The sequence below is a fragment of the Notothenia rossii genome (genome assembly GCF_949606895.1).
Source record: "Notothenia rossii genome assembly, contig: scaffold_39, whole genome shotgun sequence".
NCBI classification, from domain to species: Eukaryota; Metazoa; Chordata; class Actinopteri; order Perciformes; family Nototheniidae; genus Notothenia; species Notothenia rossii.
In genome coordinates, this window is record NW_027639463.1 from 633,714 (window position 1) to 777,892 (window position 144,179).

Genomic DNA, 144,179 nt, shown 5'->3' on the forward strand with positions numbered 1-144,179 from the left:
GTGTTAAAATGTATCCCAAAATAGTGCCTCATAAGGCAGGTAGAGTCCCATCAAACTCCCCTTGCATTCCTCCAGACTCAGAAAAAGTCTAAGTCAACTTTTTGGAGAACCATAGAAATTGGTGAAAATGAAAAAATGTATCCCAAAATAGTGCCTCATAATGCGGGTAGAGTCCCCTGCCAACTCCCCTTGCATTCCTCCAGACTCAGAAAAAGTCTAAGTCAACTTTTTGGAGAACCATAGAAATGGGTGAAAATGAAAAAATGTATCCCAAAATAGTGCCTCATAATGCGGGTAGAGTCCCCTGCCAACTCCCCTTGCATTCCTCCAGACCCAGAAAAAGTCTAATTCAACTTTTTGGAGAACCATAGAAAATGGGTGAATATGAAGAAATGTATCCCAAAATAGTGCCTCATAATGCGGGTAGAGTCCCCTGCCAACTCCCCTTGCATTCCTCCAGACTCAGAAAAAGTCTAAGTCAACTTTTTGGAGAATTATAAAAAAGGGCTAAAAGTGTTAAAATGTATCCCAAAATAGTGCCTCATAATGTGGGTAGAGTCCCCTGCCAACTCCCCTTGCATTCCTCCAGACCCAGAAAAAGTCTAATTCAACTTTTTGGAGAACCATAGAAAATGGGTGAATATGAAGAAATGTATCCCAAAATAGTGCCTCATAATGCGGGTAGAGTCTCCTGCCAACTCCCCTTGCATTCCTCCAGACTCAAAAAAAGTCTAAGTCAACTTTTTGGAGAACCATAGAAATGGGTGAAAATGAAAAAATGTATCCCAAAATAGTGCCTCATAAGGCAGGTAGAGTCCCATCAAACTCCCATTGCATTCCTCCAGACTCAGAAAAAGTCTAAGTCAACTTTTTGGAGAACCATAGAAAATGGGTGAAAATGAAGAAATGTATCGCAAAATAGTGCCTCATCATGCGGGTAGAGTCCCCTGCCAACTCCCCTTGCATTCCTCCAGACTCAGAAAAAGTCTAAGTCAACTTTTTGGAGAGCCATAGAAATGGGTGAAAATGAATAAATGTATCCCAAAATAGTGCCTCATAATGCGGGTAGAGTCCCCTGCCAACTCCCCTTTCATTCCTCCAGACTCAGAAAAAGTCTAAGTCAACTTTTTGGGGAACCATAATAAAGGGCTAAAAGTGTTCAAATGTATCCCAAAATAGTGCGTCATAAGGCAGGTAGAGTCCCATCAAACTCCCCTTGCATTCCTCCAGACTCAGAAAAAGTCTAAGTCAACTTTTTGGAGAACCATAAAAATGGGTGAAAATGGAAATTGTATCCCAAAATAGTGCCTCATAATGCGTGTAGAGTCCCCTGCCAACTCCCCTTGCATTCCTCCAGATTCAGAAAAAGTCTAAGTCAAATTTTTGGAGAACCATAGAAAATGGATGAAAATGAATAAATGTATCCCAAAATAGTGCCTCATAATGCGGTTAGAGTCCCCTGCCAACTCCCCTTGCATTCCTCCAGACTCAGAAAAAGTCTAAGTCAACTTTTTGGAGAACCTTAGAAAATGGGTGAAAATGAAAAAATGTATCCCAAAATAGTGCTTCATAATGCAGGTAGAGTCCCATCAAACTCCCATTGCATTCCTCCAGACTCAGAAAAAGTCTAAGTCAACTTTTTGGAGAACCATAGAAAATGGGTGAAAATGAAGAAATGTATTGCAAAATAGTGCCTCATCATGCGCGTAGAGTCCCCTGCCAACTCCCTTGCATTCCTCCAGACTCAGAAAAAGTCTAAGTCAACTTTTTGGAGAGCCATAGAAATGGGTGAAAATGAATAAATGTATCCCAAAATAGTGCCTCATAATGCGGGTAGAGTCCCCTGCCAACTCCCCCTGCATTCCTCCAGACTAAGAAAAAGTCTAAGTCAACTTTTTGGAGAACCATAAAAAAGGGCTAAAAGTGTTCAAATGTATCCCAAAATAGTGCCTCATAAGGCAGGTAGAGTCCCATGCCAACTCCCCTTGCTTTCCTCCAGACTCAGAAAAAGTCTAAGTCAACTTTTTGGAGAACCATAGAAAATGGGTGAAAATGAAAAATGTATCCCAAAATAGTGCCTCATAATGCGGGTAGAGTACCCTGCCAACTCCCCTTGCATTCCTCCAGATTCAGAAAAAGTCTAAGTCAAATTTTTGGAGAACCATAGAAAATGGATGAAAATGAATAAATGTATCCCAAAATAGTGCCTCATAATGCGGTTAGAGTCCCCTGCCAACTCCCCTTGCATTCCTCCAGACTCAGAAAAAGTCTAAGTCAACTTTTTGGAGAACCTTAGAAAATGGGTGAAAATGAAAAAATGTATCCCAAAATAGTGCCTCATAATGCGGGTAGAGTCCCATCAAACTCCCATCTCATTCTTCCAGACTCAGAAAAAGTCTAAGTCAACTTTTTGGAGAACCATAGAAAATGGGTGAAAATGAAGAAATGTATTGCAAAATAGTGCCTCATCATGCGCGTAGAGTCCCCTGCCAACTCCCTTGCATTCCTCCAGACTCAGAAAAAGTCTAAGTCAACTTTTTGGAGAGCCATAGAAATGGGTGAAAATGAATAAATGTATCCCAAAATAGTGCCTCATAATGCGGGTAGAGTCCCCTGCCAACTCCCCTTGCATTCCTCCAGACTAAGAAAAAGTCTAAGTCAACTTTTTGGAGAACCATAAAAAAGGGCTAAAAGTGTTCAAATGTATCCCAAAATAGTGCCTCATAAGGCAGGTAGAGTCCCATCAAACTCCCCTTGCATTCCTCCAGACTCAGAAAAAGTCGAAGTCAACTTTTTGGAGAGCCATAGAAATGGGTGAAAATGAAAAAATGTATCCCAAAATAGTGCCTCATAATGCGGGTAGAGTCCCCTGCCAACTCCCCTTGCATTCCTCCAGACTCAGAAAAAGTCTAAGTCAACTTTTTGGAGAGCCATAGAAATGGGTGAAAATGAATAAATGTATCCCAAAATATTGCCTCATAATGCGGGTAGAGTCCCATCAAACTCCCCTTGCATTGCTCCAGATTCAGAAAAAGTCTAAGTCAACTTTTTGGAGAACCTTAGAAAATGGGTGAAAATGAACAAATGTATCCCAAAATAGTGCCTCATAATGCGGGTAGAGTCTCCTGCCAACTCCCCTTGCATTCCTCCAAACTCAAAAAAAGTCTAAGTCAACTTTTTGGAGAACCATAAAAATGGGTGAAAATGAAAAAATGTATCCCAAAATAGTGCCTCATAATGCAGGTAGAGTCTCCTGCCAACTCCCCTTGCATTCCTCCAGACTCAAAAAAAGTCTAAGTCAACTTTTTGGAGAACCATAGAAAATGGGTGAAAATGAATACATTTATCCCAAAATAGTGCCTCATAATGCGGCTAGAGTCCCCTGCCAACTCCCCTTGCATTCCTCCAGACTCAGAAAAAGTCTAAGTCAACTTTTTGGAGAACCATAAAAATGGGTGAAAAAGAAAAAATGTATCCCAAAATAGTGCCTCATAATGCGTGTAGAGTCCCCTGCCAACTCCCCTTGCATTCCTCCAGACTCAGAAAAAGTCTAAGTCAACTTTTTGGAGAACCATAGAAAATGGGTGAAAATGAAAAAATGTATCCCAAAATAGTGCCTCATAATGCGGGTAGAGTCCCCTGCCAACTCCCCTTGCAGTCCTCCAGACTCAGAAAAAGTCTAAGTCAACTTTTTGGAGAACCATAGAAAATGGGTGAAAATGAAAAAATGTATCCCAAAATAGTGCCTCATAATGCGGGTAGAGTCTCCTGCCAACTCCCCTTGCATTCCTCCAGACTCAAAAAAAGTTTAAGTCAACTTTTTGGAGAACCATAGAAAATGGGTGAAAATGAAAAATGTATCCCAAAATAGTGCCTCATAATGCGGGTAGAGTCCCCTGCCAACTCCCCTTGCATTCCTCCAGATTCAGAAAAAGTCTAAGTCAACTTTTTGGAGAACCATAGAAAATGGGTGAAAATGAATACATTTATCCCAAAATAGTGCCTCATAATGCGGCTAGAGTCCCCTGCCAACTCCCCTTGCATTCCTCCAGACTCAGAAAAAGTCTAAGTCAAGTTTTTGGAGAACCATAGAAATGGGTGAAAATGAAAAAATGTATCCCAAAATAGTGCCTCATAATGCGGGTAGAGTCCCCTGCCAACTCCCCTTGCATTCCTCCAGACTCAGAAAAAGTCTAAGTCAACTTTTTGGAGAACCATAGAAATGGGTGAAAATGAAAAAAAGGTATCCCAAAATAGTGCCTCATAAGGCAGGTAGAGTCCCATCAAACTCCCATTGCATTCCTCCAGACTCAAAAAAAGTCTAAGTCAACTTTTTGGAGAACCATAGAAAATGGGTGAAAATGAAAAATGTATCCCAAAATAGTGCCTCATAATGCGGGTAGAGTCCCCTGCCAACTCCCCTTGCATTCCTCCAGATTCAGAAAAAGTCTAAGTCAACTTTTTGGAGAGCCATAGAAATGGGTGAAAATGAATAAATGTATCCCAAAATAGTGCCTCATAATGCGGGTAGAGTCCCCTGCCAACTCCCCTTGCATTCCTCCAGACTAAGAAAAAGTCTAAGTCAACTTTTTGGAGAACCATAAAAAAGGGCTAAAAGTGTTCAAATGTATCCCAAAATAGTGCCTCATAAGGCAGGTAGAGTCCCATCAAACTCCCCTTGCATTCCTCCAGACTCAGAAAAAGTCGAAGTCAACTTTTTGGAGAGCCATAGAAATGGGTGAAAATGAAAAAATGTATCCCAAAATAGTGCCTCATAATGCGGGTAGAGTCCCCTGCCAACTCCCCTTGCATTCCTCCAGACTCAGAAAAAGTCTAAGTCAACTTTTTGGAGAGCCATAGAAATGGGTGAAAATGAATAAATGTATCCCAAAATATTGCCTCATAATGCGGGTAGAGTCCCATCAAACTCCCCTTGCATTGCTCCAGATTCAGAAAAAGTCTAAGTCAACTTTTTGGAGAACCTTAGAAAATGGGTGAAAATGAACAAATGTATCCCAAAATAGTGCCTCATAATGCGGGTAGAGTCTCCTGCCAACTCCCCTTGCATTCCTCCAAACTCAAAAAAAGTCTAAGTCAACTTTTTGGAGAACCATAAAAATGGGTGAAAATGAAAAAATGTATCCCAAAATAGTGCCTCATAATGCAGGTAGAGTCTCCTGCCAACTCCCCTTGCATTCCTCCAGACACAAAAAAAGTCTAAGTCAACTTTTTGGAGAACCATAGAAAATGGGTGAAAATGAATACATTTATCCCAAAACAGTGCCTCATAATGCGGCTAGAGTCCCCTGCCAACTCCCCTTGCATTCCTCCAGACTCAGAAAAAGTCTAAGTCAACTTTTTGGAGAACCATAAAAATGGGTGAAAAAGAAAAAATGTATCCCAAAATAGTGCCTCATAATGCGTGTAGAGTCCCCTGCCAACTCCCCTTGCATTCCTCCAGACTCAGAAAAAGTCTAAGTCAACTTTTTGGAGAACCATAGAAAATGGGTGAAAATGAAAAAATGTATCCCAAAATAGTGCCTCATAATGCGGATAGAGTCCCCTGCCAACTCCCCTTGCAGTCCTCCAGACTCAGAAAAAGTCTAAGTCAACTTTTTGGAGAACCATAGAAAATGGGTGAAAATGAAAAAATGTATCCCAAAATAGTGCCTCATAATGCGGGTAGAGTCTCCTGCCAACTCCCCTTGCATTCCTCCAGACTCAAAAAAAGTCTAAGTCAACTTTTTGGAGAACCATAGAAAATGGGTGAAAATGAAAAATGTATCCCAAAATAGTGCCTCATAATGCGGGTAGAGTCCCCTGCCAACTCCCCTTGCATTCCTCCAGATTCAGAAAAAGTCTAAGTCAACTTTTTGGAGAACCATAGAAAATGGGTGAAAATGAATACATTTATCCCAAAATAGTGCCTCATAATGCGGCTAGAGTCCCCTGCCAACTCCCCTTGCATTCCTCCAGACTCAGAAAAAGTCTAAGTCAAGTTTTTGGAGAACCATAGAAATGGGTGAAAATGAAAAAATGTATCCCAAAATAGTGCCTCATAATGCGGGTAGAGTCCCCTGCCAACTCCCCTTGCATTCCTCCAGACTCAGAAAAAGTCTAAGTCAACTTTTTGGAGAACCATAGAAATGGGTGAAAATGAAAAAAAGGTATCCCAAAATAGTGCCTCATAAGGCAGGTAGAGTCCCATCAAACTCCCATTGCATTCCTCCAGACTCAGAAAAAGCCTAAGTCAACTTTTTGGAGAACCATAAAAAAGGGCTAAAAGTGTTAAAATGTATCCCAAAATAATGCCTCATAATGCGGGTAGAGTCCCCTGCCAACTCCCCTTGCATTCCTCCAGACTCAGAAAAACTCTAAGTCAACTTTTTGGAGAACCTTAGAAAATGGGTGAAAATGAAAAAATGTATCCCAAAATAGTGCCTCATAAGGCAGGTAGAGTCCCATCAAACTCCCATTGCATTCCTCCAGACTCAGAAAAAGCCTAAGTCAACTTTTTGGAGAGCCATAGAAAATGGGTGAAAATGAAAAATGTATCCTAAAATAGTGCCTCATAATGCGGGTAGAGTCCCCTGCCAACTCCCCTTGCATTCCTCCAGATTAAGAAAAAGTCTAAGTCAACTTTTTGGAGAACCATAGAAATGGGTGAAAATGAAAAAATGTATCCCAAAGTAGTGCCTCATAATGCGGGCAGAGTCCCCTGCCATCTCCCCTTGCATTCCTCCAGACTCAGAAAAAGTCTAAGTCAACTTTTTGGAGAACCATAGAAATGGGTGAAAATGAAAAAATGTATCCCAAAATAGTGCCTCATAAGGCAGGTAGAGTCCCATCAAACTCCCATTGCATTCCTCCAGACTCAGAAAAAGTCTAAGTCAACTTTTTGGAGAACCATAGAAAATGGGTGAAAATGAAGAAATGTATTGCAAAATAGTGCCTCATCATGCGCGTAGAGTCCCCTGCCAACTCCCTTGCATTCCTCCAGACTCAGAAAAAGTCTAAGTCAACTTTTTGGAGAGCCATAGAAATGGGTGAAAATGAATAAATCTATCCCAAAATAGTGCCTCATAATGCGGGTAGAGTCCCCTGCCAACTCCCCTTGCATTCCTCCAGACTAAGAAAAAGTCTAAGTCAACTTTTTGGAGAACCATAAAAAAGGGCTAAAAGTGTTCAAATGTATCCCAAAATAGTGCCTCATAAGGCAGGTAGAGTCCCATCAAACTCCCCTTGCATTCCTCCAGACTCAGAAAAAGTCTAAGTCAACTTTTTGGAGAACCATAGAAAATGGGTAAAAAATGAAAAAATGTATCCCAAAATAGTGCCTCATAATGCGGGTAGAGTCCCCTTCCAACTCCCCTTGCATTCCTCCAGACTAAGAAAAAGTCTAAGTCAACTTTTTGGAGAACCATAGAAAATGGGTGAAAATGAAACATTTATCCCAAAATAGTGCCTCATAATGTGGGTAGAGTCCCCTGCCAACTCCCCTTGCATTCCTCCAGATTCAGAAAAAGTCTAAGTCAACTTTTTGGAGAGCCATAGAAAATGGGTGAAAATGAAAAATGTATCCTAAAATAGTGCCTCATAATGCGGGTAGAGTCCCCTGCCAACTCCCCTTGCATTCCTCCAGATTAAGAAAAAGTCTAAGTCAACTTTTTGGAGAACCATAGAAATGGGTGAAAATGAAAAAATGTATCCCAAAGTAGTGCCTCATAATGCGGGCAGAGTCCCCTGCCATCTCCCCTTGCATTCCTCCAGACTCAGAAAAAGTCTAAGTCAACTTTTTGGAGAACCATAGAAATGGGTGAAAATGAAAAAATGTATCCCAAAATAGTGCCTCATAAGGCAGGTAGAGTCCCATCAAACTCCCATTGCATTCCTCCAGACTCAGAAAAAGTCTAAGTCAACTTTTTGGAGAACCATAGAAAATGGGTGAAAATGAAGAAATGTATTGCAAAATAGTGCCTCATCATGCGCGTAGAGTCCCCTGCCAACTCCCTTGCATTCCTCCAGACTCAGAAAAAGTCTAAGTCAACTTTTTGGAGAGCCATAGAAATGGGTGAAAATGAATAAATCTATCCCAAAATAGTGCCTCATAATGCGGGTAGAGTCCCCTGCCAACTCCCCTTGCATTCCTCCAGACTAAGAAAAAGTCTAAGTCAACTTTTTGGAGAACCATAAAAAAGGGCTAAAAGTGTTCAAATGTATCCCAAAATAGTGCCTCATAAGGCAGGTAGAGTCCCATCAAACTCCCCTTGCATTCCTCCAGACTCAGAAAAAGTCTAAGTCAACTTTTTGGAGAACCATAGAAAATGGGTAAAAAATGAAAAAATGTATCCCAAAATAGTGCCTCATAATGCGGGTAGAGTCCCCTTCCAACTCCCCTTGCATTCCTCCAGACTAAGAAAAAGTCTAAGTCAACTTTTTGGAGAACCATAGAAAATGGGTGAAAATGAAACATTTATCCCAAAATAGTGCCTCATAATGTGGGTAGAGTCCCCTGCCAACTCCCCTTGCATTCCTCCAGATTCAGAAAAAGTCTAAGTCAACTTTTTGGAGAACCAGAGAAAATGGGTCAAAAAGAAAAAATGTATCCCAAAATAGTGCCTCATAATGCGGGTAGAGTCTCCTGCCAACTCCCCTTGCATTCCTCCATTCTCAAAAAAAGTCGAAATCAACTTTTTGGAGATCCATAGAAATGGGTGAAAATGAAAAAATGTATACCAAAATAGTGCCTCATAAGGCAGGTAGAGTCCCATCAAACTCCCATTGCATTCCTCCAGACTCAGAAAAAGCCTAAGTCAACTTTTTGGAGAACCATAAAAAAGGGCTAAAAGTGTTAAAATGTATCCCAAAATAGTGCCTCATAATGCGGGTAGAGTCCCCTGCCAACTCCCCTTGCATTCCTCCAGATTCAGAAAAAGTCTAAGTCAACTTTTTGGAGAACCATAGAAAATGGGTGAAAATGAATAAATTTATCCCAAAATAGTGCCCCATAATGCGGGTAGAGTCCCATCAAACTCCCATTGCATTCCTCCAGACTCAGAAAAAGTCTAAGTCAACTTTTTGGAGAACCATAGAAAATGGGTGAAAATGAAAAATGTATCACAAAATAGTGCCTCATAATGCGGTTAGAGTTCCATCAAACTCCCATTGCATTCCTCCAGACTCAGAAAAAGCCTAAGTCAACTTTTTGGAGAGCCATAGAAAATGGGTGAAAATGAAAAATGTATCCTAAAATAGTGCCTCATAATGCGGGTAGAGTCCCCTGCCAACTCCCCTTGCATTCCTCCAGATTAAGAAAAAGTCTAAGTCAACTTTTTGGAGAACCATAGAAATGGGTGAAAATGAAAAAATGTATCCCAAAGTAGTGCCTCATAATGCGGGTAGAGTCCCTTGCCAACTCCCCTTGCATTCCTCCAGACTCAGAAAAAGTCTAAGTCAACTTTTTGGAGAACCATAAAAAGGGCTAAAAGTGTTAAAATGTATCCCAAAATAGTGCCTCATAATGCGGGTAGAGTCCCCTGCCAACTCCCCTTGCATTCCTCCAGACCCAGAAAAAGTCTAAGTTAACTTTTTGGAGAACCATAGAAAATGGGTGAAAATGACAAATGTATCCCAAAATAGTGCCTCATAATGCGGGTAGAGTCCCCTGCCAACTCCCCTTGCATTCCTCCAGACTCAGAAAAAGTCTAAGTCAACTTTTTGGAGAACCATAGAAAATGGGTGAAAATGAAAAATGTATCCCAAAATAGTGCCTCATAATGCGGGTAGAGTCCCATCAAACTCCCATTGCATTCCTCCAGACTCAGAAAAAGTCTAAGTCAACTTTTTGGAGAACCATAGAAATGGGTGAAAATGAAAAAATGTATCCCAAAATAGTGCCTCATAATGCGGGTAGAGTCCCCTGCCAACTCCCCTTGCATTCCTCCAGACTCAGAAAAAGTCTAAGTCAACTTTTTGGAGAACCTTAGAAAATGGGTGAAAATGAACAAATGTATCCCAAAATAGTGCCTCATAATGCGGGTAGAGTCTCCTGCCAACTCCCCTTGCATTCCTCCAAACTCAAAAAAAGTCTAAGTCAACTTTTTGGAGAACCATAGAAAATGGGTGAAAATGAAGAAATGTATCCCAAAATAGTGCCTCATCATCCGCGTAGAGTCCCCTGCCAACTCCCCTTGCATTCCTCCAGACTCAGAAAAAGTCTAAGTCAACTTTTTGGAGAACCATAGAAAATGGGTGGAAATTTAAAAAATGTATCCCAAAATAGTGCCTCATAATGCGGGTAGAGTCTCCTGCCAACTCCCCTTGCATTCCTCCAAACTCAAAAAAAGTCTAAGTCAACTTTTTGGAGAACCATAGAAAATGGGTGAAAATGAAGAAATGTATCCCAAAATAGTGCCTCATCATCCGCGTAGAGTCCCCTGCCAACTCCCCTTTCATTCCTCCAGACTCAGAAAAAGTCTAAGTCAACTTTTTGGGGAACCATAATAAAGGGCTAAAAGTGTTCAAATGTATCCCAAAATAGTGCGTCATAAGGCAGGTAGAGTCCCATCAAACTCCCCTTGCATTCCTCCAGACTCAGAAAAAGTCTAAGTCAACTTTTTGGAGAACCATAAAAATGGGTGAAAATGAAAAATGTATCCCAAAATAGTGCCTCATAATGCGTGTAGAGTCCCCTGCCAACTCCCCTTGCATTCCTCCAGATTCAGAAAAAGTCTAAGTCAAATTTTTGGAGAACCATAGAAAATGGATGAAAATGAATAAATGTATCCCAAAATAGTGCCTCATAATGCGGTTAGAGTCCCCTGCCAACTCCCCTTGCATTCCTCCAGACTCAGAAAAAGTCTAAGTCAACTTTTTGGAGACCCTTAGAAAATGGGTGAAAATGAAAAAATGTATCCCAAAATAGTGCCTCATAATGCGGGTAGAGTCCCATCAAACTCCCATTGCATTCCTCCAGACTCAGAAAAAGTCTAAGTCAACTTTTTGGAGAACCATAGAAAATGGGTGAAAATGAAGAAATGTATTGCAAAATAGTGCCTCATCATGCGCGTAGAGTCCCCTGCCAACTCCCTTGCATTCCTCCAGACTCAGAAAAAGTCTAAGTCAACTTTTTGGAGAGCCATAGAAATGGGTGAAAATGAATAAATGTATCCCAAAATAGTGCCTCATAATGCGGGTAGAGTCCCCTGCCAACTCCCCTTGCATTCCTCCAGATTAAGAAAAAGTCTAAGTCAACTTTTTGGAGAACCATAGAAATGTGTGAAAATGAAAAAATGTATCAGAAAATAGTGCCTCATAATGCGAGTAGAGTCCCCTGCCAACTCCCCTTGCATTCCTCCAGACTCAGAAAAAGTCTAAGTCAACTTTTTGGAGAACCATAAAAAGGGCTAAAAGTGTTAAAATGTATCCCAAAATAGTGTCTCATAATGCGGGTAGAGTCCCCTGCCAATTCCCCTTGCATTCCTCCAGACCCAGAAAAAGTCTAAGTCAACTTTTTGGAGAACCATAGAAAATGGGTGAAAATGAAAAAAGTATCCCAAAATAGTGCCTCATAATGCGGGTAGAGTCCCATCAAACTCCCATTGCATTCCTCCAGACTCAGAAAAAGTCTAAGTCAACTTTTTGGAGAACCATAGAAAATGTGTGAAAATGAAAAATGTATCCCAAAATAGTGACTCATAATGCGGGTAGAGTCCCCTGCCAACTCCCCTTGCATTCCTCCAGATTAAGAAAAAGTCTAAGTCAACTTTTTGGAGAACCATAGAAATGGGTGAAAATGAAAAAATGTATCAGAAAATAGTGCCTCATAATGCGGGTAGAGTCCCCTGCCAACTCCCCTTGCATTCCTCCAGACTCAGAAAAAGTCTAAGTTAACTTTTTGAAGAACCATAAAAAAGGGCTAAAAGTGTTAAAATGTATCCCAAAATAGTGCCTCATAAGGCAGGTAGAGTCCCATCAAACTCCCCTTGCATTCCTCCAGACTCAGAAAAAGTCTAAGTCAACTTTTTGGAGAACTATAGAAAATGGGTGAAAATGAAAAATGTATCCCAAAATAGTGCCTCATAATGCGGGTAGAGTCCCCTGCCAACTCCCCTTGCATTCCTCCAGATTCAGAAAAAGTCTAAGTCAACTTTTTGGAGAACCATAGAAAATGGGTGAAAATGAATAAATTTATCCCAAAATAGTGCCCCATAATGCGGGTAGAGTCCCATCAAACTCCCATTGCATTCCTCCAGACTCAGAAAAAGTCTAAGTCAACTTTTTGGAGAACCATAGAAAATGGTCTGAAAATGAAAAATGTATCCCAAAATAGTGCCTCATAATGCGGTTAGAGTCCCATCAAACTCCCATTGCATTCCTCCAGACTCAGAAAAAGCCTAAGTCAACTTTTTGGAGAGCCATAGAAAATGGGTGAAAATGAAAAATGTATCCTAAAATAGTGCCTCATAATGCGGGTAGAGTCCCCTGCCAACTCCCCTTGCATTCCTCCAGATTAAGAAAAAGTCTAAGTCAACTTTTTGGAGAACCATAGAAATGGGTGAAAATGAAAAAATGTATCCCAAAGTAGTGCCTCATAATGCGGGTAGAGTCCCCTGCCAACTCCCCTTGCATTCCTCCAGACTCAGAAAAAGTCTAAGTCAACTTTTTGGAGAACCATAAAAAGGGCTAAAAGTGTTAAAATGTATCCCAAAATAGTGCCTCATAATGCGGGTAGAGTCCCCTGCCAACTCCCCTTGCATTCCTCCAGACCCAGAAAAAGTCTAAGTCAACTTTTTGGAGAACCATAGAAAATGGGTGAAAATGACAAATGTATCCCAAAATAGTGCCTCATAATGCGGGTAGAGTCCCCTGCCAACTCCCCTTGCATTCCTCCAGACTCAGAAAAAGTCTAAGTCAACTTTTTGGAGAACCATAGAAAATGGGTGAAAATGAAAAATGTATCCCAAAATAGTGCCTCATAATGCGGGTAGAGTCCCATCAAACTCCCATTGCATTCCTCCAGACTCAGAAAAAGTCTAAGTCAACTTTTTGGAGAACCATAGAAATGGGTGAAAATGAAAAAATGTATCCCAAAATAGTGCCTCATAATGCGGGTAGAGTCCCCTGCCAACTCCCCTTGCATTCCTCCAGACTCAGAAAAAGTCTAAGTCAACTTTTTGGAGAACCTTAGAAAATGGGTGAAAATGAACAAATGTATCCCAAAATAGTGCCTCATAATGCGGGTAGAGTCTCCTGCCAACTCCCCTTGCATTCCTCCAAACTCAAAAAAAGTCTAAGTCAACTTTTTGGAGAACCATAGAAAATGGGTGAAAATGAAGAAATGTATCCCAAAATAGTGCCTCATCATCCGCGTAGAGTCCCCTGCCAACTCCCCTTGCATTCCTCCAGACTCAGAAAAAGTCTAAGTCAACTTTTTGGAGAACCATAGAAAATGGGTGGAAATTTAAAAAATGTATCCCAAAATAGTGCCTCATAATGCGGGTAGAGTCTCCTGCCAACTCCCCTTGCATTCCTCCAAACTCAAAAAAAGTCTAAGTCAACTTTTTGGAGAACCATAGAAAATGGGTGAAAATGAAGAAATGTATCCCAAAATAGTGCCTCATCATCCGCGTAGAGTCCCCTGCCAACTCCCCTTTCATTCCTCCAGACTCAGAAAAAGTCTAAGTCAACTTTTTGGGGAACCATAATAAAGGGCTAAAAGTGTTCAAATGTATCCCAAAATAGTGCGTCATAAGGCAGGTAGAGTCCCATCAAACTCCCCTTGCATTCCTCCAGACTCAGAAAAAGTCTAAGTCAACTTTTTGGAGAACCATAAAAATGGGTGAAAATGAAAAATGTATCCCAAAATAGTGCCTCATAATGCGTGTAGAGTCCCCTGCCAACTCCCCTTGCATTCCTCCAGATTCAGAAAAAGTCTAAGTCAAATTTTTGGAGAACCATAGAAAATGGATGAAAATGAATAAATGTATCCCAAAATAGTGCCTCATAATGCGGTTAGAGTCCCCTGCCAACTCCCCTTGCATTCCTCCAGACTCAGAAAAAGTCTAAGTCAACTTTTTGGAGACCCTTAGAAAATGGGTGAAAATGAAAAAATGTATCCCAAAATAGTGCCTCATAATGCGGGTAGAGTCCCATCAAACTCCCATTGCATTCCTCCAGACTCAGAAAAAGTCTAAGTCAACTTTTTGGAGAACCATAGAAAATGGGTGAAAATGAAGAAATGTATTGCAAAATAGTGCCTCATCATGCGCGTAGAGTCCCCTGCCAACTCCCTTGCATTCCTCCAGACTCAGAAAAAGTCTAAGTCAACTTTTTGGAGAGCCATAGAAATGGGTGAAAATGAATAAATGTATCCCAAAATAGTGCCTCATAATGCGGGTAGAGTCCCCTGCCAACTCCCCTTGCATTCCTCCAGATTAAGAAAAAGTCTAAGTCAACTTTTTGGAGAACCATAGAAATGTGTGAAAATGAAAAAATGTATCAGAAAATAGTGCCTCATAATGCGAGTAGAGTCCCCTGCCAACTCCCCTTGCATTCCTCCAGACTCAGAAAAAGTCTAAGTCAACTTTTTGGAGAACCATAAAAAGGGCGAAAATGAAGAAATGTATCCCAAAATAGTGCCTCATAATGCGGTTAGAGTCCCCTGCCAACTCCCCTTGCATTCCTCCAGACTCAGAAAAAGTCTAAGTCAACTTTTTGGAGAACTATAGAAAATGGGTGAAAATGAAAAATGTATCCTAAAATAGTGCCTCATAATGCGGGTAGAGTCCCCTGCCAACTCCCATTGCATTCCTCCAGATTCAGAAAAATTCTAAGTCAACTTTTTGGAGAACCATAGAAAATGGGTGAAAATGAATAAATGTATCCCAAAATAGTGCCTCATAATCCGGGTAGAGTCCCATCAAACTCCCATTGCATTCTTCCAGACTCAGAAAAAGTCTAAGTCAACTTTTTGGAGAACCATAGAAAATGGGTGAAAATGAAAAATGTATCCCAAAATAGTGCCTCATAATGCGGGTAGAGTCCCATCAAACTCCCATTGCATTCCTCCAGATTCAGAAAAAGTCTAAGTCAACTTTTTGGAGAACCATAGAAAATGGGTGAAAATGAAAAATGTATCCCAAAATAGTGCCTCATAATGCGGGTAGAGTCCCCTGCCAACTCCCCTTGCATTCCTCCAGATTAAGAAAAAGTCTAAGTCAACTTTTTGGAGAACCATAGAAATGTGTGAAAATGAAAAAATGTATCAGAAAATAGTGCCTCATAATGCGAGTAGAGTCCCCTGCCAACTCCCCTTGCATTCCTCCAGACTCAGAAAAAGTCTAAGTCAACTTTTTGGAGAACCATAAAAAGGGCTAAAAGTGTTAAAATGTATCCCAAAATATTGTCTCATAATGCGGGTAGAGTCCCCTGCCAATTCCCCTTGCATTCCTCCAGACCCAGAAAAAGTCTAAGTCAACTTTTTGGAGAACCATAGAAAATGGGTGAAAATGAAAAAAGTATCCCAAAATAGTGCCTCATAATGCGGGTAGAGTCCCATCAAACTCCCATTGCATTCCTCCAGACTCAGAAAAAGTCTAAGTCAACTTTTTGGAGAACCATAGAAAATGGGTGAAAATGAAAAATGTATCCCAAAATAGTGACTCATAATGCGGGTAGAGTCCCCTGCCAACTCCCCTTGCATTCCTCCAGATTAAGAAAAAGTCTAAGTCAACTTTTTGGAGAACCATAGAAATGGGTGAAAATGAAAAAATGTATCAGAAAATAGTGCCTCATAATGCGGGTAGAGTCCCCTGCCAACTCCCCTTGCATTCCTCCAGACTCAGAAAAAGTCTAAGTTAACTTTTTGAAGAACCATAAAAAAGGGCTAAAAGTGTTAAAATGTATCCCAAAATAGTGCCTCATAAGGCAGGTAGAGTCCCATCAAACTCCCCTTGCATTCCTCCAGACTCAGAAAAAGTCTAAGTCAACTTTTTGGAGAACTATAGAAAATGGGTGAAAATGAAAAATGTATCCCAAAATAGTGCCTCATAATGCGGGTAGAGTCCCCTGCCAACTCCCATTGCATTCCTCCAGATTCAGAAAAATTCTAAGTCAACTTTTTGGAGAACCATAGAAATGGGTGAAAATGAATAAATGTATCCCAAAATAGTGCCTCATAATCCGGGTAGAGTCCCATCAAACTCCCATTGCATTCTTCCAGACTCAGAAAAAGTCTAAGTCAACTTTTTGGAGAACCATAGAAAATGGGTGAAAATGAAAAATGTATCCCAAAATAGTGCCTCATAATGCGGGTAGAGTCCCATCAAACTCCCATTGCATTCCTCCAGACTCAGAAAAAGTCTAAGTCAACTTTTTGGAGAACCATAGAAAATGGGTGAAAATAAAAAAATGTATCCCAAAATAGTGCCTCATAATGCGGGTAGAGTCCCCTGCCAACTCCCCTTGCATTCCTCCAGATTAAGAAAAAGTCTAAGTCAACTTTTTGGAGAACCATAGAAATGTGTGAAAATGAAAAAATGTATCAGAAAATAGTGCCTCATAATGCGGGTAGAGTCCCCTGCCAACTCCCCTTGCATTCCTCCAGACTCAGAAAAAGTCTAAGTCAACTTTTTGGAGAACCTTAGAAAATGGGTCAAAAAGAAAAAATGTATCCCAAAATAGTGCCTCATAATGCGGGTAGAGTCTCCTGCCAACTCCCCTTGCATTCCTCCATTCTCAAAAAAAGTCTAAGTCAACTTTTTGGAGATCCATAGAAATGGGTGAAAATGAAAAAATGTATACCAAAATAGTGCCTCATAAGGCAGGTAGAGTCCCATCAAACTCCCATTGCATTCCTCCAGACTCAGAAAAAGCCTAAGTCAACTTTTTGGAGAACCATAAAAAAGGGCTAAAAGTGTTAAAATGTATCCCAAAATAATGCCTCATAATGCGGGTAGAGTCCCCTGCCAACTCCCCTTGCATTCCTCCAGACTCAGAAAAAGTCTAAGTCAACTTTTTGGAGAACCATAAAAAAGGGCTAAAAGTGTTCAAATGTATCCCAAAATAATGCCTCATAAGGCAGGTAGAGTCCCATGAAACTCCCCTTGCATTCCTCCAGACTCAGAAAAAGTCTAAGTCAACTTTTTGGAGAGCCAAAGAAATGGGTGAAAATGAATAAATGTATCCCAAAATAGTGCCTCATAATGCGGGTAGAGTCCCCTGCCAACTCCCCCTTGCATTCCTCCAGACTCAGAAAAAGTCTAAGTCAACTTTTTGGAGAACCATAAAAAAGGGCTAAAAGTGTTCAAATGTATTCCAAAATAGTGCCTCATAAGGCAGGTAGAGTCCCATCAAACTCCCCTTGCATTCCTCCAGACTCAGAAAAAGTCTAAGTCAACTTTTTGGAGAACCATAGAAAATGGGTGAAAATGAAAGATGTATCCCAAAATAGTGCCTCATAATGCGGGTAGAGTCCCCTGCCAACTCCCCTTGCATTCCTCCAGACTCAGAAAAAGTCTAAGTCAACTGTTTGGAGAACCATAGAAATGGGTAAAATGAAAAAAAGGTATCCCAAAATAGTGCCTCATAAGGCAGGTAGAGTCCCATCAAACTCCCATTGCATTCCTCCAGACTCAGAAAAAGTCTAAGTCAACTTTTTGGAGAACCATAAAAATGGGTGAAAAAGAAAAAATGTATCCCAAAATAGTGCCTCATAATGCGTGTAGAGTCCCCTGCCAACTCCCCTTGCATTCCTCCAGACTCAGAAAAAGTCTAAGTCAACTTTTTGGAGAACCATAGAAAATGGGTGAAAATGAAAAAATGTATCCCAAAATAGTGCCTCATAATGCGGGTAGAGTCCCCTGCCAACTCCCCTTGCAGTCCTCCAGACTCAGAAAAAGTCTAAGTCAAGTTTTTGGAGAACCTTAGAAAATGGGTGAAAATGAAAAAAATGTATCCCAAAATAGTGCCTCATAATGCGGGTAGAGTCTCCTGCCAACTCCCCTTGCATTCCTCCAGACTCAAAAAAAGTCTAAGTCAACTTTTTGGAGAACCATAGAAATGGGTGAAAATGAAAAAATGTATCCCAAAATAGTGCCTCATAAGGCAGGTAGAGTCCCATCAAACTCCCATTGCATTCCTCCAGACTCAGAAAAAGTCTAAGTCAACTTTTTGGAGAGCCAAAGAAATGGGTGAAAATGAATAAATGTATCCCAAAATAGTGCCTCATAATGCGGGTAGAGTCCCCTGCCAACTCCCCCTTGCATTCCTCCAGACTCAGAAAAAGTCTAAGTCAACTTTTTGGAGAACCATAAAAAAGGGCTAAAAGTGTTCAAATGTATTCCAAAATAGTGCCTCATAAGGCAGGTAGAGTCCCATCAAACTCCCCTTGCATTCCTCCAGACTCAGAAAAAGTCTAAGTCAACTTTTTGGAGAACCATAGAAAATGGGTGAAAATGAAAGATGTATCCCAAAATAGTGCCTCATAATGCGGGTAGAGTCCCCTGCCAACTCCCCTTGCATTCCTCCAGACTCAGAAAAAGTCTAAGTCAACTGTTTGGAGAACCATAGAAATGGGTAAAATGAAAAAAAGGTATCCCAAAATAGTGCCTCATAAGGCAGGTAGAGTCCCATCAAACTCCCATTGCATTCCTCCAGACTCAGAAAAAGTCTAAGTCAACTTTTTGGAGAACCATAAAAATGGGTGAAAAAGAAAAAATGTATCCCAAAATAGTGCCTCATAATGCGTGTAGAGTCCCCTGCCAACTCCCCTTGCATTCCTCCAGACTCAGAAAAAGTCTAAGTCAACTTTTTGGAGAACCATAGAAAATGGGTGAAAATGAAAAAATGTATCCCAAAATAGTGCCTCATAATGCGGGTAGAGTCCCCTGCCAACTCCCCTTGCAGTCCTCCAGACTCAGAAAAAGTCTAAGTCAAGTTTTTGGAGAACCTTAGAAAATGGGTGAAAATGAAAAAAATGTATCCCAAAATAGTGCCTCATAATGCGGGTAGAGTCTCCTGCCAACTCCCCTTGCATTCCTCCAGACTCAGAAAAAGTCTAAGTCAACTTTTTGGAGAACCATAAAAATGGGTGAAAAAGAAAAAATGTATCCCAAAATAGTGCCTCATAATGCGGGTAGAGTCCCTTGCCAACTCCCCTTGCATTCCTCCAGATTCAGAAAAAGTCTAAGTCAACTTTTTGGAGAACCATAGAAAATGGGTAAAAAATGAAAAAATGTATCCCAAAATAGTGCCTCATAAGGCAGGTAGAGTCCCATCAAACTCCCATTGCATTCCTCCAGACTCAGAAAAAGTCTAAGTCAACTTTTTGGAGAACCATAAAAAAGGGCTTAAAGTGTTAAAATGTATCCCAAAATAGTGCCTCATAAGGCAGGTAGAGTCCCATCAAACTCCCATTGCATTCCTCCAGACTCAGAAAAAGTCTAAGTCAACTTTTTGGAGAACCATAAAAAAGGGCTAAAAGTGTTAAAATGTATCCCAAAATAGTTCCTCATAATGCGGGTAGAGTCCCCTGCCAACTCCCCTTGCATTCCTCCAGACTCAGAAAAAGTCTAAGTCAACTTTTTGGAGAACCTTAGAAAATTGGTGAAAATGAACAAATGTATCCCAAAATAGTGCTTCATAATGCGGGTAGAGTCTCCTGCCAACTCCCCTTGCATTCCTCCAAACTCCAAAAAAGTCTAAGTCAACTTTTTGGAGAACCATAGAAATGGGTGAAAATGAACAAATGTATCCCAAAATAGTGCCTCATAAGGCAGGTAGAGTCCGATCAAACTCCCATTGCATTCCTCCAGACTCAGAAAAAGTCTAAGTCAACTTTTTGGAGAACCATAGAAAATGGCTGAAAATGAAGAAATGTATCCCAAAATAGTGCCTCATCATGCGCGTAGAGTCCCCTGCCAACTCCCTTGCATTCCTCCAGACTCAGAAAAAGTCTAAGTCAACTTTTTGGAGAGCCATATAAATGGGTGAAAATGAATAAATGTATCCCAAAATAGTGCCTCATAATGCGGGTAGAGTCCCCTGCCAACTCCCCTTGCATTCCTCTAGACTCAGAAAAAGTCTAAGTCAACTTTTTGGAGAACCATAAAAAAGGGCTAAAAGTGTTCAAATGTATCCCAAAATAATGCCTCATAAGGCAGGTAGAGTCCCATGAAACTCCCCTTGCATTCCTCCAGACTCAGAAAAAGTCTAAGTCAACTTTTTGGAGAGCCAAAGAAATGGGTGAAAATGAATAAATGTATCCCAAAATAGTGCCTCATAATGCGGGTAGAGTCCCCTGCCAACTCCCCCTTGCATTCCTCCAGACTCAGAAAAAGTCTAAGTCAACTTTTTGGAGAACCATAAAAAAGGGCTAAAAGTGTTCAAATGTATTCCAAAATAGTGCCTCATAAGGCAGGTAGAGTCCCATCAAACTCCCCTTGCATTCCTCCAGACTCAGAAAAAGTCTAAGTCAACTTTTTGGAGAACCATAGAAAATGGGTGAAAATGAAAAATGTATCCCAAAATAGTGCCTCATAATGCGGGTAGAGTCCCCTGCCAACTCCCCTTGCATTCCTCCAGACTCAGAAAAAGTCTAAGTCAACTGTTTGGAGAACCATAGAAATGGGTAAAATGAAAAAAAGGTATCCCAAAATAGTGCCTCATAAGGCAGGTAGAGTCCCATCAAACTCCCATTGCATTCCTCCAGACTCAGAAAAAGTCTAAGTCAACTTTTTGGAGAACCATAAAAATGGGTGAAAAAGAAAAAATGTATCCCAAAATAGTGCCTCATAATGCGTGTAGAGTCCCCTGCCAACTCCCCTTGCATTCCTCCAGACTCAGAAAAAGTCTAAGTCAACTTTTTGGAGAACCATAGAAAATGGGTGAAAATGAAAAAATGTATCCCAAAATAGTGCCTCATAATGCGGGTAGAGTCCCCTGCCAACTCCCCTTGCAGTCCTCCAGACTCAGAAAAAGTCTAAGTCAAGTTTTTGGAGAACCTTAGAAAATGGGTGAAAATGAAAAAAATGTATCCCAAAATAGTGCCTCATAATGCGGGTAGAGTCTCCTGCCAACTCCCCTTGCATTCCTCCAGACTCAAAAAAAGTCTAAGTCAACTTTTTGGAGAACCATAGAAATGGGTGAAAATGAAAAAATGTATCCCAAAATAGTGCCTCATAAGGCAGGTAGAGTCCCATCAAACTCCCATTGCATTCCTCCAGACTCAGAAAAAGTCTAAGTAAACTTTTTGGAGAACCATAGAAAATGGGTGAAAATGAAGAAATGTATCACAAAATAGTGCCTCATCATGCGCGTAGAGTCCCTTGCCAACTCCCCTTGCATTCCTCCAGATTCAGAAAAAGTCTAAGTCAACTTTTTGGAGAACCATAGAAAATGGGTAAAAAATGAAAAAATGTATCCCAAAATAGTGCCTCATAATGCTGGTAGAGTCCCCTGCCAACTCCCCTTGCATTCCTCCAGACTCAGAAAAAGTCTAAGTCAACTTTTTGGAGAACCTTAGAAAATGGGTCAAAAAGAAAAAATGTATCCCAAAATAGTGCCTCATAATGCGGGTAGAGTCTCCTGCCAACTCCCCTTGCATTCCTCCATTCTCAAAAAAAGTCTAAGTCAACTTTTTGGAGAACCATAGAAATGGGTGAAAATGAAAAAATGTATCCCAAAATAGTGCCTCATAAGGCAGGTAGAGTCCCATCAAACTCCCATTGCATTCCTCCAGACTCAGAAAAAGTCTAAGTCAACTTTTTGGAGAACCATAAAAATGGGTGAAAAAGAAAAAATGTATCCCAAAATAATGCCTCATAATGCGTGTAGAGTCCCCTGCCAACTCCCCTTGCATTCCTCCAGACTCAGAAAAAGTCTAAGTCAACTTTTTGGAGAACCATAGAAAATGGGTGAAAATGAAAAAATGTATCCCAAAATAGTGCCTCATAATGCGGGTAGAGTCCCCTGCCAACTCCCCTTGCAGTCCTCCAGACTCAGAAAAAGTCTAAGTCAACTTTTTGGAGAACCATAGAAAATGGGTGAAAATGAAAAAATGTATCCCAAAATAGTGCCTCATAATGCGGGTAGAGTCTCCTGCCAACTCCCCTTGCATTCCTCCAGACTCAAAAAAAGTCTAAGTCAACTTTTTGGAGAACCATAGAAAATGGGTGAAAATGAAAAATGTATCCCAAAATAGTGCCTCATAATGCGGCTAGAGTCCCCTGCCAACTCCCCTTGCATTCCTCCAGACTCAGAAAAAGTCTAAGTCAAGTTTTTGGAGAACCATAGAAATGGGTGAAAATGAAAAAATGTATCCCAAAATAGTGCCTCATAATGTGGGTAGAGTGCCCTGCCAACTCCCCTTGCATTCCTCCAGACTCAGAAAAAGTCTAAGTCAACTTTTTGGAGAACCATAGAAATGGGTAAAATGAAAAAAAGGTATCCCAAAATAGTGCCTCATAAGGCAGGTAGAGTCCCATCAAACTCCCATTGCATTCCTCCAGACTCAGAAAAAGTCTAAGTCAACTTTTTGGAGAACCATAAAAATGGGTGAAAAATAAAAAATGTATCCCAAAATAGTGCCTCATATTGCGTGTAGAGTCCCCTGCCAACTCCCCTTGCATTCCTCCAGACTCAGAAAAAGTCTAACTCAACTTTTTGGAGAACCATAGAAAATGGGTGAAAATGAAAAAATGTATCCCAAAATAGTGCCTCATAATGCGGGTAGAGTCCCCTGCCAACTCCCCTTGCAGTCCTCCAGACTCAGAAAAAGTCTAAGTCAACTTTTTGGAGAACTTTAGAAAATGGGTGAAAATGAAAAAATGTATCCCAAAATAGTGCCTCATAATGCGGGTAGAGTCTCCTGCCAACTCCCCTTGCATTCCTCCAGACTCAAAAAAAGTCTAAGTCAACTTTTTGGAGAACCATAGAAATGGGTGAAAATGAAAAAATGTATCCCAAAATAGTGCCTCATAAGGCAGGTAGAGTCCCATCAAACTCCCATTGCATTCCTCCAGACTCAGAAAAAGTCTAAGTAAACTTTTTGGAGAACCATAGAAAATGGGTGAAAATTAAGAAATGTATCGCAAAATAGTGCCTCATCATGCACGTAGAGTCCCTTGCCAACTCCCCTTGCATTCCTCCAGATTCAGAAAAAGTCTAAGTCAACTTTTTGGAGAACCATAGAAAATGGGTAAAAAATGAAAAAATGTATCCCAAAATAGTGCCTCATAATGCTGGTAGAGTCCCATCAAACTCCCATTGCATTCCTCCAGACTCAGAAAAAGTCTAAGTCAACTTTTTGGAGAACCATAAAAATGGGTGAAAAAGAAAAAATGTATCCCAAAATAGTGCCTCATAATGCGTGTAGAGTCCCCTGCCAACTCCCCTTGCATTCCTCCAGACTCAGAAAAAGTCTAAGTCAACTTTTTGGAGAACCATAGAAAATGGGTGAAAATGAAAAAATGTATCCCAAAATAGTACCTCATAATGCGGGTAGAGTCCCCTGCCAACTCCCATTGCATTCCTCCAGACTCAGAAAAAGTCTAAGTCAACTTTTTGGAGAACCATAGAAAATGGGTGAAAATGAAAAAATGTATCCCAAAATAGTGCCTCATAATGCGGGTAGAGTCTCCTGCCAACTCCCCTTGCATTCCTCCAGACTCAAAAAAAGTCTAAGTCAACTTTTTGGAGAACCATAGAAAATGGGTGAAAATGAAAAATGTATCCCAAAATAGTGCCTCATAATGCGGGTAGAGTCCCCTGCCAACTCCCCTTGCATTCCTCCAGATTCAGAAAAAGTCTAAGTCAACTTTTTGGAGAACCATAGAAAATGGGTGAAAATGAATACATTTATCCCAAAATAGTGCCTCATAATGCGGCTAGAGTCCCCTGCCAACTCCCCTTGCATTCCTCCAGACTCAGAAAAAGTCTAAGTCAACTTTTTGGAGAACCATAAAAATGGGTGAAAAAGAAAAAATGTATCCCAAAATAGTGCCTCATAATGCGTGTAGAGTCCCCTGCCAATTCCCCTTGCATTCCTCCAGACTCAGAAAAAGTCTAAGTCAACTTTTTGGAGAACCATAGAAAATGGGTGAAAATGAAAAAATGTATCCCAAAATAGTGCCTCATAATGCGGGTAGAGTCCCCTGCCAACTCCCCTTGCAGTCCTCCAGACTCAGAAAAAGTCTAAGTCAACTTTTTGGAGAACCATAGAAAATGGGTGAAAATGAACAAATGTATCCCAAAATAGTGCCTCATAATGCGGGTAGAGTCTCCTGCCAACTCCCCTTGCATTCCTCCAAACTCAAAAAAAGTCTAAGTCAACTTTTTGGAGAACCATAGAAAATGGGTGAAAATGAAAAATGTATCCCAAAATAGTGCCTCATAATGCGGGTAGAGTCCCCTGCCAACTCCCCTTGCATTCCTCCAGATTCAGAAAAAGTCTAAGTCAACTTTTTGGAGAACCATAGAAAATGGGTGAAAATGAATACATTTATCCCAAAATAGTGCCTCATAATGCGGCTAGAGTCCCCTGCCAACTCCCCTTGCATTCCTCCAGACTCAGAAAAAGTCTAAGTCAAGTTTTTGGAGAACCATAGAAATGGGTGAAAATGAAAAAATGTATCCCAAAATAGTGCCTCATAATGCGGGTAGAGTCCCCTGCCAACTCCCCTTGCATTCCTCCAGACTCAGAAAAAGTCTAAGTCAACTTTTTGGAGAACCATAGAAATGGGTGAAAATGAAAAAAAGGTATCCCAAAATAGTGCCTCATAAGGCAGGTAGAGTCCCATCAAACTCCCATTGCATTCCTCCAGACTCAGAAAAAGTCTAAGTCAACTTTTTGGAGAACCATAAAAATGGGTGAAAAAGAAAAAATGTATCCCAAAATAGTGCCTCATAATGCGTGTAGAGTCCCCTGCCAACTCCCCTTGCATTCCTCCAGACTCAGAAAAAGTCTAAGTCAACTTTTTGGAGAACCATAGAAAATGGGTGAAAATGAAAAAATGTATCCCAAAATAGTGCCTCATAATGCGGGTAGAGTCCCCTGCCAACTCCCCTTGCAGTCCTCCAGACTCAGAAAAAGTCTAAGTCAACTTTTTGGAGAACCATAGAAAATGGGTGAAAATGAAAAAATGTATCCCAAAATAGTGCCTCATAATGCGGGTAGAGTCTCCTGCCAACTCCCCTTGCATTCCTCCAGACTCAAAAAAAGTCTAAGTCAACTTTTTGGAGAACCATAGAAAATGTGTGAAAATGAAAAATGTATCCCAAAATAGTGCCTCATAATGCGGGTAGAGTCCCCTGCCAACTCCCCTTGCATTCCTCCAGATTCAGAAAAAGTCTAAGTCAACTTTTTGGAGAACCATAGAAAATGGGTGAAAATGAATACATTTATCCCAAAATAGTGCCTCATAATGCGGCTAGAGTCCCCTGCCAACTCCCCTTGCATTCCTCCAGACTCAGAAAAAGTCTAAGTAAAGTTTTTGGAGAACCATAGAAATGGGTGAAAATGAAAAAATGTATCCCAAAATAGTGCCTCATAATGCGGGTAGAGTCCCCTGCCAACTCCCCTTGCATTCCTCCAGACTCAGAAAAAGTCTAAGTCAACTTTTTGGAGAACCATAAAAAAGGAATAAAAGTGTTAAAATGTATCCCAAAATAGTGCCTCATAATGCGGGTAGAGTCCCCTGCCAACTCCCCTTGCATTCCTCCAGACTCAGAAAAAGTCTAAGTCAACTTTTTGGAGAACCTTAGAAAATTGGTGAAAATGAACAAATGTATCCCAAAATAGTGCCTCATAATGCGGGTAGAGTCTCCTGCCAACTCCCCTTGCATTCCTCCAAACTCAAAAAAAGTCTAAGTCAACTTTTTGGAGAACCATAGAAATGGGTGAAAATGAACAAATGTATCCCAAAATAGTGCCTCATAAGGCAGGTAGAGTCCGATCAAACTCCCATTGCATTCCTCCAGACTCAGAAAAAGTCTAAGTCAACTTTTTGGAGAACCATAGAAAATGGGTGAAAATGAAGAAATGTATCCCAAAATAGTGCCTCATCATGCGCGTAGAGTCCCCTGCCAACTCCCTTGCATTCCTCCAGACTCAGAAAAAGTCTAAGTCAACTTTTTGGAGAACCATAAAAAAGGGCTAAAAGGGTTCAAATGTATCCCAAAATAATGCCTCATAAGGCAGGTAGAGTCCCATGAAACTCCCCTTGCATTCCTCCAGACTCAGAAAAAGTCTAAGTCAACTTTTTGGAGAACCATAGAAAATGGGTGAAAATGAAAAAATGTATCCCAAAATAGTGCCTCATAATGCGGGTAGAGTCTCCTGCCAACTCCCCTTGCATTCCTCCAGACTCAAAAAAAGTCTAAGTCAACTTTTTGGAGAACCATAGAAAATGTGTGAAAATGAAAAATGTATCCCAAAATAGTGCCTCATAATGCGGCTAGAGTCCCCTGCCAACTCCCCTTGCATTCCTCCAGACTCAGAAAAAGTCTAAGTAAAGTTTTTGGAGAACCATAGAAATGGGTGAAAATGAAAAAATGTATCCCAAAATAGTGCCTCATAATGCGGGTAGAGTCCCCTGCCAACTCCCCTTGCATTCCTCCAGACTCAGAAAAAGTCTAAGTCAACTTTTTGGAGAACCATAAAAAAGGAATAAAAGTGTTAAAATGTATCCCAAAATAGTGCCTCATAATGCGGGTAGAGTCCCCTGCCAACTCCCCTTGCATTCCTCCAGACTCAGAAAAAGTCTAAGTCAACTTTTTGGAGAACCTTAGAAAATTGGTGAAAATGAACAAATGTATCCCAAAATAGTGCCTCATAATGCGGGTAGAGTCTCCTGCCAACTCCCCTTGCATTCCTCCAAACTCAAAAAAAGTCTAAGTCAACTTTTTGGAGAACCATAGAAATGGGTGAAAATGAACAAATGTATCCCAAAATAGTGCCTCATAAGGCAGGTAGAGTCCGATCAAACTCCCATTGCATTCCTCCAGACTCAGAAAAAGTCTAAGTCAACTTTTTGGAGAACCATAGAAAATGGGTGAAAATGAAGAAATGTATCCCAAAATAGTGCCTCATCATGCGCGTAGAGTCCCCTGCCAACTCCCTTGCATTCCTCCAGACTCAGAAAAAGTCTAAGTCAACTTTTTGGAGAACCATAAAAAAGGGCTAAAAGGGTTCAAATGTATCCCAAAATAATGCCTCATAAGGCAGGTAGAGTCCCATGAAACTCCCCTTGCATTCCTCCAGACTCAGAAAAAGTATAAGTCAACTTTTTGGAGAGCCAAAGAAATGGGTGAAAATGAATAAATGTATCCCAAAATAGTGCCTCATAATGCGGGTAGAGTCCCCTGCCAACTCCCCCTTGCATTCCTCCAGACTCAGAAAAAGTCTAAGTCAACTTTTTGGAGAACCATAAAAAAGGGCTAAAAGGGTTCAAATGTATCCCAAAATAATGCCTCATAAGGCAGGTAGAGTCCCATGAAACTCCCCTTGCATTCCTCCAGACTCAGAAAAAGTATAAGTCAACTTTTTGGAGAGCCAAAGAAATGGGTGAAAATGAATAAATGTATCCCAAAATAGTGCCTCATAATGCGGGTAGAGTCCCCTGCCAACTCCCCTTTCATTCCTCCAGACTCAGAAAAAGTCTAAGTCAACTTTTTGGAGAACCATAGAAAATGGGTGAAAATGAAAAAATGTATCCCAAAATAGTGCCTCATAATGCGGGTAGAGTCCCCTGCCAACTCCCCTTGCAGTCCTCCAGACTCAGAAAAAGTCTAAGTCAACTTTTTGGAGAACCATAGAAAATGGGTGAAAATGAAAAAATGTATCCCAAAATAGTGCCTCATAATGCGGGTAGAGTCTCCTGCCAACTCCCCTTGCATTCCTCCAGACTCAAAAAAAGTCTAAGTCAACTTTTTGGAGAACCATAGAAAATGTGTGAAAATGAAAAATGTATCCCAAAATAGTGCCTCATAATGCGGGTAGAGTCCCCTGCCAACTCCCCTTGCATTCCTCCAGATTCAGAAAAAGTCTAAGTCAACTTTTTGGAGAACCATAGAAAATGGTTGAAAATGAATACAGTTATCCCAAAATAGTGCCTCATAATGCGGCTAGAGTCCCCTGCCAACTCTCCTTGCATTCCTCCAGACTCAGAAAAAGTCTAAGTCAAGTTTTTGGAGAACCATAGAAATGGGTGAAAATGAAAAAATGTATCCCAAAATAGTGCCTCATAATGCGGGTAGAGTCCCCTGCCAACTCCCCTTGCATTCCTCCAGACTCAGAAAAAGTCTAAGTCAACTTTTTGGAGAACCATAAAAAAGGAATAAAAGTGTTAAAATGTATCCCAAAATAGTGCCTCATAATGCGGGTAGAGTCCCCTGCCAACTCCCCTTGCATTCCTCCAGACTCAGAAAAAGTCTAAGTCAACTTTTTGGAGAACCTTAGAAAATTGGTGAAAATGAACAAATGTATCCCAAAATAGTGCCTCATAATGCGGCTAGAGTCTCCTGCCAACTCCCCTTGCATTCCTCCAAACTCAAAAAAAGTCTAAGTCAACTTTTTGGAGAACCATAGAAATGGGTGAAAATGAACAAATGTATCCCAAAATAGTGCCTCATAAGGCAGGTAGAGTCCGATCAAACTCCCATTGCATTCCTCCAGACTCAGAAAAAGTCTAAGTCAACTTTTTGGAGAACCATAGAAAATGGGTGAAAATGAAGAAATGTATCCCAAAATAGTGCCTAATCATGCGCGTAGAGTCCCCTGCCAACTCCCTTGCATTCCTCCAGACTCAGAAAAAGTCTAAGTCAACTTTTTGGAGAGCCAAAGAAATGGGTGAAAATGAATAAATGTATCCCAAAATAGTGCCTCATAATGCGGGTAGAGTCCCCTGCCAACTCCCCCTTGCATTCCTCCAGACTCAGAAAAAGTCTAAGTCAACTTTTTGGAGAACCATAAAAAAGGGCTAAAAGTGTTCAAATGTATTCCAAAATAGTGCCTCATAAGGCAGGTAGAGTCCCATCAAACTCCCCTTGCATTCCTCCAGACTCAGAAAAAGTCTAAGTCAACTTTTTGGAGAACCATAGAAAATGGGTGAAAATGAAAAATGTATCCCAAAATAGTGCCTCATAATGCGGGTAGAGTCCCCTACCAACTCCCCTTGCATTCCTCCAGATTCAGAAAAAGTCTAAGTCAAGTTTTTGGAGAACCATAGAAAATGGATGAAAATGAATAAATGTATCCCAAAATGGTGCCTCATAATGCGGTTAGAGTCCCCTGCCAACTCCCCTTGCATTCCTCCAGACTCAGAAAAAGTCTAAGTCAACTTTTTGGAGAACCATAAAAATGGGTGAAAAAGAAAAAATGTATCCCAAAATAGTGCCTCATAATGCGTGTAGAGTCCCCTGCCAACTCCCCTTGCATTCCTCCAGACTCAGAAAAAGTCTAAGTCAACTTTTTGGAGAACCATAGAAAATGGGTGAAAATGAAAAAATGTATCCCAAAATAGTGCCTCATAATGCGGGTAGAGTCCCCTGCCAACTCCCCTTGCAGTCCTCCAGACTCAGAAAAAGTCTAAGTCAACTTTTTGGAGAACCATAGAAAATGGGTGAAAATGAAAAATGTATCCCAAAATAGTGCCTCATAATGCGGGTAGAGTCCCCTGCCAACTCCCCTTGCATTCCTCCAGATTCAGAAAAAGTCTAAGTCAACTTTTTGGAGAACCATAGAAAATGGTTGAAAATGAATACATTTATCCCAAAATAGTGCCTCATAATGCGGCTAGAGTCCCCTGCCAACTCCCCTTGCATTCCTCCAGACTCAGAAAAAGTCTAAGTCAAGTTTTTGGAGAACCATAGAAATGGGTGAAAATGAAAAAATGTATCCCAAAATAGTGCCTCATAATGCGGGTAGAGTCCCTTGCCAACTCCCCTTGCATTCCTCCAGATTCAGAAAAAGTCTAAGTCAACTTTTTGGAGAACCATAGAAAATGGGTAAAAAATGAAAAAATGTATCCCAAAATAGTGCCTCATAAGGCAGGTAGAGTCCCATCAAACTCCCATTGCATTCCTCCAGACTCAGAAAAAGTCTAAGTCAACTTTTTGGAGAACCATAAAAAAGGGCTAAAAGTGTTAAAATGTATCCCAAAATAGTGCCTCATAAGGCAGGTAGAGTCCCATCAAACTCCCATTGCATTCCTCCAGACTCAGAAAAAGTCTAAGTCAACTTTTTGGAGAACCATAAAAAAGGGCTAAAAGTGTTAAAATGTATCCCAAAATAGTTCCTCATAATGCGGGTAGAGTCCCCTGCCAACTCCCCTTGCATTCCTCCAGACTCAGAAAAAGTCTAAGTCAACTTTTTGGAGAACCTTAGAAAATTGGTGAAAATGAACAAATGTATCCCAAAATAGTGCCTCATAATGCGGGTAGAGTCTCCTGCCAACTCCCCTTGCATTCCTCCAAACTCAAAAAAAGTCTAAGTCAACTTTTTGGAGAACCATAGAAATGGGTGAAAATGAACAAATGTATCCCAAAATAGTGCCTCATAAGGCAGGTAGAGTCCGATCAAACTCCCATTGCATTCCTCCAGACTCAGAAAAAGTCTAAGTCAACTTTTTGGAGAACCATAGAAAATGGCTGAAAATGAAGAAATGTATCCCAAAATAGTGCCTCATCATGCGCGTAGAGTCCCCTGCCAACTCCCTTGCATTCCTCCAGACTCAGAAAAAGTCTAAGTCAACTTTTTGGAGAGCCATATAAATGGGTGAAAATGAATAAATGTATCCCAAAATAGTGCCTCATAATGCGGGTAGAGTCCCCTGCCAACTCCCCTTGCATTCCTCCAGACTCAGAAAAAGTCTAAGTCAACTTTTTGGAGAACCATAAAAAAGGGCTAAAAGTGTTCAAATGTATCCCAAAATAATGCCTCATAAGGCAGGTAGAGTCCCATGAAAATCCCCTTGCATTCCTCCAGACTCAGAAAAAGTCTAAGTCAACTTTTTGGAGAGCCAAAGAAATGGGTGAAAATGAATAAATGTATCCCAAAATAGTGCCTCATAATGCGGGTAGAGTCCCCTGCCAACTCCCCCTTGCATTCCTCCAGACTCAGAAAAAGTCTAAGTCAACTTTTTGGAGAACCATAAAAAAGGGCTAAAAGTGTTCAAATGTATTCCAAAATAGTGCCTCATAAGGCAGGTAGAGTCCCATCAAACTCCCCTTGCATTCCTCCAGACTCAGAAAAAGTCTAAGTCAACTTTTTGGAGAACCATAGAAAATGGGTGAAAATGAAAAATGTATCCCAAAATAGTGCCTCATAATGCGGGTAGAGTCCCCTGCCAACTCCCCTTGCATTCCTCCAGACTCAGAAAAAGTCTAAGTCAACTGTTTGGAGAACCATAGAAATGGGTAAAATGAAAAAAAGGTATCCCAAAATAGTGCCTCATAAGGCAGGTAGAGTCCCATCAAACTCCCATTGCATTCCTCCAGACTCAGAAAAAGTCTAAGTCAACTTTTTGGAGAACCATAAAAATGGGTGAAAAAGAAAAAATGTATCCCAAAATAGTGCCTCATAATGCGTGTAGAGTCCCTTGCCAACTCCCCTTGCATTCCTCCAGATTCAGAAAAAGTCTAAGTCAACTTTTTGGAGAACCATAGAAAATGGGTAAAAAATGAAAAAATGTATCCCAAAATAGTGCCTCATAATGCTGGTAGAGTCCCCTGCCAACTCCCCTTGCATTCCTCCAGACTCAGAAAAAGTCTAAGTCAACTTTTTGGAGAACCTTAGAAAATGGGTCAAAAAGAAAAAATGTATCCCAAAATAGTGCCTCATAATGCGGGTAGAGTCTCCTGCCAACTCCCCTTGCATTCCTCCATTCTCAAAAAAAGTCTAAGTCAACTTTTTGGAGAACCATAGAAATGGGTGAAAATGAAAAAATGTATCCCAAAATAGTGCCTCATAAGGCAGGTAGAGTCCCATCAAACTCCCATTGCATTCCTCCAGACTCAGAAAAAGTCTAAGTCAACATCTTGGAGAACCATATAAAAGGGCTAAAAGTGTTAAAATGTATCCCAAAATAGTGCCTCATAATGCGGGTAGAGTCCCCTGCCAACTCCCCTTGCATTCCTCCAGACTCAGAAAAAGTCTAAGTCAACTTTTTGGAGAACCTTAGAAAATGGGTGAAAATGAAAAAAATGTATCCCAAAATAGTGCCTCATAATGCGGGTAGAGTCCCCTGCCAACTCCCCTTGCATTCCTCCAGACTCAGAAAAAGTCTAAGTCAACTTTTTGGAGAGCCATAGGAATGGGTGAAAATGAATAAATGTATCCCAAAATAGTGCCTCATAAGGCAGGTAGAGTCCCATCAAACTCCCCTTGCATTCCTCCAGACTCAGAAAAAGTCTAAGTCAACTTTTTGGAGAGCCATAGAAATGGGTGAAAATGAATAAATGTATCCCAAAATAGTGCCTCATAATGCGGGTAGAGTCCCCTGCCAACTCCCCTTGCATTCCTCCAGACTCAGAAAAAGTCTAAGTCAACTTTTTGGAGAGCCATAGAAATGGGTGAAAAGTGTTAAAATGTATCCCAAAATAGTTCCTCATAATGCGGGTAGAGTCCCATCAAACTCCCCTTGCATTCCTCCAGACTCAGAAAAAGTCTAAGTCAAATTTTTGGAGAACCATAGAAAATGGATGAAAATGAATAAATGTATCCCAAAATAGTGCCTCATAATGCGGTTTGAGTCCCCTGCCAACTCCCCTTGCATTCCTCCAGATTCAGAAAAAGTCTAAGTCAAATTTTTGGAGAACCATAGAAAATGGATGAAAATGAATAAATGTATCCCAAAATAGTGCCTCATAATGCAGTTAGAGTCCCCTGCCAACTCCCCTTGCATTCCTCCAGACTCAGAAAAAGTCTAAGTCAAGTTTTTGGAGAACCATAGAAATGGGTGAAAATGAAAAAATGTATCCCAAAATAGTGCCTCATAATGCGGGTAGAGTCCCCTGCCAACACCCCTTGCATTCCTCCAGACTCAGAAAAAGTCTAAGTCAACTTTTTGGAGAGCCATAGAAATGGGTGAAAATGAAAAAATGTATCCCAAAATTGTGCCTCATAATGCGGGTAGAGTCCCCTGCCAACTCCCCTTGCATTCCTCCAGACTCAGAAAAAGTCTAAGTCAACTTTTTGGAGAGCCATAGAAATGGGTGAAAATGAATAAATGTATCCCTATTTAGGGGCAATGGATGTCCACTTGCGGGAGACGACAGACAGTGATGCGGTTAGCCAAAGTGACAATGGATGTCCACTTGCGGGAGACGACAGACAGTGGTGCGGTTAGCCAAAGTGACAGACCTGATGTTAGACCAATTTACAGGCAATGGACGTCCACTCTCGGGAGAGAGACCTCCAGCATGTGTCCCTGACATGGAGACTCTGTTTATTTCACTCATCCAGGACAGAGACCGGGGAAATCTCCTCTATGTGGCCCCTCCAAGACCCCCAAAGGACGGACCACAGACCTCCAGCATGTGTCCCTGACATGGGCACCTCCATAACCTTGCACACCGTGAGTCCCCGGACTCCCGGACTTAAGCACTCCCCCACGGACTAAACCCAGATGTTCACACCCTACAGAACTTCATGCCCCTGGTTAACCTAAAGGGGGTGGATTTTGCGGTGCTTTACCGTCCGCACATCGGTATCCATATTCGGCCTTATTCACGGCACCACCACCCCTTATGTGGAGGATATTCTCATGCTCCTGGTAACCCTTTAAATAGTCTGATACTGTCAGGGCTCATCACCGCACTTTACAAGCCATAAATAATGTTTAAATGGTCGGGGAAAGTGTTTTTAAACATCTGGAAGAGAGTTGTTGCCTGTCATTTTGCAGGATATCATTTAACATGGAACCTCTCCTGGAAATGCACAGAGTATGTCCATTTCCAGGAGAGATTCCATGTTAAATTATATCCTGCAAAATGACAGGCTATAACCCAGGAACAAGTGTTTGAAAGGCGGGGAAAAGTTGTTTAAAATAGTCGGAAAAGTGTTTTTAAACGTCTGGAAGAGAGTTGTTGCCTGTCATTTTGCAGGATATCATTTAACATGGAACCTCTCCTGGAAATGCACAAAGTATGTCCATTTCCAGGAGAGGTTACATGTTAAATTATATCCTGCAAAATGACAGGCTATAACCCAGGAACAAGTGTTTGAAAGGCGGGGAAAAGTTGTTTAAAATAGTCTGATACCTCCAGGGCGCATCACCGCATTTTACAAGCCAGGGAAGGTGTCTGAATCCTGGGTAAACATTGTTTAAATAGTCTGACACCTGGCACTGTATTTGCCCCTGGGAAACTTCAAGGTTATATTCATGTTTTATTATTTATTTAATAATCACATGATTTTTACAAAAACAGTATAGCCTACACAGTATACATATATACAATAATAATAATAATAATAATATAACAATATACATAATAAAAACATGAAAAGTGGTGAAAATGAGAAAATGTATCCGAAAATAGTGCCTCCTAATGCGGGCATGTGGACAGTAGCCACAGACTCACAGGCACACACACATGCAGAGATCCAGGGGGCGGAGCACATGGCTTTTTTTACCCAGAAATAAGTCTATGAGAGGCGGGGAGACTCAGAGGACAGGCTGAATCACCTCACTTTGTAACCCAGGAAAAGAGCAGGAATTCTGGCTGCGTGAGTGTTAAAAGTGCATTCATCTGTGTTAATCCGACAGCCGCAGAGGTGCTGACGCAAAGCAGGCGGAACAAATTGATTATTTGAACCAGGAATAAATGTTTGCAAGGCGGGGAAAGTGTTCCTGCAGCCCCTCCATAACGGTAATAATGATTAGAAATGATTTCCAGGGCAGAAAGCGTTTTTTAAATGTGGAAAAAAATATGTTAAACTGTTTAAAAAGCACAAAGTGATTTGAGTGCAGTTCTCATGTGTCCCCACAGGAGGGCGCGTCGTCCCAGGGAGCACAGTGCATGGTGACAAGGTACGATTTATACCCTAAAATAGCATGCTAAGTGTGGGTGGATTAGTTTCAAAGCATGCACACTCTGCTCGTGTCAGACTTCCATCAAATAGACCGGGGAAAACACCTCTCATTAGCCCCTCACAGACCACCAAAGGACGGACTAAGCAGCTCCAGCACGGCTCCCTCACATGGAGCTCAGGTTATTTCATACCTCCAGGAGAGGGACCGGGAAAACCACCTCTCTGTAGCCCCTGACAGAGCCCCAAAGGACGGACTAAGGACCTCCGGCAACAGTGGCACTTCCATAACCTCGTGCACCGTGAGACCCCGGGCCCCCGGACTTAAGCACTCCCCCACGGACTAAACCCAGATGTTCACACCCTGCAGAATCTCATGCCCCGGGTCACCATTAAGGGGGGGTGGATTTTGCGGTGCTTTACCGTCCGAACACAAGCATCAATATTCGTCCTCCTTCACAGCAGCAGCAGCAGCAGCAGCAGCAGCAGCAGCAGCAGCAGCACCTGCCCTGCTGGAGGTTCACACTTTAACTTATTTGTATTCATTTTTTTTTGTTCCCCCCCTCTGCCTTACACATCCTCCCACGCTCGAGCACTCCTCACTCGGACTAAACCCCTCCATGCACACCGCCAGAACCAGAACCTCACGCCCCTGGTGACCTTAAAGGTGTTTGTCTTTGTTTGTTTTTGTATTCCACATAGACAGGCAGGTGTTCAGCACCACGGACAGAGCCTGCCCGCTGCTGCTGCTGCTGCTGATGTAAGGTGGAACACTTTGAGTCTTTTTATTTTCTCTTTTCTCCCTGCTCCTGCACACACCTTTTGTTACCCTCCTCTGCCTTACACATCCTCCCACGCTCGAGCACTCCTCACTCGGACTAAACCCAGATGTTCACACCCTACAGAACTTCATGCCCCTGGTTACCCTAAAGGGGTGGATTTTGCGGTGCTTTACCGTCCGCACATCGGCATACATATTCGGCCTTATTCATGACACTACCACCCCTTCTTTGGAGGATATTCTCATGCTCCTGGTAACCCTTTAAATAGTCTGATACTGTCAGGGCTCATCACCGCATTTTACAAGCCAGAAATAATGTTTAAATGGTCAGGAAAAGTGTTTTTAAACATCTGGAAGAGAGTTGTTGCCTGTCATTTTGCAGGATATAATTTAACATGGAACCTCTCCTGGAAATGGACATACTTTGTGCATTTCCAGGAGAGGTTCCATGTTAAATGATATCCTGCAAAATGACAGGCAACAACTCTCTTCCAGACGTTTAAAAACACTTTTCCGACTATTTTAAACAACTTTTCCCCGCCTTTCAAACACTTGTTCCTGGGTTATAGCCTGTCATTTTGCAGGATATAATTTAACATGGAATCTCTCCTGGAAATGCACAGAGTATGTCCATTTCCAGGAGAGGTTACATGTTAAATTATATCCTGCAAAATGACAGGCACTGTATTTGCCCCTGGGAACCTTCAAGGTTATACTAATGTTTTTTTTTTATTTTTTATTTAATTATCACACCACTTTTACAAAAACAGTATACAAAATAAACATAATAACAACATGATTAACAGGGGCCTGGGGGCCATATTAGCCGTCTAACTTGTACAGTGCACCGGGGAAAAAAGGTTGAGTCCACGGCCCCTTTCCCCTCATCAGGAGTACCAATCGGTCCTGAAGAAGAGGTATCGCTGCTCTCCGCCCCTGAATCCTCTTCGGAGGTAGCTGACGGTGGTAGACCTCCTTCTGATGATGATGCTGCTGCAGCTGCTGCCGCCGCCCTGAACATGGAGCGGATCTTCAATGCCTCCTTTATTCCAGGCGTATTCGCGTAGAACCGGTCTGCAGTGCTTACGTCGTGGCACATAAACCTAGCCAGAATCGACCTGCTTTCTGGATCTTGGTGATGCTTGATATTGTCAGCCAGGGCAGTGCGCAAGATGGTGAAGGTGATGGCTGTTTCTAGCCCAGCATCAGCCCAAGCCCTCTTCAAGTGAGCGTTCAGGTTCTTGGAAGCCTGCTTCCCCGATGTGAAAAGGAAGAATTCATTCTGAGGACCCGACAAGCCCTCTTTTATCCACATCCACCGCATGACCCAGCTAAACTCCTTTATTGTAAGCACCAGCTGTGCTTCACCAAATGTCTTGGCAGTCTTGTGATCCTGCACGTGGATGATGTAGCCCTCAGCAGTGCCCCTTCTGTCCGCCTCAAAGACCTCCGTGTTGGTCATGTTTGCATACACACCCGGACGGTGGCCATACAGGAGGCTCCAATGGAGGGTTAGATAGCCATATAGCAGGTACTGGGTGATTGAGGTCGGATTGCTAGCCATCAGGTCAAGGAGATCAGGGATGCGCTTCTCAGCGGCCGCCATGGCGGCGAGAAGCTCCGCCTGGCTCGGCAGACGATCCAGCTTGTCCCTCTTCACCTTAAACTGGTGGAGAGTGACAGACTTTTTCAAATCGTTAATGTTGGCTTTCACCTCTCTGATGATGTTGGTCATATCAGACTGGGTGAGCCTGCACCCCCGGAGCTTTGATGCAGACAAGTACCTCAGGAAATGGTTCACAGTCTTCAGGAACAACAGCGATGTTGTGACTGTCCGGCCCGACTCTGAAATATACTTGCTCCAGCCACGGACCCTCTTTGTGTCTTTTAGAAACAGCCAGTCTGACAGCCGGTCAAAACCATGGGCCATGAATACTATGAAGTTCTTTATCCGGCTGACATTGGACATACAATTCTCTTTCCGTTTTACTGTCGGTGCAAGACCCTCACAATGACCTCTGTATGTCTGAATGTACGTCTCCATGCTTTTAGGCAACGTGATTTCACGCATGGTATTCCGCAGTCCCTTCCCAGTGCACCATTGATTTTGGGAAGAGGGCCAGTCCTTAGCCAGATTAGCTTTCAGCTTATTGGAGACAGACGCACGGGTCTTCTGGCATACAGGGGTCTCACTACAGGAGGCTTCTACGGACCGCATGACAGTCTGCATCGGGGTCTTGCTTCCGGAGGCTTCTGGGGACCGCATCACAGACTTGAGAGGGATCTCACTCGCAGAGGCTTCTATGGACCGCATGACAGTCTTCACTGGGGTCTCACTACCGGAGGCTTCTGGGGACCACATGACAGTCTTCACTGGGGTCTTGCTTCCGGAGGCTTCTGGGGACCGCATCACAGACTTGAGAGGGGTCTCTCTACCGGAGGCTTTGTCGGACCGCATGACAGTCTTCACCGGGGTCTTGCTTCCGGAGGCTTCTGGGGACCGCATGACAGTCTTCACTGGGGTCTCACTACCGGAGGCTTCTGGGGACCACATGACAGTCTTCACTGGGGTCTTGCTTCCGGAGGCTTCTGGGGACCGCATCACAGACTTGAGAGGGGTCTCACTCCCGGAGGCTTTGTCGGACCGCATGACAGTCTTCACCGGGGTCTTGCTTCCGGAGGCTTCTGGGGACCGCATCACAGACTTGAGAGGGGTCTCACTACCGGAGGCTTTGTCGGACCGCATGACAGTCTTCACCGGGGTCTTGCTTCCGGAGGCTTCTGGGGACCGCATGACAGTCTTCACCGGGGTCTTGCTTCCGGAGGCTTCTGGGGACCGCATGACAGTCTTCACCGGGGTCTCACTACCGGAGGCTTTGTCGGACCGCATGACAGTCTTCACCGGGGTCTTGCTTCCGGAGGCTTCTGGGGACCGCATCACAGACTTGAGGGGGGTCTCACTCGCAGAGGCTTCTATGGACCGCATGACAGTCTTCACCGGGGTCTTGAGAGGGGTATTGCTGCCGGAGGCTACTGAGTTCATGTCGGGGGTACTTGGGATTGCTACGCCCTTAAATCGTATACATTCTTCGTCTTCCTCAAGCAGAGCAGCAGTGGCATTCTGCTTCCTGGGTTTTAGACCCTGTTTTAGCCTGGAGCGCAGGGTCTTCACCTCATCAATGAGGGCATCCTTCTGAGCCCTCAATGCCACATTGTCCAGCCTCACCTGCATGCAGTCCTCTTCGTCACACTCGGTATGTGGGGAGAAGGGTGGAGGGTGCACCGGGTATTCCTCCTCATTGTCTATATCCAATGATGTAGCCATTCCAATGATGGGATTAGTCTCTCGGAGGTCATGGAGCAACTGCAGGGCCACACTATGCTTCAGCCTTGCCATGACCTGATGTGCCTCATCTCGGGAGAACTCAGGGTGGTCACGAGTTACATGACGGTGTAGTTTCCTCCCAGCATACGAACACCCTGTGATGGGACAGGGTTTGGTCCGAACATTTATTCTACCACTGGCCATTTTAAGAATGATGCCTCTTTCATCCAGGTTCCGCACTGCATGTTTGTGCTTAAGGTGCTTATTCAAAGCCAGATAGCGGAGGCTGCACACCGGGCATTCGGTCAACATCCTTCCAAAAACACACACAATGAATTATATTTAAATGGTTTTCTGTTTCTCCGTTTATATGCGTTAGCCAACTGCTGATTGCAACCATGGGTCCGATGCTTCAATGCAGGGAACACGGACCAAGGGGAGGACTTGGGTTACCACCTTGTTAAAATGGTCCCACCTCCGCACCAACGCGACTGGCGATGGGTCCGATACATTGATTGTTTTTTGTTTCATGGTTCTGCCACGAGCTCACAAGACAGTTTTGGGTACAAAACGTGGGGGTAACAGTACCTCCGGGCGCTCCGTCCCGCTGCGGCGAAAGCCGGAGCGGGGGGAGGAGGCATTGAACCATTCGCACCTGCCCCCGGAGGAGGCAGGGGAGTCAGGTACCCGGAGGCGCACGGTGGACGGCCAGGGCGAGACCGCCACACCGCACTGGAGTCAGAGTTCCGAGTTTTTCGAGCCAGGTCCCGGTGAAACGCAGTACGGAGCACCCGGCAGGAACCTCCAGCAGACCCCCCCGCGCGGTTCCCTCGTCCCTCGGAAGAGGCGGAGAGGTGGGTGTTTTTCATCTGCTGGCGGACTGCCGGGGAGAACGTGCTGCTCGGGAGCCAGGCTCAGAGTTAGTGGCAGTGAGAGCCCGTGCACCTGCCTTTTACAGCAGGCACGCGCTGGTATCGGGATGGGGAGAGAAGGTAGATGCAGAGGCTGCAGAAACAGCCAGAGCCTTTCCCTATTTAGGCGCAATGGATGTCCACTTGCGGGAGACGACAGACAGTGGTGCGGTTAGCCAAAGTGACAATGGATGTCCACTTGCGGGAGACGACAGACAGTGGTGTGGTTAGCCAAAGTGACAGACCTAATGTTAGACCAATTTACAGGCAATGGACGTCCACTCTCGGGAGAGAGACCTCCAGCATGTGTCCCTGACATGGAGACTCTGTTTATTTCACTCATCCAGGACAGAGACCGGGGAAATCTCCTCTCTGTGGCCCCTCCAAGACCCCCAAAGGACGGACCACAGACCTCCAGCATGTGTCCCTGACATGGGCACCTCCATAACCTTGCACACCGTGAGTCCCCGGACTCCCGGACTTAAGCACTCCCCCACGGACTAAACCCAGATGTTCACACCCTACAGAACTCCATGCCCCTGGTTAACCTAAAGGGGGTGGATTTTGCGGTGCTTTACCGTCGGCACATCGGTATCCATATTCGGCCTTATTCACGGCACCACCACCCCTTCTGTGGAGGATATTCTCATGCTCCTGGTAACCCTTTAAATAGTCTGATACTGTCAGGGCTCATCACCGCACTTTACAAGCCATAAATAATGTTTAAATGGTCGGGGAAAGTGTTTTTAAACGTCTGGAAGAGAGTTGTAGCCTGTCATTTTGCAGGATATCATTTAACATGTAACCTCTCCTGGAAATGCACAGAATATGTCCATTTCCAGGAGAGGTTCCATGTTAAATTATATCCTGCAAAATGACAGGCTATAAGCCAGGAAAAAGTGTTTGAAAGGCGGGGAAAAGTTGTTTAAAATAGTCGGAAAAGTGTTTTTAAACGTCTGGAAGAGAGTTGTTGCCTGTCATTTTGCAGGATATAATTTAACATGGAACCTCTCCTGGAAATGCGCAGAGTATGTCCATTTCCAGGAGAGGTTCCATGTTAAATTATATCCTGCAAAATGACAGGCTATAAGCCAGGAAAAAGTGTTTGAAAGGCGGGGAAAAGTTGTTTAAAATAGTCGGAAAAGTGTTTTTAAACGTCTGGAAGAGAGTTGTTGCCTGTCATTTTGCAGGATATCATTTAACATGGAACCTCTCCTGGAAATGCGCAGAGTATGTCCATTTCCAGGAGAGGTTCCATGTTAAATTATATCCTGCAAAATGACAGGCTATAAGCCAGGAACAAGTGTTTGAAAGGCGGGGAAAAGTTGTTTAAAATAGTCGGAAAAGTGTTTTTAAACGTCTGGAAGAGAGTTGTTGCCTGTCATTTTTTATAGGATATAATTTAACATGGAACCTCTCCTGGAAATGCGCAGAGTATGTCCATTTCCAGGAGAGGTTCCATGTTAAATTATATCCTGCAAAATGACAGGCTATAAGCCAGGAAAAAGTGTTTGAAAGGCGGGGAAAAGTTGTTTAAAATACTCTGATACCTCCAGGGCGCATCACCGCATTTTACAAGCCAGGGAAGGTGTCGGAATCCTGGGTAAACATTGTTTAAATAGTCTGACACCTGGCACTGTATTTGCCCCTGGGAGAGGTTCCATGTTAAATTATATCCTGCAAAATGACAGGCTATAAGCCAGGAAAAAGTGTTTGAAAGGCGGGGAAAAGTTGTTTAAAATACTCTGATACCTCCAGGGCGCATCACCGCATTTTACAAGCCAGGGAAGGTGTCGGAATCCTGGGTAAACATTGTTTAAATAGTCTGACACCTGGCACTGTATTTGCCCCTGGGAGAGGTTCCATGTTAAATTATATCCTGCAAAATGACAGGCTATAAGCCAGGAAAAAGTGTTTGAAAGGCGGGGAAAAGTTGTTTAAAATACTCTGATACCTCCAGGGCGCATCACCGCATTTTACAAGCCAGGGAAGGTGTCGGAATCCTGGGTAAACATTGTTTAAATAGTCTGACACCTGGCACTGTATTTGCCCCTGGGAGAGGTTCCATGTTAAATTATATCCTGCAAAATGACAGGCTATAAGCCAGGAAAAAGTGTTTGAAAGGCGGGGAAAAGTTGTTTAAAATACTCTGATACCTCCAGGGCGCATCACCGCATTTTACAAGCCAGGGAAGGTGTCGGAATCCTGGGTAAACATTGTTTAAATAGTCTGACACCTGGCACTGTATTTGCCCCTGGGAGAGGTTCCATGTTAAATTATATCCTGCAAAATGACAGGCTATAAGCCAGGAAAAAGTGTTTGAAAGGCGGGGAAAAGTTGTTTAAAATACTCTGATACCTCCAGGGCGCATCACCGCATTTTACAAGCCAGGGAAGGTGTCGGAATCCTGGGTAAACATTGTTTAAATAGTCTGACACCTGGCACTGTATTTGCCCCTGGGAGAGGTTCCATGTTAAATTATATCCTGCAAAATGACAGGCTATAAGCCAGGAAAAAGTGTTTGAAAGGCGGGGAAAAGTTGTTTAAAATACTCTGATACCTCCAGGGCGCATCACCGCATTTTACAAGCCAGGGAAGGTGTCGGAATCCTGGGTAAACATTGTTTAAATAGTCTGACACCTGGCACTGTATTTGCCCCTGGGAGAGGTTCCATGTTAAATTATATCCTGCAAAATGACAGGCTATAAGCCAGGAAAAAGTGTTTGAAAGGCGGGGAAAAGTTGTTTAAAATACTCTGATACCTCCAGGGCGCATCACCGCATTTTACAAGCCAGGGAAGGTGTCGGAATCCTGGGTAAACATTGTTTAAATAGTCTGACACCTGGCACTGTATTTGCCCCTGGGAAACTTCAAGGTTATATTCATGTTTTATTATTTATTTAATAATCACATGATTTTTACAAAAACAGTATACACAGTATACATATATACAATAATAATAATAATAATAATATAACAATATACATAATAAAAACATGAAAAGTGGTGAAAATGAGAAAATGTATCCGAAAATAGTGCCTCCTAATGCGGGCATGTGGACAGTAGCCACAGACTCACAGGCACACACACACATGCAGAGATCCAGGGGGCGGAGCACATGGCTTTTTTTACCCAGAAATAAGTCTATGAGAGGCGGGGAGACTCAGAGGACAGGCTGCGTCACCTCACTTTGTAACCCAGGAAAAGAGCAGGAATTCTGGCTGCGTGAGTGTTAAAAGTGCATTCATCTGTGTTAATCCGACAGCCGCAGAGGTGCTGACGCAAAGCAGGCGGAACAAATTGATTATTTGAACCAGGAATAAATGTTTGCAAGGCGGGGAAAGTGTTCCTGCAGCCCCTCCATAACGGTAATAATGATTAGAAATGATTTCCAGGGCAGAAAGCGTTTTTTAAATGTGGAAAAAAATATGTTAAACTGTTTAAAAAGCACAAAGTGATTTGAGTGCAGTTCTCATGTGTCCCCACAGGAGGGCGCGTCGTCCCAGGGAGCACAGTACATGGTGACAAGGTACGATTTATACCCTAAAATAGCATGCTAAGTGTGGGTGGATTAGTTTCAAAGCATGCACACTCTGCTCGTGTCAGACTTCCATCAAATAGACCGGGGAAAACACCTCTCATTAGCCCCTCAAAGACCACCAAAGGACGGACTAAGCAGCTCCAGCACGGCTCCCTCACATGGAGCTCAGGTTATTTCATACCTCCAGGAGAGGGACCGGGAAAACCACCTCTCTGTAGCCCCTGACAGAGCCCCAAAGGACGGACTAAGGACCTCCGGCAACAGTGGCACTTCCATAACCTCGTGCACCGTGAGACCCCGGGCCCCCGGACTTAAGCACTCCCCCACGGACTAAACCCAGATGTTCACACCCTGCAGAATCTCATGCCCCTGGTCACCTTTAAGGGGGGGTGGATTTTGCGGTGCTTTACCGTCCGAACACAAGCATCAATATTCGTCCTCCTTCACAGCAGCAGCAGCAGCAGCAGCAGCAGCAGCAGCAGCAGCAGCAGCAGCAGCACCTGCCCTGCTGCACTTCCATAACCTCGTGCACCGTGAGACCCCGGGCCCCCGGACTTAAGCACTCCCCCACGGACTAAACCCAGATGTTCACACCCTGCAGAATCTCATGCCCCTGGTCACCTTTAAGGGGGGGTGGATTTTGCGGTGCTTTACCGTCCGAACACAAGCATCAATATTCGTCCTCCTTCACAGCAGCAGCAGCAGCAGCAGCAGCAGCAGCAGCAGCAGCAGCACCTGCCCTGCTGGAGGTTCACACTTTAACTTATTTGTATTCGTTTTTTTTTGTTCCCCTCCTCTGCCTTACACATCCTCCCACGCTCGAGCACTCCTCACTCGGACTAAACCCCTCCATGCACACCGCCAGAACCAGAACCTCACGCCCCTGGTGACCTTAAAGGTGTTTGTCTTTGTTTGTTTTTGTACTCCACATAGACAGGCAGGTGTTCAGCACCACGGACAGAGCGGGCCCGCTGCTGCTGCTGCTGGAAGGTGGAACACTTTGAGTCTTTTTATTTTCTCTTTTCTCCCTGCTCCTGCACACACCTTTTGTTACCCTCCTCTGCCTTACACATCCTCCCACGCTCGAGCACTCCTCACTCGGACTAAACCCAGATGTTCACACCCTACAGAACTTCATGCCCCTGGTTACCCTAAAGGGGTGGATTTTGCGGTGCTTTACCGTCCGCACATCGGCATACATATTCGGCCTTATTCATGACACTACCACCCCTTCTTTGGAGGATATTGCAGGATATAATTTAACATGGAACCTCTCCTGGAAATGCACAGAGTATGTCCATTTCCAGGAGAGGTTACATGTTAAATTATATCCTGCAAAATGACAGGCACTGTATTTGCCCCTGGGAACCTTCAAGGTTATACTAATGTTTTTTTTTTATTTTTTATTTAATTATCACACCAATTTTACAAAAACAGTATACAAAATAAACATAATAACAACATGATTAACAGGGGCCTTGGGGCCATATTAGCCGTCTAACTTGTACAGTGCACCGGGGAAAAAAGGTTGAGTCCACGGCCCCTTTCCCCTCATCAGGAGTACCAATCGGTCCTGAAGAAGAGGTATCGCTGCTCTCCGCCCCTGAATCCTCTTCGGAGGTAGCTGACGGTGGTAGACCTCCTTCTGATGATGATGCTGCTGCAGCTGCTGCCGCCGCCCTGAACATGGAGCGGATCTTCAATGCCTCCTTTATTCCAGGCGTATTCGCGTAGAACCGGTCTGCAGTGCTTACGTCGTGGCACATAAACCTAGCCAGAATCGACCTGCTTTCTGGATCTTGGTGATGCTTGATATTGTCAGCCAGGGCAGTGCGCAAGATGGTGAAGGTGACGGCTGTTTCTAGCCCAGCATCAGCCCAAGCCCTCTTCAAGTGAGCGTTCAGGTTCTTGGAAGCCTGCTTCCCCGATGTGAAAAGGAAGAATTCATTCTGAGGACCCGACAAGCCCTCTTTTATCCCCATCCACCGCATGACCCAGCTAAACTCCTTTATTGTAAGCACCAGCTGTGCTTCACCAAATGTCTTGGCAGTCTTGTGATCCTGCACGTGGATGATGTAGCCCTCAGCAGTGCCCCTTCTGTCCGCCTCAAAGACCTCCGTGTTGGTCATGTTTGCATACACACCCGGACGGTGGCCATACAGGAGGCTCCAATGGAGGGTTAGATAGCCATATAGCAGGTACTGGGTGATTGTGGTCGGATTGCTAGCCATCAGGTCAAGGAGATCAGGGATGCGCTTCTCAGCGGCCGCCATGGCGGCGAGAAGCTCCGCCTGGCTCGGCAGACGATCCAGCTTGTCCCTCTTCACCTTAAACTGGTGGAGAGTGACAGACTTTTTCAAATCGTTAATGTTGGCTTTCACCTCTCTGATGATGTGGGTCATATCAGACTGGGTGAGCCTGCACCCCCGGAGCTTTGATGCAGACAAGTACCTCAGGAAATGGTTCACAGTCTTCAGGAACAACAGCGATGTTGTGACTGTCCGGCCCGACTCTGAAATATACTTGCTCCAGCCACGGACCCTCTTTGTGTCTTTTAGAAACAGCCAGTCTGACAGCCGGTCAAAACCATGGGCCATGAATACTATGAAGTTCTTTATCCGGCTGACATTGGACATACAATTCTCTTTCCGTTTTACTGTCGGTGCAAGACCCTCACAATGACCTCTGTATGTCTGAATGTACGTCTCCATGCTTTTAGGCAACGTGATTTCACGCATGGTATTCCGCAGTCCCTTCCCAGTGCACCATTGATTTTGGGAAGAGGGCCAGTCCTTAGCCAGATTAGCTTTCAGCTTATTGGAGACAGACGCACGGGTCTTCTGGCATACAGGGGTCTCACTACAGGAGGCTTCTACGGACCGCATGACAGTCTGCATCGGGGTCTTGCTTCCGGAGGCTTCTGGGGACCGCATCACAGACTTGAGAGGGATCTCACTCGCAGAGGCTTCTATGGACCGCATGACAGTCTTCACTGGGGTCTCACTACCGGAGGCTTCTGGGGACCACATGACAGTCTTCACTGGGGTCTTGCTTCCGGAGGCTTCTGGGGACCGCATCACAGACTTGAGAGGGGTCTCTCTACCGGAGGCTTTGTTGGACCGCATGACAGTCTTCACCGGGGTCTTGCTTCCGGAGGCTTCTGGGGACCGCATGACAGTGTTCACCGGGGTCTCACTACCGGAGGCTTTGTCGGACCGCATGACAGTCTTCACCGGGGTCTTGCTTCCGGAGGCTTCTGGGGACCGCATCACAGACTTGAGGGGGGTCTCACTCGCAGAGGCTTCTATGGACCGCATGACAGTCTTCACCGGGGTCTTGAGAGGGGTATTGCTGCCGGAGGCTACTGAGTTCATGTCGGGGGTACTTGGGATTGCTACGCCCTTAAATCGTATACATTCTTCGTCTTCCTCAAGCAGAGCAGCAGTGGCATTCTGCTTCCTGGGTTTTAGACCCTGTTTTAGCCTGGAGCGCAGGGTCTTCACCTCATCAATGAGGGCATCCTTCTGAGCCCTCAATGCCACATTGTCCAGCCTCACCTGCATGCAGTCCTCTTCGTCACACTCGGTATGTGGGGAGAAGGGTGGAGGGTGCACCGGGTATTCCTCCTCATTGTCTATATCCAATGATGTAGCCATTCCAATGATGGGATTAGTCTCTCGGAGGTCATGGAGCAACTGCAGGGCCACACTATGCTTCAGCCTTGCCATGACCTGATGTGCCTCATCTCGGGAGAACTCAGGGTGGTCACGAGTTACATGACGGTGTAGTTTCCTCCCAGCATACGAACACCCTGTGATGGGACAGGGTTTGGTCCGAACATTTATTCTACCACTGGCCATTTTAAGAATGATGCCTCTTTCATCCAGGTTCCGCACTGCATGTTTGTGCTTAAGGTGCTTATTCAAAGCCAGATAGCGGAGGCTGCACACCGGGCATTCGGTCAACATCCTTCCAAAAACACACACAATGAATTATATTTAAATGGTTTTCTGTTTCTCCGTTTATATGCGTTAGCCAACTGCTGATTGCAACCATGGGTCCGATGCTTCAATGCAGGGAACACGGACCAAGGGGAGGACTTGGGTTACCACCTGGTTAAAATGGTCCCACCTCCGCACCAACGCGACTGGCGATGGGTCCGATACATTGATTGTTTTTTGTTTCATGGTTCTGCCACGAACTCACAAGACAGTTTTGGGTACAAAACGTGGGGGTAACAGTACCTCCGGGCGCTCCGTCCCGCTCCGGCTTTCGCCGCAGCGGGGGGAGGAGGCATTGAACCCCTCGCACCTGCCCCCGGAGGAGGCAGGGGAGTCAGGTACCCGGAGGCGCACGGTGGACGGCCAGGGCGAGACCGCCACACCGCACTGGAGTCAGAGTTCCGAGTTTTTCGAGCCAGGTCCCGGTGAAACGCAGTACGGAGCACCCGGCAGGAACCTCCAGCAGACCCCCCCGCGCGGTTCCCTCGTCCCTCGGAAGAGGCGGAGAGGTGGGTGTTTTTCATCTGCTGGCGGACTGCCGGGGAGAACGTGCTGCTCGGGAGCCAGGCTCAGAGTTAGTGGAAGTGAGAGCCCGTGCACCTGCCTTTTACAGCAGGCACGCGCTGGTATCGGGGTGGGGAGAGAAGGTAGATGCAGAGGCTGCAGAAACAGCCAGAGCCTTTCCCCTCTAACACACCCCTCATTTGGTTCATGAGCACTGGGCAGAGTCCCCTGTCAACTCTCCTTATATTCCTCCGGAGACCAGTTGGGAAATGGCAGCATCCCACTTCACCTGGTAGACCAATATCGTTAAATGAGCTCAGTAATGTACTGCACAACATCACATGGGTAAAATGAGCTATATCATGCACTGCAAAATCACATTTGGTTTATTTCCAAAAAGCCTGGAAAAAACACATATCCATCATGTCCTGTAAAATATCATTCTTTGTTTATGTCCGCTCCAGGATTACCCGTAGTTTGGATGAACCGACCGCCAAGCACCGGAAGCTGGACCCGGGGAGGAGGCCCTCCGATGGCGGGTCAAAGTTGATGATACCGCAGCTGGCTGGACACTAGCCGTAGAAGAACACCTGGGCGGGACCAGGCATGTCCCTCTTTGCAGACAAGCATATGTGCTCCCAGGAGCAGAGTCAATCACACAGTTTGGAGGAACCGACCGCCTAGCACCGGAAGCTGGACCCGGGGAGGAGGCCCTCCGATGGCGGGTCAAAGTTGATGATACCGCAGCTGGCTGGACACTAGCCGTAGAAGAACACCTGGGCGGGACCAGGCATGTCCCTCTTTGCAGACAAGCATATGTGCTCCCAGGAGCAGAGTCAATCACACAGTTTGGAGGAACCGACCGCCTAGCACCGGAAGCTGGACCCGGGGAGGAGGCCCTCCGATGGCGGGTCAAAGTTGATGATACCGCAGCTGGCTGGACACTAGCCGTAGAAGAACACCTGGGCGGGACCAGGCATGTCCCTCTTTGCAGACAAGCATATGTGCTCCCAGGAGCAGAGTCAATCACACAGTTTGGAGGAACCGACCGCCTAGCACCGGAAGCTGGACACGGGGAGGAGGCCCTCCGATGGCGGGTCAAAGTTGATGATACCGCAGCTGGCTGGACACTAGCCGTAGAAGAACACCTGGGCGGGACCAGGCATGTCCCTCTTTGCAGACAAGCATATGTGCTCCCAGGAGCAGAGTCAATCACACAGTTTGGAGGAACCGACCGCCTAGCACCGGAAGCTGGACCCGGGGAGGAGGCCCTCCGATGGCGGGTCAAAGTTGATGATACCGCAGCTGGCTGGACACTAGCCGTAGAAGAACACCTGGGCGCGACCAGGCATGTCCCTCTTTGCAGACAAGCATATGTGCTCCCAGGAGCAGAGTCAAACCCGCAGTTTGGAAGAACCGACCGCCAGAGCACCGGCACGAAGCCGGGCCGGCGGAGGCCTTCCGATGGCGGGTCACGTTTGCCATTCGATCAATGTCTTTGCAGACAAGCATATATGTGGTTGTTACGCAGGATCAAATAGGTAGTTTGATGAAGTAGGGTCCTGTGCCCGGAGCAAGGCCAATTGCTGAATGCCGCAGCCGACTAAGGCCGCTATGCCACAGTGGAGGATGAGAGAAACAGGTGTTTGTTTTGCATTCCGCGGCAAAGAGGGGAGGTGGAACTTCCACCCCGCTACGGAACCTGTGGTGGGACCCCTGAGTCAGACGGTTCGTCTTGGAAACGCTTCATATCGGTCGGCCTGGGAGGTAAGAGACACGCAGGGTAACGGACACGCAGGGTTACCCCCACGCAGCCCACGCAACACGGAGGAGGCAGGGGAGTCTGGTACCCGGAGGCGCATGGCCGCAACACCGCACTGGAGTCAGGGTTTCGAGTTTTTCGAGCCAGGTCCCAGTGAACGCAAGACTCCAGCAGGAGCCTCCAGCAGACCCCCCCGACGTTTCCCTCGTCCCTCCCGGCCATCAGAGTCGAACCCGCAGTTCGGAGGAACCGACCGCCAGAGCACCGGCACGAGGCCGGGCCGGCGGAGGCCCTCCGATGGCGGGTCGCGTTTGCCATTCGATCAGTGAGAAATCAGAAGAGGAAGGGGGAAGAAAAAAGACTAACTTGTCTTTTTGGAGAACCATCAAAAATGGGTGAAAATGAAAAAATGTATCCGAGAATAGTGCCCCATAAGGCGGGTAAAGACTCTGAAAAAGTCAGAGTTATTTTTTGGAGAACCATCAAAAAGGGCTAAAAGTGTTGAAATGTATCCGAAAATAGTGCCTCATGAGGCGGATTGAGTCCCCTGTCAACTCCCCTTACCTTCCTCCAGAGCCCAGTTCAAAAACTTTAAGTTTGGTAAGAACCATGCTGGGGGGTCTCCAGGCAACAAAATGTATCCGAGCCAAAGTGCACATACAGCGGATGAATTCCTCCATGAAGTTACACAGCCGTTTTTTTTTTTCTGAGTCCTCTCAAAACCGGGTTTCCGATTTCGTGCAGAAGGTCAGCTTGTAAAACATGAACGGTTTTTTACAACGGAGGAGGGGAAGTCTGGATTCCCCTCTCTCCGTTGTACCTTGCAACGGGGTAGGGGAAAAGTGTTCGGAAAAGTGTTCGGCGCTTCGGGACGAAGCGCTCGAACACTTTTCCCCTTCTCCAATTTTTCAGATCCCCTCTCCCATGTAATTTTAAAAGTTCATTTTTGGATTATTTTAACATATAATTGACCGTTTTCTTTCATTTTTTTTTTCATTCCACGGGTGGGGGCCTATGGCAGGCTGCCTATGAGCTCCCAAATTTGGCCCGGATCATCCGGGATTTGTGGGATAAGCTCCATAAACTGACAAAGTCATCCAAATATGTCGCTTTTATCGCCCAAAGATATATCAATGCAAATACATTAAAATAGTAAAAGGTACAATTGTGCTCGGCATTAACCGGAATTTGATTTATATAGCCCCCAAAAAATAATTAAAAATCATTTTCGTGGGGAAAAAGTGTTTTAAAACGCCTGATTAAAGCATTTGCGGGACCCCCAGCGAGCTCCAGACTATGTGCATTGCTGTCGGGGACCTCTGGAGAATGATAAAACACATCATTTAAATACAAAAAACACCATTAAAAGTCACTTTTAGGGGCAAAAAACAGCCCTCTGTCCACTTCGTTAACAAAGTGATGGGGAAAAGACAAAATCGTGATTAAAGCATTTTGCGGGACCCCAGCGAGCTCCAGACTATGTGCATTGCGTCGGGGACCCTGGAGAAAGATAAAACACATCATTTTAAATGCCAAAAACACCATTAAAAGTCACTTTTAGGGGCAAAAAAACAGCCTCTGTCCACTTCGTTAACAAAGTGATGGGGAAAAGGACCAAATCGTGATTAAAGCATTTTGCGGGACCCCAGCGAGCTCCAGACTAGTTTCATTGTGTCGGGGACCCTGGAGAAAGATAAAACCCATCATTCAAATGCCAAAAACACCATTAAACAGTCACTTTTTAGGGGCAAAAAACAGCCTCTGTCCACTTCGTTAACAAAGTGATGGGGAAAAGGACAAAATCGTGATTAAAGCATTTTGCGGGACCCCAGCGAGCTCCAGACTAGTTTCATTGTGTCGGGGACCCTGGATAATGATAAGACCCATCATTTAAATGCCAAAAAAACACCATTAAAAGTCACTTTTAGGGGCAAAAAACAGCCTCTGTCCACTTCGTTAACAAAGTGATGGGGAAAAGGACAAAATCGTGGATTAAAGCATTTTTGCGGGACCCCAGCGAGCTCCAGACTATGTGCATTGCGTCGGGGACCCTGGAGAAAGATAAAACACATCATTTAAATACAAAAAACACCATTAAAAGTCACTTTTAGGAGGCAAAAAAACAGCCTCTGTCCACTTCGTTAACAATCTGATGGGAAAAGTACAAAATCGTGATTAAAGCATTTTGCGGGACCCCAGCGAGCTCCAGACTAGTTTCATTGTGTCGGGGACCCTGGATAATGATAAAACACATCATTTAAATGCCAAAAACACCATTAAAAGTCACTTTAGGGGCACAAAACAGCCTCTGTCCACTTCGTTAACAAACTGATGGGGAAATGGACCAAATCGTGATTAAAGCATTTGCGGGACCCCAGCGAGCTCCAGACTAGTTTCATTGTGTCGGGGACCCTGGATAATGATAAGACCCATCATTTTAAATGCCAAAAACACCATTAAAAGTCACTTTTAGGGGCAAAAAAACAGCCTCTGTCCACTTCGTTAACAAAGTGATGGGGAAAAGGACAAAATCGTGATTAAAGCATTTTGCGGGACCCCAGCGAGCTCCAGACTATGTGCATTGCGTCGGGGACCCCTGGAGAAAGATAAAACACATCATTTAAATACAAAAAACACCATTAAAAGTCACTTTTAGGGGCAAAAAACAGCCTCTGTCCACTTCGTTAACAAACTGATGGGGAAAAGTACAAAATCGTGATTAAAGCATTTTGCGGGACCCCAGCGAGCTCCAGACTAGTTTCATTGTGTCGGGGACCCTGGAGAAAGATAAAACCCATCATTTAAATGCCAAAAACACCATTAAAAGTCACTTTTAGGGGCAAAAAAACAGCCTCTGTCCACTTCGGTTAACAAAGTGATGGGGAAAAGGACAAAATCGTGATTAAGCATTTTGCGGGACCCCAGCGAGCTCCAGACTATGTGCAGCTGCGTCGGGGACCCTGGTAAAAGTCACTTTTAGGGGCAAAAAACAGCCTCTGTCCACTTCGTTAACAAACTGATGGGGAAAAAGTACAAAATCGTGATTAAAGCATTTTGCGGGACCCCCAGCGAGCTCCAGACTAGTTTCATTGTGTCGGGGACCCTGGAGAAAGATAAAACCCATCATTTAAATGCCAAAAACACCATTAAAAGTCACTTTTAGGGGGCAAAAAACAGCCTCTGTCCACTTCGTTAACAAAGTGATGGGGAAAAAGGACAAAATCGTGATTAAAGCATTTTGCGGGACCCCAGCGAGCTCCAGACTAGTTTCATTGTGTCGGGGGACCCTGGATAATGATAAGACCCATCATTTAAATGCCAAAAAACACCATTAAAAGTCACTTTTAGGGGCAAAAAACAGCCTCTGTCCACTTCGTTAACAAAGTGATGGGGAAAAGGACCAAATCGTGATTAAAGCATTTTGCGGGACCCCAGCGAGCTCCAGACTATGTGCATTGCGTCGGGGACCTGGGAGAAAGATAAAACACATCATTTAAATGCCAAAAACACCATTAAAAGTCACTTTTAGGGGCAAAAAACAGCCTCTGTCCACTTCGTTAACAAACTGATGGGGAAATGGACCAAATCGTGATTAAAGCATTTGCGGGACCCCAGCGAGCTCCAGACTAGTTTCATTGTGTCGGGGACCCTGGATAATGATAAAACACATCATTTAAATACAAAAAACACCATTAAAAGTCACTTTTAGGGGCAAAAAAACAGCCTCTGTCCACTTCGTTAACAAACTGATAGGCAAATGGACAGAAGGGGGAACACGGCCCAGCCGCTGCTCCGCTGCTCCAGACTATGTGCATTGTGTCGGGGAGCCAGGTCAAACCCCTCCATGCACACCGCCAGAACCAGAACCTCACGACCCTGGTGACCTTAAAGGTGTTTGTCTTTGTTTGTTTTTGTACTCCACATAGACAGGCAGGTGTTCAGCACCGCGGGCCCGCTGCTGCTGCTGCTGCTGCTGGAAGGTGGAACACTTTGAGTCTTTTTATTTTCTCTTTTCTCCCTGCTCCTGCACACACCTTTTGTTCCCCTCCTCTGCCTTACACATCCTCCCACGCTCGAGCACTCCTCACTCGGACTAAACCCCTCCATGCACACCGCCAGAACCAGAACCTCACGACCCTGGTGACCTTAAAGGTGTTTGTCTTTGTTTGTTTTTGTATTCCACATAGACAGGCTGGGGTTCAGCACCACGCACAGAGCCTACCCGCTACCTCCAGGGCGCATCACCACATTTTACAAGCCAGGAAAGGTGCATGGATCCTGGGTAAACATTGATTAAGTGTTTTTAAATGTGTGGAACAGTGTTTTGTCACTTTCAAAACTCTCCTGTCATTGACCGGAGAATTTGGGTCGATTTTGTATTCAATCTGGCCATTAATATTCCAGTGAGACGAAGTACGTACATTGACCGGAGTGATCCCATGTTAATGTTGTCCAAATACCGGAACATTCCCTAACCCCTCTAAACACACACCCTCATTTGGTTCATGAGCACTGGGCAGAGTCCCCTGTCAACTCTCCTTATATTCCTCCGGAGACCAGTTGGGAAATGGCAGCATCCCACTTCGCCTGGTAGACCATATCGTTAAATGAGCTCAGTAATGTACTGCACAACATCACATGGGTAAAATGAGCTATATCATGCACTGCAAAATCACATTTGGTTTATTTCCAAAAAGCCTGGAAAAAACACATATCCATCATGTCCTGTAAAATATCATTCTTTGTTTATGTCCGCTCCAGGATTACCCGTAGTTTGGATGAACCGACCGCCAAGCACCGGAAGCTGGACCCGGGGAGGAGGCCCTCCGATGGCGGGTCAAATTTGATGATACCCGCAGCTGGCTGGACAATAGCCGTAGAAGAACACCTGGGCGGGACCAGGCATGTCCCTCTTTGCAGACAAGCATATGCGCTCCCAGGAGCAGAGTCAAACCCGCAGTTTGGAGGAACCGACCAGCCAAGCACCGGAAGCTGGACCCGGGGAGGAGGGCCCTCCGATGGCGGGTCAAATTTGATGATACCGCAGCTGGCTGGACACTAGCCGTAGAAGAACACCTGGGCGGGACCAGGCATGTCCCTCTTTGCAGACAAGCATATGCGCTCCCAGGAGCAGAGTCAAACCCGCAGTTTGGGAGGAACCGACCGCCAAGCACCGGAAGCTGGACCCGGGGAGGAGGCCCTCCGATGGCGGGTCAAATTTGATGATACCGCAGCTGGCTGGACACTAGCCGTAGAAGAACACCTGGGCGGGACCAGGCATGTCCCTCTTTGCAGACAAGCATATGCGCTCCCAGGAGCAGAGTCAAACCCGCAGTTTGGAGGAACCGACCGCCAAGCACCGGAAGCTGGACCCGGGGAGGAGGCCCTCTGATGGCGGGGTCAAATTTGATGATACCGCAGCTGGCTGGACACTAGCCGTAGAAGAACACCTGGGCGGGACCAGGCATGTCCCTCTTTGCAGACAAGCATATGCGCTCCCAGGAGCAGAGTCAAACCCGCAGTTTGGAGGAACCGACCGCCAAGCACCGGAAGCTGGACCCGGGGAGGAGGCCCTCTGATGGCGGGTCAAATTTGATGATACCGCAGCTGGCTGGACACTAGCCGTAGAAGAACACCTGGGCGGGACCAGGCATGTCCTTCTTTGCAGACAAGCATATGCGCTCCCAGGAGCAGAGTCAAACCCGCAGTTTGGAAGAACCGACCGCCAGAGCACCGGCACGAAGCCGGGCCGGCGGAGGCCTTCCGATGGCGGGTCACGTTTGCCATTCGATCAATGTCTTTGCAGACAAGCATATATGTGGTTGTTACGCAGGATCAAACAGGTAGTTTGATGAAGTAGGGTTAGGGAATGTTCCGGTATTTGGACAACATTAACATGGGATCACTCCGGTCAATGTACGTACTTCGTCTCACTGGAATATTAATGGCCAGATTGAATACAACATCGACCCAAATTCTCCGGTCAATGACAGGAGAGTTTTGAAAGTGACAAAACACTGTTCCACACATTTAAAAACACTTAATCAATGTTTACCCAGGATCCATGCACCTTTCCTGGCTTGTAAAATGTGGTGATGCGCCCTGGAGGTAGCGGGTAGGCTCTGTGCGTGGTGCTGAACCCCAGCCTGTCCTATGTGGAATACAAAAACAAACAAAGACAACACCTTTAAGGTCACCAGGGTCGTGAGGTTCTGGTTCTGGCGGTGTGCATGGAGGGGTTTTAGTCCGAGTGAGGAGTGCTCGAGCGTGGGAAGATGTGTAAGGCAGAGGGAGGGGAACAAAAGGTGTGTGCAGGAGCAGGGAGAAAAGAGAAAATAAAAAGACTCAAAGTGTTCCACCTTCCAGCAGCAGCAGCAGCGGGCCCCGCGGTGCTGAACACCTGCCTGTCTATGTGGAGTACAAAAACAAACAAAGACAAACACCTTTAAGGTCACCAGGGTCGTGAGGTTCTGGTTCTGGCGGTGTGCATGGAGGGGTTTGACCTGGCTCCCCGACACAATGCACATAGTCTGGAGCAGCGGAGCAGCGGCTGGGCCGTGTTCCCCCTTCTGTCCATTTGCCTATCAGTTTGTTAACGAAGTGGACAGAGGCTGTTTTTTCGCCCCTAAAAGTGACTTTTAATGGTGGGTTTTGCATTTAAATGATGGGTCTTATCATTGTGGAGGGTCCCCAAGACAATGAAACTAGTCTGGAGCTCGCTGGGGTCCCGCAAAATGCTTTAATCACGATTTTGTCCATTTCCCCATCAGTTTGTTAACGAAGTGGACAGAGGCTGTTTTTTGCCCCTAAAAGTGACTTTTAATGGTGTTTTTTGGTATTTAAATGATGGGTCTTATCATTATCCAGGGTCCCCGACACAATGAAACTAGTCTGGAGCTCGCTGGGGTCCCGCAAAATGCTTTAATCACGATTTGGTCCATTTCCCCATCAGTTTGTTAACGAAGTGGACAGAGGCTGTTTTTTTGCCCTAAAAGTGACTTTTAATGGTGTTTTTTGTATTTAAATGATTGGTCTTATCATTATCCAGGGTCCCCGACACAATGCAACTAGTCTGGAGCTCGCTGGGGTCCCGCAAAATGCTTTAATCACACTTTTGTCCATTTTTCCTATCAGTTTGTTAACGAAGTGGACAGAGGCTGTTTTTTGCCCCTAAAAGTGACTTTTTAATGGTGTTTTTGGCATTTAAATGATGGGTTTTATCATTCTCCAGGGTTCCCCGACACAATGAAACTAGTCTGGAGCTCGCTGGGGTCCCGCAAAATGCTTTAATCACGATTTTGTCCATTTCCCCATCAGTTTGTTAACGAAGTGGGACAGAGGCTGTTTTTTTGCCCCTAAAAGTGACTTTTAATGGTGTTTTTGGTATTTAAATGATGGGTCTTATCATTATACAGGGTCCCCCGACACAATGAAACTAGTCTGGAGCTCGCTGGGGTCCCGCAAAATGCTTTAATCACGATTTGGTCCATTTCCCCATCAGTTTGTTAACGAAGTGGACAGAGGCTGTTTTTTGCCCCTAAAAGTGACTTTTAATGGTGTTTTTTGGTATTTAAATGATTGGTCTTATCATTATCCAGGGTCCCCGACACAATGCAACTAGTCTGGAGCTCGCTGGGGTCCCGCAAAATGCTTTAATCACACTTTTGTCCATTTTCCTATCAGTTTGTTAACGAAGTGGACAGAGGCTGTTTTTTGCCCCTAAAAGTGACTTTTAATGGTGTTTTTGGCATTTAAATGATGGGTTTTATCATTCTCCAGGGTCCCCGACACAATGAACATAGTCTGGAGCTCGCTGGGGTCCCGCAAAATGCTTTAATCACGATTTTGTCCATTTCCCCATCAGTTGTTAACGAAGTGGACAGAGGCTGTTTTTTTGCCCCTAAAAGTGACTTTTAATGGTGTTTTTGGCATTTAAATGATGGGTTTTATCATTCTCCAGGGGTCCCCGACACAATGCACATAGTCTGGAGCTCGCTGGGGGTCCCGCAAAATGCTTTAATCACGATTTTGTCCATTTCCCCATCAGTTTGTTAACGAAGTGGACAGAGGCTGTTTTTTGCCCCTAAAAGTGACTTTTAATGGTGTTTTTGGTATTTAAATGATGGGGTCTTATCATTATCCAGGGTCCCCGACACAATGAAACTAGTCTGGAGCTCGCTGGGGTCCCGCAAAATGCTTTAATCACACTTTTGTCCATTTTCCTATCAGTTTGTTAACGAAGTGGACAGAGGCTTTTTTTTGCCCCTAAAAGTGACTTTTAAATGGTGTTTTTGGCATTTAAATGATGGGTTTTATCATTCTCCAGGGTCCCCGACACAATGAAACACACAATGAAACTAGTCTGGAGCTCGCTGGGGTCCCGCAAAATGCTTTAATCACGATTTTGTCCATTTCCCCATCAGTTTGTTAACGAAGTGGACAGAGGCTGTTTTTTGCCCCTAAAAGTGACTTTTAATGGTGTTTTTGGCATTTAAATGATGGGTTTTATCATTCTCCAGGGTCCCCGACACAATGAAACTAGTCTGGAGCTCGCTGGGGTCCCGCAAAATGCTTTAATCACGATTTTGTCCATTTCCCCATCAGTTTGTTAACGAAGTGGACAGAGGCTGTTATTTGCCCCTAAAAGTGACTTTTAATGGTGTTTTTGGCATTTAAATGATGGGTTTTATCATTCTCCAGGGTCCCCGACACAATGAAACTAGTCTGGAGCTCGCTGGGGTCCCGCAAAATGCTTTAATCACGATTTTGTCCATTTCCCCATCAGTTTGTTAACGAAGTGGACAGAGGCTGTTTTTTGCCCCTAAAAGTGACTTTTAATGGTGTTTTTTGTATTTAAATGATGGGTCTTATCCTTGTGGAGGGTCCCCAAGACAATGCAACTAGTCTGGAGCTCGCTGGGGTCCCGCAAATGCTTTAATCACACTTTTGTCCATTTGCCCATCAGTTTGTTAACGAAGTGGACAGAGGCTGTTTTTTGCCCCTAAAAGTGACTTTTAATGGTGTTTTTTGTATTTAAATGATGGGTATTATCGTTCTCCAGGGTCCCCGACACAATGAAACTAGTCTGGAGCTCGCTGGTGTCCCGCAAATGCTTTAATCAGGCGTTTTAACACTTTTCCCCACGAAAAAGATTTTTAATCATTTTTTGGGGGCTATATAAATCAAATTCCGGTTAATGCCGAGCACAATCGTACCTTTTACTATTTTAATGTATTTGCATGATATATCTTTGGGCTATAAAAGCGACATGTGTGGATGACTTTGTCAGTTTATGGAGCTTATCCCACAAATCCCGGATGATCCGGGCCAAATTTGGGAGCTCATAGGCAGCCTGCCATAGGCCCCCACCCGTGGAATGAAAAAAAAATGAAAGAAAACGGTCAATTATATGTTAAAATAATCAAAAAATGAACTTTTAAAATTACATGGGAGAGGGGATCTGAAAAATTGGAGAAGGGGAAAAGTGTTCGGCGCTTCGCGCCGAACACTTTTCCCCTCCCCCGTTGCAAGGTACAACGGAGAGGGGAATCCAGACTTCCCCTCCTCCGTTGTAAAAAACCGTTCATGTTTTATACAAGCTACCTTCTGCACGAAATCGGAAACCCGGTTTTTGAGAGGACTCAGAAAAAAAACGGCTGTGTAACTTCATGGAGGAATTCATCCGCTGTATGTGCACTTTGGCTCGGATACATTTTGTTGCCTGGAGACCCCCCAGCATGGTTCTTACCAAACTTAAAGTTTTTGAACTGGCTCTGGAGAAGGTGAGGGGAGTTGACAGGGGACTTTATCCGCCTTATGGGGCACTATTCTCGGATACATTTCAACACTTTTAGCCCTTTTTGATGGTTCTCCAAAAAATAACTCTGACTTTTTCAGAGTGTGGAGGAAGGTAAGGGGAGTTGACAGGGGACTCAATCCGCCTTATGGGGCACTATTCTCGGATACATTTCAACACTTTTAGCCCTTTTTGATGGTTCTCCAAAAAATAACTCTGACTTTTTCAGAGTGTGGAGGAAGGTGAGGGGAGTTGACAGGGGACTTTACCCGCCTTATGGGGCACTATTCTCGGATACATTTTTTTCATTTTCACCCATTTTTGATGGTTCTCCAAAAAATAACTCTGACTTTTTCAGAGTGTGGAGGAAGGTGAGGGGAGTTGACAGGGGACTTTACCCGCCTTATGGGGCACTATTCTCGGATACATTTTTTCATTTTCACCCATTTTTGATGGTTCTCCAAAAAATAACTCTGACTTTTTCAGAGTGTGGAGGAAGGTGAGGGGAGTTGACAGGGGACTTTACCCGCCTTATGGGGCACTATTTCGGATACATTTTTTCATTTTCACCCATTTTTGATGGTTCTCCAAAAAATAACTCTGACTTTTTCAGAGTGTGGAGGAAGGTGAGGGGAGTTGACAGGGGACTTTACCCGCCTTATGGGGCACTATTCTCGGATACATTTTTTCATTTTCACCCATTTTTGATGGTTAGGGAATGTTCCGGTATTTGGACAACATTAACATGGGATCACTCCGGTCAATGTACGTACTTCGTCTCACTGGAATATTAATGGCCAGATTGAATACAAAATCGACCCAAATTCTCCGGTCAATGACAGGAGAGTTTTGAAAGTGACAAAACACTGTTCCACACATTTAAAAACACTTAATCAATGTTTACCCAGGATCCATGCACCTTTCCTGGCTTGTAAAATGTGGTGATGCGCCCTGGAGGTAGCGGGTAGGCTCTGTGCGTGGTGCTGAACCCCAGCCTGTCTATGTGGAATACAAAAACAAACAAAGACAAACACCTTTAAGGTCACCAGGGTCGTGAGGTTCTGGTTCTGGCGGTGTGCATGGAGGGGTTTAGTCCGAGTGAGGAGTGCTCGAGCGTGGGAGGATGTGTAAGGCAGAGGAGGGGAACAAAAGGTGTGTGCAGGAGCAGGGAGAAAAGAGAAAATAAAAAGACTCAAAGTGTTCCACCTTCCAGCAGCAGCAGCAGCAGCAGCGGGCCCGCGGTGCTGAACACCTGCCTGTCTATGTGGAGTACAAAAACAAACAAAGACAAACACCTTTAAGGTCACCAGGGTCGTGAGGTTCTGGTTCTGGCGGTGTGCATGGAGGGGTTTGACCTGGCTCCCCGACACAATGCACATAGTCTGGAGCAGCGGAGCAGCGGCTGGGCCGTGTTCCCCCTTCTGTCCATTTGCCTATCAGTTTGTTAACGAAGTGGACAGAGGCTGTTTTTTGCCCCTAAAAGTGACTTTTAATGGTGTTTTTTTGTATTTAAATGATGGGTTTTATATTTCTCCAGGGTCCCCGACACAATGAAACTAGTCTGGAGCTCGCTGGGGTCCCGCAAAATGCTTTAATCACGATTTTGTCCTTTTCCCCATCACTTTGTTAACGAAGTGGACAGAGGCTGTTTTTTGCCCCTAAAAGTGACTTTTAATGGTGTTTTTGGCATTTAAATGATGGGTCTTATCATTATCCAGGGTCCCCGACACAATGAAACTAGTCTGGAGCTCGCTGGGGTCCCGCAAAATGCTTTAATCACGATTTTGTCCTTTTCCCCATCACTTTGTTAACGAAGTGGACAGAGGCTGTTTTTTGCCCTAAAAGTGACTTTTAATGGTGTTTTTGGCATTTAAATGATGTGTTTTATCATTATCCAGGGTCCCCGACACAATGAAACTAGTCTGGAGCTCGCTGGGGTCCCGCAAAATGCTTTAATCACGATTTGGTCCTTTTCCCCATCACTTTGTTAACGAAGTGGACAGAGGCTGTTTTTTGCCCCTAAAAGTGACTTTTAATGGTGTTTTTTGTATTTAAATGATGTGTTTTATCTTTCTCCAGGGTCCCCGACGCAATGCACATAGTCTGGAGCTCGCTGGGGTCCCGCAAAATGCTTTAAACACGATTTTGTCCTTTTCCCCATCACTTTGTTAACGAAGTGGACAGAGGCTGTTTTTTGCCCCTAAAAGTGACTTTTAATGGTGTTTTTGGCATTTAAATGATGGGTCTTATCATTGTGGAGGGTCCCCAAGACAATGCAACTAGTCTGGAGCTCGCTGGGGTCCCGCAAATGCTTTAATCACGATTTTGTCCATTTCCCCATCAGTTTGTTAACGAAGTGGACAGAGGCTGTTTTTTGCCCCTAAAAGTGACTTTTAATGGTGTTTTTGGCATTTAAATGATGTGTTTTATCATTATCCAGGGTCCCCGACACAATGAAACTAGTCTGGAGCTCGCTGGGTTCCCGCAAAATGCTTTAATCACGATTTGGTCCATTTCCCCATCAGTTTGTTAACGAAGTGGACAGAGGCTGTTTTTTGCCCCTAAAAGTGACTTTTAATGGTGTTTTTTGTATTTAAATGATGTGTTTTATCTTTCTCCAGGGTCCCCGACGCAATGCACATAGTCTGGAGCTCGCTGGGGTCCCGCAAAATGCTTTAATCACGATTTGGTCCTTTTCCCCATCACTTTGTTAACGAAGTGGACAGAGGCTGTTTTTTGCCCCTAAAAGTGACTTTTAATGGTGTTTTTGGCATTTAAATGATGTGTTTTATCATTCTCCAGGGTCCCCGACACAATGCACATAGTCTGGAGCTCGCTGGGGTCCCGGAAATGCTTTAATCACGATTTGGTCCATTTCCCCATCAGTTTGTTAACGAAGTGGACAGAGGCTGTTTTTTGCCCCTAAAAGTGACTTTTAATGGTGTTTTTTGTATTTAAATGATGTGTTTTATCTTTCTCCAGGGTCCCCGACGCAATGCACATAGTCTGGAGCTCGCTGGGGTCCCGCAAAATGCTTTAATCACGATTTGGTCCTTTTCCCCATCACTTTGTTAACGAAGTGGACAGAGGCTGTTTTTTGCCCCTAAAAGTGACTTTTAATGGTGTTTTTTGTATTTAAATGATGTGTTTTATCTTTCTCCAGGGTCCCCGACGCAATGCACATAGTCTGGAGCTCGCTGGGGTCCCGCAAAATGCTTTAATCACGATTTTGTCCTTTTCCCCATCACTTTGTTAACGAAGTGGACAGAGGCTGTTTTTTGCCCCTAAAAGTGACTTTTAATGGTGTTTTTGGCATTTAAATGATGGGTTTTATATTTCTCCAGGGTCCCCGACACAATGAAACTAGTCTGGAGCTCGCTGGGGTCCCGCAAAATGCTTTAATCACGATTTTGTCCTTTTCCCCATCACTTTGTTAACGAAGTGGACAGAGGCTGTTTTTTGCCCCTAAAAGTGACTTTTAATGGTGTTTTTGGCATTTAAATGATGGGTCTTATCATTATCCAGGGTCCCCGACACAATGAAACTAGTCTGGAGCTCGCTGGGGTCCCGCAAAATGCTTTAATCACGATTTTGTCCTTTTCCCCATCACTTTGTTAACGAAGTGGACAGAGGCTGTTTTTTGCCCCTAAAAGTGACTTTTAATGGTGTTTTTTGTATTTAAATGATGTGTTTTATCTTTCTCCAGGGTCCCCGACGCAATGCACATAGTCTGGAGCTCGCTGGGGTCCCGCAAAATGCTTTAATCACGATTTTGTCCTTTTCCCCATCACTTTGTTAACGAAGTGGACAGAGGCTGTTTTTTGCCCCTAAAAGTGACTTTTAATGGTGTTTTTTGTATTTAAATGATGTGTTTTATCTTTCTCCAGGGTCCCCGACGCAATGCACATAGTCTGGAGCTCGCTGGGGTCCCGCAAAATGCTTTAATCACGATTTGGTCCTTTTCCCCATCACTTTGTTAACGAAGTGGACAGAGGCTGTTTTTTGCCCCTAAAAGTGACTTTTAATGGTGTTTTTGGCATTTAAATGATGGGTCTTATCATTATCCAGGGTCCCCGACACAATGAAACTAGTCTGGAGCTCGCTGGGGTCCCGCAAAATGCTTTAATCACGATTTTGTCCTTTTCCCCATCACTTTGTTAACGAAGTGGACAGAGGCTGTTTTTTGCCCCTAAAAGTGACTTTTAATGGTGTTTTTTGTATTTAAATGATGTGTTTTATCATTCTCCAGGGTCCCCGACACAATGCACATAGTCTGGAGCTCGCTGGGGTCCCGCAAATGCTTTAATCAGGCGTTTTAACACTTTTCCCCACGAAAATGATTTTTAATTATTTTTTGGGGGCTATATAAATCAAATTCCGGTTAATGCCGAGCACAATTGTACCTTTTACTATTTTAATGTATTTGCATGATATATCTTTGGGCGATAAAAGCGACATATTTGGATGACTTTGTCAGTTTATGGAGCTTATCCCACAAATCCCGGATGATCCGGGCCAAATTTGGGAGCTCATAGGCAGCCTGCCATAGGCCCCCACCCGTGGAATGAAAAAAAAATGAAAGAAAACGGTCAATTATATGTTAAAATAATCAAAAAATGAACTTTTAAAATTACATGGGAGAGGGGATCTGAAAAATTGGAGAAGGGGAAAAGTGTTCGGCGCTTCGGGACGAAGCGCCGAACACTTTTCCCCTACCCCGTTGCAAGGTACAACGGAGAGGGGAATCCAGACTTCCCCTCCTCCGTTGTAAAAAACCGTTCATGTTTTACAAGCTACCTTCTGCACGAAATCGGAAACCCGGTTTTTGAGAGGACTCAGAAAAAAAACGGCTGTGTAACTTCATGGAGGAATTCATCCGCTGTATGTGCACTTTGGCTCGGATACATTTTGTTGCCTGGAGACCCCCCAGCATGGTTCTTACCAAACTTAAAGTTTTTGAACTGGGCTCTGGAGGAAGGTGAGGGGAGTTGACAGGGGACTTTATCCGCCTTATGGGGCACTATTCTCGGATACATTTCAACACTTTTAGCCCTTTTTGATGGTTCTCCAAAAAATAACTCTGACTTTTTCAGAGTGTGGAGGAAGGTGAGGGGAGTTGACAGGGGACTTTATCCGCCTTATGGGGCACTATTCCCGGATACATTTCAACACTTTTAGCCCTTTTTGATGGTTCTCCAAAAAATAACTCTGACTTTTTCAGAGTGTGGAGGAAGGTGAGGGGAGTTGACAGGGGACTTTATCCGCCTTATGGGGCACTATTCCCGGATACATTTCAACACTTTTAGCCCTTTTTGATGGTTCTCCAAAAAATAACTCTGACTTTTTCAGAGTGTGGAGGAAGGTGAGGGGAGTTGACAGGGGACTTTATCCGCCTTATGGGGCACTATTCCCGGATACATTTCAACACTTTTAGCCCTTTTTGATGGTTCTCCAAAAAATAACTCTGACTTTTTCAGAGTGTGGAGGAAGGTGAGGGGAGTTGACAGGGGACTTTATCCGCCTTATGGGGCACTATTCCCGGATACATTTCAACACTTTTAGCCCTTTTTGATGGTTCTCCAAAAAATAACTCTGACTTTTTCAGAGTGTGGAGGAAGGTGAGGGGAGTTGACAGGGGACTTTATCCGCCTTATGGGGCACTATTCCCGGATACATTTCAACACTTTTAGCCCTTTTTGATGGTTCTCCAAAAAATAACTCTGACTTTTTCAGAGTGTGGAGGAAGGTGAGGGGAGTTGACAGGGGACTTTATCCGCCTTATGGGGCACTATTCCCGGATACATTTCAACACTTTTAGCCCTTTTTGATGGTTCTCCAAAAAATAACTCTGACTTTTTCAGAGTGTGGAGGAAGGTGAGGGGAGTTGACAGGGGACTTTACCCGCCTTATGGGGCACTATTCTCGGATACATTTCAACACTTTTAGCCCTTTTTGATGGTTCTCCAAAAAATAACTCTGACTTTTTCAGAGTGTGGAGGAAGGTGAGGGGAGTTGACAGGGGACTTTACCCGCCTTATGGGGCACTATTCTCGGATACATTTTTTCATTTTCACCCATTTTTGATGGTTCTCCAAAAAGACAAGTTAGTCTTTTTTCTTCCCCCTTCCTCTTCTGATTTCTCACTGATCGAATGGCAAACGCGACCCGCCATCGGAGGGCCTCCGCCGGCCCGGCCTCGTGCCGGTGCTCTGGCGGTCGGTTCCTCCGAACTGCGGGTTCGACTCTGATGGCCGGGAGGGACGAGGGAAACGTCGGGGGGGTCTGCTGGAGGCTCCTGCTGGAGTCTTGCGTTCACTGGGACCTGGCTCGAAAAACTCGAAACCCTGACTCCAGTGCGGTGTTGCGGCCATGCGCCTCCGGGTACCAGACTCCCCTGCCTCCTCCGTGTTGCGTGGGCTGCGTGGGGGTAACCCTGCGTGTCCGTTACCCTGCGTGTCTCTTACCTCCCAGGCCGACCGATATGAAGCGTTTCCAAGACGAACCGTCTGACTCAGGGGTCCCACCACAGGTTCCGTAGCGGGGTGGAAGTTCCACCTCCCCTCTTTGCCGCGGAATGCAAAACAAACACCTGTTTCTCTCATCCTCCACTGTGGCATAGCGGCCTTAGTCGGCTGTGGCATTCAGCAATTGGCCTTGCTCCGGGCACAGGACCCTACTTCATCAAACTACCTATTTGATCCTGCGTAACAACCACATATATGCTTGTCTGCAAAGACATTGATCGAATGGCAAACGTGACCCGCCATCGGAGGGCCTCCGCCGGCCCGGCCTCGTGCCGGTGCTCTGGCGGTCGGTTCCTCCGAACTGCGGGTTCGACTCTGATGGCCGGGAGGGACGAGGGAAACGTCGGGGGGGTCTGCTGGAGGCTCCGGGCACAGGACCCTACTTCATCAAACTACCTATTTGATCCTGCGTAACAACCACATATATGCTTGTCTGCAAAGACATTGATCGAATGGCAAACGTGACCCGCCATCGGAGGGCCTCCGCCGGCCCGGCCTCGTGCCGGTGCTCTGGCGGTCGGTTCCTCCGAACTGCGGGTTCGACTCTGATGGCCGGGAGTGACGGGGGAAACGTCGGGGGGGGTCTGCTGGAGGCTCCTGCTGGAGTCTTGCGTTCACTGGGACCTGGCTCGAAAAACTCGAAACCCTGACTCCAGTGCGGTGTTGCGGCCATGCGCCTCCGGGTACCAGACTCCCCTGCCTCCTCCGTGTTGCGTGGGCTGCGTGGGGGTAACCCTGCGTGTCCGTTACCCTGCGTGTCTCTTACCTCCCAGGCCGACCGATATGAAGCGTTTCCAAGACGAACCGTCTGACTCAGGGGTCCCACCACAGGTTCCGTAGCGGGGTGGAAGTTCCACCTCCCCTCTTTGCCGCGGAATGCAAAACAAACACCTGTTTCTCTCATCCTCCACTGTGGCATAGCGGCCTTAGTCGGCTGCGGCATTCAGCAATTGGCCTTGCTCCGGGCACAGGACCCTACTTCATCAAACTACCTATTTGATCCTGCGTAACAACCATATATATGCTTGTCTGCAAAGACATTGATCGAATGGCAAACGTGACCCGCCATCGGAGGGCCTCCGCCGGCCCGGCCTCGTGCCGGTGCTCTGGCGGTCGGTTCCTCCGAACTGCGGGTTCGACTCTGATGGCCGGGAGGGACGAGGGAAACGTCGGGGGGGTCTGCTGGAGGCTCCGGGCACAGGACCCTACTTCATCAAACTACCTATTTGATCCTGCGTAACAACCACATATATGCTTGTCTGCAAAGACATTGATCGAATGGCAAACGTGACCCGCCATCGGAGGGCCTCCGCCGGCCCGGCCTCGTGCCGGTGCTCTGGCGGTCGGTTCCTCCGAACTGCGGGTTCGACTCTGATGGCCTGGAGGGACGGGGGAAACGTCGGGGGGGTCTGCTGGAGGCTCCTGCTGGAGTCTTGCGTTCACTGGGACCTGGCTCGAAAAACTCGAAACCCTGACTCCAGTGCGGTGTTGCGGCCATGCGCCTCCGGGTACCAGACTCCCCTGCCTCCTCCGTGTTGCGTGGGCTGCGTGGGGGTAACCCTGCGTGTCCGTTACCCTGCGTGTCTCTTACCTCCCAGGCCGACCGATATGAAGCGTTTCCAAGACGAACCGTCTGACTCAGGGGTCCCACCACAGGTTCCGTAGCGGGGTGGAAGTTCCACCTCCCCTCTTTGCCGCGGAATGCAAAACAAACACCTGTTTCTCTCATCCTCCACTGTGGCATAGCGGCCTTAGTCGGCTGCGGCATTCAGCAATTGGCCTTGCTCCGGGCACAGGACCCTACTTCATCAAACTACCTATTTGATCCTGCGTAACAACCACATATATGCTTGTCTGCAAAGACATTGATCGAATGGCAAACGTGACCCGCCATCGGAAGGCCTCCGCCGGCCCGGCTTCGTGCCGGTGCTCTGGCGGTCGGTTCTTCCAAACTGCGGGTTTGACTCTGCTCCTGGGAGCACATATGCTTGTCTGCAAAGAGGGACATGCCTGGTCCCGCCCAGGTGTTCTTCTACGGCTAGTGTCCAGCCAGCTGCGGTATCATCAACTTTGACCCGCCATCGGAGGGCCTCCTCCCCGGGTCCAGCTTCCGGTGCTAGGCGGTCGGTTCCTCCAAACTGTGTGATTGACTCTGCTCCTGGGAGCACATATGCTTGTCTGCAAAGAGGGACATGCCTGGTCCCGCCCAGGTGTTCTTCTACGGCTAGTGTCCAGCCAGCTGCGGTATCATCAACTTTGACCCGCCATCGGAGGGCCTCCTCCCCGGGTCCAGCTTCCGGTGCTTGGCGGTCGGTTCATCCAAACTACGGGTAATCCTGGAGCGGACATAAACAAAGAATGATATTTTACAGGACATGATGGATATGTGTTTTTTCCAGGCTTTTTGGAAATAAACCAAATGTGATTTTGCAGTGCATGATATAGCTCATTTTACCCATGTGATGTTGTGCAGTACATTACTGAGCTCATTTAACGATATTGGTCTACCAGGTGAAGTGGGATGCTGCCATTTCCCAACTGGTCTCCGGAGGAATATAAGGAGAGTTGACAGGGGACTCTGCCCAGTGCTCATGAACCAAATGAGGGGTGTGTTAGAGGGGAAAGGCTCTGGCTGTTTCTGCAGCCTCTGCATCTACCTTCTCTCCCCACCCCGATACCAGCGCGTGCCTGCTGTAAAAGGCAGGTGCACGGGCTCTCACTTCCACTAACTCTGAGCCTGGCTCCCGAGCAGCACGTTCTCCCCGGCAGTCCGCCAGCAGATGAAAAACACCCACCTCTCCGCCTCTTCCGAGGGACGAGGGAACCGCGCGGGGGGGTCTGCTGGAGGTTCCTGCCGGGTGCTCCGTACTGCGTTTCACCGGGACCTGGCTCGAAAAACTCGGAACTCTGACTCCAGTGCGGTGTGGCGGTCTCGCCCTGGCCGTCCACCGTGCGCCTCCGGGTACCTGACTCCCCTGCCTCCTCCGGGGGCAGGTGCGAGGGGTTCAATGCCTCCTCCCCCCGCTGCGGCGAAAGCCGGAGCGGGACGGAGCGCCCGGAGGTACTGTTACCCCCACGTTTTGTACCCAAAACTGTCTTGTGAGTTCGTGGCAGAACCATGAAACAAAAAACAATCAATGTATCGGACCCATCGCCAGTCGCGTTGGTGCGGAGGTGGGACCATTTTAACCAGGTGGTAACCCAAGTCCTCCCCTTGGTCCGTGTTCCCTGCATTGAAGCATCGGACCCATGGTTGCAATCAGCAGTTGGCTAACGCATATAAACGGAGAAACAGAAAACCATTTAAATATAATTCATTGTGTGTGTTTTTGGAAGGATGTTGACCGAATGCCCGGTGTGCAGCCTCCGCTATCTGGCTTTGAATAAGCACCTTAAGCACAAACATGCAGTGCGGAACCTGGATGAAAGAGGCATCATTCTTAAAATGGCCAGTGGTAGAATAAATGTTCGGACCAAACCCTGTCCCATCACAGGGTGTTCGTATGCTGGGAGGAAACTACACCGTCATGTAACTCGTGACCACCCTGAGTTCTCCCGAGATGAGGCACATCAGGTCATGGCAAGGCTGAAGCATAGTGTGGCCCTGCAGTTGCTCCATGACCTCCGAGAGACTAATCCCATCATTGGAATGGCTACATCATTGGATATAGACAATGAGGAGGAATACCCGGTGCACCCTCCACCCTTCTCCCCACATACCGAGTGTGACGAAGAGGACTGCATGCAGGTGAGGCTGGACAATGTGGCATTGAGGGCTCAGAAGGATGCCCTCATTGATGAGGTGAAGACCCTGCGCTCCAGGCTAAAACAGGGTCTAAAACCCAGGAAGCAGAATGCCACTGCTGCTCTGCTTGAGGAAGACGAAGAATGTATACGATTTAAGGGCGTAGCAATCCCAAGTACCCCCGACATGAACTCAGTAGCCTCCGGCAGCAATACCCCTCTCAAGACCCCGGTGAAGACTGTCATGCGGTCCATAGAAGCCTCTGCGAGTGAGACCCCCCTCAAGTCTGTGATGCGGTCCCCAGAAGCCTCCGGAAGCAAGACCCCGGTGAAGACTGTCATGCGGTCCGACAAAGCCTCCGGTAGTGAGACCCCGGTGAACACTGTCATGCGGTCCCCAGAAGCCTCCGGAAGCAAGACCCCGGTGAAGACTGTCATGCGGTCCAACAAAGCCTCCGGTAGAGAGACCCCTCTCAAGTCTGTGATGCGGTCCCCAGAAGCCTCCGGAAGCAAGACCCCAGTGAAGACTGTCATGTGGTCCCCAGAAGCCTCCGGTAGTGAGACCCCAGTGAAGACTGTCATGCGGTCCATAGAAGCCTCTGCGAGTGAGATCCCTCTCAAGTCTGTGATGCGGTCCCCAGAAGCCTCCGGAAGCAAGACCCCGATGCAGACTGTCATGCGGTCCGTAGAAGCCTCCTGTAGTGAGACCCCTGTATGCCAGAAGACCCGTGCGTCTGTCTCCAATAAGCTGAAAGCTAATCTGGCTAAGGACTGGCCCTCTTCCCAAAATCAATGGTGCACTGGGAAGGGACTGCGGAATACCATGCGTGAAATCACGTTGCCTAAAAGCATGGAGACGTACATTCAGACATACAGAGGTCATTGTGAGGGTCTTGCACCGACAGTAAAACGGAAAGAGAATTGTATGTCCAATGTCAGCCGGATAAAGAACTTCATAGTATTCATGGCCCATGGTTTTGACCGGCTGTCAGACTGGCTGTTTCTAAAAGACACAAAGAGGGTCCGTGGCTGGAGCAAGTATATTTCAGAGTCGGGCCGGACAGTCACAACATCGCTGTTGTTCCTGAAGACTGTGAACCATTTCCTGAGGTACTTGTCTGCATCAAAGCTCCGGGGGTGCAGGCTCACCCAGTCTGATATGACCCACATCATCAGAGAGGTGAAAGCCAACATTAACGATTTGAAAAAGTCTGTCACTCTCCACCAGTTTAAGGTGAAGAGGGACAAGCTGGATCGTCTGCCGAGCCAGGCGGAGCTTCTCGCCGCCATGGCGGCCGCTGAGAAGCGCATCCCTGATCTCCTTGACCTGATGGCTAGCAATCCGACCACAATCACCCAGTACCTGCTATATGGCTATCTAACCCTCCATTGGAGCCTCCTGTATGGCCACCGTCCGGGTGTGTATGCAAACATGACCAACACGGAGGTCTTTGAGGCGGACAGAAGGGGCACTGCTGAGGGCTACATCATCCACGTGCAGGATCACAAGACTGCCAAGACATTTGGTGAAGCACAGCTGGTGCTTACAATAAAGGAGTTTAGCTGGGTCATGCGGTGGATGGGGATAAAAGAGGGCTTGTCGGGTCCTCAGAATGAATTCTTCCTTTTCACATCGGGGAAGCAGGCTTCCAAGAACCTGAACGCTCACTTGAAGAGGGCTTGGGCTGATGCTGGGCTAGAAACAGCCGTCACCTTCACCATCTTGCGCACTGCCCTGGCTGACAATATCAAGCATCACCAAGATCCAGAAAGCAGGTCGATTCTGGCTAGGTTTATGTGCCACGACGTAAGCACTGCAGACCGGTTCTACGCGAATACGCCTGGAATAAAGGAGGCATTGAAGATCCGCTCCATGTTCAGGGCGGCGGCAGCAGCTGCAGCAGCATCATCATCAGAAGGAGGTCTACCACCGTCAGCTACCTCCGAAGAGGATTCAGGGGCGGAGAGCAGCGATACCTCTTCTTCAGGACCGATTGGTACTCCTGATGAGGGGAAAGGGGCCGTGGACTCAACCTTTTTTCCCCGGTGCACTGTACAAGTTAGACGGCTAATATGGCCCCAAGGCCCCTGTTAATCATGTTGTTATTATGTTTATTTTGTATACTGTTTTTGTAAAATTGGTGTGATAATTAAATAAAAAATAAAAAAAAAACATTAGTATAACCTTGAAGGTTCCCAGGGGCAAATACAGTGCCTGTCATTTTGCAGGATATAATTTAACATGTAACCTCTCCTGGAAATGGACATACTCTGTGCATTTCCAGGAGAGGTTCCATGTTAAATTATATCCTGCAATATCCTCCAAAGAAGGGGTGGTAGTGTCATGAATAAGGCCGAATATGTATGCCGATGTGCGGACGGTAAAGCACCGCAAAATCCACCCCTTTAGGGTAACCAGGGGCATGAAGTTCTGTAGGGTGTGAACATCTGGGTTTAGTCCGAGTGAGGAGTGCTCGAGCGTGGGAGGATGTGTAAGGCAGAGGAGGGTAACAAAAGGTGTGTGCAGGAGCAGGGAGAAAAGAGAAAATAAAAAGACTCAAAGTGTTCCACCTTCCAGCAGCAGCAGCAGCGGGCCCGCTCTGTCCGTGGTGCTGAACACCTGCCTGTCTATGTGGAGTACAAAAACAAACAAAGACAAACACCTTTAAGGTCACCAGGGGCGTGAGGTTCTGGTTCTGGCGGTGTGCATGGAGGGGTTTAGTCCGAGTGAGGAGTGCTCGAGCGTGGGAGGATGTGTAAGGCAGAGGAGGGGAACAAAAAAAAACGAATACAAATAAGTTAAAGTGTGAACCTCCAGCAGGGCAGGTGCTGCTGCTGCTGCTGCTGCTGCTGCTGCTGCTGCTGCTGCTGTGAAGGAGGACGAATATTGATGCTTGTGTTCGGACGGTAAAGCACCGCAAAATCCATCCCCCCTTAAAGGTGACCAGGGGCATGAGATTCTGCAGGGTGTGAACATCTGGGTTTAGTCCGTGGGGGAGTGCTTAAGTCCGGGGGCCCGGGGTCTCACGGTGCACGAGGTTATGGAAGTGCAGCAGGGCAGGTGCTGCTGCTGCTGCTGCTGCTGCTGCTGCTGCTGCTGCTGCTGCTGTGAAGGAGGACGAATATTGATGCTTGTGTTCGGACGGTAAAGCACCGCAAAATCCACCCCCCCTTAAAGGTGACCAGGGGCATGAGATTCTGCAGGGTGTGAACATCTGGGTTTAGTCCGTGGGGGAGTGCTTAAGTCCGGGGGCCCGGGGTCTCACGGTGCACGAGGTTATGGAAGTGCCACTGTTGCCGGAGGTCCTTAGTCCGTCCTTTGGGGCTCTGTCAGGGGCTACAGAGAGGTGGTTTTCCCGGTCCCTCTCCTGGAGGTATGAAATAACCTGAGCTCCATGTGAGGGAGCCGTGCTGGAGCTGCTTAGTCCGTCCTTTGGTGGTCTTTGAGGGGCTAATGAGAGGTGTTTTCCCCGGTCTATTTGATGGAAGTCTGACACGAGCAGAGTGTGCATGCTTTGAAACTAATCCACCCACACTTAGCATGCTATTTTAGGGTATAAATCGTACCTTGTCACCATGTACTGTGCTCCCTGGGACGACGCGCCCTCCTGTGGGGACACATGAGAACTGCACTCAAATCACTTTGTGCTTTTTAAACAGTTTAACATATTTTTTTCCACATTTAAAAAACGCTTTCTGCCCTGGAAATCATTTCTAATCATTATTACCGTTATGGAGGGGCTGCAGGAACACTTTCCCCGCCTTGCAAACATTTATTCCTGGTTCAAATAATCAATTTGTTCCGCCTGCTTTGCGTCAGCACCTCTGCGGCTGTCGGATTAACACAGATGAATGCACTTTTAACACTCACGCAGCCAGAATTCCTGCTCTTTTCCTGGGTTACAAAGTGAGGTTACGCAGCCTGTCCTCTGAGTCTCCCCGCCTCTCATAGACTTATTTCTGGGTAAAAAAAGCCATGTGCTCCGCCCCCTGGATCTCTGCATGTGTGTGTGTGCCTGTGAGTCTGTGGCTACTGTCCACATGCCCGCATTAGGAGGCACTATTTTCGGATACATTTTCTCATTTTCACCACTTTTCATGTTTTTATTATGTATATTGTTATATTATTATTATTATTATTATTATTATTGTATATATGTATACTGTGTATACTGTTTTTGTAAAAATCATGTGATTATTAAATAAATAATAAAACATGAATATAACCTTGAAGTTTCCCAGGGGCAAATACAGTGCCAGGTGTCAGACTATTTAAACAATGTTTACCCAGGATTCCGACACCTTCCCTGGCTTGTAAAATGCGGTGATGCGCCCTGGAGGTATCAGAGTATTTTAAACAACTTTTCCCCGCCTTTCAAACACTTTTTCCTGGCTTATAGCCTGTCATTTTGCAGGATATAATTTAACATGGAACCTCTCCCAGGGGCAAATACAGTGCCAGGTGTCAGACTATTTAAACAATGTTTACCCAGGATTCCGACACCTTCCCTGGCTTGTAAAATGCGGTGATGCGCCCTGGAGGTATCAGAGTATTTTAAACAACTTTTCCCCGCCTTTCAAACACTTTTTCCTGGCTTATAGCCTGTCATTTTGCAGGATATAATTTAACATGGAACCTCTCCCAGGGGCAAATACAGTGCCAGGTGTCAGACTATTTAAACAATGTTTACCCAGGATTCCGACACCTTCCCTGGCTTGTAAAATGCGGTGATGCGCCCTGGAGGTATCAGAGTATTTTAAACAACTTTTCCCCGCCTTTCAAACACTTTTTCCTGGCTTATAGCCTGTCATTTTGCAGGATATAATTTAACATGGAACCTCTCCCAGGGGCAAATACAGTGCCAGGTGTCAGACTATTTAAACAATGTTTACCCAGGATTCCGACACCTTCCCTGGCTTGTAAAATGCGGTGATGCGCCCTGGAGGTATCAGAGTATTTTAAACAACTTTTCCCCGCCTTTCAAACACTTTTTCCTGGCTTATAGCCTGTCATTTTGCAGGATATAATTTAACATGGAACCTCTCCTGGAAATGGACATACTCTGCGCATTTCCAGGAGAGGTTCCATGTTAAATGATATCCTGCAAAATGACAGGCAACAACTCTCTTCCAGACGTTTAAAAACACTTTTCCGACTATTTTAAACAACTTTTCCCCGCCTTTCAAACACTTTTTCCTGGCTTATAGCCTGTCATTTTGCAGGATATAATTTAACATGGAACCTCTCCTGGAAATGGACATACTCTGCGCATTTCCAGGAGAGGTTCCATGTTAAATTATATCCTGCAAAATGACAGGCAACAACTCTCTTCCAGACGTTTAAAAACACTTTTCCGACTATTTTAAACAACTTTTCCCCGCCTTTCAAACACTTTTTCCTGGCTTATAGCCTGTCATTTTGCAGGATATAATTTAACATGGAACCTCTCCTGGAAATGGACATATTCTGTGCATTTCCAGGAGAGGTTACATGTTAAATGATATCCTGCAAAATGACAGGCTACAACTCTCTTCCAGACGTTTAAAGGATACGTTACCAGGAGCATGAGAATATCCTCCACAGAAGGGGTGGTGATGCCGTGAATAAGGCCGAATATGGATACCGATGTGCCGACGGTAAAGCACCGCAAAATCCACCCCCTTTAGGTTAACCAGGGGCATGGAGTTCTGTAGGGTGTGAACATCTGGGTTTAGTCCGTCGGGGAGTGCTTAAGTCCGGGAGTCCGGGGACTCACGGTGTGCAAGGTTATGGAGGTGCCCATGTCAGGGACACATGCTGGAGGTCTGTGGTCCGTCCTTTGGGGGTCTTGGAGGGGCCACAGAGAGGAGATTTCCCCGGTCTCTGTCCTGGATGAGTGAAATAAACAGAGTCTCCATGTCAGGGACACATGCTGGAGGTCTCTCTCCCGAGAGTGGACGTCCATTGCCTGTAAATTGGTCTAACATTAGGTCTGTCACTTTGGCTAACCGCACCACTGTCTGTCGTCTCCCGCAAGTGGACATCCATTGTCACTTTGGCTAACCGCACCACTGTCTGTCGTCTCCCGCAAGTGGACATCCATTGCGCCTAAATAGGGTTCTCCAAAAAATAACTCTGACTTTTTCAGAGTGTGGAGGAAGGTGAGGGGAGTTGACAGGGGACTTTACCCGCCTTATGGGGCACTATTCTCGGATACATTTCAACACTTTTAGCCCTTTTTGATGGTTCTCCAAAAAATAACTCTGACTTTTTCAGAGTGTGGAGGAAGGTAAGGGGAGTTGACAGGGGACTCAATCCGCCTTATGGGGCACTATTCTCGGATACATTTCAACACTTTTAGCCCTTTTTGATGGTTCTCCAAAAAATAACTCTGACTTTTTCAGAGTGTGGAGGAAGGTGAGGGGAGTTGACAGGGGACTTTACCCGCCTTATGGGGCACTATTCTCGGATACATTTTTTCATTTTCACCCATTTTTGATGGTTCTCCAAAAAATAACTCTGACTTTTTCAGAGTGTGGAGGAAGGTGAGGGGAGTTGACAGGGGACTTTACCCGCCTTATGGGGCACTATTCTCGGATACATTTTTTCATTTTCACCCATTTTTGATGGTTCTCCAAAAAATAACTCTGACTTTTTCAGAGTGTGGAGGAAGGTGAGGGGAGTTGACAGGGGACTTTACCCGCCTTATGGGGCACTATTCTCGGATACATTTTTTCATTTTCACCCATTTTTGATGGTTCTCCAAAAAATAACTCTGACTTTTTCAGAGTGTGGAGGAAGGTGAGGGGAGTTGACAGGGGACTTTACCCGCCTTATGGGGCACTATTCTCGGATACATTTTTTCATTTTCACCCATTTTTGATGGTTCTCCAAAAAATAACTCTGACTTTTTCAGAGTGTGAAGGAAGGTGAGGGGAGTTGACAGGGGACTTTACCCGCCTTATGGGGCACTATTCTCGGATACATTTCAACACTTTTAGCCCTTTTTGATGGTTCTCCAAAAAATAACTCTGACTTTTTCAGAGTGTGGAGGAAGGTAAGGGGAGTTGACAGGGGACTCAATCCGCCTTATGGGGCACTATTCTCGGATACATTTCAACACTTTTAGCCCTTTTTGATGGTTCTCCAAAAAATAACTCTGACTTTTTCAGAGTGTGGAGGAAGGTGAGGGGAGTTGACAGGGGACTTTACCCGCCTTATGGGGCACTATTCTCGGATACATTTTTTCATTTTCACCCATTTTTGATGGTTCTCCAAAAAATAACTCTGACTTTTTCAGAGTGTGGAGGAAGGTGAGGGGAGTTGACAGGGGACTTTACCCGCCTTATGGGGCACTATTCTCGGATACATTTTTTCATTTTCACCCATTTTTGATGGTTCTCCAAAAAATAACTCTGACTTTTTCAGAGTGTGGAGGAAGGTGAGGGGAGTTGACAGGGGACTTTACCCGCCTTATGGGGCACTATTCTCGGATACATTTTTTCATTTTCACCCATTTTTTATGGAACTCCAAAAAGACAAGTTAGTCTTTTTTTTCCCCCTTCCTCTTCTGATTTCTCACTGATCGAATGGCAAACGCGACCCGCCATCGGAGGGCCTCCGCCGGCCCGGCCTCGTGCCGGTGCTCTGGCGGTCGGTTCCTCCGAACTGCGGGTTCGACTCTGATGGCCGGGAGGGACGAGGGAAACGTCGGGGGGGTCTGCTGGAGGCTCCTGCTGGAGTCTTGCGTTCACTGGGACCTGGCTCGAAAAACTCGAAACCCTGACTCCAGTGCGGTGTTGCGGCCATGCGCCTCCGGGTACCAGACTCCCCTGCCTCCTCCGTGTTGCGTGGGCTGCGTGGGGGTAACCCTGCGTGTCCGTTACCCTGCGTGTCTCTTACCTCCCAGGCCGACCGATATGAAGCGTTTCCAAGACGAACCGTCTGACTCAGGGGTCCCACCACAGGTTCCGTAGCGGGGTGGAAGTTCCACCTCCCCTCTTTGCCGCGGAATGCAAAACAAACACCTGTTTCTCTCATCCTCCACTGTGGCATAGCGGCCTTAGTCGGCTGCGGCATTCAGCAATTGGCCTTGCTCCGGGCACAGGACCCTACTTCATCAAACTACCTGTTTGATCCTGCGTAACAACCACATATATGCTTGTCTGCAAAGACATTGATCGAATGGCAAACGTGACCCGCCATCGGAAGGCCTCCGCCGGCCCGGCTTCGTGCCGGTGCTCTGGCGGTCGGTTCTTCCAAACTGCGGGTTTGACTCTGCTCCTGGGAGCGCATATGCTTGTCTGCAAAGAGGGACATGCCTGGTCCCGCCCAGGTGTTCTTCTACGGCTAGTGTCCAGCCAGCTGCGGTATCATCAAATTTGACCCGCCATCGGAGGGCCTCCTCCCCGGGTCCAGCTTCCGGTGCTTGGCGGTCGGTTCCTCCAAACTGTGGGATTGACTCTGCTCCTGGGAGCACATATGCTTGTCTGCAAAGAGGGACATGCCTGGTCCCGCCCAGGTGTTCTTCTATGGCTAGTGTCCAGCCAGCTGCGGTATCATGAAAAAATTTGACCCGCCATCGGAGGGCCTCCTCCCCGGGTCCAGCTTCCGGTGCTTGGCGGTCGGTTCCTCCAAACTGTGGGATTGACTCTGCTCCTGGGAGCGCATATGCTTGTCTGCAAAGAGGGACATGCCTGGTCCCGCCCAGGTGTTCTTCTACGGCTAGTGTCCAGCCAGCTGCGGTATCATCAAATTTGACCCGCCATTGGAGGGCCTCCTCCCCGGGTCCAGCTTCCGGTGCTTGGCGGTCGGTTCCTCCAAACTGTGGGATTGACTCTGCTCCTGGGAGCACATATGCTTGTCTGCAAAGAGGGACATGCCTGGTCCCGCCCAGGTGTTCTTCTACGGCTAGTGTCCAGCCAGCTGCGGTATCATCAAATTTGACCCGCCATCGGAGGGCCTCCTCCCCGGGTCCAGCTTCCGGTGCTTGGCGGTCGGTTCCTCCAAACTGTGGGATTGACTCTGCTCCTGGGAGCGCATATGCTTGTCTGCAAAGAGGGACATGCCTGGTCCCGCCCAGGTGTTCTTCTACGGCTAGTGTCCAGCCAGCTGCGGTATCATCAAATTTGACCCGCCATCGGAGGGCCTCCTCCCCCGGGTCCAGCTTCCGGTGCTTGGCGGTCGGTTCATCCAAACTACGGGTAATCCTGGAGCGGACATAAACAAAGAATGATATTTTACAGGACATGATGGATATGTGTTTTTTCCAGGCTTTTTGGAAATAAACCAAATGTGATTTTGCAGTGCATGATATAGCTCATTTTACCCATGTGATGTTGTGCAGTACATTACTGAGCTCATTTAACGATATTGGTCTACCAGGTGAAGTGGGATGCTGCCATTTCCCAACTGGTCTCCGGAGGAATATAAGGAGAGTTGACAGGGGACTCTGCCCAGTGCTCATGAACCAAATGAGGGGTGTGTTAGAGGGGAAAGGCTCTGGCTGTTTCTGCAGCCTCTGCATCTACCTTCTCTCCCCACCCCGATACCAGCGCGTGCCTGCTGTAAAAGGCAGGTGCACGGGCTCTCACTTCCACTAACTCTGAGCCTGGCTCCCGAGCAGCACGTTCTCCCCGGCAGTCCGCCAGCAGATGAAAAACACCCACCTCTCCGCCTCTTCCGAGGGACGAGGGAACCGCGCGGGGGGGTCTGCTGGAGGTTCCTGCCGGGTGCTCCGTACTGCGTTTCACCGGGACCTGGCTCGAAAAACTCGGAACTCTGACTCCAGTGCGGTGTGGCGGTCTCGCCCTGGCCGTCCACCGTGCGCCTCCGGGTACCTGACTCCCCTGCCTCCTCCGGGGGCAGGTGCGAGGGTTTCAATGCCTCCTCCCCCCGCTGCGGCGAAAGCCGGAGCGGGACGGAGCGCCCGGAGGTACTGTTACCCCCACGTTTTGTACCCAAAACTGTCTTGTGAGTTCGTGGCAGAACCATGAAACAAAAAACAATCAATGTATCGGACCCATCGCCAGTCGCGTTGGTGCGGAGGTGGGACCATTTTAACCAGGTGGTAACCCAAGTCCTCCCCTTGGTCCGTGTTCCCTGCATTGAAGCATCGGACCCATGGTTGCAATCAGCAGTTGGCTAACGCATATAAACGGAGAAACAGAAAACCATTTAAATAGAATTCATTGTGTGTGTTTTTGGAAGGATGTTGACCGAATGCCCGGTGTGCAGCCTCCGCTATCTGGCTTTGAATAAGCACCTTAAGCACAAACATGCAGTGCGGAACCTGGATGAAAGAGGCATCATTCTTAAAATGGCCAGTGGTAGAATAAATGTTCGGACCAAACCCTGTCCCATCACAGGGTGTTCGTATGCTGGGAGGAAACTACACCGTCATGTAACTCGTGACCACCCTGAGTTCTCCCGAGATGAGGCACATCAGGTCATGGCAAGGCTGAAGCATAGTGTGGCCCTGCAGTTGCTCCATGACCTCCGAGAGACTAATCCCATCATTGGAATGGCTACATCATTGGATATAGACAATGAGGAGGAATACCCGGTGCACCCTCCACCCTTCTCCCCACATACCGAGTGTGACGAAGAGGACTGCATGCAGGTGAGGCTGGACAATGTGGCATTGAGGGCTCAGAAGGATGCCCTCATTGATGAGGTGAAGACCCTGCGCTCCAGGCTAAAACAGGGTCTAAAACCCAGGAAGCAGAATGCCACTGCTGCTCTGCTTGAGGAAGACGAAGAATGTATACGATTTAAGGGCGTAGCAATCCCAAGTACCCCCGACATGAACTCAGTAGCCTCCGGCAGCAATACCCCTCTCAAGACCCCGGTGAAGACTGTCATGCGGTCCATAGAAGCCTCTGCGAGTGAGACCCCCCTCAAGTCTGTGATGCGGTCCCCAGAAGCCTCCGGAAGCAAGACCCCGGTGAAGACTGTCATGCGGTCCGACAAAGCCTCCGGTAGTGAGACCCCGGTGAAGACTGTCATGCGGTCCCCAGAAGCCTCCGGAAGCAAGACCCCGGTGAAGACTGTCATGCGGTCCGACAAAGCCTCCGGTAGAGAGACCCCTCTCAAGTCTGTGATGCGGTCCCCAGAAGCCTCCGGAAGCAAGACCCCAGTGAAGACTGTCATGTGGTCCCCAGAAGCCTCCGGTAGTGAGACCCCAGTGAAGACTGTCATGCGGTCCATAGAAGCCTCTGCGAGTGAGATCCCTCTCAAGTCTGTGATGCGGTCCCCAGAAGCCTCCGGAAGCAAGACCCCAGTGAAGACTGTCATGTGGTCCCCAGAAGCCTCCGGTAGTGAGACCCCAGTGAAGACTGTCATGCGGTCCATAGAAGCCTCTGCGAGTGAGATCCCTCTCAAGTCTGTGATGCGGTCCTCAGAAGCCTCCGGAAGCAAGACCCCGATGCAGACTGTCATGCGGTCCGTAGAAGCCTCCTGTAGTGAGACCCCTGTATGCCAGAAGACCCGTGCGTCTGTCTCCAATAAGCTGAAAGCTAATCTGGCTAAGGACTGGCCCTCTTCCCAAAATCAATGGTGCACTGGGAAGGGACTGCGGAATACCATGCGTGAAATCACGTTGCCTAAAAGCATGGAGACGTACATTCAGACATACAGAGGTCATTGTGAGGGTCTTGCACCGACAGTAATACGGAAAGAGAATTGTATGTCCAATGTCAGCCGGATAAAGAACTTCATAGTATTCATGGCCCATGGTTTTGACCGGCTGTCAGACTGGCTGTTTCTAAAAGACACAAAGAGGGTCCGTGGCTGGAGCAAGTATATTTCAGAGTCGGGCCGGACAGTCACAACATCGCTGTTGTTCCTGAAGACTGTGAACCATTTCCTGAGGTACTTGTCTGCATCAAAGCTCCGGGGGTGCAGGCTCACCCAGTCTGATATGACCAACATCATCAGAGAGGTGAAAGCCAACATTAACGATTTGAAAAAGTCTGTCACTCTCCACCAGTTTAAGGTGAAGAGGGACAAGCTGGATCGTCTGCCGAGCCAGGCGGAGCTTCTCGCCGCCATGGCGGCCGCTGAGAAGCGCATCCCTGATCTCCTTGACCTGATGGCTAGCAATCCGACCTCAATCACCCAGTACCTGCTATATGGCTATCTAACCCTCCATTGGAGCCTCCTGTATGGCCACCGTCCGGGTGTGTATGCAAACATGACCAACACGGAGGTCTTTGAGGCGGACAGAAGGGGCACTGCTGAGGGCTACATCATCCACGTGCAGGATCACAAGACTGCCAAGACATTTGGTGAAGCACAGCTGGTGCTTACAATAAAGGAGTTTAGCTGGGTCATGCGGTGGATGGGGATAAAAGAGGGCTTGTCGGGTCCTCAGAATGAATTCTTCCTTTTCACATCGGGGAAGCAGGCTTCCAAGAACCTGAACGCTCACTTGAAGAGGGCTTGGGCTGATGCTGGGCTAGAAACAGCCGTCACCTTCACCATCTTGCGCACTGCCCTGGCTGACAATATCAAGCATCACCAAGATCCAGAAAGCAGGTCGATTCTGGCTAGGTTTATGTGCCACGACGTAAGCACTGCAGACCGGTTCTACGCGAATACGCCTGGAATAAAGGAGGCATTGAAGATCCGCTCCATGTTCAGGGCGGCAGCAGCAGCTGCAGCAGCATCATCATCAGAAGGAGGTCTACCACCGTCAGCTACCTCCGAAGAGGATTCAGGGGCGGAGAGCAGCGATACCTCTTCTTCAGGACCGATTGGTACTCCTGATGAGGGGAAAGGGGCCGTGGACTCAACCTTTTTTCCCCGGTGCACTGTACAAGTTAGACGGCTAATATGGCCCCCAGGCCCCTGTTAATCATGTTGTTATTATGTTTATTTTGTATACTGTTTTTGTAAAAGTGGTGTGATAATTAAATAAAAAATAAAAAAAAAACATTAGTATAACCTTGAAGGTTCCCAGGGGCAAATATAGTGCCTGTCATTTTGCAGGATTTAATTTAACATGTAACCTCTCCTGGAAATGGACATACTCTGTGCATTTCCAGGAGAGGTTCCATGTTAAATTATATCCTGCAATATCCTCCAAAGAAGGGGTGGTAGTGTCATGAATAAGGCCGAATATGTATGCCGATGTGCGGACGGTAAAGCACCGCAAAATCCACCCCTTTAGGGTAACCAGGGGCATGAAGTTCTGTAGGGTGTGAACATCTGGGTTTAGTCCGAGTGAGGAGTGCTCGAGCGTGGGAGGATGTGTAATGCAGAGGAGGGTAACAAAAGGTGTGTGCAGGAGCAGGGAGAAAAGAGAAAATAAAAAGACTCAAAGTGTTCCACCTTCCAGCAGCAGCAGCAGCGGGCCCGCTCTGTCCGTGGTGCTGAACACCTGCCTGTCTATGTGGAGTACAAAAACAAACAAAGACAAACACCTTTAAGGTCACCAGGGGCGTGAGGTTCTGGTTCTGGCGGTGTGCATGGAGGGGTTTAGTCCGAGTGAGGAGTGCTCGAGCGTGGGAGGATGTGTAAGGCAGAGGAGGGGAACAAAAAAAAACGAATACAAATAAGTTAAAGTGTGAACCTCCAGCAGGGCAGGTGCTGCTGCTGCTGCTGCTGCTGCTGCTGCTGCTGCTGTGAAGGAGGACGAATATTGATGCTTGTGTTCGGACGGTAAAGCACCGCAAAATCCACCCCCCCTTAAAGGTGACCAGGGGCATGAGATTCTGCAGGGTGTGAACATCTGGGTTTAGTCCGTGGGGGAGTGCTTAAGTCCGGGGGCCCGGGGTCTCACGGTGCACGAGGTTATGGAAGTGCCACTGTTGCCGGAGGTCCTTAGTCCGTCCTTTGGGGCTCTGTCAGGGGCTACAGAGAGGTGGTTTTCCCGGTCCCTCTCCTGGAGGTATGAAATAACCTGAGCTCCATGTGAGGGAGCCGTGCTGGAGCTGCTTAGTCCGTCCTTTGGTGGTCTGTGAGGGGCTAATGAGAGGTGTTTTCCCCGGTCTATTTGATGGAAGTCTGACACGAGCAGAGTGTGCATGCTTTGAAACTAATCCACCCACACTTAGCATGCTATTTTAGGGTATAAATCATACCTTGTCACCATGCACTGTGCTCCCTGGGACGACGCGCCCTCCTGTGGGGACACATGAGAACTGCACTCAAATCACTTTGTGCTTTTTAAACAGTTTAACATATTTTTTTCCACATTTAAAAAACGCTTTCTGCCCTGGAAATCATTTCTAATCATTATTACCGTTATGGAGGGGCTGCAGGAACACTTTCCCTGCCTTGCAAACATTTATTCCTGGTTCAAATAATCAATTTGTTCCGCCTGCTTTGCGTCAGCACCTCTGCGGCTGTCGGATTAACACAGATGAATGCACTTTTAACACTCACGCAGCCAGAATTCCTGCTCTTTTCCTGGGTTACAAAGTGAGGTGACGCAGCCTGTCCTCTGAGTCTCCCCGCCTCTCATAGACTTATTTCTGGGTAAAAAAAGCCATGTGCTCCGCCCCCTGGATCTCTGCATGTGTGTGTGTGCCTGTGAGTCTGTGGCTACTGTCCACATGCCCGCATTAGGAGGCACTATTTTCGGATACATTTTCTCATTTTCACCACTTTTCATGTTTTTATTATGTATATTGTTATATTATTATTATTATTATTATTGTATATATGTATACTGTGTATACTGTTTTTGTAAAAATCATGTGATTATTAAATAAATAATAAAACATGAATATAACCTTGAAGTTTCCCAGGGGCAAATACAGTGCCAGGTGTCAGACTATTTAAACAATGTTTACCCAGGATTCCGACACCTTCCCTGGCTTGTAAAATGCGGTGATGCGCCCTGGAGGTATCAGACTATTTTAAACAACTTTTCCCCGCCTTTCAAACACTTGTTCCTGGCTTATAGCCTGTCATTTTGCAGGATATAATTTAACATGGAACCTCTCCCAGGGGCAAATACAGTGCCAGGTGTCAGACTATTTAAACAATGTTTACCCAGGATTCCGACACCTTCCCTGGCTTGTAAAATGCGGTGATGCGCCCTGGAGGTATCAGACTATTTTAAACAACTTTTCCCCGCCTTTCAAACACTTGTTCCTGGCTTATAGCCTGTCATTTTGCAGGATATAATTTAACATGGAACCTCTCCCAGGGGCAAATACAGTGCCAGGTGTCAGACTATTTAAACAATGTTTACCCAGGATTCCGACACCTTCCCTGGCTTGTAAAATGCGGTGATGCGCCCTGGAGGTATCAGACTATTTTAAACAACTTTTCCCCGCCTTTCAAACACTTGTTCCTGGCTTATAGCCTGTCATTTTGCAGGATATAATTTAACATGGAACCTCTCCCAGGGGCAAATACAGTGCCAGGTGTCAGACTATTTAAACAATGTTTACCCAGGATTCCAACACCTTCCCTGGCTTGTAAAATGCGGTGATGCGCCCTGGAGGTATCAGACTATTTTAAACAACTTTTCCCCGCCTTTCAAACACTTGTTCCTGGCTTATAGCCTGTCATTTTGCAGGATATAATTTAACATGGAACCTCTCCCAAGGGCAAATACAGTGCCAGGTGTCAGACTATTTAAACAATGTTTACCCAGGATTCCGACACCTTCCCTGGCTTGTAAAATGCGGTGATGCGCCCTGGAGGTATCAGACTATTTTAAACAACTTTTCCCCGCCTTTCAAACACTTGTTCCTGGCTTATAGCCTGTCATTTTGCAGGATATAATTTAACATGGAACCTCTCCTGGAAATGGACATACTCTGCGCATTTCCAGGAGAGGTTCCATGTTAAATTATATCCTGCAAAATGACAGGCAACAACTCTCTTCCAGACGTTTAAAAACACTTTTCCGACTATTTTAAACAACTTTTCCCCGCCTTTCAAACACTTGTTCCTGGCTTATAGCCTGTCATTTTGCAGGATATAATTTAACATGGAACCTCTCCTGGAAATGGACATACTCTGCGCATTTCCAGGAGAGGTTCCATGTTAAATTATATCCTGCAAAATGACAGGCAACAACTCTCTTCCAGACGTTTAAAAACACTTTTCCGACTATTTTAAACAACTTTTCCCCGCCTTTCAAACACTTGTTCCTGGCTTATAGCCTGTCATTTTGCAGGATATAATTTAACATGGAACCTCTCCTGGAAATGGACATACTCTGCGCATTTCCAGGAGAGGTTCCATGTTAAATTATATCCTGCAAAATGACAGGCAACAACTCTCTTCCAGACGTTTAAAAACACTTTTCCGACTATTTTAAACAACTTTTCCCCGCCTTTCAAACACTTGTTCCTGGCTTATAGCCTGTCATTTTGCAGGATATAATTTAACATGGAATCTCTCCTGGAAATGGACATATTCTGTGCATTTCCAGGAGAGGTTACATGTTAAATGATATCCTGCAAAATGACAGGCTACAACTCTCTTCCAGACGTTTAAAAACACTTTCCCCGACCATTTAAACATTATTTATGGCTTGTAAAGTGCGGTGATGAGCCCTGACAGTATCAGACTATTTAAAGGGTTACCAGGAGCATGAGAATATCCTCCACAGAAGGGGTGGTGGTGCCGTGAATAAGGCCGAATATGGATACCGATGTGCGGACGGTAAAGCACCGCAAAATCCACCCCCTTTAGGTTAACCAGGGGCATGGAGTTCTGTAGGGTGTGAACATCTGGGTTTAGTCCGTGGGGGAGTGCTTAAGTCCGGGAGTCCGGGGACTCACGGTGTGCAAGGTTATGGAGGTGCCCATGTCAGGGACACATGCTGGAGGTCTGTGGTCCGTCCTTTGGGGGTCTTGGAGGGGCCACAGAGAGGAGATTTCCCCGGTCTCTGTCCTGGATGAGTGAAATAAACAGAGTCTCCATGTCAGGGACACATGCTGGAGGTCTCTCTCACGAGAGTGGACGTCCATTGCCTGTAAATTGGTCTAACATTAGGTCTGTCACTTTGGCTAACCGCACCACTGTCTGTCGTCTCCCGCAAGTGGACATCCATTGTCACTTTGGCTAACCGCACCACTGTCTGTCGTCTCCCGCAAGTGGACATCCATTGCCCCTAAATAGGGATACATTTGTTCATTTTCACCCATTTTCTAAGGTTCTCCAAAAAGTTGACTTAGACTTTTTCTGAATCTGGAGCAATGCAAGGGGAGTTTGATGGGACTCTACCCGCATTATGAGGCAATATTTTGGGATACATTTATTCATTTTCACCCATTTCTATGGCTCTCCAAAAAGTTGACTTAGACTTTTTCTGAGTCTGGAGGAATGCAAGGGGAGTTGGCAGGGGACTCTACCCGCATTATGAGGCACTATTTTGGGATACATTTTTTCATTTTCACCCATTTCTATGGCTCTCCAAAAAGTTGACTTTGACTTTTTCTGAGTCTGGAGGAATGCAAGGGGAGTTTGATGGGACTCTACCTGCCTTATGAGGCACTATTTTGGGATACATTTGAACACTTTTAGCCCTTTTTTATGGTTCTCCAAAAAGTTGACTTAGACTTTTTCTTAGTCTGGAGGAATGCAAGGGGAGTTGGCAGGGGACTCTACCCGCATTATGAGGCACTATTTTGGGATACATTTATTCATTTTCACCCATTTCTATGGCTCTCCAAAAAGTTGACTTAGACTTTTTCTGAGTCTGGAGGAATGCAAGGGAGTTGGCAGGGGACTCTACGCGCATGATGAGGCACTATTTTGCAATACATTTCTTCATTTTCACCCATTTTCTATGGTTCTCCAAAAAGTTGACTTAGACTTTTTCTGAGTCTGGAGGAATGCAATGGGAGTTTGATGGGACTCTACCCGCATTATGAGGCACTATTTTGGGATACATTTTTTCATTTTCACCCATTTTCTAAGGTTCTCCAAAAAGTTGACTTAGACTTTTTCTGAGTCTGGAGGAATGCAAGAGGAGTTGGCAGGGGACTCTATCCGCATTATGAGGCACTATTTTGGGATACATTTTTTCATTTTCACCCATTTTCTATGGTTCTCCAAAAAGCTGACTTAGACTTTTTCTGAGTCTGGAGGAATGCAAGGGGAGTTGGCAGGGGACTCTACCCGCATTATGAGGCACTATTTTGGGATACATTTTTTAAATTTCCACCCATTTTCTATGGTTCTCCAAAAAGTTGACTTAGACTTTTTCTGAGTCTGGAGGAATGCAAGGGGAGTTGGCAGGGGACTCTACCCGCATTATGAGGCACTATTTTGGGATACATTTTTTCATTTTCACCCATTTTCTAAGGTTCTCCAAAAAGTTGACTTAGACTTTTTCTGAGTCTGGAGGAATGCAAGGGGAGTTGGCAGGGGACTCTAACCGCATTATGAGGCACTATTTTGGGATACATTTATTCATTTTCATCCATTTTCTATGGTTCTCCAAAAATTTGACTTAGACTTTTTCTGAATCTGCAGGAATGCAAGGGGAGTTGGCAGGGGACTCTACCCGCATTATGAGGCACTATTTTGGGATACATTTTTCATTTTCACCCATTTTCTATGGTTCTCCAAAAAGTTGACTTAGACTTTTTCTGAGTCTGGAGGAATGCAAGGGGAGTTGGCATGGGACTCTACCTGCCTTATGAGTCACTATTTTGGGATACATTTTTTCATTTTCACCCATTTCTATGGTTCTCCAAAAAGTTGACTTAGACTTTTTTTGAGTCTGGAGGAATGCAAGGGGAGTTGGCAGGAGACTCTACCTGCATTATGAGGCACGATTTTGGGATACATTTTTTCATTTTCACCCATTTTTATGGTTCTCCAAAAAGTTGACTTAGACTTTTTTTGAGTTTGGAGGAATGCAAGGGGAGTTGGCAGGAGACTATACCCGCATTATGAGGCACTATTTTGGGATACATTTGTTCATTTTCACCCATTTTCTAAGGTTCTCCAAAAAATTGACTTAGACTTTTTCTGAGTCTGGAGGAATGCAAGGGGAGTTGGCAGGGGACTCTACCCGCATTATGAGGCATTATTTTGGGATACATTTTAACACTTTTAGCCCTTTTTTATGGTTCTCCAAAAAGTTGACTTAGGCTTTTTCTGAGTCTGGAGGAATGCAATGAGAGTTTGATGGGACTCTACCTGCCTTATGAGGCACTATTTTGGTATACATTTTTTCATTTTCACCCATTTCTATGGATCTCCAAAAAGTTGACTTAGACTTTTTTTGAGAATGGAGGAATGCAAGGGGAGTTGGCAGGAGACTCTACCCGCATTATGAGGCACTATTTTGGGATACATTTTTTCTTTTTGACCCATTTTCTAAGGTTCTCCAAAAAGTTGACTTAGACTTTTTCTGAGTCTGGAGGAATGCAAGGGGAGTTGGCAGGGGACTCTACCCGCATTATGAGGCACTATTTTCTGATACATTTTTTCATTTTCACACATTTCTATGGTTCTCCAAAAAGTTGACTTAGACTTTTTCTTAATCTGGAGGAATGCAAGGGGAGTTGGCAGGGGACTCTACCCGCATTATGAGGCACTATTTTGGGATACATTTTTCATTTTCACCCATTTTCTATAGTTCTCCAAAAAGTTGACTTAGACTTTTTCTGAGTCTGGAAGAATGCAATGGGAGTTTGATGGGACTCTACCCGGATTATGAGGCACTATTTTGGGATACATTTATTCATTTTCACCCATTTTCTATGGTTCTCCAAAAAGTTGACTTAGAATTTTTCTGAATCTGGAGGAATGCAATGGGAGTTGGCAGGGGACTCTACCCGCATTATGAGGCACTATTTTGGGATACATTTTTCATTTTCACCCATTTTCTATAGTTCTCCAAAAAGTTGACTTAGACTTTTTCTGAGTCTGGAGGAATGCAAGGGGAGTTTGATGGGACTCTACCTGCCTTATGAGGCACTATTTTGGGATACATTTTAACACTTTTAGCCCTTTTTTATGGTTCTTCAAAAAGTTAACTTAGACTTTTTCTGAGTCTGGAGGAATGCAAGGGGAGTTGGCAGGGGACTCTACCCGCATTATGAGGCACTATTTTCTGATACATTTTTTCATTTTCACCCATTTCTATGGTTCTCCAAAAAGTTGACTTAGACTTTTTCTTAATCTGGAGGAATGCAAGGGGAGTTGGCAGGGGACTCTACCCGCATTATGAGTCACTATTTTGGGATACATTTTTCATTTTCACCCATTTTCTATGGTTCTCCAAAAAGTTGACTTAGACTTTTTCTGAGTCTGGAGGAATGCAATGGGAGTTTGATGGGACTCTACCCGCATTATGAGGCACTATTTTGGGATACTTTTTTCATTTTCACCCATTTTCTATGGTTCTCCAAAAAGTTGACTTAGACTTTTTCTGGGTCTGGAGGAATGCAAGGGGAATTGGCAGGGGACTCTACCCGCATTATGAGACACTATTTTGGGATACATTTTAACACTTTTAGCCCTTTTTATGGTTCTCCAAAAAGTTGACTTAGACTTTTTCTGAGTCTGGAGGAATGCAAGGGGAGTTGGCAGGGGACTCTACTCGCATTATGAGGCACTATTTTCTGATACATTTTTTCATTTTCACACATTTCTATGGTTCTCCAAAAAGTTGACTTAGACTTTTTCTTAATCTGGAGGAATGCAAGGGGAGTTGGCAGGGGACTCTACCCGCATTATGAGGCACTATTTTGGGATACATTTATTCATTTTCACCCATTTCTATGGCTCTCCAAAAAGTTGACTTAGACTTTTTCTGAGTCTGGAGGAATGCAAGGGAGTTGGCAGGGGACTCTACGCGCATGATGAGGCACTATTTTGCAATACATTTCTTCATTTTCACCCATTTTCTATGGTTCTCCAAAAAGTTGACTTAGACTTTTTCTGAGTCTGGAGGAATGCATTGGGAGTTTGATGGGACTCTACCCGCATTATGAGGCACTATTTTGGGATACATTTTTTCATTTTCACCCATTTTCTAAGGGTCTCCAAAAAGTTGACTTAGACTTTTTCTGAGTCTGGAGGAATGCAAGGGGAGTTGGCAGGGGACTCTAACCGCATTATGAGGCACTATTTTGGGATACATTTATTCATTTTCATCCATTTTCTATGGTTCTCCAAAAATTTGACTTAGACTTTTTCTGAATCTGGAGGAATGCAAGGGAGTTGGCAGGGGACTCTACCCGCATTATGAGGCACTATTTTCTGATACATTTTTTCATTTTCACACATTTCTATGGTTCTCCAAAAAGTTGACTTAGACTTTTTCTTAATCTGGAGGAATGCAAGGGGAGTTGGCAGGGGACTCTACCCGCATTATGAGGCACTATTTTGGGATACATTTTTCATTTTCACCCATTTTCTATGGTTCTCCAAAAAGTTGACTTAGACTTTTTCTGAATCTGGAGGAATGCAATGGGAGTTTGATGGGACTCTACCCGCATTATGAGGCACTATTTTGGGATACATTTTTCATTTTCACCCATTTTCTATGGTTCTCCAAAAAGTTGACTTAGACTTTTTCTGAGTCTGGAAGAATGCAATGGGAGTTTGATGGGACTCTACCCGGATTATGAGGCACTATTTTGGGATACATTTATTCATTTTCACCCATTTTCTATGGTTCTCCAAAAAGTTGACTTAGAATTTTTCTGAATCTGGAGGAATGCAATGGGAGTTGGCAGGGGACTCTACCCGCATTATGAGGCACTATTTTGGGATACATTTTTCATTTTCACCCATTTTCTATAGTTCTCCAAAAAGTTGACTTAGACTTTTTCTGAGTCTGGAGGAATGCAAGGGGAGTTTGATGGGACTCTACCTGCCTTATGAGGCACTATTTTGGGATACATTTTAACACTTTTAGCCCTTTTTTATGGTTCTTCAAAAAGTTAACTTAGACTTTTTCTGAGTCTGGAGGAATGCAAGGGGAGTTGGCAGGGGACTCTACCCGCATTATGAGGCACTATTTTCTGATACATTTTTTCATTTTCACCCATTTCTATGGTTCTCCAAAAAGTTGACTTAGACTTTTTCTTAATCTGGAGGAATGCAAGGGGAGTTGGCAGGGGACTCTACCCGCATTATGAGTCACTATTTTGGGATACATTTTTCATTTTCACCCATTTTCTATGGTTCTCCAAAAAGTTGACTTAGACTTTTTCTGAGTCTGGAGGAATGCAATGGGAGTTTGATGGGATTCTACCCGCATTATGAGGCACTATTTTGGGATACATTTATTCATTTTCATCCATTTTCTATGGTTCTCCAAAAATTTGACTTAGACTTTTTCTGAATCTGGAGGAATGCAAGGGGAGTTGGCAGGGGACTCTACACGCATTATGAGGCACTATTTTGGGATACATTTTTCATTTTCACCCATTTTTATGGTTCTCCAAAAAGTTTACTTAGACTTTTTCTGAGTCTGGAGGAATGCAAGGGGAGTTTGATGGGACTCTACCTGCCTTATGACGCACTATTTTGGGATACATTTGAACACTTTTAGCCCTTTATTATGGTTCCCCAAAAAGTTGACTTAGACTTTTTCTGAGTCTGGAGGAATGAAAGGGGAGTTGGCAGGGGACTCTACGCGGATGATGAGGCACTATTTTGGGATACATTTCTTCATTTTCACCCATTTTCTATGGTTCTCCAAAAAGTTGACTTAGACTTTTTTTGAGTTTGGAGGAATGCAAGGGGAGTTGGCAGGAGACTCTACCCGCATTATGAGGCACTATTTTGGGATACATTTTTTAAATTTCCACCCATTTTCTATGGTTCTCCAAAAAGTTGACTTAGACTTTTTCTGAGTCTGGAGGAATGCATTGGGAGTTTGATGGGACTCTACCCGCATTATGAGGCACTATTTTGGGATACATTTTTTCATTTTCACCCATTTTCTAAGGGTCTCCAAAAAGTTGACTTAGACTTTTTCTGAGTCTGGAGGAATGCAAGGGGAGTTGGCAGGGGACTCTAACCGCATTATGAGGCACTATTTTGGGATACATTTATTCATTTTCATCCATTTTCTATGGTTCTCCAAAAATTTGACTTAGACTTTTTCTGAATCTGGAGGAATGCAAGGGAGTTGGCAGGGGACTCTACCCGCATTATGAGGCACTATTTTCTGATACATTTTTTCATTTTCACACATTTCTATGGTTCTCCAAAAAGTTGACTTAGACTTTTTCTTAATCTGGAGGAATGCAAGGGGAGTTGGCAGGGGACTCTACCCGCATTATGAGGCACTATTTTGGGATACATTTTTCATTTTCACCCATTTTCTATGGTTCTCCAAAAAGTTGACTTAGACTTTTTCTGAATCTGGAGGAATGCAATGGGAGTTTGATGGGACTCTACCCGCATTATGAGGCACTATTTTGGGATACATTTTTCATTTTCACCCATTTTCTATGGTTCTCCAAAAAGTTGACTTAGACTTTTTCTGAGTCTGGAAGAATGCAATGGGAGTTTGATGGGACTCTACCCGGATTATGAGGCACTATTTTGGGATACATTTATTCATTTTCACCCATTTTCTATGGTTCTCCAAAAAGTTGACTTAGAATTTTTCTGAATCTGGAGGAATGCAATGGGAGTTGGCAGGGGACTCTACCCGCATTATGAGGCACTATTTTGGGATACATTTTTCATTTTCACCCATTTTCTATAGTTCTCCAAAAAGTTGACTTAGACTTTTTCTGAGTCTGGAGGAATGCAAGGGGAGTTTGATGGGACTCTACCTGCCTTATGAGGCACTATTTTGGGATACATTTTAACACTTTTAGCCCTTTTTTATGGTTCTTCAAAAAGTTAACTTAGACTTTTTCTGAGTCTGGAGGAATGCAAGGGGAGTTGGCAGGGGACTCTACCCGCATTATGAGGCACTATTTTCTGATACATTTTTTCATTTTCACCCATTTCTATGGTTCTCCAAAAAGTTGACTTAGACTTTTTCTTAATCTGGAGGAATGCAAGGGGAGTTGGCAGGGGACTCTACCCGCATTATGAGTCACTATTTTGGGATACATTTTTCATTTTCACCCATTTTCTATGGTTCTCCAAAAAGTTGACTTAGACTTTTTCTGAGTCTGGAGGAATGCAATGGGAGTTTGATGGGATTCTACCCGCATTATGAGGCACTATTTTGGGATACATTTATTCATTTTCATCCATTTTCTATGGTTCTCCAAAAATTTGACTTAGACTTTTTCTGAATCTGGAGGAATGCAAGGGGAGTTGGCAGGGGACTCTACACGCATTATGAGGCACTATTTTGGGATACATTTTTCATTTTCACCCATTTTTATGGTTCTCCAAAAAGTTTACTTAGACTTTTTCTGAGTCTGGAGGAATGCAAGGGGAGTTTGATGGGACTCTACCTGCCTTATGACGCACTATTTTGGGATACATTTGAACACTTTTAGCCCTTTATTATGGTTCCCCAAAAAGTTGACTTAGACTTTTTCTGAGTCTGGAGGAATGAAAGGGGAGTTGGCAGGGGACTCTACGCGGATGATGAGGCACTATTTTGGGATACATTTCTTCATTTTCACCCATTTTCTATGGTTCTCCAAAAAGTTGACTTAGACTTTTTTTGAGTTTGGAGGAATGCAAGGGGAGTTGGCAGGAGACTCTACCCGCATTATGAGGCACTATTTTGGGATACATTTTTTAAATTTCCACCCATTTTCTATGGTTCTCCAAAAAGTTGACTTAGACTTTTTCTGAGTCTGGAGGAATGCAAGGGGAGTTGGCAGGGGACTCTACGCGGATGATGAGGCACTATTTTGGGATACATTTCTTCATTTTCACCCATTTTCTATGGTTCTCCAAAAAGTTGACTTAGACTTTTTTTGAGTTTGGAGGAATGCAAGGGGAGTTGGCAGGAGACTCTACCCGCATTATGAGGCACTATTTTGGGATACATTTGTTCATTTTCACCCATTTTCTAAGGTTCTCCAAAAAGTTGACTTAGACTTTTTCTGAGTCTGGAGGAATGCAAGGGGAGTTGGCAGGGGACTCTACCCGCATTATGAGGCACTATTTTGGGATACATTTGTCATTTTCACCCATTTTCTATGGTTCTCCAAAAAGTTGACTTAGACTTTTTCTGGGTCTGGAGGAATGCAAGGGGAGTTGGCAGGGGACTCTACCCGCATTATGAGGCACTATTTTGGGATACATTTTAACACTTTTAGCCCTTTTTATGGTTCTCCAAAAAGTTGACTTAGACTTTTTCTGAGTCTGGAGGAATGCAAGGGGAGTTGGCAGGGGACTCTACCCGCATTATGAGGCACTACTTTGGGATACATTTTTTCATTTTCACCCATTTCTATGGTTCTCCAAAAAGTTGACTTAGACTTTTTCTTAATCTGGAGGAATGCAAGGGGAGTTGGCAGGGGACTCTACCCGCATTATGAGGCACTATTTTAGGATACATTTTTCATTTTCACCCATTTTCTATGGCTCTCCAAAAAGTTGACTTAGGCTTTTTCTGAGTCTGGAGGAATGCAATGGGAGTTTGATGGGACTCTAACCGCATTATGAGGCACTATTTTGGGATACATTTTTCATTTTCAGACCATTTTCTATGGTTCTCCAAAAAGTTGACTTAGACTTTTTCTGGGTCTGGAGGAATGCAAGGGGAGTTTGATGGGACTCTACCTGCCTTATGAGGCACTATTTTGGGATACATTTTTTCATTTTCACCCATTTCTATGTTTCTCCAAAAAGTTGACTTAGACTTTTTTTGAGTTTGGAGAAATGCAAGTGGAGTTGGCAGGAGACTCTACCCGCATTTTGAGGCACTATTTTGGGATACATTTGTTCATTTTCACCCATTTTCTAAGGTTCTCCAAAAAGTTGACTTAGACTTTTTCTGAGTCTGGAGGAATGCAAGGGGAGTTGGCAGGGGACTCTACCCGCATTATGAGGCATTATTTTGGGATACATTTTAACACTTTTAGCCCTTTTTTATGGTTCTCCAAAAAGTTGACTTAGGCTTTTTCTGAGTCTGGAGGAATGCAATGGGAGTTTGATGGGACTCTACCTGCCTTATGAGGCACTATTTTGGTATACATTTTTTCATTTTCACCCATTTCTATGGATCTCCAAAAAGTTGATTTCGACTTTTTTTGAGAATGGAGGAATGCAAGGGGAGTTGGCAGGAGACTCTACCCGCATTATGAGGCACTATTTTGGGATACATTTTTTCTTTTTGACCCATTTTCTCTGGTTCTCCAAAAAGTTGACTTAGACTTTTTCTGAATCTGGAGGAATGCAAGGGGAGTTGGCAGGGGACTCTACCCGCATTATGAGGCACTATTTTGGGATAAATGTTTCATTTTCACCCATTTTCTATGGTTCTCCAAAAAGTTGACTTAGACTTTTTCTTAGTCTGGAGGAATGCAAGGGGAGTTGGCAGGGGACTCTACACGCATTATGAGGCACTATTTTGGGATACATTTTTTCTTTTTCACCCATTTTTATGGTTCTCCAAAAAGTTGACTTAGACTTTTTCTGAGTCTGGAGGAATGCAAGGGGAGTTGGCAGGGGACTCTAGCCGCATTATGAGGCACTATTTTGGGATAAATGTATTCATTTTCACCCATTTTCTATGGTTCTCCAAAAAGTTGACTTAGACTTTTTTTGAGTCTGGAGGAATGCAAGGGGAGTTGGCAGGAGACTCTACCTGCATTATGAGGCACTATTTTGGGATACATTTTTTCATTTTCACCCATTTTTATGGTTCTCCAAAAAGTTGACTTAGACTTTTTTTGAGTTTGGAGGAATGCAAGGGGAGTTGGCAGGAGACTCTACCCGCATTATGAGGCACTATTTTGGGATACATTTGTTCATTTTCACCCATTTTCTAAGGTTCTCCAAAAAGTTGACTTAGACTTTTTCTGAATCTGGAGCAATGCAAGGGGAGTTTGATGGGACTCTACCCGCATTATGAGGCAATATTTTGGGATACATTTATTCATTTTCACCCATTTCTATGGCTCTCCAAAAAGTTGACTTAGACTTTTTCTGAGTCTGGAGGAATGCAAGGGGAGTTGGCAGGGGACTCTACCCGCATTATGAGGCACTATTTTGGGATACATTTTTTCATTTTCACCCATTTCTATGGCTCTCCAAAAAGTTGACTTCGACTTTTTCTGAGTCTGGAGGAATGCAAGGGGAGTTTGATGGGACTCTACCTGCCTTATGAGGCACTATTTTGGGATACATTTGAACACTTTTAGCCCTTTTTTATGGTTCTCCAAAAAGTTGACTTAGACTTTTTCTTAGTCTGGAGGAATGCAAGGGGAGTTGGCAGGGGACTCTACCCGCATTATGAGGCACTATTTTGGGATACATTTATTCATTTTCACCCATTTCTATGGCTCTCCAAAAAGTTGACTTAGACTTTTTCTGAGTCTGGAGGAATGCAAGGGAGTTGGCAGGGGACTCTACGCGCATGATGAGGCACTATTTTGCAATACATTTCTTCATTTTCACCCATTTTCTATGGTTCTCCAAAAAGTTGACTTAGACTTTTTCTGAGTCTGGAGGAATGCAATGGGAGTTTGATGGGACTCTACCCGCATTATGAGGCACTATTTTGGGATACATTTTTTCATTTTCACCCATTTTCTAAGGTTCTCCAAAAAGTTGACTTAGACTTTTTCTGAGTCTGGAGGAATGCAAGGGGAGTTGGCAGGGGACTCTAACCGCATTATGAGGCACTATTTTGGGATACATTTATTCATTTTCATCCATTTTCTATGGTTCTCCAAAAATTTGACTTAGACTTTTTCTGAATCTGGAGGAATGCAAGGGGAGTTGGCAGGGTACTCTACCCGCATTATGAGGCACTATTTTGGGATACATTTTTCATTTTCACCCATTTTCTATGGTTCTCCAAAAAGTTGACTTAGACTTTTTCTGAGTCTGGAGGAAAGCAAGGGGAGTTGGCATGGGACTCTACCTGCCTTATGAGGCACTATTTTGGGATACATTTGAACACTTTTAGCCCTTTTTTATGGTTCTCCAAAAAGTTGACTTAGACTTTTTCTTAGTCTGGAGGAATGCAGGGGGAGTTGGCAGGGGACTCTACCCGCATTATGAGGCACTATTTTGGGATACATTTATTCATTTTCACCCATTTCTATGGCTCTCCAAAAAGTTGACTTAGACTTTTTCTGAGTCTGGAGGAATGCAAGGGAGTTGGCAGGGGACTCTACGCGCATGATGAGGCACTATTTTGCAATACATTTCTTCATTTTCACCCATTTTCTATGGTTCTCCAAAAAGTTGACTTAGACTTTTTCTGAGTCTGGAGGAATGCAATGGGAGTTTGATGGGACTCTACCTGCATTATGAAGCACTATTTTGGGATACATTTTTTCATTTTCACCCATTTTCTAAGGTTCTCCAAAAAGTTGACTTAGACTTTTTCTGAGTCTGGAGGAATGCAAGGGGAGTTGGCAGGGGACTCTAACCGCATTATGAGGCACTATTTTGGGATACATTTATTCATTTTCATCCATTTTCTATGGTTCTCCAAAAATTTGACTTAGACTTTTTCTGAATCTGGAGGAATGCAAGGGGAGTTGGCAGGGGACTCTACACGCATTATGAGGCACTATTTTGGGATACAATTTCCATTTTCACCCATTTTTATGGTTCTCCAAAAAGTTGACTTAGACTTTTTCTGAGTCTGGAGGAATGCAAGGGGAGTTTGATGGGACTCTACCTGCCTTATGACGCACTATTTTGGGATACATTTGAACACTTTTAGCCCTTTATTATGGTTCCCCAAAAAGTTGACTTAGACTTTTTCTGAGTCTGGAGGAATGAAAGGGGAGTTGGCAGGGGACTCTACCCGCATTATGAGGCACTATTTTGGGATACATTTATTCATTTTCACCCATTTCTATGGCTCTCCAAAAAGTTGACTTAGACTTTTTCTGAGTCTGGAGGAATGCAAGGGGAGTTGGCAGGGGACTCTACCCGCATGATGAGGCACTATTTTGCGATACATTTCTTCATTTTCACCCATTTTCTATGGTTCTCCAAAAAGTTGACTTAGACTTTTTCTGAGTCTGGAGGAATGCAATGGGAGTTTGATGGGACTCTACCTGCCTTATGAGGCACTATTTTGGGATACATTTTTTCATTTTCACCCATTTCTATGGTTCTCCAAAAAGTTGACTTAGACTTTTTTTGAGTCTGGAGGAATGCAAGGGGAGTTGGCAGGGGACTCTACCCGCATTATGAGGCACTATTTTGGGATACATTTCTTCATATTCACCCATTTTCTATGGTTCTCCAAAAAGTTGAATTAGACTTTTTCTGGGTCTGGAGGAATGCAAGGGGAGTTGGCAGGGGACTCTACCCACATTATGAGGCACTATTTTGGGATACATTTTAACACTTTTAGCCCTTTTTTATAATTCTCCAAAAAGTTGACTTAGACTTTTTCTGAGTCTGGAGGAATGCAAGGGGAGTTGGCAGGGGACTCTACCCGCATTATGAGGCACTATTTTGGGATACATTTTTTCATTTTCACCCATTTCTATGGTTCTCCAAAAAGTTGACTTAGACTTTTTCTGAGTCTGGAGGAAAGCAAGGGGAGTTGGCAGGGGACTCTACCCGCATTATGAGGCACTATTTTGGGATACATTTTTTAATTTTCACCCATTTCTATGGTTCTCCAAAAAGTTGACTTAGACTTATTCTGAGTCGGGAGGAATGCAAGGGGAGTTGGCAGGGGACTCTACCCACATTATAAGGCACTATTTTCGGATACATTTTTTCATTATCACCCATTTTCTATGGTTCTCCAAAAAGTTGAATTAGACTTTTTCTGAATCTCGAGGAATGCAAGGGGAGTTGGCAGGGGACTCTACCCGCATTATGAGGCACTATTTTGGGATACATTTGAACACTTTTAGTCCTTTTTTATGGTTCTCCAAAAAGTTGACTTAGACTTTTTCTGATTCTGGAGGAATGCAAGGGGAGTTTGATGGGACTCTACCTGCCTTATGAGGCACTATTTTGGGATACATTTGAACACTTTTAGCCCTTTTTTATGGTTCTCCAAAAAGTTGACTTAGACTTTTTCTTAGTCTGGAGGAATGCAAGGGGAGTTGGCAGGGGACTCTAACCGCATTATGAGGCACTATTTAGGGATACATTTATTCATTTTCATCCATTTTCTATGGTTCTCCAAAAAGTTGACTTAGACTTTTTCTGAGTCTGGAGGAATGCAAGGGGAGTTGGCAGGGGACTCTACCCGCATTATGAGGCACTATTTTGGGATACATTTTTTCATTTTCACCCATTTCTATGGTTCTCCAAAAAGTTGACTTAGACTTTTTCTGAGTCTGGAGGAATGCAAGGGGAGTTGGCAGGGGACTCTACCCGCATTATGAGGCACTATTTTGGGATACATTTTTTCATTTTCACCAATTTCTATGGTTCTCCAAAAAGTTGACTTAGACTTTTTCTGAGTCTGGAGGAATGCAAGGGGAGTTGGCAGGGGACTCTAACCGCATTATGAGGCACTATTTTGGGATACATTTATTCATTTTCATCCATTTTCTATGGTTCTCCAAAAATTTGACTTAGACTTTTTCTGAATCTGGAGGAATGCAAGGGGAGTTGGCAGGGGACTCTACACGCATTATGAGGCACTATTTTGGGATACAATTTCCATTTTCACCCATTTTTATGGTTCTCCAAAAAGTTGACTTAGACTTTTTCTGAGTCTGGAGGAATGCAAGGGGAGTTTGATGGGACTCTACCTGCCTTATGACGCACTATTTTGGGATACATTTGAACACTTTTAGCCCTTTATTATGGTTCCCCAAAAAGTTGACTTAGACTTTTTCTGAGTCTGGAGGAATGAAAGGGGAGTTGGCAGGGGACTCTACCCGCATTATGAGGCACTATTTTGGGATACATTTATTCATTTTCACCCATTTCTATGGCTCTCCAAAAAGTTGACTTAGACTTTTTCTGAGTCTGGAGGAATGCAAGGGGAGTTGGCAGGGGACTCTACCCGCATGATGAGGCACTATTTTGCGATACATTTCTTCATTTTCACCCATTTTCTATGGTTCTCCAAAAAGTTGACTTAGACTTTTTCTGAGTCTGGAGGAATGCAATGGGAGTTTGATGGGACTCTACCTGCCTTATGAGGCACTATTTTGGGATACATTTTTTCATTTTCACCCATTTCTATGGTTCTCCAAAAAGTTGACTTAGACTTTTTTTGAGTCTGGAGAAATGCAAGGGGAGTTGGCAGGAGACTCTACCCGCATTATGAGGCACTATTTTGGGATACATTTCTTCATATTCACCCATTTTCTATGGTTCTCCAAAAAGTTGAATTAGACTTTTTCTGGGTCTGGAGGAATGCAAGGGGAGTTGGCAGGGGACTCTACCCACATTATGAGGCACTATTTTGGGATACATTTTAACACTTTTAGCCCTTTTTTATAATTCTCCAAAAAGTTGACTTAGACTTTTTCTGAGTCTGGAGGAATACAAGGGGAGTTGGCAGGGGACTCTACCCGCATTATGAGGCACTATTTTGGGATACATTTCTTCATATTTACCCATTTTCTATGGTTCTCCAAAAAGTTGAATTAGACTTTTTCTGGGTCTGGAGGAATGCAAGGGGAGTTGGCAGGGGACTCTAGCCACATTATGAGGCACTATTTTGGGATACATTTTAACACTTTTAGCCCTTTTTTATAATTCTCCAAAAAGTTGACTTAGACTTTTTCTGAGTCTGGAGGAATGCAAGGGGAGTTGGCAGGGGACTCTACCCGCATTATGAGGCACTATTTTGGGATACATTTTTTCATTTTCACCCATTTCTATGGTTCTCCAAAAAGTTGACTTAGACTTTTTCTGAGTCTGGAGGAATGCAAGGGGAGTTGGCAGGGGACTCTACCCGCATTATGAGGCACTATTTTGGGATACATTTTTTCATTTTCACCAATTTCTATGGTTCTCCAAAAAGTTGACTTAGACTTTTTCTGAGTCTGGAGGAATGCAAGGGGAGTTTGATGGGACTCTACCTGCCTTATGAGGCACTATTTTGGGATACATTTTAACACTTTTAGCCCTTTTTTATGGTTCTTCAAAAAGTTAACTTAGACTTTTTCTGAATCTGGAGGAATGCAAGGGGAGTTGGCAGGAGACTCTACTCGCATTATGAGGCACTATTTTGGGATACATTTTTTCATTTTCACCCATTTCTATGGTTCTCCAAAAACTTGACTTAGACTTTTTCTGAGTCTGGAGGAAAGCAAGGGGAGTTGGCAGGGGACTCTACCCGCATTATGAGGCACTATTTTGGGATACATTTTTTAATTTTCACCCATTTCTATGGTTCTCCAAAAAGTTGACTTAGACTTATTCTGAGTCGGGAGGAATGCAAGGGGAGTTGGCAGGGGACTCTACCCACATTATAAGGCACTATTTTCGGATACATTTTTTCATTATCACCCATTTTCTATGGTTCTCCAAAAAGTTGAATTAGACTTTTTCTGAATCTCGAGGAATGCAAGGGGAGTTGGCAGGGGACTCTACCCGCATTATGAGGCACTATTTTGGGATACATTTGAACACTTTTAGTCCTTTTTTATGGTTCTCCAAAAAGTTGACTTAGACTTTTTCTGATTCTGGAGGAATGCAAGGGGAGTTTGATGGGACTCTACCTGCCTTATGAGGCACTATTTTGGGATACATTTGAACACTTTTAGCCCTTTTTTATGGTTCTCCAAAAAGTTGACTTAGACTTTTTCTTAGTCTGGAGGAATGCAAGGGGAGTTGGCAGGGGACTCTAACCGCATTATGAGGCACTATTTAGGGATACATTTATTCATTTTCATCCATTTTCTATGGTTCTCCAAAAAGTTGACTTAGACTTTTTCTGAGTCTGGAGGAATGCAAGGGGAGTTGGCAGGGGACTCTACCCGCATTATGAGGCACTATTTTGGGATACATTTTTTCATTTTCACCCATTTCTATGGTTCTCCAAAAAGTTGACTTAGACTTTTTCTGAGTCTGGAGGAATGCAAGGGGAGTTGGCAGGGGACTCTACCCGCATTATGAGGCACTATTTTGGGATACATTTTTTCATTTTCACCAATTTCTATGGTTCTCCAAAAAGTTGACTTAGACTTTTTCTGAGTCTGGAGGAATGCAAGGGGAGTTTGATGGGACTCTACCTGCCTTATGAGGCACTATTTTGGGATACATTTGAACACTTTTAGCCCTTTTTTATGGTTCTCCAAAAAGTTGACTTAGACTTTTTCTGAGTCTGGAGGAATGCAAGGGGAGTTGGCAGGGGACTCTACCCGCATTATGAGGCACTATTTTGGGATACATTTATTCATTTTCACCCATTTCTATAGCTCTCCAAAAAGTTGACTTAGACTTTTTCTGAGTCTGGAGGAATGCAAGGGAGTTGGCAGGGGACTCTACGCGCATGATGAGGCACTATTTTGCGATACATTTTTTCATTTTCACCCATTTTCTATGGTTCTCCAAAAAGTTGACTTAGACTTTTTCTGAGTCTGGAGGAATGCAATGGGAGTTTGATGGGACTCTACCTGCCTTATGAGGCACTATTTTGGGATACATTTTTTAATTTTCACGCATTTCTATGGTTCTCCAAAAAGTTGACTTATACTTTTTTTGAGTCTGGAGGAATGCAAGGGGAGTTGGCAGGAGACGCTACCCGCATTATGAGGCACTATTTTGCGATACATTTTTTCATTTTCACCCATTTTCTAAGGTTCTCCAAAAAGTTGACTTAGACTTTTTCTGAGTCTGGAGGAATGCAAGGGGAGTTGGCAGGGGACTCTACCCGCATTATGAGGCACTATTTTGGGATGCATTTTTTCATTTTCACCCATTTCTATGGTTCTCCAAAAACTTGACTTAGACTTTTTCTGAGTCTGGAGGAATGCAACGGGAGTTGGCAGGGGACTCTAGCCGCATTATGAGGCACTATTTTGGGATAAATGTATTCATTTTCACCCATTTTCTATGGTTCTCCAAAAAGTTGACTTAGACTTTTTCTGAATCTGGAGGAATGCAAGGGAGTTGGCAGGGGACTCTACGCGCATGATGAGGCACTATTTTGGGATACATTTTTTCATTTTCACCCATTTCCATGGTTCTCCAAAAAGTTGACTTAGACTTTTTTTGAGTCTGGAGGAATGCTAGGGGAGTTGGCAGGAGACTCTACCCGCATTATGAGGCACTATTTTGGGATACATTTTTTCATTTTCACCCATTTTCTATGGTTCTCCAAAAAGTTGACTTAGACTTTTTCTGAGTCTGGAGGACTGCAAGGGGAGTTGGCAGGGGACTCTACCCGCATTATGAGAACTATTTTGGGATACATTTTTTCATTTTCACCCATTTTTATGGTTCTCCAAAAAGTTGACTTAGACTTTTTCTGAGTCTGGAGGAATGCAAGGGGAGTTTGATGGGACTCTACCTGCCTTATGAGGCACTATTTTGGAATACATTTGAACACTTTTAGCCCTTTTTTATGGTTCTCCAAAAAGTTGACTTAGACTTTTTCTGAGTCTGGAGGAATGCAAGGGGAGTTGGCAGGGGACTCTACCCGCATTATGAGGCACTATTTTGGGATACATTTATTCATTTTCACCCATTTCTATGCCTCTCCAAAAAGTTGACTTAGACTTTTTCTGAGTCTGGAGGAATGCAAGGGGAGTTTGATGGGACTCTACCTGCCTTATGAGGCACTATTTTGGGATACATTTGAACACTTTTAGCCCTTTTTTATGGTTCTCCAAAAAGTTGACTTAGACTTTTTCTGAGTCTGGAGGAATGCAAGGGGAGTTGGCAGGGGACTCTACCCGCATTATGAGGCACTATTTTGGGATACATTTATTCATTTTCAACCATTTCTATGGCTCTCCAAAAAGTTGACTTAGACTTTTTCTGAGTCTGGAGGAATGCAATGGGAGTTTGATGGGACTCTACCTGCCTTATGAGGCACTATTTTGGGATACATTTTTTCATTTTCACGCATTTCTATGGTTCTCCAAAAAGTTGACTTAGACTTTTTTTGAGTCTGGAGGAATGCAAGGGGAGTTGGCAGGAGACTCTACCCGCATTATGAGGCACTATTTTGGGATACATTTTTTCATTTTCACCCATTTTCTAAGGTTTTCCAAAAAGTTGACTTAGACTTTTTCTGAGTCTGGAGGAATGCAAGGGGAGTTGGCAGGGGACTCTACCCGCATTATGAGGCACTATTTTGGGATGCATTTTTTCATTTTCACCCATTTCTATGGTTCTCCAAAAACTTGACTTAGACTTTTTCTGAGTCTGGAGGAATGCAAGGGGAGTTGGCAGGGGACTCTAGCCGCATTATGAGGCACTATTTTGGGATAAATGTATTCATTTTCACCCATTTTCTATGGTTCTCCAAAAAGTTGACTTAGACTTTTTCTGAATCTGGAGGAATGCAAGGGGAGTTGGCAGGGGACTCTACCCGCATTATGAGGCACTATTTTGGGATCCATTTTTCATTTTCACCCATTTTCTATGGTTCTCCAAAAAGTTGACTTAGACTTTTTCTGAGTCTGGAGGAATGCAAGGGGAGTTGGCAGGGGACTCTACCCGCATTATGAGGCACTATTTTGGGATACATTTTTTCATGTTCACCCATTTTCTATGTTTTTCCAAAAAGTTGACTTCGACTTTTTCTGAATCTGGAGGAATGCAAGGGGAGTTGGCAGGAGACTCTACCCGCATTATGAGGCACTATTTTGGGATACATTTTTTCATTTTCACCCATTTTCTAAGGTTCTCCAAAAAGTTGACTTAGACTTTTTCTGAGTCTGGAGGAATGCAAGGGGAGTTTGATGGGACTCTACCTGCCTTATGAGGCACTATTTTGGGATACATTTGAACACTTTTAGCCCTTTTTATGGTTCTCCAAAAAGTTGACTTAGACTTTTTCTGAGTCTGGAGGAATGCAATGGGAGTTTGATGGGACTCTACCCGCATTATGAGGCACTATTTTGGGATACATTTTTTCATTTTCACCCATTTTCTAAGGTTCTCCAAAAAGTTGACTTAGACTTTTTCTGAGTCTGGAGGAATGCAAGGGGAGTTGGCAGGGGACTCTAACCGCATTATGAGGCACTATTTTGGGATACATTTATTCATTTTCATCCATTTTCTATGGTTCTCCAAAAATTTGACTTAGACTTTTTCTGAATCTGGAGGAATGCAAGGGGAGTTGGCAGGGGACTCTACACGCATTATGAGGCACTATTTTGGGATACATTTTTCATTTTCACCCATTTTTATGGTTCTCCAAAAAGTTGACTTAGACTTTTTCTGAGTCTGGAGGAATGCAAGGGGAGTTTGATGGGACTCTACCTGCCTTATGACGCACTATTTTGGGATACATTTGAACACTTTTAGCCCTTTATTATGGTTCCCCAAAAAGTTGACTTAGACTTTTTCTGAGTCTGGAGGAATGCAAGGGGAGTTGGCAGGGGACTCTACGCGCATGATGAGGCACTATTTTGGGATACATTTCTTCATTTTCACCCATTTTCTATGGTTCTCCAAAAAGTTGACTTAGACTTTTTCTGAGTCTGGAGGAATGCAATGGGAGTTTGATGGGAATCTACCTGCCTTATGAGGCACTATTTTGGGATACATTTTTTCATTTTCACCCATTTCTATGGTTCTCCAAAAAGTTGACTTAGACTTTTTTTGAGTCTGGAGGAATGCAAGGGGAGTTGGCAGGAGACTCTACACGCATTATGAGGCACTATTTTGGGCTACATTTTTTCATTTTCACCCATTTTCTAAGGTTCTCCAAAAAGTTGACTTAGACTTTTTCTGAGTCTGGAGGAATGCAAGGGGAGTTGGCAGGGGACTCTAACCGCATTATGAGGCACTATTTTGGGATACATTTATTCATTTTCATCCATTTTCTATGGTTCTCCAAAAATTTGACTTAGACTTTTTCTGAATCTGCAGGAATGCAAGGGGAGTTGGCAGGGGACTCTACCCGCATTATGAGGCACTATTTTGGGATACATTTTTCATTTTCACCCATTTTCTATGGTTCTCCAAAAAGTTGACTTAGACTTTTTCTGAGTCTGGAGGAATGCAAGGGGAGTTGGCATGGGACTCTACCTGCCTTATGAGGCACTATTTTGGGATACATTTTTTCATTTTCACCCATTTCTATGGTTCTCCAAAAAGTTGACTTAGACTTTTTTTCAGTCTGGAGGAATGCAAGGGGAGTTGGCAGGAGACTCTACCTGCATTATGAGGCACTATTTTGGGATACATTTTTTCATTTTCACCCATTTTTATGGTTCTCCAAAAAGTTGACTTAGACTTTTTTTGAGTTTGGAGGAATGCAAGGGGAGTTGGCAGGGGACTCTACCCGCATTATGAGGCATTATTTTGGGATACATTTTAACACTTTTAGCCCTTTTTTATGGTTCTCCAAAAAGTTGACTTAGGCTTTTTCTGAGTCTGGAGGAATGCAATGGGAGTTTGATGGGACTCTACCTGCCTTATGAGGCACTATTTTGGTATACATTTTTTCATTTTCACCCATTTCTATGGATCTCCAAAAAGTTGACTTAGACTTTTTTTGAGAATGGAGGAATGCAAGGGGAGTTGGCAGGAGACTCTACCCGCATTATGAGGCACTATTTTGGGATACATTTTTTCTTTTTGACCCATTTTCTAAGGTTCTCCAAAAAGTTGACTTAGACTTTTTCTGAGTCTGGAGGAATGCAAGGGGAGTTGGCAGGGGACTCTACACGCATTATGAGGCACTATTTTGGGATACATTTTTTCTTTTTCACCCATTTTTATGGTTCTCCAAAAAGTTGACTTAGACTTTTTCTGAGTCTGGAGGAATGCAAGGGGAGTTTGATGGGACTCTACCTGCCTTATGAGGCACTATTTTGGAATACATTTGAACACTTTTAGCCCTTTTTTATGGTTCTCCAAAAAGTTGACTTAGACTTTTTCTGAGTCTGGAGGAATGCAAGGGGAGTTGGCAGGGGACTCTACCCGCATTATGAGGCACTATTTTGGGATACATTTTTTCATTTTCACCCATTTCTATGGTTCTCCAAAAAGTTGACTTAGACTTTTTCTGAGTCTGGAGGAATGCAAGGGGAGTTGGCAGGGGACTCTACCCGCATTATGAGGCACTATTTTGGGATACATTTTTTCATTTTCACCAATTTCTATGGTTCTCCAAAAAGTTGACTTAGACTTTTTCTGAGTCTGGAGGAATGCAAGGGGAGTTTGATGGGACTCTACCTGCCTTATGAGGCACTATTTTGGGATACATTTTAACACTTTTAGCCCTTTTTTATGGTTCTTCAAAAAGTTAACTTAGACTTTTTCTGAATCTGGAGGAATGCAAGGGGAGTTGGCAGGAGACTCTACTCGCATTATGAGGCACTATTTTGGGATACATTTTTTCATTTTCACCCATTTCTATGGTTCTCCAAAAACTTGACTTAGACTTTTTCTGAGTCTGGAGGAAAGCAAGGGGAGTTGGCAGGGGACTCTACCCGCATTATGAGGCACTATTTTGGGATACATTTTTTAATTTTCACCCATTTCTATGGTTCTCCAAAAAGTTGACTTAGACTTATTCTGAGTCGGGAGGAATGCAAGGGGAGTTGGCAGGGGACTCTACCCACATTATAAGGCACTATTTTCGGATACATTTTTTCATTATCACCCATTTTCTATGGTTCTCCAAAAAGTTGAATTAGACTTTTTCTGAATCTCGAGGAATGCAAGGGGAGTTGGCAGGGGACTCTACACGCATTATGAGGCACTATTTTGGGATACATTTTTCATTTTCACCCATTTTTATGGTTCTCCAAAAAGTTTACTTAGACTTTTTCTGAGTCTGGAGGAATGCAAGGGGAGTTTGATGGGACTCTACCTGCCTTATGACGCACTATTTTGGGATACATTTGAACACTTTTAGCCCTTTATTATGGTTCCCCAAAAAGTTGACTTAGACTTTTTCTGAGTCTGGAGGAATGAAAGGGGAGTTGGCAGGGGACTCTACGCGGATGATGAGGCACTATTTTGGGATACATTTCTTCATTTTCACCCATTTTCTATGGTTCTCCAAAAAGTTGACTTAGACTTTTTTTGAGTTTGGAGGAATGCAAGGGGAGTTGGCAGGAGACTCTACCCGCATTATGAGGCACTATTTTGGGATACATTTTTTAAATTTCCACCCATTTTCTATGGTTCTCCAAAAAGTTGACTTAGACTTTTTCTGAGTCTGGAGGAATGCAAGGGGAGTTGGCAGGGGACTCTACGCGGATGATGAGGCACTATTTTGGGATACATTTCTTCATTTTCACCCATTTTCTATGGTTCTCCAAAAAGTTGACTTAGACTTTTTTTGAGTTTGGAGGAATGCAAGGGGAGTTGGCAGGAGACTCTACCCGCATTATGAGGCACTATTTTGGGATACATTTGTTCATTTTCACCCATTTTCTATGGTTCTCCAAAAAGTTGACTTAGACTTTTTCTGAGTCTGGAGGAATGCAAGGGGAGTTGGCAGGGGACTCTACCCGCATTATGAGGCACTATTTTGGGATACATTTGTCATTTTCACCCATTTTCTATGGTTCTCCAAAAAGTTGACTTAGACTTTTTCTGGGTCTGGAGGAATGCAAGGGGAGTTGGCAGGGGACTCTACCCGCATTATGAGGCACTATTTTGGGATACATTTTAACACTTTTAGCCCTTTTTATGGTTCTCCAAAAAGTTGACTTAGACTTTTTCTGAGTCTGGAGGAATGCAAGGGGAGTTGGCAGGGGACTCTACCCGCATTATGAGGCACTACTTTGGGATACATTTTTTCATTTTCACCCATTTCTATGGTTCTCCAAAAAGTTGACTTAGACTTTTTCTTAATCTGGAGGAATGCAAGGGGAGTTGGCAGGGGACTCTACCCGCATTATGAGGCACTATTTTAGGATACATTTTTCATTTTCACCCATTTTCTATGGCTCTCCAAAAAGTTGACTTAGGCTTTTTCTGAGTCTGGAGGAATGCAATGGGAGTTTGATGGGACTCTAACCGCATTATGAGGCACTATTTTGGGATACATTTTTCATTTTCAGACCATTTTCTATGGTTCTCCAAAAAGTTGACTTAGACTTTTTCTGGGTCTGGAGGAATGCAAGGGGAGTTTGATGGGACTCTACCTGCCTTATGAGGCACTATTTTGGGATACATTTTTTCATTTTCACCCATTTCTATGTTTCTCCAAAAAGTTGACTTAGACTTTTTTTGAGTTTGGAGAAATGCAAGTGGAGTTGGCAGGAGACTCTACCCGCATTTTGAGGCACTATTTTGGGATACATTTGTTCATTTTCACCCATTTTCTAAGGTTCTCCAAAAAGTTGACTTAGACTTTTTCTGAGTCTGGAGGAATGCAAGGGGAGTTGGCAGGGGACTCTACCCGCATTATGAGGCATTATTTTGGGATACATTTTAACACTTTTAGCCCTTTTTTATGGTTCTCCAAAAAGTTGACTTAGGCTTTTTCTGAGTCTGGAGGAATGCAATGGGAGTTTGATGGGACTCTACCTGCCTTATGAGGCACTATTTTGGTATACATTTTTTCATTTTCACCCATTTCTATGGATCTCCAAAAAGTTGATTTCGACTTTTTTTGAGAATGGAGGAATGCAAGGGGAGTTGGCAGGAGACTCTACCCGCATTATGAGGCACTATTTTGGGATACATTTTTTCTTTTTGACCCATTTTCTCTGGTTCTCCAAAAAGTTGACTTAGACTTTTTCTGAATCTGGAGGAATGCAAGGGGAGTTGGCAGGGGACTCTACCCGCATTATGAGGCACTATTTTGGGATAAATGTTTCATTTTCACCCATTTTCTATGGTTCTCCAAAAAGTTGACTTAGACTTTTTCTTAGTCTGGAGGAATGCAAGGGGAGTTGGCAGGGGACTCTACACGCATTATGAGGCACTATTTTGGGATACATTTTTTCTTTTTCACCCATTTTTATGGTTCTCCAAAAAGTTGACTTAGACTTTTTCTGAGTCTGGAGGAATGCAAGGGGAGTTGGCAGGGGACTCTAGCCGCATTATGAGGCACTATTTTGGGATAAATGTATTCATTTTCACCCATTTTCTATGGTTCTCCAAAAAGTTGACTTAGACTTTTTTTGAGTCTGGAGGAATGCAAGGGGAGTTGGCAGGAGACTCTACCTGCATTATGAGGCACTATTTTGGGATACATTTTTTCATTTTCACCCATTTTTATGGTTCTCCAAAAAGTTGACTTAGACTTTTTTTGAGTTTGGAGGAATGCAAGGGGAGTTGGCAGGAGACTCTACCCGCATTATGAGGCACTATTTTGGGATACATTTGTTCATTTTCACCCATTTTCTAAGGTTCTCCAAAAAGTTGACTTAGACTTTTTCTGAATCTGGAGCAATGCAAGGGGAGTTTGATGGGACTCTACCCGCATTATGAGGCAATATTTTGGGATACATTTATTCATTTTCACCCATTTCTATGGCTCTCCAAAAAGTTGACTTAGACTTTTTCTGAGTCTGGAGGAATGCAAGGGGAGTTGGCAGGGGACTCTACCCGCATTATGAGGCACTATTTTGGGATACATTTTTTCATTTTCACCCATTTCTATGGCTCTCCAAAAAGTTGACTTCGACTTTTTCTGAGTCTGGAGGAATGCAAGGGGAGTTTGATGGGACTCTACCTGCCTTATGAGGCACTATTTTGGGATACATTTGAACACTTTTAGCCCTTTTTTATGGTTCTCCAAAAAGTTGACTTAGACTTTTTCTTAGTCTGGAGGAATGCAAGGGGAGTTGGCAGGGGACTCTACCCGCATTATGAGGCACTATTTTGGGATACATTTATTCATTTTCACCCATTTCTATGGCTCTCCAAAAAGTTGACTTAGACTTTTTCTGAGTCTGGAGGAATGCAAGGGAGTTGGCAGGGGACTCTACGCGCATGATGAGGCACTATTTTGCAATACATTTCTTCATTTTCACCCATTTTCTATGGTTCTCCAAAAAGTTGACTTAGACTTTTTCTGAGTCTGGAGGAATGCAATGGGAGTTTGATGGGACTCTACCCGCATTATGAGGCACTATTTTGGGATACATTTTTTCATTTTCACCCATTTTCTAAGGTTCTCCAAAAAGTTGACTTAGACTTTTTCTGAGTCTGGAGGAATGCAAGGGGAGTTGGCAGGGGACTCTAACCGCATTATGAGGCACTATTTTGGGATACATTTATTCATTTTCATCCATTTTCTATGGTTCTCCAAAAATTTGACTTAGACTTTTTCTGAATCTGGAGGAATGCAAGGGGAGTTGGCAGGGTACTCTACCCGCATTATGAGGCACTATTTTGGGATACATTTTTCATTTTCACCCATTTTCTATGGTTCTCCAAAAAGTTGACTTAGACTTTTTCTGAGTCTGGAGGAAAGCAAGGGGAGTTGGCATGGGACTCTACCTGCCTTATGAGGCACTATTTTGGGATACATTTGAACACTTTTAGCCCTTTTTTATGGTTCTCCAAAAAGTTGACTTAGACTTTTTCTTAGTCTGGAGGAATGCAGGGGGAGTTGGCAGGGGACTCTACCCGCATTATGAGGCACTATTTTGGGATACATTTATTCATTTTCACCCATTTCTATGGCTCTCCAAAAAGTTGACTTAGACTTTTTCTGAGTCTGGAGGAATGCAAGGGAGTTGGCAGGGGACTCTACGCGCATGATGAGGCACTATTTTGCAATACATTTCTTCATTTTCACCCATTTTCTATGGTTCTCCAAAAAGTTGACTTAGACTTTTTCTGAGTCTGGAGGAATGCAATGGGAGTTTGATGGGACTCTACCTGCATTATGAAGCACTATTTTGGGATACATTTTTTCATTTTCACCCATTTTCTAAGGTTCTCCAAAAAGTTGACTTAGACTTTTTCTGAGTCTGGAGGAATGCAAGGGGAGTTGGCAGGGGACTCTAACCGCATTATGAGGCACTATTTTGGGATACATTTATTCATTTTCATCCATTTTCTATGGTTCTCCAAAAATTTGACTTAGACTTTTTCTGAATCTGGAGGAATGCAAGGGGAGTTGGCAGGGGACTCTACACGCATTATGAGGCACTATTTTGGGATACAATTTCCATTTTCACCCATTTTTATGGTTCTCCAAAAAGTTGACTTAGACTTTTTCTGAGTCTGGAGGAATGCAAGGGGAGTTTGATGGGACTCTACCTGCCTTATGACGCACTATTTTGGGATACATTTGAACACTTTTAGCCCTTTATTATGGTTCCCCAAAAAGTTGACTTAGACTTTTTCTGAGTCTGGAGGAATGAAAGGGGAGTTGGCAGGGGACTCTACCCGCATTATGAGGCACTATTTTGGGATACATTTATTCATTTTCACCCATTTCTATGGCTCTCCAAAAAGTTGACTTAGACTTTTTCTGAGTCTGGAGGAATGCAAGGGGAGTTGGCAGGGGACTCTACCCGCATGATGAGGCACTATTTTGCGATACATTTCTTCATTTTCACCCATTTTCTATGGTTCTCCAAAAAGTTGACTTAGACTTTTTCTGAGTCTGGAGGAATGCAATGGGAGTTTGATGGGACTCTACCTGCCTTATGAGGCACTATTTTGGGATACATTTTTTCATTTTCACCCATTTCTATGGTTCTCCAAAAAGTTGACTTAGACTTTTTTTGAGTCTGGAGGAATGCAAGGGGAGTTGGCAGGGGACTCTACCCGCATTATGAGGCACTATTTTGGGATACATTTCTTCATATTCACCCATTTTCTATGGTTCTCCAAAAAGTTGAATTAGACTTTTTCTGGGTCTGGAGGAATGCAAGGGGAGTTGGCAGGGGACTCTACCCACATTATGAGGCACTATTTTGGGATACATTTTAACACTTTTAGCCCTTTTTTATAATTCTCCAAAAAGTTGACTTAGACTTTTTCTGAGTCTGGAGGAATGCAAGGGGAGTTGGCAGGGGACTCTACCCGCATTATGAGGCACTATTTTGGGATACATTTTTTCATTTTCACCCATTTCTATGGTTCTCCAAAAAGTTGACTTAGACTTTTTCTGAGTCTGGAGGAAAGCAAGGGGAGTTGGCAGGGGACTCTACCCGCATTATGAGGCACTATTTTGGGATACATTTTTTAATTTTCACCCATTTCTATGGTTCTCCAAAAAGTTGACTTAGACTTATTCTGAGTCGGGAGGAATGCAAGGGGAGTTGGCAGGGGACTCTACCCACATTATAAGGCACTATTTTCGGATACATTTTTTCATTATCACCCATTTTCTATGGTTCTCCAAAAAGTTGAATTAGACTTTTTCTGAATCTCGAGGAATGCAAGGGGAGTTGGCAGGGGACTCTACCCGCATTATGAGGCACTATTTTGGGATACATTTGAACACTTTTAGTCCTTTTTTATGGTTCTCCAAAAAGTTGACTTAGACTTTTTCTGATTCTGGAGGAATGCAAGGGGAGTTTGATGGGACTCTACCTGCCTTATGAGGCACTATTTTGGGATACATTTGAACACTTTTAGCCCTTTTTTATGGTTCTCCAAAAAGTTGACTTAGACTTTTTCTTAGTCTGGAGGAATGCAAGGGGAGTTGGCAGGGGACTCTAACCGCATTATGAGGCACTATTTAGGGATACATTTATTCATTTTCATCCATTTTCTATGGTTCTCCAAAAAGTTGACTTAGACTTTTTCTGAGTCTGGAGGAATGCAAGGGGAGTTGGCAGGGGACTCTACCCGCATTATGAGGCACTATTTTGGGATACATTTTTTCATTTTCACCCATTTCTATGGTTCTCCAAAAAGTTGACTTAGACTTTTTCTGAGTCTGGAGGAATGCAAGGGGAGTTGGCAGGGGACTCTACCCGCATTATGAGGCACTATTTTGGGATACATTTTTTCATTTTCACCAATTTCTATGGTTCTCCAAAAAGTTGACTTAGACTTTTTCTGAGTCTGGAGGAATGCAAGGGGAGTTGGCAGGGGACTCTAACCGCATTATGAGGCACTATTTTGGGATACATTTATTCATTTTCATCCATTTTCTATGGTTCTCCAAAAATTTGACTTAGACTTTTTCTGAATCTGGAGGAATGCAAGGGGAGTTGGCAGGGGACTCTACACGCATTATGAGGCACTATTTTGGGATACAATTTCCATTTTCACCCATTTTTATGGTTCTCCAAAAAGTTGACTTAGACTTTTTCTGAGTCTGGAGGAATGCAAGGGGAGTTTGATGGGACTCTACCTGCCTTATGACGCACTATTTTGGGATACATTTGAACACTTTTAGCCCTTTATTATGGTTCCCCAAAAAGTTGACTTAGACTTTTTCTGAGTCTGGAGGAATGAAAGGGGAGTTGGCAGGGGACTCTACCCGCATTATGAGGCACTATTTTGGGATACATTTATTCATTTTCACCCATTTCTATGGCTCTCCAAAAAGTTGACTTAGACTTTTTCTGAGTCTGGAGGAATGCAAGGGGAGTTGGCAGGGGACTCTACCCGCATGATGAGGCACTATTTTGCGATACATTTCTTCATTTTCACCCATTTTCTATGGTTCTCCAAAAAGTTGACTTAGACTTTTTCTGAGTCTGGAGGAATGCAATGGGAGTTTGATGGGACTCTTCCTGCCTTATGAGGCACTATTTTGGGATACATTTTTTCATTTTCACCCATTTCTATGGTTCTCCAAAAAGTTGACTTAGACTTTTTTTGAGTCTGGAGGAATGCAAGGGGAGTTGGCAGGAGACTCTACCCGCATTATGAGGCACTATTTTGGGATACATTTCTTCATATTCACCCATTTTCTATGGTTCTCCAAAAAGTTGAATTAGACTTTTTCTGGGTCTGGAGGAATGCAAGGGGAGTTGGCAGGGGACTCTACCCACATTATGAGGCACTATTTTGGGATACATTTTAACACTTTTAGCCCTTTTTTATAATTCTCCAAAAAGTTGACTTAGACTTTTTCTGAGTCTGGAGGAATGCAAGGGGAGTTGGCAGGGGACTCTACCCGCATTATGAGGCACTATTTTGGGATACATTTCTTCATATTCACCCATTTTCTATGGTTCTCCAAAAAGTTGAATTAGACTTTTTCTGGGTCTGGAGGAATGCAAGGGGAGTTGGCAGGGGACTCTACCCACATTATGAGGCACTATTTTGGGATACATTTTAACACTTTTAGCCCTTTTTTATAATTCTCCAAAAAGTTGACTTAGACTTTTTCTGAGTCTGGAGGAATGCAAGGGGAGTTGGCAGGGGACTCTACCCGCATTATGAGGCACTATTTTGGGATACATTTTTTCATTTTCACCCATTTCTATGGTTCTCCAAAAAGTTGACTTAGACTTTTTCTGAGTCTGGAGGAATGCAAGGGGAGTTGGCAGGGGACTCTACCCGCATTATGAGGCACTATTTTGGGATACATTTTTTCATTTTCACCAATTTCTATGGTTCTCCAAAAAGTTGACTTAGACTTTTTCTGAGTCTGGAGGAATGCAAGGGGAGTTTGATGGGACTCTACCTGCCTTATGAGGCACTATTTTGGGATACATTTTAACACTTTTAGCCCTTTTTTATGGTTCTTCAAAAAGTTAACTTAGACTTTTTCTGAATCTGGAGGAATGCAAGGGGAGTTGGCAAGAGACTCTACTCGCATTATGAGGCACTATTTTGGGATACATTTTTTCATTTTCACCCATTTCTATGGTTCTCCAAAAACTTGACTTAGACTTTTTCTGAGTCTGGAGGAAAGCAAGGGGAGTTGGCAGGGGACTCTACCCGCATTATGAGGCACTATTTTGGGATACATTTTTTAATTTTCACCCATTTCTATGGTTCTCCAAAAAGTTGACTTAGACTTATTCTGAGTCGGGAGGAATGCAAGGGGAGTTGGCAGGGGACTCTACCCACATTATAAGGCACTATTTTCGGATACATTTTTTCATTATCACCCATTTTCTATGGTTCTCCAAAAAGTTGAATTAGACTTTTTCTGAATCTCGAGGAATGCAAGGGGAGTTGGCAGGGGACTCTACCCGCATTATGAGGCACTATTTTGGGATACATTTGAACACTTTTAGTCCTTTTTTATGGTTCTCCAAAAAGTTGACTTAGACTTTTTCTGATTCTGGAGGAATGCAAGGGGAGTTTGATGGGACTCTACCTGCCTTATGAGGCACTATTTTGGGATACATTTGAACACTTTTAGCCCTTTTTTATGGTTCTCCAAAAAGTTGACTTAGACTTTTTCTTAGTCTGGAGGAATGCAAGGGGAGTTGGCAGGGGACTCTAACCGCATTATGAGGCACTATTTAGGGATACATTTATTCATTTTCATCCATTTTCTATGGTTCTCCAAAAAGTTGACTTAGACTTTTTCTGAGTCTGGAGGAATGCAAGGGGAGTTGGCAGGGGACTCTACCCGCATTATGAGGCACTATTTTGGGATACATTTTTTCATTTTCACCCATTTCTATGGTTCTCCAAAAAGTTGACTTAGACTTTTTCTGAGTCTGGAGGAATGCAAGGGGAGTTGGCAGGGGACTCTACCCGCATTATGAGGCACTATTTTGGGATACATTTTTTCATTTTCACCAATTTCTATGGTTCTCCAAAAAGTTGACTTAGACTTTTTCTGAGTCTGGAGGAATGCAAGGGGAGTTTGATGGGACTCTACCTGCCTTATGATGCACTATTTTGGGATACATTTTTTCATTTTCACGCATTTCTATGGTTCTCCAAAAAGTTGACTTAGACTTTTTTTGAGTCTGGAGGAATGCAAGGGGAGTTGGCAGGAGACTCTACCCGCATTATGAGGCACTATTTTGGGATAAATTTTTTCATTTTCACCCATTTTCTAAGGTTTTCCAAAAAGTTGACTTAGACTTTTTCTGAGTCTGGAGGAATGCAAGGGGAGTTGGCAGGGGACTCTACCCGCATTATGAGGCACTATTTTGGGATGCATTTTTTCATTTTCACCCATTTCTATGGTTCTCCAAAAACTTGACTTAGACTTTTTCTGAGTCTGGAGGAATGCAAGGGGAGTTGGCAGGGGACTCTAGCCGCATTATGAGGCACTATTTTGGGATAAATGTATTCATTTTCACCCATTTTCTATGGTTCTCCAAAAAGTTGACTTAGACTTTTTCTGAATCTGGAGGAATGCAAGGGGAGTTGGCAGGGGACTCTACCCGCATTATGAGGCACTATTTTGGGATCCATTTTTCATTTTCACCCATTTTCTATGGTTCTCCAAAAAGTTGACTTAGACTTTTTCTGAGTCTGGAGGAATGCAAGGGGAGTTGGCAGGGGACTCTACCCGCATTATGAGGCACTATTTTGGGATACATTTTTTCATTTTCACCCATTTTCTATGTTTTTCCAAAAAGTTGACTTAGACTTTTTCTGAATCTGGAGGAATGCAAGGGGAGTTGGCAGGAGACTCTACCCGCATTATGAGGCACTATTTTGGGATACATTTTTTCATTTTCACCCATTTTCTAAGGTTCTCCAAAAAGTTGACTTAGACTTTTTCTGAGTCTGGAGGAATGCAAGGGGAGTTTGATGGGACTCTACCTGCCTTATGAGGCACTATTTTGGGATACATTTGAACACTTTTAGCCCTTTTTATGGTTCTCCAAAAAGTTGACTTAGACTTTTTCTGAGTCTGGAGGAATGCAATGGGAGTTTGATGGGACTCTACCCGCATTATGAGGCACTATTTTGGGATACATTTTTTCATTTTCACCCATTTTCTAAGGTTCTCCAAAAAGTTGACTTAGACTTTTTCTGAGTCTGGAGGAATGCAAGGGGAGTTGGCAGGGGACTCTAACCGCATTATGAGGCACTATTTTGGGATACATTTTGTCATTTTCATCCATTTTCTATGGTTCTCCAAAAATTTGACTTAGACTTTTTCTGAATCTGGAGGAATGCAAGGGGAGTTGGCAGGGGACTCTACACGCATTATGAGGCACTATTTTGGGATACATTTTTCATTTTCACCCATTTTTATGGTTCTCCAAAAAGTTGACTTAGACTTTTTCTGAGTCTGGAGGAATGCAAGGGGAGTTTGATGGGACTCTACCTGCCTTATGACGCACTATTTTGGGATACATTTGAACACTTTTAGCCCTTTATTATGGTTCCCCAAAAAGTTGACTTAGACTTTTTCTGAGTCTGGAGGAATGAAAGGGGAGTTGGCAGGGGACTCTACCCGCATTATGAGGCACTATTTTGGGATACATTTTTTAAATTTCCACCCATTTTCTATGGTTCTCCAAAAAGTTGACTTAGACTTTTTCTGAGTCTGGAGGAATGCAAGGGGAGTTGGCAGGGGACTCTACGCGCATGATGAGGCACTATTTTGGGATACATTTCTTCATTTTCACCCATTTTCTATGGTTCTCCAAAAAGTTGACTTAGACTTTTTCTGAGTCTGGAGGAATGCAATGGGAGTTTGATGGGAATCTACCTGCCTTATGAGGCACTATTTTGGGATACATTTTTTCATTTTCACCCATTTCTATGGTTCTCCAAAAAGTTGACTTAGACTTTTTTTGAGTCTGGAGGAATGCAAGGGGAGTTGGCAGGAGACTCTACACGCATTATGAGGCACTATTTTGGGCTACATTTTTTCATTTTCACCCATTTTCTAAGGTTCTCCAAAAAGTTGACTTAGACTTTTTCTGAGTCTGGAGGAATGCAAGGGGAGTTGGCAGGGGACTCTAACCGCATTATGAGGCACTATTTTGGGATACATTTATTCATTTTCATCCATTTTCTATGGTTCTCCAAAAATTTGACTTAGACTTTTTCTGAATCTGCAGGAATGCAAGGGGAGTTGGCAGGGGACTCTACCCGCATTATGAGGCACTATTTTGGGATACATTTTTCATTTTCACCCATTTTCTATGGTTCTCCAAAAAGTTGACTTAGACTTTTTTTCAGTCTGGAGGAATGCAAGGGGAGTTGGCAGGAGACTCTACCTGCATTATGAGGCACTATTTTGGGATACATTTTTTCATTTTCACCCATTTTTATGGTTCTCCAAAAAGTTGACTTAGACTTTTTTTGAGTTTGGAGGAATGCAAGGGGAGTTGGCAGGGGACTCTACCCGCATTATGAGGCATTATTTTGGGATACATTTTAACACTTTTAGCCCTTTTTTATGGTTCTCCAAAAAGTTGACTTAGGCTTTTTCTGAGTCTGGAGGAATGCAATGGGAGTTTGATGGGACTCTACCTGCCTTATGAGGCACTATTTTGGTATACATTTTTTCATTTTCACCCATTTCTATGGATCTCCAAAAAGTTGACTTAGACTTTTTTTGAGAATTTAGGAATGCAAGGGGAGTTGGCAGGAGACTCTACCCGCATTATGAGGCACTATTTTGGGATACATTTTTTCTTTTTGACCCATTTTCTAAGGTTCTCCAAAAAGTTGACTTAGACTTTTTCTGAGTCTGGAGGAATGCAAGGGGAGTTGGCAGGGGACTCTACACGCATTATGAGGCACTATTTTGGGATACATTTTTTCTTTTTCACCCATTTTTATGGTTCTCCAAAAAGTTGACTTAGACTTTTTCTGAGTCTGGAGGAATGCAAGGGGAGTTTGATGGGACTCTACCTGCCTTATGAGGCACTATTTTGGAATACATTTGAACACTTTTAGCCCTTTTTTATGGTTCTCCAAAAAGTTGACTTAGACTTTTTCTGAGTCTGGAGGAATGCAAGGGGAGTTGGCAGGGGACTCTACCCGCATTATGAGGCACTATTTTGGGATACATTTATTCATTTTCACCCATTTCTATGGCTCTCCAAAAAGTTGACTTAGACTTTTTCTGAGTCTGGAGGAATGCAAGGGGAGTTGGCAGGGGACTCTACCCGCATGATGAGGCACTATTTTGCGATACATTTCTTCATTTTCACCCATTTTCTATGGTTCTCCAAAAAGTTGACTTAGACTTTTTCTGAGTCTGGAGGAATGCAAGGGGAGTTGGCAGGGGACTCTACACGCATTATGAGGCACTATTTTGGGATACATTTATTCATTTTCACCCATTTCTATGGCTCTCCAAAAAGTTGACTTAGACTTTTTCTGAGTCTGGAGGAATGCAAGGGGAGTTGGCAGGGGACTCTACCCGCATGATGAGGCACTATTTTGCGATACATTTCTTCATTTTCACCCATTTTCTATGGTTCTCCAAAAAGTTGACTTAGACTTTTTCTGAGTCTGGAGGAATGCAATGGGAGTTTGATGGGACTCTACCTGCCTTATGAGGCACTATTTTGGGATACATTTTTTCATTTTCACCCATTTCTATGGTTCTCCAAAAAGTTGACTTAGACTTTTTTTGAGTCTGGAGGAATGCAAGGGGAGTTGGCAGGGGACTCTACCCGCATTATGAGGCACTATTTTGGGATACATTTCTTCATATTCACCCATTTTCTATGGTTCTCCAAAAAGTTGAATTAGACTTTTTCTGGGTCTGGAGGAATGCAAGGGGAGTTGGCAGGGGACTCTACCCACATTATGAGGCACTATTTTGGGATACATTTTAACACTTTTAGCCCTTTTTTATAATTCTCCAAAAAGTTGACTTAGACTTTTTCTGAGTCTGGAGGAATGCAAGGGGAGTTGGCAGGGGACTCTACCCGCATTATGAGGCACTATTTTGGGATACATTTTTTCATTTTCACCCATTTCTATGGTTCTCCAAAAAGTTGACTTAGACTTTTTCTGAGTCTGGAGGAAAGCAAGGGGAGTTGGCAGGGGACTCTACCCGCATTATGAGGCACTATTTTGGGATACATTTTTTAATTTTCACCCATTTCTATGGTTCTCCAAAAAGTTGACTTAGACTTATTCTGAGTCGGGAGGAATGCAAGGGGAGTTGGCAGGGGACTCTACCCACATTATAAGGCACTATTTTCGGATACATTTTTTCATTATCACCCATTTTCTATGGTTCTCCAAAAAGTTGAATTAGACTTTTTCTGAATCTCGAGGAATGCAAGGGGAGTTGGCAGGGGACTCTACCCGCATTATGAGGCACTATTTTGGGATACATTTGAACACTTTTAGTCCTTTTTTATGGTTCTCCAAAAAGTTGACTTAGACTTTTTCTGATTCTGGAGGAATGCAAGGGGAGTTTGATGGGACTCTACCTGCCTTATGAGGCACTATTTTGGGATACATTTGAACACTTTTAGCCCTTTTTTATGGTTCTCCAAAAAGTTGACTTAGACTTTTTCTTAGTCTGGAGGAATGCAAGGGGAGTTGGCAGGGGACTCTAACCGCATTATGAGGCACTATTTAGGGATACATTTATTCATTTTCATCCATTTTCTATGGTTCTCCAAAAAGTTGACTTAGACTTTTTCTGAGTCTGGAGGAATGCAAGGGGAGTTGGCAGGGGACTCTACCCGCATTATGAGGCACTATTTTGGGATAAATTTTTTCATTTTCACCCATTTCTATGGTTCTCCAAAAAGTTGACTTAGACTTTTTCTGAGTCTGGAGGAATGCAAGGGGAGTTGGCAGGGGACTCTACCCGCATTATGAGGCACTATTTTGGGATACATTTTTTCATTTTCACCAATTTCTATGGTTCTCCAAAAAGTTGACTTAGACTTTTTCTGAGTCTGGAGGAATGCAAGGGGAGTTGGCAGGGGACTCTAACCGCATTATGAGGCACTATTTTGGGATACATTTATTCATTTTCATCCATTTTCTATGGTTCTCCAAAAATTTGACTTAGACTTTTTCTGAATCTGGAGGAATGCAAGGGGAGTTGGCAGGGGACTCTACACGCATTATGAGGCACTATTTTGGGATACAATTTCCATTTTCACCCATTTTTATGGTTCTCCAAAAAGTTGACTTAGACTTTTTCTGAGTCTGGAGGAATGCAAGGGGAGTTTGATGGGACTCTACCTGCCTTATGACGCACTATTTTGGGATACATTTGAACACTTTTAGCCCTTTATTATGGTTCCCCAAAAAGTTGACTTAGACTTTTTCTGAGTCTGGAGGAATGAAAGGGGAGTTGGCAGGGGACTCTACCCGCATTATGAGGCACTATTTTGGGATACATTTATTCATTTTCACCCATTTCTATGGCTCTCCAAAAAGTTGACTTAGACTTTTTCTGAGTCTGGAGGAATGCAAGGGGAGTTGGCAGGGGACTCTACCCGCATGATGAGGCACTATTTTGCGATACATTTCTTCATTTTCACCCATTTTCTATGGTTCTCCAAAAAGTTGACTTAGACTTTTTCTGAGTCTGGAGGAATGCAATGGGAGTTTGATGGGACTCTACCTGCCTTATGAGGCACTATTTTGGGATACATTTTTTCATTTTCACCCATTTCTATGGTTCTCCAAAAAGTTGACTTAGACTTTTTTTGAGTCTGGAGGAATGCAAGGGGAGTTGGCAGGAGACTCTACCCGCATTATGAGGCACTATTTTGGGATACATTTCTTCATATTCACCCATTTTCTATGGTTCTCCAAAAAGTTGAATTAGACTTTTTCTGGGTCTGGAGGAATGCAAGGGGAGTTGGCAGGGGACTCTACCCACATTATGAGGCACTATTTTGGGATACATTTTAACACTTTTAGCCCTTTTTTATAATTCTCCAAAAAGTTGACTTAGACTTTTTCTGAGTCTGGAGGAATGCAAGGGGAGTTGGCAGGGGACTCTACCCGCATTATGAGGCACTATTTTGGGATACATTTCTTCATATTCACCCATTTTCTATGGTTCTCCAAAAAGTTGAATTAGACTTTTTCTGGGTCTGGAGGAATGCAAGGGGAGTTGGCAGGGGACTCTACCCACATTATGAGGCACTATTTTGGGATACATTTTAACACTTTTAGCCCTTTTTTATAATTCTCCAAAAAGTTGACTTAGACTTTTTCTGAGTCTGGAGGAATGCAAGGGGAGTTGGCAGGGGACTCTACCCGCATTATGAGGCACTATTTTGGGATACATTTTTTCATTTTCACCCATTTCTATGGTTCTCCAAAAAGTTGACTTAGACTTTTTCTGAGTCTGGAGGAATGCAAGGGGAGTTGGCAGGGGACTCTACCCGCATTATGAGGCACTATTTTGGGATACATTTTTTCATTTTCACCAATTTCTATGGTTCTCCAAAAAGTTGACTTAGACTTTTTCTGAGTCTGGAGGAATGCAAGGGGAGTTTGATGGGACTCTACCTGCCTTATGAGGCACTATTTTGGGATACATTTTAACACTTTTAGCCCTTTTTTATGGTTCTTCAAAAAGTTAACTTAGACTTTTTCTGAATCTGGAGGAATGCAAGGGGAGTTGGCAAGAGACTCTACTCGCATTATGAGGCACTATTTTGGGATACATTTTTTCATTTTCACCCATTTCTATGGTTCTCCAAAAACTTGACTTAGACTTTTTCTGAGTCTGGAGGAAAGCAAGGGGAGTTGGCAGGGGACTCTACCCGCATTATGAGGCACTATTTTGGGATACATTTTTTAATTTTCACCCATTTCTATGGTTCTCCAAAAAGTTGACTTAGACTTATTCTGAGTCGGGAGGAATGCAAGGGGAGTTGGCAGGGGACTCTACCCACATTATAAGGCACTATTTTCGGATACATTTTTTCATTATCACCCATTTTCTATGGTTCTCCAAAAAGTTGAATTAGACTTTTTCTGAATCTCGAGGAATGCAAGGGGAGTTGGCAGGGGACTCTACCCGCATTATGAGGCACTATTTTGGGATACATTTGAACACTTTTAGTCCTTTTTTATGGTTCTCCAAAAAGTTGACTTAGACTTTTTCTGATTCTGGAGGAATGCAAGGGGAGTTTGATGGGACTCTACCTGCCTTATGAGGCACTATTTTGGGATACATTTGAACACTTTTAGCCCTTTTTTATGGTTCTCCAAAAAGTTGACTTAGACTTTTTCTTAGTCTGGAGGAATGCAAGGGGAGTTGGCAGGGGACTCTAACCGCATTATGAGGCACTATTTAGGGATACATTTATTCATTTTCATCCATTTTCTATGGTTCTCCAAAAAGTTGACTTAGACTTTTTCTGAGTCTGGAGGAATGCAAGGGGAGTTGGCAGGGGACTCTACCCGCATTATGAGGCACTATTTTGGGATACATTTTTTCATTTTCACCCATTTCTATGGTTCTCCAAAAAGTTGACTTAGACTTTTTCTGAGTCTGGAGGAATGCAAGGGGAGTTGGCAGGGGACTCTACCCGCATTATGAGGCACTATTTTGGGATACATTTTTTCATTTTCACCAATTTCTATGGTTCTCCAAAAAGTTGACTTAGACTTTTTCTGAGTCTGGAGGAATGCAAGGGGAGTTTGATGGGACTCTACCTGCCTTATGATGCACTATTTTGGGATACATTTTAACACTTTTAGCCCTTTTTTATGGTTCTTCAAAAAGTTAACTTAGACTTTTTCTGAATCTGGAGGAATGCAAGGGGAGTTGGCAGGAGACTCTACTCGCATTATGAGGCACTATTTTGGGATACATTTTTTCATTTTCACCCTTTTCTATGGTTCTCCAAAAACTTGACTTAGACTTTTTCTGAGTCGGGAGGAATGCAAGGGGAGTTGGCAGGGGACTCTACCCACATTATAAGGCACTATTTTCGGATACATTTTTTCATTATCACCCATTTTCTATGGTTCTCCAAAAAGTTGAATTAGACTTTTTCTGAATCTCGAGGAATGCAAGGGGAGTTGGCAGGGGACTCTACCCGCATTATGAGGCACTATTTTGGGATACATTTGAACACTTTTAGCCCTTTTTTATGGTTCTCCAAAAAGTTGACTTAGACTTTTTCTTAGTCTGGAGGAATGCAAGGGGAGTTGGCAGGGGACTCTACCCGCATTATGAGGCACTATTTTGGGATACATTTATTCATTTTCAACCATTTCTATGGCTCTCCAAAAAGTTGACTTAGACTTTTTTTGTGTCTGGAGGAATGCAAGGGGAGTTGGCAGGAGACTCTACCCGCATTATGAGGCACTATTTTGGGATACATTTTTTCATTTTCACCCATTTCTATGGTTCTCCAAAAACTTTACTTAGACTTTTTCTGAGTCTGGAGGAATGCAAGGGGAGTTGGCAGGGGACTCTAACCGCATTATGAGGCACTATTTAGGGATACATTTATTCATTTTCATCCATTTTCTATGGTTCTCCAAAAAGTTGACTTAGACTTTTTCTGAGTCTGGAGGAATGCAAGGGGAGTTGGCAGGGGACTCTACCCGCATTATGAGGCACTATTTTGGGATACATTTATTCATTTTCACCCATTTCTATGGCTCTCCAAAAAGTTGACTTAGACTTTTTCTGAGTCTGGAGGAATGCAAGGGGAGTTTGATGGGACTCTACCTGCCTTATGAGGCACTATTTTGGGATACATTTGAACACTTTTAGCCCTTTTTTATGGTTCTCCAAAAAGTTGACTTAGACTTTTTCTGAGTCTGGAGGAATGCAAGGGGAGTTGGCAGGGGACTCTACCCGCATTATGAGGCACTATTTTGGGATACATTTATTCATTTTCAACCATTTCTATGGCTCTCCAAAAAGTTGACTTAGACTTTTTCTGAGTCTGGAGGAATGCAATGGGAGTTTGATGGGACTCTACCTGCCTTATGAGGCACTATTTTGGGATACATTTTTTCATTTTCACGCATTTCTATGGTTCTCCAAAAAGTTGACTTAGACTTTTTTTGAGTCTGGAGGAATGCAAGGGGAGTTGGCAGGAGACTCTACCCGCATTATGAGGCACTATTTTGGGATACATTTTTTCATTTTCACCCATTTTCTAAGGTTTTCCAAAAAGTTGACTTAGACTTTTTCTGAGTCTGGAGGAATGCAAGGGGAGTTGGCAGGGGACTCTACCCGCATTATGAGGCACTATTTTGGGATGCATTTTTTCATTTTCACCCATTTCTATGGTTCTCTAAAAACTTGACTTAGACTTTTTCTGAGTCTGGAGGAATGCAAGGGGAGTTGGCAGGGGACTCTAGCCGCATTATGAGGCACTATTTTGGGATAAATGTATTCATTTTCACCCATTTTCTATGGTTCTCCAAAAAGTTGACTTAGACTTTTTCTGAATCTGGAGGAATGCAAGGGGAGTTGGCAGGGGACTCTACCCGCATTATGAGGCACTATTTTGGGATCCATTTTTCATTTTCACCCATTTTCTATGGTTCTCCAAAAAGTTGACTTAGACTTTTTCTGAGTCTGGAGGAATGCAAGGGGAGTTGGCAGGGGACTCTACCCGCATTATGAGGCACTATTTTGGGATACATTTTTTCATTTTCACCCATTTTCTATGTTTTTCCAAAAAGTTGACTTAGACTTTTTCTGAATCTGGAGGAATGCAAGGGGAGTTGGCAGGAGACTCTACCCGCATTATGAGGCACTATTTTGGGATACATTTTTTCATTTTCACCCATTTTCTAAGGTTCTCCAAAAAGTTGACTTAGACTTTTTCTGAGTCTGGAGGAATGCAAGGGGAGTTTGATGGGACTCTACCTGCCTTATGAGGCACTATTTTGGGATACATTTGAACACTTTTAGCCCTTTTTATGGTTCTCCAAAAAGTTGACTTAGACTTTTTCTGAGTCTGGAGGAATGCAAGGGGAGTTGGCAGGGGACTCTAACCGCATTATGAGGCACTATTTTGGGATACATTTATTCATTTTCATCCATTTTCTATGGTTCTCCAAAAATTTGACTTAGACTTTTTCTGAATCTGGAGGAATGCAAGGGGAGTTGGCAGGGGACTCTACACGCATTATGAGGCACTATTTTGGGATACATTTTTCATTTTCACCCATTTTTATGGTTCTCCAAAAAGTTGACTTAGACTTTTTCTGAGTCTGGAGGAATGCAAGGGGAGTTTGATGGGACTCTACCTGCCTTATGACACACTATTTTGGGATACATTTGAACACTTTTAGCCCTTTATTATGGTTCCCCAAAAAGTTGACTTAGACTTTTTCTGAGTCTGGAGGAATGAAAGGGGAGTTGGCAGGGGACTCTACCCGCATTATGAGGCACTATTTTGGGATACATTTTTTAAATTTCCACCCATTTTCTATGGTTCTCCAAAAAGTTGACTTAGACTTTTTCTGAGTCTGGAGGAATGCAAGGGGAGTTGGCAGGGGACTCTACGCGCATGATGAGGCACTATTTTGGGATACATTTCTTCATTTTCACCCATTTTCTATGGTTCTCCAAAAAGTTGACTTAGACTTTTTCTGAGTCTGGAGGAATGCAATGGGAGTTTGATGGGAATCTACCTGCCTTATGAGGCACTATTTTGGGATACATTTTTTCATTTTCACCCATTTCTATGGTTCTCCAAAAAGTTGACTTAGACTTTTTTTGAGTCTGGAGGAATGCAAGGGGAGTTGGCAGGAGACTCTACACGCATTATGAGGCACTATTTTGGGCTACATTTTTTCATTTTCACCCATTTTCTAAGGTTCTCCAAAAAGTTGACTTAGACTTTTTCTGAGTCTGGAGGAATGCAAGGGGAGTTGGCAGGGGACTCTAACCGCATTATGAGGCACTATTTTGGGATACATTTATTCATTTTCATCCATTTTCTATGGTTCTCCAAAAATTTGACTTAGACTTTTTCTGAATCTGCAGGAATGCAAGGGGAGTTGGCAGGGGACTCTACCCGCATTATGAGGCACTATTTTGGGATACATTTTTCATTTTCACCCATTTTCTATGGTTCTCCAAAAAGTTGACTTAGACTTTTTCTGAGTCTGGAGGAATGCAAGGGGAGTTGGCATGGGACTCTACCTGCCTTATGAGGCACTATTTTGGGATACATTTTTTCATTTTCACCCATTTCTATGGTTCTCCAAAAAGTTGACTTAGACTTTTTTTCAGTCTGGAGGAATGCAAGGGGAGTTGGCAGGAGACTCTACCTGCATTATGAGGCACTATTTTGGGATACATTTTTTCATTTTCACCCATTTTTATGGTTCTCCAAAAAGTTGACTTAGACTTTTTTTGAGTTTGGAGGAATGCAAGGGGAGTTGGCAGGGGACTCTACCCGCATTATGAGGCATTATTTTGGGATACATTTTAACACTTTTAGCCCTTTTTTATGGTTCTCCAAAAAGTTGACTTAGGCTTTTTCTGAGTCTGGAGGAATGCAATGGGAGTTTGATGGGACTCTACCTGCCTTATGAGGCACTATTTTGGTATACATTTTTTCATTTTCACCCATTTCTATGGATCTCCAAAAAGTTGACTTAGACTTTTTTTGAGAATGGAGGAATGCAAGGGGAGTTGGCAGGAGACTCTACCCGCATTATGAGGCACTATTTTGGGATACATTTTTTCTTTTTGACCCATTTTCTAAGGTTCTCCAAAAAGTTGACTTAGACTTTTTCTGAGTCTGGAGGAATGCAAGGGGAGTTGGCAGGGGACTCTACACGCATTATGAGGCACTATTTTGGGATACATTTTTTCTTTTTCACCCATTTTTATGGTTCTCCAAAAAGTTGACTTAGACTTTTTCTGAGTCTGGAGGAATGCAAGGGGAGTTTGATGGGACTCTACCTGCCTTATGAGGCACTATTTTGGAATACATTTGAACACTTTTAGCCCTTTTTTATGGTTCTCCAAAAAGTTGACTTAGACTTTTTCTGAGTCTGGAGGAATGCAAGGGGAGTTGGCAGGGGACTCTACCCGCATTATGAGGCACTATTTTGGGATACATTTATTCATTTTCACCCATTTCTATGGCTCTCCAAAAAGTTGACTTAGACTTTTTCTGAGTCTGGAGGAATGCAAGGGGAGTTGGCAGGGGACTCTACCCGCATGATGAGGCACTATTTTGCGATACATTTCTTCATTTTCACCCATTTTCTATGGTTCTCCAAAAAGTTGACTTAGACTTTTTCTGAGTCTGGAGGAATGCAATGGGAGTTTGATGGGACTCTACCTGCCTTATGAGGCACTATTTTGGGATACATTTTTTCATTTTCACCCATTTCTATGGTTCTCCAAAAAGTTGACTTAGACTTTTTCTGAGTCTGGAGGAATGCAAGGGGAGTTGGCAGGGGACTCTACCCGCATTATGAGGCACTATTTTGGGATACATTTTTTCATTTTCACCCATTTCTATGGCTCTCCAAAAAGTTGACTTAGACTTTTTCTGAGTCTGGAGGAATGCAAGGGGAGTTGGCAGGGGACTCTACCCGCATTATGAGGCATTATTTTGGGATACATTTATTCATTTTCACCCATTTCTATGGCTCTCCAAAAAGTTGACTTAGACTTTTTCTGAGTCTGGAGGAATGCAAGGGAGTTGGCAGGGGACTCTACGTGCATGATGAGGCACTATTTTGCGATACATTTCTTCATTTTCACCCATTTTCTATGGTTCTCCAAAAAGTTGACTTAGACTTTTTCTGAATCTGGAGGAATGCAAGGGAGTTGGCAGGGGACTCTACGCGCATGATGAGGCACTATTTTGGGATACATTTTTTCATTTTCACCCATTTCTATGGTTCTCCAAAAAGTTGACTTAGACTTTTTTTGAGTCTGGAGGAATGCTAGGGGAGTTGGCAGGAGACTCTACCCGCATTATGAGGCACTATTTTGGGATACATTTTTTCATTTTCACCCATTTTCTATGGTTCTCCAAAAAGTTGACTTAGACTTTTTCTGAGTCTGGAGGACTGCAAGGGGAGTTGGCAGGGGACTCTACCCGCATTATGATAACTATTTTGGGATACATTTTTTCATTTTCACCCATTTTTATGGTTCTCCAAAAAGTTGACTTAGACTTTTTCTGAGTCTGGAGGAATGCAAGGGGAGTTTGATGGGACTCTACCTGCCTTATGAGGCACTATTTTGGAATACATTTGAACACTTTTAGCCCTTTTTTATGGTTCTCCAAAAAGTTGACTTAGACTTTTTCTGAGTCTGGAGGAATGCAAGGGGAGTTGGCAGGGGACTGTACCCGCATTATGAGGCACTATTTTGGGATACATTTATTCATTTTCACCCATTTCTATGCCTCTCCAAAAAGTTGACTTATACTTTTTCTGAGTCTGGAGGAATGCAAGGGGAGTTTGATGGGACTCTACCTGCCTTATGAGGCACTATTTTGGGATACATTTGAACACTTTTAGCCCTTTTGTATGGTTCTCCAAAAAGTTGACTTAGACTTTTTCTGAGTCTGGAGGAATGCAAGGGGAGTTGGCAGGGGACTCTACCCGCATTATGAGGCACTATTTTGGGATACATTTATTCATTTTCAACCATTTCTATGGCTCTCCAAAAAGTTGACTTAGACTTTTTCTGAGTCTGGAGGAATGCAATGGGAGTTTGATGGGACTCTACCTGCCTTATGAGGCACTATTTTGGGATACATTTTTTCATTTTCACGCATTTCTATGGTTCTCCAAAAAGTTGACTTAGACTTTTTTTGAGTCTGGAGGAATGCAAGGGGAGTTGGCAGGAGACTCTACCCGCATTATGAGGCACTATTTTGGGATAGATTTTTTCATTTTCACCCATTTTCTAAGGTTTTCCAAAAAGTTGACTTAGACTTTTTCTGAGTCTGGAGGAATGCAAGGGGAGTTGGCAGGGGACTCTACCCGCATTATGAGGCACTATTTTGGGATACATTTTTTCATTTTCACCCATTTCTATGGTTCTCCAAAAACTTGACTTAGACTTTTTCTGAGTCTGGAGGAATGCAAGGGGAGTTGGCAGGGGACTCTAGCCACATTATGAGGCACTATTTTGGGATAAATGTATTCATTTTCACCCATTTTCTATGGTTCTCCAAAAAGTTGACTTAGACTTTTTCTGAATCTGGAGGAATGCAAGGGGAGTTGGCAGGGGACTCTACCCGCATTATGAGGCACTATTTTGGGATCCATTTTTCATTTTCACCCATTTTCTATGGTTCTCCAAAAAGTTGACTTAGACTTTTTCTGAGTCTGGAGGAATGCAAGGGGAGTTTGATGGGACTCTACCTGCCTTATGATGCACTATTTTGGGATACATTTTAACACTTTTAGCCCTTTTTTATGGTTCTTCAAAAAGTTAACTTAGACTTTTTCTGAATCTGGAGGAATGCAAGGGGAGTTGGCAGGAGACTCTACTCGCATTATGAGGCACTATTTTGGGATACATTTTTTCATTTTCACCCTTTTCTATGGTTCTCCAAAAACTTGACTTAGACTTTTTCTGAGTCTGGAGGAAAGCAAGGGGAGTTGGCAGGGGACTCTACCCGCATTATGAGGCACTATTTTGGGATACATTTTTTAATTTTCACCCATTTCTATGGTTCTCCAAAAAGTTGACTTAGACTTATTCTGAGTCGGGAGGAATGCAAGGGGAGTTGGCAGGGGACTCTACCCACATTATAAGGCACTATTTTCGGATACATTTTTTCATTATCACCCATTTTCTATGGTTCTCCAAAAAGTTGAATTAGACTTTTTCTGAATCTCGAGGAATGCAAGGGGAGTTGGCAGGGGACTCTACCCGCATTATGAGGCACTATTTTGGGATACATTTGAACACTTTTAGCCCTTTTTTATGGTTCTCCAAAAAGTTGACTTAGACTTTTTCTTAGTCTGGAGGAATGCAAGGGGAGTTGGCAGGGGACTCTACCCGCATTATGAGGCACTATTTTGGGATACATTTATTCATTTTCAACCATTTCTATGGCTCTCCAAAAAGTTGACTTAGACTTTTTTTGTGTCTGGAGGAATGCAAGGGGAGTTGGCAGGAGACTCTACCCGCATTATGAGGCACTATTTTGGGATACATTTTTTCATTTTCACCCATTTCTATGGTTCTCCAAAAACTTTACTTAGACTTTTTCTGAGTCTGGAGGAATGCAAGGGGAGTTGGCAGGGGACTCTAACCGCATTATGAGGCACTATTTAGGGATACATTTATTCATTTTCATCCATTTTCTATGGTTCTCCAAAAAGTTGACTTAGACTTTTTCTGAGTCTGGAGGAATGCAAGGGGAGTTGGCAGGGGACTCTACCCGCATTATGAGGCACTATTTTGGGATACATTTATTCATTTTCACCCATTTCTATGGCTCTCCAAAAAGTTGACTTAGACTTTTTCTGAGTCTGGAGGAATGCAAGGGGAGTTTGATGGGACTCTACCTGCCTTATGAGGCACTATTTTGGGATACATTTGAACACTTTTAGCCCTTTTTTATGGTTCTCCAAAAAGTTGACTTAGACTTTTTCTGAGTCTGGAGGAATGCAAGGGGAGTTGGCAGGGGACTCTACCCGCATTATGAGGCACTATTTTGGGATACATTTATTCATTTTCAACCATTTCTATGGCTCTCCAAAAAGTTGACTTAGACTTTTTCTGAGTCTGGAGGAATGCAATGGGAGTTTGATGGGACTCTACCTGCCTTATGAGGCACTATTTTGGGATACATTTTTTCATTTTCACGCATTTCTATGGTTCTCCAAAAAGTTGACTTAGACTTTTTTTGAGTCTGGAGGAATGCAAGGGGAGTTGGCAGGAGACTCTACCCGCATTATGAGGCACTATTTTGGGATAAATTTTTTCATTTTCACCCATTTTCTAAGGTTTTCCAAAAAGTTGACTTAGACTTTTTCTGAGTCTGGAGGAATGCAAGGCGAGTTGGCAGGGGACTCTACCCGCATTATGAGGCACTATTTTGGGATGCATTTTTTCATTTTCACCCATTTCTATGGTTCTCCAAAAACTTGACTTAGACTTTTTCTGAGTCTGGAGGAATGCAAGGGGAGTTGGCAGGGGACTCTAGCCGCATTATGAGGCACTATTTTGGGATAAATGTATTCATTTTCACCCATTTTCTATGGTTCTCCAAAAAGTTGACTTAGACTTTTTCTGAATCTGGAGGAATGCAAGGGGAGTTGGCAGGGGACTCTACCCGCATTATGAGGCACTATTTTGGGATCCATTTTTCATTTTCACCCATTTTCTATGGTTCTCCAAAAAGTTGACTTAGACTTTTTCTGAGTCTGGAGGAATGCAAGGGGAGTTGGCAGGGGACTCTACCCGCATTATGAGGCACTATTTTGGGATACATTTTTTCATTTTCACCCATTTTCTATGTTTTTCCAAAAAGTTGACTTAGACTTTTTCTGAATCTGGAGGAATGCAAGGGGAGTTGGCAGGAGACTCTACCCGCATTATGAGGCACTATTTTGGGATACATTTTTTCATTTTCACCCATTTTCTAAGGTTCTCCAAAAAGTTGACTTAGACTTTTTCTGAGTCTGGAGGAATGCAAGGGGAGTTTGATGGGACTCTACCTGCCTTATGAGGCACTATTTTGGGATACATTTGAACACTTTTAGCCCTTTTTATGGTTCTCCAAAAAGTTGACTTAGACTTTTTCTGAGTCTGGAGGAATGCAATGGGAGTTTGATGGGACTCTACCCGCATTATGAGGCACTATTTTGGGATACATTTTTTCATTTTCACCCATTTTCTAAGGTTCTCCAAAAAGTTGACTTAGACTTTTTCTGAGTCTGGAGGAATGCAAGGGGAGTTGGCAGGGGACTCTAACCGCATTATGAGGCACTATTTTGGGATACATTTTGTCATTTTCATCCATTTTCTATGGTTCTCCAAAAATTTGACTTAGACTTTTTCTGAATCTGGAGGAATGCAAGGGGAGTTGGCAGGGGACTCTACACGCATTATGAGGCACTATTTTGGGATACATTTTTCATTTTCACCCATTTTTATGGTTCTCCAAAAAGTTGACTTAGACTTTTTCTGAGTCTGGAGGAATGCAAGGGGAGTTTGATGGGACTCTACCTGCCTTATGACGCACTATTTTGGGATACATTTGAACACTTTTAGCCCTTTATTATGGTTCCCCAAAAAGTTGACTTAGACTTTTTCTGAGTCTGGAGGAATGAAAGGGGAGTTGGCAGGGGACTCTACCCGCATTATGAGGCACTATTTTGGGATACATTTTTTAAATTTCCACCCATTTTCTATGGTTCTCCAAAAAGTTGACTTAGACTTTTTCTGAGTCTGGAGGAATGCAAGGGGAGTTGGCAGGGGACTCTACGCGCATGATGAGGCACTATTTTGGGATACATTTCTTCATTTTCACCCATTTTCTATGGTTCTCCAAAAAGTTGACTTAGACTTTTTCTGAGTCTGGAGGAATGCAATGGGAGTTTGATGGGAATCTACCTGCCTTATGAGGCACTATTTTGGGATACATTTTTTCATTTTCACCCATTTCTATGGTTCTCCAAAAAGTTGACTTAGACTTTTTTTGAGTCTGGAGGAATGCAAGGGGAGTTGGCAGGAGACTCTACACGCATTATGAGGCACTATTTTGGGCTACATTTTTTCATTTTCACCCATTTTCTAAGGTTCTCCAAAAAGTTGACTTAGACTTTTTCTGAGTCTGGAGGAATGCAAGGGGAGTTGGCAGGGGACTCTAACCGCATTATGAGGCACTATTTTGGGATACATTTATTCATTTTCATCCATTTTCTATGGTTCTCCAAAAATTTGACTTAGACTTTTTCTGAATCTGCAGGAATGCAAGGGGAGTTGGCAGGGGACTCTACCCGCATTATGAGGCACTATTTTGGGATACATTTTTCATTTTCACCCATTTTCTATGGTTCTCCAAAAAGTTGACTTAGACTTTTTTTCAGTCTGGAGGAATGCAAGGGGAGTTGGCAGGAGACTCTACCTGCATTATGAGGCACTATTTTGGGATACATTTTTTCATTTTCACCCATTTTTATGGTTCTCCAAAAAGTTGACTTAGACTTTTTTTGAGTTTGGAGGAATGCAAGGGGAGTTGGCAGGGGACTCTACCCGCATTATGAGGCATTATTTTGGGATACATTTTAACACTTTTAGCCCTTTTTTATGGTTCTCCAAAAAGTTGACTTAGGCTTTTTCTGAGTCTGGAGGAATGCAATGGGAGTTTGATGGGACTCTACCTGCCTTATGAGGCACTATTTTGGTATACATTTTTTCATTTTCACCCATTTCTATGGATCTCCAAAAAGTTGACTTAGACTTTTTTTGAGAATGGAGGAATGCAAGGGGAGTTGGCAGGAGACTCTACCCGCATTATGAGGCACTATTTTGGGATACATTTTTTCTTTTTGACCCATTTTCTAAGGTTCTCCAAAAAGTTGACTTAGACTTTTTCTGAGTCTGGAGGAATGCAAGGGGAGTTGGCAGGGGACTCTACACGCATTATGAGGCACTATTTTGGGATACATTTTTTCTTTTTCACCCATTTTTATGGTTCTCCAAAAAGTTGACTTAGACTTTTTCTGAGTCTGGAGGAATGCAAGGGGAGTTTGATGGGACTCTACCTGCCTTATGAGGCACTATTTTGGAATACATTTGAACACTTTTAGCCCTTTTTTATGGTTCTCCAAAAAGTTGACTTAGACTTTTTCTGAGTCTGGAGGAATGCAAGGGGAGTTGGCAGGGGACTCTACCCGCATTATGAGGCACTATTTTGGGATACATTTATTCATTTTCACCCATTTCTATGGCTCTCCAAAAAGTTGACTTAGACTTTTTCTGAGTCTGGAGGAATGCAAGGGGAGTTGGCAGGGGACTCTACCCGCATGATGAGGCACTATTTTGCGATACATTTCTTCATTTTCACCCATTTTCTATGGTTCTCCAAAAAGTTGACTTAGACTTTTTCTGAGTCTGGAGGAATGCAAGGGGAGTTGGCAGGGGACTCTACCCGCATTATGAGGCACTATTTTGGGATACATTTATTCATTTTCACCCATTTCTATGGCTCTCCAAAAAGTTGACTTAGACTTTTTCTGAGTCTGGAGGAATGCAAGGGGAGTTGGCAGGGGACTCTACCCGCATGATGAGGCACTATTTTGCGATACATTTCTTCATTTTCACCCATTTTCTATGGTTCTCCAAAAAGTTGACTTAGACTTTTTCTGAGTCTGGAGGAATGCAATGGGAGTTTGATGGGACTCTACCTGCCTTATGAGGCACTATTTTGGGATACATTTTTTCATTTTCACCCATTTCTATGGTTCTCCAAAAAGTTGACTTAGACTTTTTTTGAGTCTGGAGGAATGCAAGGGGAGTTGGCAGGGGACTCTACCCGCATTATGAGGCACTATTTTGGGATACATTTCTTCATATTCACCCATTTTCTATGGTTCTCCAAAAAGTTGAATTAGACTTTTTCTGGGTCTGGAGGAATGCAAGGGGAGTTGGCAGGGGACTCTACCCACATTATGAGGCACTATTTTGGGATACATTTTAACACTTTTAGCCCTTTTTTATAATTCTCCAAAAAGTTGACTTAGACTTTTTCTGAGTCTGGAGGAATGCAAGGGGAGTTGGCAGGGGACTCTACCCGCATTATGAGGCACTATTTTGGGATACATTTTTTCATTTTCACCCATTTCTATGGTTCTCCAAAAAGTTGACTTAGACTTTTTCTGAGTCTGGAGGAAAGCAAGGGGAGTTGGCAGGGGACTCTACCCGCATTATGAGGCACTATTTTGGAATACATTTTTTAATTTTCACCCATTTCTATGGTTCTCCAAAAAGTTGACTTAGACTTATTCTGAGTCGGGAGGAATGCAAGGGGAGTTGGCAGGGGACTCTACCCACATTATAAGGCACTATTTTCGGATACATTTTTTCATTATCACCCATTTTCTATGGTTCTCCAAAAAGTTGAATTAGACTTTTTCTGAATCTCGAGGAATGCAAGGGGAGTTGGCAGGGGACTCTACCCGCATTATGAGGCACTATTTTGGGATACATTTGAACACTTTTAGTCCTTTTTTATGGTTCTCCAAAAAGTTGACTTAGACTTTTTCTGATTCTGGAGGAATGCAAGGGGAGTTTGATGGGACTCTACCTGCCTTATGAGGCACTATTTTGGGATACATTTGAACACTTTTAGCCCTTTTTTATGGTTCTCCAAAAAGTTGACTTAGACTTTTTCTTAGTCTGGAGGAATGCAAGGGGAGTTGGCAGGGGACTCTAACCGCATTATGAGGCACTATTTAGGGATACATTTATTCATTTTCATCCATTTTCTATGGTTCTCCAAAAAGTTGACTTAGACTTTTTCTGAGTCTGGAGGAATGCAAGGGGAGTTGGCAGGGGACTCTACCCGCATTATGAGGCACTATTTTGGGATACATTTTTTCATTTTCACCCATTTCTATGGTTCTCCAAAAAGTTGACTTAGACTTTTTCTGAGTCTGGAGGAATGCAAGGGGAGTTGGCAGGGGACTCTACCCGCATTATGAGGCACTATTTTGGGATACATTTTTTCATTTTCACCAATTTCTATGGTTCTCCAAAAAGTTGACTTAGACTTTTTCTGAGTCTGGAGGAATGCAAGGGGAGTTGGCAGGGGACTCTAACCGCATTATGAGGCACTATTTTGGGATACATTTATTCATTTTCATCCATTTTCTATGGTTCTCCAAAAATTTGACTTAGACTTTTTCTGAATCTGGAGGAATGCAAGGGGAGTTGGCAGGGGACTCTACACGCATTATGAGGCACTATTTTGGGATACAATTTCCATTTTCACCCATTTTTATGGTTCTCCAAAAAGTTGACTTAGACTTTTTCTGAGTCTGGAGGAATGCAAGGGGAGTTTGATGGGACTCTACCTGCCTTATGACGCACTATTTTGGGATACATTTGAACACTTTTAGCCCTTTATTATGGTTCCCCAAAAAGTTGACTTAGACTTTTTCTGAGTCTGGAGGAATGAAAGGGGAGTTGGCAGGGGACTCTACCCGCATTATGAGGCACTATTTTGGGATACATTTATTCATTTTCACCCATTTCTATGGCTCTCCAAAAAGTTGACTTAGACTTTTTCTGAGTCTGGAGGAATGCAAGGGGAGTTGGCAGGGGACTCTACCCGCATGATGAGGCACTATTTTGCGATACATTTCTTCATTTTCACCCATTTTCTATGGTTCTCCAAAAAGTTGACTTAGACTTTTTCTGAGTCTGGAGGAATGCAATGGGAGTTTGATGGGACTCTACCTGCCTTATGAGGCACTATTTTGGGATACATTTTTTCATTTTCACCCATTTCTATGGTTCTCCAAAAAGTTGACTTAGACTTTTTTTGAGTCTGGAGGAATGCAAGGGGAGTTGGCAGGAGACTCTACCCGCATTATGAGGCACTATTTTGGGATACATTTCTTCATATTCACCCATTTTCTATGGTTCTCCAAAAAGTTGAATTAGACTTTTTCTGGGTCTGGAGGAATGCAAGGGGAGTTGGCAGGGGACTCTACCCACATTATGAGGCACTATTTTGGGATACATTTTAACACTTTTAGCCCTTTTTTATAATTCTCCAAAAAGTTGACTTAGACTTTTTCTGAGTCTGGAGGAATGCAAGGGGAGTTGGCAGGGGACTCTACCCGCATTATGAGGCACTATTTTGGGATACATTTCTTCATATTCACCCATTTTCTATGGTTCTCCAAAAAGTTGAATTAGACTTTTTCTGGGTCTGGAGGAATGCAAGGGGAGTTGGCAGGGGACTCTACCCACATTATGAGGCACTATTTTGGGATACATTTTAACACTTTTAGCCCTTTTTTATAATTCTCCAAAAAGTTGACTTAGACTTTTTCTGAGTCTGGAGGAATGCAAGGGGAGTTGGCAGGGGACTCTACCCGCATTATGAGGCACTATTTTGGGATACATTTTTTCATTTTCACCCATTTCTATGGTTCTCCAAAAAGTTGACTTAGACTTTTTCTGAGTCTGGAGGAATGCAAGGGGAGTTGGCAGGGGACTCTACCCGCATTATGAGGCACTATTTTGGGATACATTTTTTCATTTTCACCAATTTCTATGGTTCTCCAAAAAGTTGACTTAGACTTTTTCTGAGTCTGGAGGAATGCAAGGGGAGTTTGATGGGACTCTACCTGCCTTATGAGGCACTATTTTGGGATACATTTTAACACTTTTAGCCCTTTTTTATGGTTCTTCAAAAAGTTAACTTAGACTTTTTCTGAATCTGGAGGAATGCAAGGGGAGTTGGCAAGAGACTCTACTCGCATTATGAGGCACTATTTTGGGATACATTTTTTCATTTTCACCCATTTCTATGGTTCTCCAAAAACTTGACTTAGACTTTTTCTGAGTCTGGAGGAAAGCAAGGGGAGTTGGCAGGGGACTCTACCCGCATTATGAGGCACTATTTTGGGATACATTTTTTAATTTTCACCCATTTCTATGGTTCTCCAAAAAGTTGACTTAGACTTATTCTGAGTCGGGAGGAATGCAAGGGGAGTTGGCAGGGGACTCTACCCGCATTATGAGGCACTATTTTGGGATACATTTATTCATTTTCACCCATTTCTATGGCTCTCCAAAAAGTTGACTTAGACTTTTTCTGAGTCTGGAGGAATGCAAGGGGAGTTGGCAGGGGACTCTACCCGCATTATGAGGCACTATTTTGGGATACATTTATTCATTTTCACCCATTTCTATGGCTCTCCAAAAAGTTGACTTAGACTTTTTCTGAGTCTGGAGGAATGCAAGGGGAGTTGGCAGGGGACTCTACCCGCATGATGAGGCACTATTTTGCGATACATTTCTTCATTTTCACCCATTTTCTATGGTTCTCCAAAAAGTTGACTTAGACTTTTTCTGAGTCTGGAGGAATGCAATGGGAGTTTGATGGGACTCTACCTGCCTTATGAGGCACTATTTTGGGATACATTTTTTCATTTTCACCCATTTCTATGGTTCTCCAAAAAGTTGACTTAGACTTTTTCTGAGTCTGGAGGAATGCAAGGGGAGTTGGCAGGGGACTCTACCCGCATTATGAGGCACTATTTTGGGATACATTTTTTCATTTTCACCCATTTCTATGGCTCTCCAAAAAGTTGACTTAGACTTTTTCTGAGTCTGGAGGAATGCAAGGGGAGTTGGCAGGGGACTCTACCCGCATTATGAGGCATTATTTTGGGATACATTTATTCATTTTCACCCATTTCTATGGCTCTCCAAAAAGTTGACTTAGACTTTTTCTGAGTCTGGAGGAATGCAAGGGAGTTGGCAGGGGACTCTACGTGCATGATGAGGCACTATTTTGCGATACATTTCTTCATTTTCACCCATTTTCTATGGTTCTCCAAAAAGTTGACTTAGACTTTTTCTGAATCTGGAGGAATGCAAGGGAGTTGGCAGGGGACTCTACGCGCATGATGAGGCACTATTTTGGGATACATTTTTTCATTTTCACCCATTTCTATGGTTCTCCAAAAAGTTGACTTAGACTTTTTTTGAGTCTGGAGGAATGCTAGGGGAGTTGGCAGGAGACTCTACCCGCATTATGAGGCACTATTTTGGGATACATTTTTTCATTTTCACCCATTTTCTATGGTTCTCCAAAAAGTTGACTTAGACTTTTTCTGAGTCTGGAGGACTGCAAGGGGAGTTGGCAGGGGACTCTACCCGCATTATGATAACTATTTTGGGATACATTTTTTCATTTTCACCCATTTTTATGGTTCTCCAAAAAGTTGACTTAGACTTTTTCTGAGTCTGGAGGAATGCAAGGGGAGTTTGATGGGACTCTACCTGCCTTATGAGGCACTATTTTGGAATACATTTGAACACTTTTAGCCCTTTTTTATGGTTCTCCAAAAAGTTGACTTAGACTTTTTCTGAGTCTGGAGGAATGCAAGGGGAGTTGGCAGGGGACTGTACCCGCATTATGAGGCACTATTTTGGGATACATTTATTCATTTTCACCCATTTCTATGCCTCTCCAAAAAGTTGACTTATACTTTTTCTGAGTCTGGAGGAATGCAAGGGGAGTTTGATGGGACTCTACCTGCCTTATGAGGCACTATTTTGGGATACATTTGAACACTTTTAGCCCTTTTGTATGGTTCTCCAAAAAGTTGACTTAGACTTTTTCTGAGTCTGGAGGAATGCAAGGGGAGTTGGCAGGGGACTCTACCCGCATTATGAGGCACTATTTTGGGATACATTTATTCATTTTCAACCATTTCTATGGCTCTCCAAAAAGTTGACTTAGACTTTTTCTGAGTCTGGAGGAATGCAATGGGAGTTTGATGGGACTCTACCTGCCTTATGAGGCACTATTTTGGGATACATTTTTTCATTTTCACGCATTTCTATGGTTCTCCAAAAAGTTGACTTAGACTTTTTTTGAGTCTGGAGGAATGCAAGGGGAGTTGGCAGGAGACTCTACCCGCATTATGAGGCACTATTTTGGGATAGATTTTTTCATTTTCACCCATTTTCTAAGGTTTTCCAAAAAGTTGACTTAGACTTTTTCTGAGTCTGGAGGAATGCAAGGGGAGTTGGCAGGGGACTCTACCCGCATTATGAGGCACTATTTTGGGATACATTTTTTCATTTTCACCCATTTCTATGGTTCTCCAAAAACTTGACTTAGACTTTTTCTGAGTCTGGAGGAATGCAAGGGGAGTTGGCAGGGGACTCTAGCCACATTATGAGGCACTATTTTGGGATAAATGTATTCATTTTCACCCATTTTCTATGGTTCTCCAAAAAGTTGACTTAGACTTTTTCTGAATCTGGAGGAATGCAAGGGGAGTTGGCAGGGGACTCTACCCGCATTATGAGGCACTATTTTGGGATCCATTTTTCATTTTCACCCATTTTCTATGGTTCTCCAAAAAGTTGACTTAGACTTTTTCTGAGTCTGGAGGAATGCAAGGGGAGTTTGATGGGACTCTACCTGCCTTATGATGCACTATTTTGGGATACATTTTAACACTTTTAGCCCTTTTTTATGGTTCTTCAAAAAGTTAACTTAGACTTTTTCTGAATCTGGAGGAATGCAAGGGGAGTTGGCAGGAGACTCTACTCGCATTATGAGGCACTATTTTGGGATACATTTTTTCATTTTCACCCTTTTCTATGGTTCTCCAAAAACTTGACTTAGACTTTTTCTGAGTCTGGAGGAAAGCAAGGGGAGTTGGCAGGGGACTCTACCCGCATTATGAGGCACTATTTTGGGATACATTTTTTAATTTTCACCCATTTCTATGGTTCTCCAAAAAGTTGACTTAGACTTATTCTGAGTCGGGAGGAATGCAAGGGGAGTTGGCAGGGGACTCTACCCACATTATAAGGCACTATTTTCGGATACATTTTTTCATTATCACCCATTTTCTATGGTTCTCCAAAAAGTTGAATTAGACTTTTTCTGAATCTCGAGGAATGCAAGGGGAGTTGGCAGGGGACTCTACCCGCATTATGAGGCACTATTTTGGGATACATTTGAACACTTTTAGCCCTTTTTTATGGTTCTCCAAAAAGTTGACTTAGACTTTTTCTTAGTCTGGAGGAATGCAAGGGGAGTTGGCAGGGGACTCTACCCGCATTATGAGGCACTATTTTGGGATACATTTATTCATTTTCAACCATTTCTATGGCTCTCCAAAAAGTTGACTTAGACTTTTTTTGTGTCTGGAGGAATGCAAGGGGAGTTGGCAGGAGACTCTACCCGCATTATGAGGCACTATTTTGGGATACATTTTTTCATTTTCACCCATTTCTATGGTTCTCCAAAAACTTTACTTAGACTTTTTCTGAGTCTGGAGGAATGCAAGGGGAGTTGGCAGGGGACTCTAACCGCATTATGAGGCACTATTTAGGGATACATTTATTCATTTTCATCCATTTTCTATGGTTCTCCAAAAAGTTGACTTAGACTTTTTCTGAGTCTGGAGGAATGCAAGGGGAGTTGGCAGGGGACTCTACCCGCATTATGAGGCACTATTTTGGGATACATTTATTCATTTTCACCCATTTCTATGGCTCTCCAAAAAGTTGACTTAGACTTTTTCTGAGTCTGGAGGAATGCAAGGGGAGTTTGATGGGACTCTACCTGCCTTATGAGGCACTATTTTGGGATACATTTGAACACTTTTAGCCCTTTTTTATGGTTCTCCAAAAAGTTGACTTAGACTTTTTCTGAGTCTGGAGGAATGCAAGGGGAGTTGGCAGGGGACTCTACCCGCATTATGAGGCACTATTTTGGGA